Source organism: Pezoporus wallicus, unplaced genomic scaffold, assembly GCF_028554395.1.
Source record: "Pezoporus wallicus isolate ANWC-B61680 ecotype Strahan unplaced genomic scaffold, APGP_CSIRO_Pwel_v1 contig_13863, whole genome shotgun sequence".
Lineage (NCBI taxonomy): Eukaryota > Metazoa > Chordata > Aves > Psittaciformes > Psittacidae > Pezoporus > Pezoporus wallicus.
Genome location: NW_026635001.1, coordinates 1 through 136,136, shown reverse-complemented (window position 1 = coordinate 136,136; position 136,136 = coordinate 1). Strand labels below are relative to the sequence as shown.

General features: G+C 57.0%; 8 protein-coding genes across 31 annotated transcripts; 3 read left to right on the top strand and 5 right to left on the bottom strand.

Annotated features, from left to right (window-relative positions):
* Positions 1-12,818: 12,818 nt before the first annotated feature.
* Positions 12,819-15,741, top strand: LOC130594349 (dehydrogenase/reductase SDR family member 4-like). The gene is made up of 8 exons (XM_057400214.1): positions 12,819-12,865; positions 13,904-14,084; positions 14,188-14,289; positions 14,469-14,539; positions 14,627-14,678; positions 15,115-15,249; positions 15,489-15,544; positions 15,618-15,741. Exons 1-8 carry the CDS (start codon positions 12,819-12,821, stop codon positions 15,730-15,732), a joined length of 759 nt encoding a protein of 252 aa, XP_057256197.1. The 3' UTR covers positions 15,733-15,741.
* Positions 15,742-22,249: 6,508 nt separating this feature from the next.
* On the bottom strand, positions 22,250-55,916 carry UNC13A (unc-13 homolog A). Of its 18 annotated transcripts, XM_057399383.1 has the most exons (44): positions 55,893-55,916; positions 52,618-52,647; positions 52,133-52,232; positions 51,867-51,984; positions 51,581-51,704; positions 51,374-51,447; positions 51,237-51,291; positions 50,569-50,604; positions 50,145-50,355; positions 49,519-49,644; positions 47,573-48,118; positions 45,925-46,018; positions 44,947-44,996; positions 43,409-43,502; positions 42,098-42,169; positions 41,618-41,837; positions 41,158-41,385; positions 40,780-40,921; positions 40,238-40,407; positions 39,699-39,814; positions 39,443-39,606; positions 39,059-39,221; positions 37,048-37,116; positions 36,869-36,958; positions 36,579-36,713; positions 36,117-36,250; positions 35,829-35,914; positions 35,428-35,554; positions 35,243-35,339; positions 34,959-35,102; positions 34,342-34,425; positions 33,982-34,059; positions 33,663-33,751; positions 33,356-33,508; positions 33,080-33,203; positions 29,858-29,896; positions 28,767-28,796; positions 27,546-27,602; positions 27,302-27,382; positions 27,040-27,187; positions 26,006-26,062; positions 24,517-24,609; positions 24,287-24,446; positions 22,250-24,042 (listed from the first exon to the last, which is right to left on the bottom strand). In XM_057399383.1, the coding sequence occupies exons 1-44, from the start codon at positions 55,912-55,914 to the stop codon at positions 23,754-23,756; spliced, it is 5,319 nt and encodes a 1,772-aa protein (XP_057255366.1). In that variant the 5' UTR covers positions 55,915-55,916; the 3' UTR covers positions 22,250-23,753. The 18 variants fall into 18 exon arrangements, with proteins under 18 accessions (XP_057255366.1, XP_057255613.1, XP_057254658.1 ...); XM_057399630.1 differs by lacking the exon at positions 26,006-26,062; XM_057398675.1 differs by lacking the exons at positions 43,409-43,502; positions 55,893-55,916 and adding an exon at positions 43,652-43,730 and having other exon boundaries at positions 52,618-53,173.
* A 17,248-nt stretch (positions 55,917-73,164) lies between these two features.
* NFIC (nuclear factor I C) lies at positions 73,165-105,510 on the top strand. Of its 3 annotated transcripts, XR_008971043.1 has the most exons (12): positions 73,165-73,482; positions 88,372-88,903; positions 96,897-96,968; positions 97,120-97,194; positions 97,324-97,447; positions 97,637-97,761; positions 99,048-99,176; positions 99,296-99,480; positions 100,941-101,100; positions 102,519-102,604; positions 104,130-104,578; positions 105,355-105,510. XR_008971043.1 is itself a non-coding variant. In XM_057399984.1 (11 exons), exons 1-11 carry the CDS (start codon positions 73,480-73,482, stop codon positions 104,145-104,147), a joined length of 1,509 nt encoding a protein of 502 aa, XP_057255967.1. In that variant the 5' UTR covers positions 73,165-73,479; the 3' UTR covers positions 104,148-104,866. The 3 variants fall into 3 exon arrangements, 2 of the variants coding, with proteins under 2 accessions (XP_057255967.1, XP_057256075.1); XM_057399984.1 differs by lacking the exon at positions 105,355-105,510 and having other exon boundaries at positions 104,130-104,866; XM_057400092.1 differs by lacking the exons at positions 100,941-101,100; positions 105,355-105,510 and having other exon boundaries at positions 104,130-104,866.
* Positions 105,511-109,942: 4,432 nt separating this feature from the next.
* Positions 109,943-110,950, bottom strand: SMIM24 (small integral membrane protein 24). Its single transcript, XM_057397701.1, has 4 exons — positions 110,755-110,950; positions 110,350-110,467; positions 110,196-110,234; positions 109,943-110,053 (listed from the first exon to the last, which is right to left on the bottom strand). The coding sequence occupies exons 1-4, from the start codon at positions 110,825-110,827 to the stop codon at positions 109,960-109,962; spliced, it is 324 nt and encodes a 107-aa protein (XP_057253684.1). The 5' UTR covers positions 110,828-110,950; the 3' UTR covers positions 109,943-109,959.
* A 1,179-nt stretch (positions 110,951-112,129) lies between these two features.
* Positions 112,130-112,957, bottom strand: SMIM44 (small integral membrane protein 44). The gene is made up of 2 exons (XM_057397573.1): positions 112,501-112,957; positions 112,130-112,393 (listed from the first exon to the last, which is right to left on the bottom strand). Exons 1-2 carry the CDS (start codon positions 112,856-112,858, stop codon positions 112,170-112,172), a joined length of 582 nt encoding a protein of 193 aa, XP_057253556.1. The 5' UTR covers positions 112,859-112,957; the 3' UTR covers positions 112,130-112,169.
* Positions 112,958-114,465: 1,508 nt separating this feature from the next.
* On the bottom strand, positions 114,466-117,421 carry DOHH (deoxyhypusine hydroxylase). The gene is made up of 4 exons (XM_057398389.1): positions 117,132-117,421; positions 116,275-116,351; positions 115,780-116,017; positions 114,466-114,947 (listed from the first exon to the last, which is right to left on the bottom strand). Exons 1-4 carry the CDS (start codon positions 117,403-117,405, stop codon positions 114,631-114,633), a joined length of 906 nt encoding a protein of 301 aa, XP_057254372.1. The 5' UTR covers positions 117,406-117,421; the 3' UTR covers positions 114,466-114,630.
* A 1,116-nt stretch (positions 117,422-118,537) lies between these two features.
* On the bottom strand, positions 118,538-120,519 carry LOC130593236 (uncharacterized). Its single transcript, XM_057398272.1, has 2 exons — positions 120,329-120,519; positions 118,538-119,917 (listed from the first exon to the last, which is right to left on the bottom strand). Exons 1-2 carry the CDS (start codon positions 120,485-120,487, stop codon positions 118,784-118,786), a joined length of 1,293 nt encoding a protein of 430 aa, XP_057254255.1. The 5' UTR covers positions 120,488-120,519; the 3' UTR covers positions 118,538-118,783.
* Positions 120,520-121,063: 544 nt separating this feature from the next.
* On the top strand, positions 121,064-133,034 carry FZR1 (fizzy and cell division cycle 20 related 1). Of its 5 annotated transcripts, none has more exons than XM_057398067.1 (14): positions 121,064-121,079; positions 125,672-125,813; positions 126,519-126,644; positions 126,851-126,914; positions 127,323-127,450; positions 127,898-127,980; positions 128,383-128,566; positions 128,760-128,825; positions 129,297-129,399; positions 130,036-130,220; positions 131,186-131,419; positions 131,501-131,605; positions 132,395-132,487; positions 132,833-133,034. In XM_057398067.1, the coding sequence occupies exons 2-14, from the start codon at positions 125,745-125,747 to the stop codon at positions 132,872-132,874; spliced, it is 1,482 nt and encodes a 493-aa protein (XP_057254050.1). In that variant the 5' UTR covers positions 121,064-121,079; positions 125,672-125,744; the 3' UTR covers positions 132,875-133,034. The 5 variants fall into 5 exon arrangements, with proteins under 5 accessions (XP_057254050.1, XP_057253968.1, XP_057253882.1 ...); XM_057397985.1 differs by lacking the exon at positions 121,064-121,079 and adding an exon at positions 121,304-121,464; XM_057397899.1 differs by lacking the exon at positions 121,064-121,079 and adding an exon at positions 121,304-121,464 and having other exon boundaries at positions 125,669-125,813.
* Positions 133,035-136,136: the final 3,102 nt, after the last annotated feature.

Genomic DNA, 136,136 nt, shown 5'->3' with positions numbered 1-136,136 from the left:
TGGGAGCAGAGGGCAAACGTTCGTGCTCTAATCACTGTGCTGCTGGGCAGCCGAGAGACACCACCTGAGAATTCGAACTCAAATGGACTTTTAGGTATGAAACCGAGGAGCGACAGCAATGATGGTGACACCGTTGCAAAGCTGACTGTGTGCTGAAGATGCCCAGCACATGCTTTCCCTCCTGGCTCTTCGGCTCTGGGAGCAGAGGCCAGACGTTCGTGCTCTAATCGCTGCACTTCTGGGCAGCCAAGAGCAAGCACCAGAGAAGCTGGATTCAAATGGACTTTAGGTATGAAAGCGAGGAGCGACAGCAATGATGGTGACACCGTTGCAAAGCTGACTGTGTGCTGAAGATGCCCAGCACATGCTTTCCCTCCTGGCTCTTCGACTGTGGGAGCAGAGGGCAAACGTTCGTGCTCTAATCACTGTGCTGCTGGGCAGCCGAGAGCAAGCTCCGAAGAGGTTGCATTCAAATGGACCTTTAGGTATGAAAGCGAGGAGCGACAGCAATGATGGTGACACCGTTGCAAAGCTGACTGTGTGCTGAAGATGCCCAGCACCATGCTTTCCCTCCTGGCTCTTCGGCTCTGGGAGCAGACGGCACACGTTCGTGCTCTACTCGCTGTGCTTCTTGGCAGCAGAGAGCAAGCTCCGTAGAGGTTGCATTCGAGTGGACTTTTAGGTATGAAACCGAGGAGCGACAGCAATGATGGTGACACCGTTGCAAAGCTGAGTGTGTGCTGATTATTCAGAGCAGCAGCTTTCCCTCCTGGCTCTTCGGCTCTGGGAGCAGAGACCAGACGTTCGTGCACTACTAATCGCTGTGCACCTGGGCAGCCGAGAGCAAGCTCAGAGAGGTTGCATTCAAATGGACTTTTAGTATGAAAGTGAGGAGCGACAGCAATGATGGTGACACCGTTGCAAAGCTGACTGTGTGCTGAAGATGCCCAGCACATGCTTTCCCTCCTGGCTCTTCGATTGTGGGAGCAGAGGGCAACTGTTCGTGCTCTAATCACTGTGCTGCTGGGCAGCCGAGAGCAAGCTCCGAAGAGGTTGCATTCTAGTGGACATTTAGGTATGAAACCGAGGAGCGACAGCAATGATGGTGACACCGTTGCAAAGCTGACTGTGTGCTGAAGATGCCCAGCACATGCTTTCCCTCCTGGCTCTTCGACTGTGGGAGCAGAGGCCAGACGTTCGTGCTCTAATCGCTGTGCTACTTGGCAGCTCAGAGCAAGCTCCGTAGAGGGTGCATTCAAATGGACATTTATGTATGAAAGCGAGGAGCGACAGCAATGATGGTGACACCGTTGCAAAGCTGACTGTGTGCTGAAGATGCCCAGCACATGCTTTCCCTCCTGGCTCTTCGGCTGTGGGAGCAGAGGCCAGACGTTCGTGCTCTAATCGCTGTGCTGCTGGGCAGCCAAGAGCAAGCACCAGAGAAGTTGGATTCAAATAGGCTTCTAGTTATGAAAGTGAGGAGCGACAGCAATGATGCAGGCACTGTTACAAAGCTGACTGTGTGCTGAAGATGCCCAGCACATGCTTTCCCTCCTGGCTCTTCGATTGTGGGAGCAGACGGCAACTGTTCGTGCTCTACTCACTGTGCTGCTGGGCAGCCGATAGCAAGCTCCGAAGGGGGTGCATTCAAATGGACCTTTAGGTATGAAACCGAGGAGCGACAGCAATGATGGTGACACCGTTGCAAAGCTGACTGTGTGCTGAAGATGCCCAGCACATGCTTTCCCTCCTGGCTCTTCGGCTGTGGGAGCAGAGGCCAGACGTTCGTGCTCTAATCGCTGTGCTACTTGGCAGCTCAGAGCAAGCTCCGGAGAGGTTGCATTCTAGTGGACTTTTAGGTATGAAAGCGAGGAGCGACAGCAATGATGGTGACACCGTTGCAAAGCTGACTGTGTGCTGAAGATGCCCAGCACATGCTTTCCCTCCTGGCTCTTCGGCTCTGGGAGCAGAGGCCAGACGTTCGTGCTCTAATGTGCTGCTGGGCAGCCAAGAGCAAGCTCCAGAGAGGTTGCATTCAAATGGACTTTAGGTATGAAAGCGAGGAGCGACAGCAATGATGGTGACACCGTTGCAAAGCTGACTGTGTGCTGAAGATGCCCAGCACATGCTTTCCCTCCTGGCTCTTCGGCTGTGGGAGCAGAGGCCAGACGTTCGTGCTCTACTCACTGTGCTGCTGGGCAGCCGAGAGCAAGCTCCGAAGAGGGTGCATTCAAATGGACCTTTAGGTATGAAACCGAGGAGCGACAGCAATGATGGTGACACCGTTGCAAAGCTGACTGTGTGCTGAAGATGCCCAGCACATGCTTTCCCTCCTGGCTCTTCGATCTGGGAGCAGAGGCAGACGTTCGTGCTCAAATCACAGTGCTGCTGGGCAGCCGAGAGCAAGGTCCGCACAGCTTGCATTCAAATGGACTTTTAGGTATGAAACCGAGGAGCGACAGCAATGATGGTGACACCGTTGCAAAGCTGACTGTGTGCTGAAGATGCCCAGCACATGCTTTCCCTCCTGGCTCTTCGACTGTGGGAGCAGAGGCCAGACGTTCGTGCTCTACTCGCTGTGCTGCTGGGCAGCCAAGAGCAACCTCCGAAGAGGTTGCATTCAAATGGACTTCTAGGTATGAAAGTGAGGAGCGACAGCAATGATGGTGACACCGGTGCAAAGCTGACTGTGTGCAGAAGATTCAGAGCACAGCTTTCGCTCCTGGCTCTTCGATTGTGGGAGCAGACGGCAACTGTTCGTGCTCTACTCACTGTGCTGCTGGGCAGCCGAGAGCAAGCTCCGAAGAGGGTGCATTCAAATGGACCTTTAGGTATGAAAGCGAGGAGCGACAGCAATGATGGTGACACCGTTGCAAAGCTAACTGTGTGCTGAAGATGCCCAGCACATGCTTTCCCTCCTGGCTCTTCGGATCTGGGAGCAGAGGCCAGACGTTCGTGCTCTAATCGTTGTGCTGCTGGGCAGCCGAGAACAAGCTCCGTAGAGGTTGCATTCAAATGTACTTTTATGTATGAAAGCGAGGAGCGACAGCAATGATGGTGACACCGTTGCAAAGCTGACTGTGTGCTGAAGATGCCCAGCACATGCTTTCCCTCCTGGCTCTTCGGCTCTGTGAGCAGAGGCCAGACGTTCGTGCTCTACTCACTGTGCTGCTGGGCAGCCGAGAGCAAGCTCCGAAGAGGTTGCATTCAACTGGACCTTTAGGTATGAAAGCGAGGAGCGACAGCAATGATGGTGACACCGTTGCAAAGCTGACTGTGTGCTGAAGATGCCCAGCACATGCTTTCCCTCCTGGCTCTTCGACTGTGGGAGCAGACGGCAACGTTCGTGCTCTACTCACTGTGCTGCTGGGCAGCCGAGAGCAAGCTCCGAAGAGGGTGCATTCAAATGGACCTTTAGGTATGAAAGCGAGGAGCGACAGCAATGATGGTGACACCGTTGCAAAGCTTACTGTGTGCTGAAGATGCCCAGCACATGCTTTCCCTCCTGGCTCTTCGGCTGTGGGAGCAGAGGCCAACCGTTCGTGCTCTACTCACTGTGCTGCTGGGCAGCCAGAGCAAGCTCCGAGAGAGTTGGATTCAAATGGACTTCTAGTATGAAAGTGAGGAGCGACAGCAATGATGGAGGCACTGTTGCAAAGCTGACTGTGTGCTGAAGATTCAGAGCACCAGCTTTCCCTCCTGGCTCTTCGATTGTGGGAGCAGACGGCAACTGTTCGTGCTCTACTCACTGTGCTGCTGGGCAGCCGAGAGCAAGCTCCGAAGAGGGTGCATTCAAATGGACCTTTAGGTATGAAACTGAGGAGCGACAGCAATGATGGTGACAACGTTGCAAAGCTGACTGTGTGCTGAAGATGCCCAGCACATGCTTTCCCTCCTGGCTCTTCGGCTCTGGGAGCAGAGGCAAGACGTTCGTGCTCTAATCACTGTGCTGCTGGGCAGCAGAGAGCAAGCTCCGGAGAATTTAGATTCAAATGGACTTTTAGGTATGAAACCGAGGAGAGACAGCAATGATGGTGACACCGTTGCAAAGCTGACTGTGTGCTGAAGATGCCCAGCACATGCTTTCCCTCCTGGCTCTTCGGCTCTGGGAGCAGAGGCCAGACGTTCGTGCTCTACTCACTGTGCCCCTGGGCAGCTCAGACCAAGCTCCAGAGAGGTTGCATTCAAATGGACTTTAGGTATGAAAGTGAGGAGCGACAGCAATGATGGTGACACCGTTGCAAAGCTGACTGTGTGCTGAAGATGCCCAGCACATGCTTTCCCTCCTGGCTCTTCGATTGTGGGAGCAGACGGCAACGTTCGTGCTCTACTCACTGTGCTGCTGGGCAGCCGAGAGCAAGCTCCGAAGAGGGTGCATTCAAATGGACCTTTAGGTATGAAAGCGAGGAGCGACAGCAATGATGGTGACACCGTTGCAAAGCTGACTGTGTGCTGAAGATGCCCAGCACATGCTTTCCCTCCTGGCTCTTCGATTGTGGGAGCAGAGGCCAACTGTTCGTGCTCTACTCACTGTGCTGCTGGGCAGCCGAGAGCAAGCTCCGAAGAGGTTGCATTCAAATGGACTTTTAGGTATGAAACCGAGCAGCGACAGCAATGATGGTGACACCGTTGCAAAGCTGACTGTGTGTTGAAGATGCCCAGCACATGCTTTCCCTCCTGGCTCTTCGGCTCTGGGAGCAGAGGCCAGACGTTCGTGCTCTAATCGCTGTGCTACTTGTCAGCCGAGAGCAAGCTCCGGAGAGGTTGCATTCAATTGGACTTTTAGGTATGAAACCTAGGAGCGACAGCAATGATGGTGACACCGTTGCAAAGCTGACTGTGTGCTGAAGATGCCCAGCACATGCTTTCCCTCCTGGCTCTTCGACTGTGGGAGCAGAGGCCAACGTTCGTGCTCTACTCACTGTGCTGCTGGGCAGCCGAGAGCAAGCTCCGAGAGAGTTGCATTCAAATGGACCTTTAGGTATGAAAGCGAGGAGCGACAGCAATGATGGTGACACCGTTGCAAAGCTGACTGTGTGCTGAAGATGCCCAGCACATGCTTTCCCTCCTGGCTCTTCGACTGTGGGAGCAGAGGCAACGTTCGTGCTCTACTCACTGTGCTGCTGGGCAGCCGAGAGCAAGCTCCGAGAGAGGTGCATTCAAATGGACCTTTAGGTATGAAAGCGAGGAGCGACAGCAATGATGGTGACACCGTTGCAAAGCTGACTGTGTGCTGAAGATGCCCAGCACATGCTTTCCCTCCTGGCTCTTCGGCTCTGGGAGCAGAGGCCAGACGTTCGTGCTCTAATCGCTGTGCTGCTGGGCAGCCAAGAGCAAGCTCCGGAGAGGGTGCATTCAAATGGCCCTTTAGGTATGAAAGCGAGGAGCGACAGCAATGATGGTGACACCGTTGCAAAGCTGACTGTGTGCTGAAGATGCCCAGCACATGCTTTCCCTCCTGGCTCTTCGACTGTGGGAGCAGACGGCAACCGTTCGTGCTCTACTCACTGTGCTGCTGGGCTTCCGAGAGAAAGATCCGAAGAGGGTGCATTCAAATGGACCTTTAGGTATGAAAGCGAGGAGCGACAGCAATGATGGTGACACCGTTGCAAAGCTGACTGTGTGCTGAAGATGCCCAGCACATGCTTTCCCTCCTGGCTCTTCGACTGTGGGAGCAGACGGCCAGACGTTCGTGCTCTACTCACTGTGCTGCTGGGCAGCCGAGAGCAAGCTCCGAAGAGGGTGCATTCAAATGGACCTTTAGGTATGAAAGTGAGGAGCGACAGCAATGATGGTGACACCGTTGCAAAGCAGACTGTGTGCTGAAGATGCCCAGCACATGCTTTCCCTCCTGGCTCTTCGGCTGTGGGAGCAGACGGCAGACGTTCGTGCTCTACTCACTGTGCTGCTGGGCAGCCAAGAGCAACCTCCAGAGAGGTTGCATTCAAATGAACATGTAGGTATGAAAGTGAGGAGCGACAGCAATGATGGTGACACCGTTGCAAAGCTGACTGTGTGCTGAAGATGCCCAGCACATGCTTTCCTCCTGGCTCTTCGATCTGTGGGAGCAGACGGCCAGCCGTTCGTGCTCTACTCACTGTGCTGCTGGGCAGCCGAGAGCAAGCTCCGAATAGGGTGCATTCAAATGGACCTTTAGGTATGAAAGCGAGGAGCGACAGCAATGATGGTGACACCGTTGCAAAGCTGACTGTGTGCTGAAGATGCCCAGCACATGCTTTCCCTCCTGGCTCTTCGACTGTGGGAGCAGAGGCCAACCGTTCGTGCTCTAATCACTGTGCTGCTGGGCAGCCGAGAGCAAGCTCCGAAGAGGGTGCATTCAAATGGACCTTTAGGTATGAAAGAGAGGAGCGACAGCAATGATGGTGACACCGTTGCAAAGCTGACTGTGTGCTGAAGATGCCCAGCACATGCTTTCCCTCCTGGCTCTTCGACTCTGGGAGCAGACGGCAAACGTTCGTGCTCTACTCACTGTGCTGCTGGGCATCCGAGAGCAAGCTTCGAAGAGGGTGCATTCAAATGGACTTTATGTATGAAACCGAGGAGCGACAGCAATGATGGTGACACCGTTGCAAAGCTGACTGTGTGCTGAAGATGCCCAGCACATGCTTTCCCTCCGGGGTCTTCGACTGTGGGAGCAGAGGCCAGACCGTTCGTGCTCTACTCACTGTGCTGCTGGGCAGCCAGAGCAAGCTCCAGAGGGTGCATTCAAATGGACTTTAGGTATGAAAGTGAGGAGCGACAGCAATGATGGTGACACCGTTGCAAAGCTGACTGTGTGCTGAAGATGCCCAGCACAGCTTTCCCTCCTGGCTCTTCGATTGTGGGAGCAGACGGCAACGTTCGTGCTCTACTCACTGTGCTGCTGGGCAGCCGAGAGCAAGCTCCGAGAGGGTTGCATTCAAATGGACCTTTAGGTATGAAACTGAGGAGCGACAGCAATGATGGTGACACCGTTGCAAAGCTGACTGTGTGCTGAAGATGCCCAGCACATGCCCTCCTGGCTCTTCGGCTCTGGGAGCAGAGGCCAGACGTTCGTGCTCTAATCGCTGTGCTGCTGGGCAGCCGAGAGCAAGCTCCGAAGAGGGTGCATTCAAATGGACTTTTAGGTATGAAAGCGAGGAGCGACAGCAATGATGGTGACACCGTTGCAAAGCTGACTGTGTGCTGAAGATGCCCAGCACATGCTTTCCCTCCTGGCTCTTCGGCTCTGGGAGCAGAGGCCAGACGTTCGTGCTCTACTCACTGTGCTGCTGGGCAGCCGAGAAAAAAGCTCCGGAGAGGTTCCATTCAAATGGACCTTTTAGGTATGAAACCGAGGAGCGACAGCAATGATGGTGACACCGTTGCAAAGCTGACTGTGTGCTGAAGATGCCCAGCACATGCTTTCCCTCCTGGCTCTTCGACTCTGGGAGCAGACGCCAGACGTTCGTGCTCTACTCGCTGTGCTGCTGGGCAGGCTTGAAAGTGAGGAGCGACAGCCAAGAGCCACCAGCAGAGAAGTCTGATTCAAATGCACTTTTAGGTATGAAACTGAGGAGCGACAGCAATGATGGTGACACCGTTGCAAAGCTGACTGTGTGCTGAAGATGCCCAGCACATGCTTTCCCTCCTGGCTCTTCGGCTCTGGGAGCAGAGGCCAGACGTTCGTGCTCTACTCACTGTGCTGCTGGGCAGCCGAGAGCAACCTCCAGAGAGGGTGCATTCAAATGGACCTTTAGGTATGAAAGCTAGGAGCGACAGCAATGATGGTGACACCGTTGCAAAGCTGACTGTGTGCTGAAGATGCCCAGCACATGCTTTCCCTCCTGGCTCTTCGGCTCTGGGAGCAGAGGCCAGACGTTCGTGCTCTAATCTGTGCTGCTGGGCAGCCAGAGCAAGCTCCGAAGAGGTGCATTCAAATGGACTTTTAGGTATGAAACCGAGGAGCGACAGCAATGATGGTGACACCGTTGCAAAGCTGACTGTGTGCTGAAGATGCCCAGCACATGCTTTCCCTCCTGGCTCTTCGACTGTGGGAGCAGAGGCAACGTTCGTGCTCTACTCACTGTGCTGCTGGGCAGCCGAGAGCAAGCTCCGAGAGGGTGCATTAAATGGACCTTTAGGTATGAAAGTGAGGAGCGACAGCAATGATGGTGACACCGTTGCAAAGCTGACTGTGTGCTGAAGATGCCCAGCACATGCTTTCCCTCCTGGCTCTTCGGCTCTGGGAGCAGAGGCCAACCGTTCGTGCTCTACTCACTGTGCTGCTGGGCAGCCGAGAGCAAGCTCCGAAGAGGTTGCATTCAAATGAACTTCTCGGTATGAAAGTGAGGAGCGACAGCAATGATGGTGACACCGTTGCAAAGCTGACTGTGTGCTGAAGATGCCCAGCACATGCTTTCCCTCCTGGCTCTTCGGCTCTGGGAGCAGAGGCCAGACGTTCGTGCTCTAATCGCTGTGCTGCTGGGCAGCCAAGAGCAAGCTCCGAAGAGGTTGCATTCAAATGGACCTTTAGGTATGAAACCGAGGAGCGACAGCAATGATGGTGACACCGTTGCAAAGCTGACTGTGTGCTGAAGATGCCCAGCACATGCTTTCCCTCCTGGCTCTCGACTGTGGGAGCAGACGGCAGACGTTCGTGCTCTACTCACTGTGCTGCTGGGCAGCCGAGAGCAAGCTCCGAAGTGGGTGCATTCAAATGGACTTTAGGTATGAAAGCGAGGAGCGACAGCAATGATGGTGACACCGTTGCAAAGCTGACTGTGTGCTGAAGATGCCCAGCACATGCTTTCCCTCCTGGCTCTTCGGCTCTGGGAGCAGAGGCCAGACGTTCGTGCTCTACTCACTGTGCTGCTGGGCAGCCAGAGAACAAGCACAGAGAGGGTGCATTCAAATGGACTTTTAGGTATGAAAGCGAGGAGCGACAGCAATGATGGTGACACCGTTGCAAAGCTGACTGTGTGCTGAAGATGCCCAGCACATGCTTTCCCTCCTGGCTCTTCGGCTGTGGGAGCAGAGGGCAACCGTTCGTGCTCTACTCACTGTGCTGCTGGGCAGCCGAGAGCAAGCGCCGAAGAGGGTGCATTCAAATGGACCTTTAGGTATGAAACTGAGGAGCGACAGCAATGATGGTGACACCGTTGCAAAGCTGACTGTGTGCTGAAGATGCCCAGCACATGCTTTCCCTCCTGGCTCTTCGGGTGGGAGCAGAGGCCAACCGTTCGTGCTCTACTCACTGTGCTGCTGGGCAGCCGAGAGCAAGCTCCGGAGAGGTTGCATTCTTTTGGACTTTTAGGTATGAAAGTGAGGAGCGACAGCAATGATGGTGACACCGTTGCAAAGCTGACTGTGTGCTGAAGATGCCCAGCACATGCTTTCCCTCCTGGCTCTTCGGCTCTGGGAGCAGAGGCCAGACGTTCGTGCTCTACTCACTGTGCCGCTGGACAGCCAAGAGCAATGAGCGGAGAAGGTGGATTCAAATGGACTTCTAGGTATGAAAGTGAGGAGCGACAGCAATGATGGTGACACCGTTGCAAAGCTGACTGTGTGCTGAAGATGCCCAGCACATGCTTTCCCTCCTGGCTCTTCGGCGCTCGTTCGTGCTCTACTCACTGTGCTGCTGGCAGCCCAGAGCAATCAGCACAGAAGTTGGATTCAAATGGACTTCTAGGTATGAAAATGAGGAGCAACAGCACTGATGGAGACACTGTTGCAAAGCTGACTGTGTGCTGAAGATTCTGAGCACCAGCTTTCCCTCCTGGCTCTTCGGCTCTGGGAGCAGAGGCCAAACGCTCGTGCTCTACTCACTGCGCTGCTCGGCAGCCAAGAGCAAGATCTGGAGAGGTTGCATTCAAATGGACTTTTAGGTATGAAACCGAGGAGCGACAGCAATGATGGTGACACAGTTGCAAAGCTGACTGTGTGCTGAAGATGCCCAGCACATGCTTTCCCTCTTCGCTCTTCAGCTCTGGGAGCAGAGGCCAGACGTTCATGCTCTACTCACTGTGCTGCTGAGCAGCCCAGAACAATCAGCACAGAAGTTGGATTCAAACAGACTTCTAGGTATGAAAATGACGAGCGACAGCAATGATGGAGGCACCATTGCAAACCTGACTGTGTGCTGAAGATTCTGAGCATCAGCTTTCCCTCCTGGCTCTTCAGCTCTGAAAGCAGAGGCCAAACGTTCGTGCTCTACACACTGTGTTGCTGGGCAGCCGAGAACAAGGTCCGCAGAAGTTGGATTCAAATGGACTTTTAGCTGTGAAACCAAAGGGCGACAGCAATGATGGTGACACCATTGGAAATATGACTGTGTGCTGAAGATGCCCAGCACATGCTTTCCCTCCTGGCTCTTTAGCTCTGGAAGCAGAGGCCAAACGTTCGTGCTCTACTCACTGTGCTGCTATGCAGCCAAGAGCAACCAACAGAGAAGTTGGATTCAAATGGACTTCTATGTATGAAACTGAGAAGCGACACCAATGATGGAGGCACCGTTGCAAAGCTGACTGTGTGCTGAAGATGCCCAGCACATGCTTTCCCTCCTGGCTCTTCGGCTGTGGGAGCAGAGTTCAGACGTTTGTGCTCTACTCACTGTGCTTCGCGGCAGCCAAGAGCAACCACCAGAGAAGTTAGATTCAAATGGACTTCTAGGTATGAAAGTGAGGTGCGACAGCAATGATGGAGGCACCATTGCAAAGCTGACTGTGTGCTGAAGATGCCCAGCACATGCTTTCCCTCCTGGCTCTTCGGCTCTGGGAGCAGGGGCCAGACGTTCATGCTCTACTCACTGTGCTGCTGGGAAGCCGAGAGCAAGCTCCGGAGACATTGAATTCAAATGCACTTTTAGGTATGAAGCCGAGGAGCGACAGCAATGATGGAGGCACCATTACAAAGCTGACTGTGTGCTGGAGATGCCCAGCACATGCTTTCCCTCCTGGATCTTCGGCTCTGGGAGCAGAGGCCAGACGTTCGTGCTCTGCTGCTGGGCAGCCAAGAGCAACCACCAGAGAAGTTGGATTCAAATGGACTTCTAGGTATGAAAGGGAGGAGCGACAGCAATGATATATTTAATACACATATTTAATACACTATTTACATATTCAATACACTCCAGCTCAGTATATTTCAGACCAGCCCAGTTTATCCCAGTCCAGCTCAAAATAATTCCAGTCCAGCTCAGTGTAACTCAGTCCAGACCAGTTTAACCCACTCCAGAACAGTTTAATCCAGTCCAGCTCAGTTTGATCCACCCCAGCCTAGTTTAACCCAGTCCAGTCCAGTTTGATCCAGCCCAGCTCAGTTCAATCCATCCCCGCCCAGGTTAGTTCACTCCAGCACAGTTTAACCCAGCCCAGCCCAGTTTAACCCAGCCCACCCCAGTTTATCCCAGTCCTTCCCCGTTTGATCCAGCCTAGCCCAGTTTAACCCAGTCCACCTCAGTTAAATCCCGCCCAGCCCTCTTTAACCCTGTCCAGCTCAGTTTAATGCAGTCCAGCCATGTTTAATCAAGTCCAGCCCACTTCAATGCACCTCAGGTCAGTTTAATCCAGTCCAGCACCGTTTAATCCAGTCCAGACCAGTTTAAACTAGTCCAGCCTCGTTTAATCCAGTCCAGCTCAGTGTAACCCAGTCCAGACCAGTTTAGTACACTCCGGCTCAGTTTAATTTAGTCCAGCCCAGTATAATCCAGTCCAGCACAGTTTAACCCAGTCCAGCCCAGTTTAATCCTGTCCAGCTCAGTTTAACCCACTCAAGTCCTGTTTAATACAGTGCAGCTCAGTTTAACCTAGTCCAGCTCAGTTTAACCCAGTCCAGGTCAGTTTAATCTAGTTCAGACCAGTTTAACCCAGTCCAGAAGAGTTCAGTCCAGCCCAGTCCAGTTTAACCCAATCCAGACATATTTGATACAGTCAAGCCGTGTTTAATCCAGTTCAACCCAGTTTAATCCTGTCCAGCTCAGTGTGATCCAGATCCCAGCCCAGTTTAGTTCACTCCAGCCCAGTTTAACCCAGTCCACCCCACTCTAATCCAGTCCATCTCAGTTTAAACTTGTCCACCCCCGTTTAATCCAGTCCAGCTCAGGTTACCCAGTCCAGACCAGTTTAACCCAGTCCAGAACCGTTCAATCCATCCCAGCCCAGTTTAACCCAGTACAGCCATATTTAATACACTCCAGCTCAATATAATCCAGAACAGCCCAGTTTAACCCAGTCCAGCCCAGTTTAATCCAGTCCAGCCCAGTTTAGTTCAGTCTAGCCCAGTTTAATCCAGTCCAGCCCAGTTTAATCCAGTCCAGCCCAGTTTAGTCCAGTCCAGCCCAGCCCAGTTTAGCCCAACGGGATGGAATTCCCTTTTTTCCAGTACTTTCTAAGGCACAAGTGAGGGAACTCCAGCTTCTGCCCGAAGGGAGCCGAGAGGAGCCGATCGGAGCCGAAGCCTCCCGAAGGGGGCGGAGCCGAAGGGAGCCGAGCCGAGCCGAAGCCACCCGAAAGGGGCGGTGCCGAAGGGAGCCGAGCGCATCCGAAGCCACCCGAAGAGGTCGGAGCCGCCCGAAGGGACCCGAGAGGCTCCGAGGGGGTTCGAGAGGAGCCGATGCCTCCCTTTGACCTTCCATTAAGCCCCATTATAACCCCCGTTACTCCCCATTAACCCCCATTCCCCCCATTGACCTCCCATTGCCCCCATTACCCTCCCATTCCCCCCCATTAACTCCCTATTACTCCGCATTGCCCCCTCCGGTGTCCCCTAAGGCCCCCCCATTGCTCCGGTGCTCTCCCAGGGCAGAGGCCGCTGTGGGGCACCAGCTCCGAGCGCTCCCAATGGCGCTGGTGGGGAAAGTGGCGGCGGTGACAGCGGCCACCGATGGGTGAGTGCCCCATAGGGACCCATAGAGCCCCATAGGAACCCATAGACACCCGTAGGGACCCATAGAGCCCCATACGTACCCATAGGGACCCATAGGAACCCATAGAACCTCGTAGGGATCCATAAGATCCCATAGAGCCCAATAGGGACCCATAGAGACAGCATAGGTACCCATAGGGACCCATAGGAACCCATAGAGACCCATAGGGACCCATAAGGACCCATAGAGACCCCATAGGTACCCCTAGGGACGCATAGAGACCCGTAAGAACCCATAGAGTCCAGTAGATACCCATAAGGACCCATCGTGCCCCATAGAGCCCCATAGGAATCCATAGAGCCCCATAGTGCCCCATAAGGACCCACAGAGCCCCACAGGAACCCACAGAGACCCATAGTAACCCATAGGGACCCACAGCACCCCATAGAGACCCCACAGCGCCCCATAGAGACCCACAGAGACCCCGTAGAGCCCATAGAGACCCCACAGAGCCCCATAGCACCCCATAGAGACCCATAGAGTCCATAGAGACCCATAGACACCCACAGACACCCACAGAGCCTCAGAGACCCCATAGAGCCCAGAGACCCATAGAGCCCCATATCGACCCCACAGAGCCCCTAGAGACCCCACAGACCCCCATAGAGCCCCACAGATCCCCATAGAGACCCCATAGACCCCCATAGAGCTCATTTAGACCCATAGAGACACAGACCCCATAGAGACCCCATAGAGCCCCATAGCTCCCCATAGAGCCCCATAGCACCCCATAGAGACCCCATAGAACCCCTAGAGACCCACAGACCCCCATAGAGCCCTATAGAGCCCCACAGAGCCCCATAGATCCCCATAGAGACCCCACAGAGCCCATATAGACCCATAGACACAGAGCCCATAGAGACCCCATAGAGCCCCATAGCACCCCATAGAGCCCCATAGAGCCCATAGATACCCATAGAGCCCCGTAGCGCCCGTAGAGACCCATAGAGACTCATAGGACCCATAGAGCCCCATGGGTCCCCATTGCTCCCCTGGCAGCATCGGGCTAGCGGTGGCAGCGGCGCTAGGCGGGGCCGGCGCCCACGTGGTGCTGAGCTCGCGCCGGGCGGATCACGTGGAGGCAGCGCTGGCGCGTCTGCGGGCGCTGGGGCTGGAGCACGTGACCGGCTGTGTGTGTCACGTGGGGCGGCCCCAGGACCGGCAGGCGCTGGTGCAGAAGGTGAGCGCTGTCAATTGGGGCGGGGGGCACTTGTGGGTCCCAGCCCCACACTTATGGGTCCAGACCAACACACTCCTCCCCCCCCCCCCGCCCATCCCCACAGGCTCTGGACACTTATGGGGGCATCGACATCCTGGTGTCCAACGCGGCCACGAACCCCATCATGGGCAGCACCCTGGAGGCTGAGGAGGAGGCGTGGGATAAGGTGCGACCCAGAGATTCTGCCCCATAGATCTGCCCTATAGATCCTGCCCTATCGATCCTGCCCCTTATATATCTGCCCTATAGAACTTGCCCTGTTGATCCTGCCCCTTATATCTGCCCTATAGATCCTTCCCCATAGATCCTGCCCTTTAGATCTGACCCATAGATCTGGCCCCATAGATCTTCCAGGTGAACGTGACCGCAGCAGCCATGTTGATCCGCCTCGTGGTGCCCCACATGGAGAAAAGGGGGTGAGGGCGGTGGGGCTTGGGGAGGAGGGGTTGGGGTCAAGCCTTGGCCACGCCCACCCCACTGTGGCTCCTCCCTCATCCCCCCAGGGGAGGCTCCATTGTGGTGGTGTCCTCGCTGGCCGGGTACATGCCCTTCCCGGTGAGCTGTGGGGAGCTATGGGGCTGGCTATGGGGTGTCTATGGGGGGGGCTATGGGGTGGTGATGGAGCAGGCTATGGGGTGAGATCTATGGGGTTGGACCCATGACATGTGGCCTATCAGTGGGATCCATGGGGCAGGATTTATGGGGCTTGGGGGGGGGGCATGGGGTGTCTCTGGGGAGGGCTGTAGGGCGGTGATGGAGCAGGCTATGGGGTGTGTATGGGGTGAGATTTATGGGGTTGGACCCACAGCACAGTCCCCAATGAGTGGGATCCATGGGGCAGGATCTATGGGGCAGGACCTATGGGGCGGGCTCCATCCGTGCTGCACCCCATGGCTGCGCCATGGCTCAGCCATGCTGTCAGCCGATTGGCCGCAGCGCTGAGCAGCTGCCAGCTGATTGGCCGCAGCTCAGTGACGTCGCTGTGGGACAGGCGCTTGGGCCCTATAGCGTGAGCAAGGCGGCGCTGCTGGGGCTGGTGAAGGCGCTGGGCCCGGAGCTGCGGCCCCACGGCATCCGCATCAATGGGGTGGCCCCAGGGCTGATCCGCACCCGCTTCAGCAGGGCCGTGAGTGACCTGGGGGGCACTGTGGGTGTCTATGGGGGGATATGGGGTGTCTATGGGGTGTCTGTTGGTCTCGTTTCTATGGGGTCTCTATGGGTTTCTGTGGGTTTCTGTGTGTCTCTATGGGTCCCTATGGGGTCTGTATGGGTCTCTGTGGGTTTCTATGGCTCTCTGTGGGGTCCCTATGGGTCTCTATGGGGTCTCTATGGGTTCCTATGGATCTCTATGGGTCTCTATGGCAGCTCTGGGAGGACGAGTCCATGCAGAAGCGCGTGATGGAAGCCATGGGCATCGACAGGTGGGTGCCATCATGACCCTCTCCCCCCCATGACATGACACCCCCACCTCCCCTCATCACGTGACCCCCGCAGGCTGGGCTCCCCGGAGGACGTGGCCGGGATCGTGACCTTCCTGTGTTCTCCCGCCGCCGCTTACATCACCGGGGAGACCGTGGTGGTGGCGGGCGGCGCGGCCTCCCGCCTCTAAGGGGCGCTGCAGGGCTCTATGGCGCTCCGCGGAGCACCTATGGAGACCCGGCAGCTGGTGGGTCACATGGGGTCAACTTGGGGAGCAAGATGGCAGCCTCCACCGGGGGCGGCCATATTGGGGATGTGCGCATTGGGGGCTGGACTGGGTCAGCAACGTGGTGGCAGCCATCTTGGATGGGCCGCGCTCCCTTATAAGGGTTAATGATGGTTTTGAGTATGCAAATGAGATGCAGATGTGTTTTAATGTGGGGCTCAGCGCCGTCAATGGAAACCTATAGGGGAAACAAAGGGGGGTGTCAGTGACCCATAAGTGCTGCCTCTATGGGGCAGGCAGCCCCAGGGCATGTTGGGATGGGGTTAGGGTTAGGACTCACCCTTCCTTCTCCTCTTACCATTGGCTGCCTTCTTCCTCTTCTTGGCGGGCAGCGCCTCCTGACTGGGTGGCTCCCAGAGGGTGGCTGAGGCCCCGAAGTGGGTGAAGGCGGCCAAGGCTCCACCCCCCAATGACGTCACGCACTGAAGGCACTGCCGTGCAGCCTGGGCCTGGTGGCTCTCGCTCAGGCGCAGGAGCAGCGACTCCTCCAGGTGGGTCCTGACCCACACGGAGTCCCATAGGGACCCATGGAGACCCATAGAGACACATAAGAACTCAGACCCCATAGAGACCCCACAGAGACCCATAGGAACCCGTAGACACCCATAGGGACCAATAAAGACCCCATAGAGCCCCACAGAGACCCATAGAAACCAGAGACCCATAGAGACCCACAGGGACCCATAGAAACGTATACAGACCCAACAGAGAGCCATTAGGACCCCACAGAGACCCATAGGGATCCCATGGACACCCATAGAGCCCCATAACGACTCCATAGTCCGACTGAGCCCCCATAGAGCCCCATAGTGACCCCAGACAACCCCACAGCGACCCCATAGGGACAGAGACCACATCACACCCCCCCTAAGTGACTCCTAGAGACCCGTAAGTGGCCACCTCCTGCCCCACAAGTGCTCCCCCCCCACAGCCCCATAACTCCCCCCTCCAGCCCCATAGCGCCCCATAACCCCCCCCCAGCACCCACCTCTCCACATCGCCCCTGTGGGGCCGCTGGCCACCTGCCCTCTGGCTGCCCCACAGCTCCTGGGGGGCATCACCGAGCTCGTCCCGCAGCTCCCGCAGCACGGAGCTGCTGAGGGCCTGATGCTGCGCCACCTCCTGCGCCCGCTGCTCCTGCCCCACGGAATCTATGGGGCGCAGGCACCTGTCAGCACTTTCATTGAGCTCTGTGGGGGCCAGGAGGTGTGGGGCAGGCCCTGGACTCACCATACTGCATGGGGATGATGTGGGACGGGACATAGCAGAGCCCGCCCCTAAGCCAGGCACCTTCAGTGGGGCTGCTTCAGGTTCCTATGGGGCAGAGGAGGCATGAGCTGCCCCATAGTGCACCCACAACCACCCATAGCAGCCTGTGCTGCCCCACAGCTCACCTCGTCCAGGTTGTAGGGCTCCGGATGGAAGGCCAAGGGGTGCTCAGCTCCTATGGGGCAGTCACGTGTTATCTATGGGGTGGCAGAACCCTGTAGGGAGCACTTATGGGGCAAGGCTCACTTGGGGCCCCCGTCATGGCCGCCCACAGCACCTTCCCCACTTGGTACTTGAGGCAGTGCTCGATGGGGCGCAGCTTCTCCAGGACCTGTGGGGCAGCCCCATAGAGCCCAGCCCCATAGCTCTGCCCCCCCACACCCCTTATACCAACCCCATAGAGCCCCCAGCCACACAGATAAGCCCCCAGCCCCATAGAATCCCCCCCCCCAGCCCCCATTGGAACTCCCCTGCGGCCGCTATGGGGCAGCCCCCCAAACGTGGGGCAGCCTGACCTCACTACACGGGTCTCCAGGAGGCGGGGCAGGGCCGGGAGCCCCCCCAGGGGCCCTCCCGGGCCTTGGCCACCAGCACCAGGCCCAGGTCCTGCAGGTACTGAACCAGCACCTGTGCCTGCAGCTCCAGCAATGACAGCTCTTGTGGGGAGTGAGGGAAACCCCATAGAGACCCCATAGGGACCCCATGGAGACTCCTAGAGAGCCCCACAGAGACCCCATAGAGCCCCATGGAGATCCATAGAGCTCCTTAGAGTCCCATAGAGACCCCATAGAGAGCTCACAGAGACCACATAGAAACCCCACAGAGAGACCCAGAGACCCCATAGACCTACACAGAGCCCCATAAACACCCATAGCACCTCATACACACCCCATCTGACCCACATAATCCCCTTTATCATCTTCCATGACCCACATATACCCCCATAGAACCCCTGTAAGGCCCCACCAGCCCCATATAACCCACCCCAGGCCCCCCATATCCCCCCATAGAACACCAACAACCCCCCATAAGCCCTCCTCAGCCCCACATAACCCCCCCACAGGACCCGTGTAGTGCCCATATCCCCCTCCTAAGGCCCATATATTCTCTTCTTAGACCCCTATAGACCCCCACAGCACCCCCTTAACCCCCCTCCCCGCACCCTCATTGCCCCGCACAGTACCCCTTAAGACCCCCATATATCCCTATAGCCAACCCATATATCCCTAAAGCCAACCCATATCGCCCCATAGCACAACCATATCACCCCATAGGACCCCCATATTGCCCCATAGCACCCTGAGGAGGGCAAATGTGGGTCTAGGGGTGCAAATGGGGGTCTAACGGGGATAAAGGAGGGCCTAAGGTGGGGGTAAATGTGGGTCTAAGAGGGGAAAATGGGGGTCTAAGGGGGGGTAAATGTGGGTCTGAGGGGGGTAAATGTGGGTCTGAGGGGGGTAAATGTGGGTCTAAGGGGGTAAATGTGGGAGCAGAGCCTCCTCCACCACCACGCTCGCCAGCGCCATCTTGGAATGAAAAATGGCGGCGCCTCAGGTGCGGCCGTTACCACGGCAACGCGGGCGCAATGAGGGGTGAGGGCATGAGTCGGCAAGAGGGAGGGCCCGGGCTCAATACGGAGGAATGGCGGGTACACAATGGTGCCTCAACAATATGGCCGCCCCAGGTGCCGTACTTCAAGATGGCGCCTCACCAATATGGCCGCTGCCACGTGCCATACTCAAGATGGCACCTGTTCAGTGGCCCCCAGCGGCACCCCACCAATATGGCCGCCCCCGTCTCCCACTTTCAACATGGCAGAGCAGAGCCGCACTCCCGATGGCGCAGGCAATGAAGTACTCCCACCAAGATGCCTCCCACCGCCTCCCCTTATGTCTCCTTCTCCTGCACCTCCCTCTTCGTGTCCCCCACGGCCGCCCTAGGGCGGCGGGCGGTGCAAGGCTGGAAGCGCCAGACCTGCGGGGCCGGAGGGAGGGAGGAGGAGGAAGAGCCCAAGATGGCACCGCCCTCACACCCCCACCCCCCCTTTCCCACTGCTTTATGCCGTAAAAGTGATGCGCTTCCCTCTTTTCCATTGCTTTGTGAGGTAAATGTGTTGGAATTCCCTCTTTCCCAGTACTTTCTAAGGCAAAAGTGAGGGAATACCGGCTTTTGCCGGAAGGGAGCCGAGCGGAGCCGAAGCAGCCCAAAGCAAACGGAGCCGCCTGAAGGGAACCGAGGGGAGCTGCCCGAAAGGAACCAGGGCAGAGCCGAAGCTACCCGAAGGGGGCGGACCCGACTGAAGGGAGCCAAGTGAAGCCGAAGCCACCCGAATGGGGCGGAGCGGCTCTGAGGGACCCGAGGGGGTCCCTGAGGAGCCGACACTTCCCATTGCCCTCCTATTACCCTCCATTGCCTCCCATTATCCCCCATTACTGGGCAAAGCTTGACATGGCATGGAACGGCACGGCTCGGCACTGCTCCGCACGGGGGAGAGCTGAGGAACCGGGGCACCAAGGGGGTCTGGGGCAGTTCAGCAGGGAAAGGGGGGGAGTCGCGGCGGGGAGTTACTTGAAGTAGTTCTGCAAACCTAGTTTTAACAGTCCTTGCAAGGTCTGTATTTATCAGGAGGTGATGGAATACTTTTTTTTTTTTCTCACGCAGTGTGTAATATGCATGATTTTACTGAGCTACAACAAAGCTTTGAATTATTCTGATTTCACCATAAAAGAAGTTGTCCCATACATGCTGTCACAGTGATTTGTCAGGGATGAAGGTCTTGTATGCACATAAAATCTCTAACTATCAAAGCGATGACTGTTTGCTTAAGGAGTATGTGCAGCTACCCATGTGTTTGCGGTAGTGTGGCAAGTATCCTTTGGTACTTAAGTACTCCACAGCAGTAGAGCGGAGAGTCTCAAACCACTTCTTAAGGGTCCTGAGTTATGTAGAGCTCCTCAGTAATTCAGATAGGAAAAGAAGTCTGTCTTTCAAGGAACTGATTTTGGACTCAAATGTACTGTGTTATTTCTCCCATCTCTAAACCGCCTGCAGTTCAGCTATGTTAGTTGCGTTAAATTCCTACTCCTCTTTAAAAGGAAAGTAAGGGGGAGGCAAGGAATGATCGTCCAGTCATTACTGCCTTACTCCAGTGAGGTTCCACACACTTGGACTTTTAGGTGGGAAAGCAAAGAGTGAGAAGAGTGCCAGTGGCACTGCTACGGAGCTCACAATATGCAGAAGAGTCCCAGCAGCAGCTTTCTGTCCTGGCTCTTCAACTGTGGGAGCGGAGGTCGGATGTTCGTGCTGTGTGCACTGTGCTGCAGGATGGGCAGAAGCAGATGCTGGAGGGGTTGCACGTAGTTGGACTTTTCGGTGGGAAAGCGAGGAGCGACAGCAATGCTGGTGAGAGGCTGCAGGATATGTGCAATGGTGAGTAGGTGCAGCACTCTGCTGGCTGGGGATGGTAGGGCAGGGGACAGAACCTGCTCAGGGTGCTGCCATGCTTTGTCTTGCTCCAGGGAAATGCTTCAGGCTCAGTGGAAAATAGCAGAAGCATTTGGGGCATTCCTGAGCAGCAGATTCGCTGGTCCCAGCTGCTCCTCCTGGACAGGGAAAGAATCAGATGGGGCTGGCATGGGACAGCAGACACTGGTGCTTCACCACTGCTCTCCTTTCTGTAACAGCCATCCGTGACTTGTTGGACAATGCTGACAACTCAGTCTGTTCCCTGGCATTTCAGATGTTGTTGATCCTGGAAACTATACAGCAGCAGCCACCATCAGGATGATCCATCTGAACACTGTGCTGCTGGCTCTGTCATGGCAGGGAGAGAACAAGGTCTCCTGAGGATAACGGCTGCACGTGAACTAAGCTGGAACAACCAGCCCAGTCCCACGGCATCCTTTGCACCCAGAGAGTGATGAGCAGTCAGCATCATTCCTGGCTTCTACTGCTGCCTGCAGAACAGCTCATCCTTCAGCACACCCTGGCCCCAGTTCTGTTTTACAAGTTTACCCCTTCTTTGCTTTCCCTTCAAAAGGAGCCATGTTTGTTTAGCCCTTGTGCAAATTTTTCTTTTGGGAGGCAGAGGGCAAATGGGAAATGGCAGATACCATCAGCCAGGCACTGGGACCAGTGTGTACCAGGGTCCCCACACCCGTCTTCCCAAGGGCTGGGAGGAGGCAGGGCATCAAATGCCCAGCAGCAGAGCTCCTCACCAACACTGACCAGCAGCTCCCTGCCTCTGGGACCAATCCCAGACCGTCTCCCTGAGGAACCTCTGCTCTGCCAGCAAGCAGCTGCCACTTCAGCAGGGAGAGGAGGCAACAGGCTGAGTCCCAGGATGGCAGGGATGTGCTGGCACCCTGCTTGTTCCAGCAGCAGCAGCACCGATGAACCTGCCGGGTTCCAGTCCCTCCTGTCACCTACACAGAGATTGTTTTGAAGGACAGCAGCCTTTATTATTTTATTATTTTTAAGGACATCTTTAGCCTGACAGCTTTCTCTCCAGTGCCAGTGGAGTTTCTCTCAGGCACCCAGAGGCTGTCACAGCAGCAGGTTATTGCCTGGTCCAGACCTACCCTGTTAGCACAGAGGTAAGGCTTTGGCAAGAAACCAACAATGCTTTAATGTTCTCCTTGTCTTCCTGTAAAGCCCTGCTGCACTTTACAGAGGAGCTGATCCTGGGCAGAACTGTCTTTCACAGGCAATTCCTGCTTGCCATGAGCTCACTCCATCCCAGGAGCCCAGACCAGCTCAGTATAGGATCAGCCCAAGGTATCACTTTCTCTGCCCCTTCTGGGCTCCCTCAAGGTTTCTCAGGAGCTCACTAGATTAGTGAGGTATGGGTTTGTCTTTCGTGACTCCACACTGGCAGTCTCTAATCACTCCCATGCCTGGAAGTTTGCAGCACAGCAGTTGAGAATAGTGTCACTTCTCAGGACAGATCTGTCCCAGTTCCATTTAATCTCTGCCCTCATTTTCTTGGCTTTGCAGCACTGAAGCACAGCCCTCAGGGAGGCTGAGTGTGAACAGAGTTGCTTTAGCATTCCTGGGCTATTTATCTTTGGTGTGCTAACCTTAAAGGTGCATTGGAGTGGAAGTGGGGATAAAGACTCCCTGGGTGCCTGCCCTCTCATAGCCCCACAGTAGCTGCAGTGAAGGGTGTGCTTTTTAATGTCAGTTATAATAAAATATTTTTACAGAGCCCAAAAAATTCAAAATAGTGCAAAACATCTCACTGTCATGCATCCATGGTAGCCGCCGCCAGCAGTGCCGCACACAGTGGAACAGACACACAGGCATCAGTGACACATGTGCTTCAGGAGCAGAATTTGTTGGTTCAATCACATGCCAAACAGGACAGGTTGGGAAGGGAGCAAAGGGCCAGGGGCACCATGGTTGGGGGGGCACAGGGCTGAGCCCCAACCTCACTGTGTGGGAGTGGTGGTTAGAAAAGGGCTGTAAACACTGAAGAATAACGAGAGAGGAAAGCTAACCCTTTGGTCCCAGGCAAACCCTATAGAAAAAGGACCACAGGGGCCAGTCAGTGTACCCTGTTTTGGAATGGAGAGGGACTTGAGAGAGATATATTGACTTGTGGAGTCATCAGGCCTCTGTCTTTCCCAGTACTTAGAGCCAGCTGGGGTGGGCCATCCCCAACACTGCGCATCCCAACCTCCCAGGCACTTGCACAAGACACACACACACCCCCCACATATCACACAGAAATGGTGGTTAATGGTAAATTGAGAGGCAAGGGGTCCTCTGGGCTGGGGATGGGAAGGGTCTTTCTTGCGCCAAGGAGGTCTCATGAGCACTGCTGCACTGCACAGGCATGGCTGGCCCCCACTGGCCAGAGCAAAGGGAGATGGGTTCCTGTACTCCAGCACTTCCAGCCCTTGCCCCCAAGCCCTGGCACCCTGGGGGCGGCAGTGGGCAGCCCATGGTGGGGCAAGGCAGGGAAGACAGGATATGGGCTGGAGGCTAATCCCTGATGCTCTTGGCCCCAGTGGTGCCACTGCCACCCAGGAGGGGACCCTGTGCAGGGTATGTGGGGGCTGCACCCACCAACCCAACAGCCCCAATAGCCCTTCCAGGTACAGAACATGGCCAGCTGCCAGTGTATGTACAGCGATTTACATATGTACAGGGTGCTCAGTGGGTGGGAGCCTCCCTGTCCCCCAGGGTGCCTGAAGATGCTTGAGGGACTGGGACAAGGGGCCGTTGTGCTTTGCCAGCAACTCATCAATACCCCCACGGGTGGGATAAGACACCCCTCCCACCTTCACTTCCAGCTCTTTCCTTTCATTGCCTGATGAGGTCTGGGTAGGACAGGGTAGGGTCAGGGATGGGCCACTACGGTTTCTCCATTTCAGGCACCCAAGTCTGGATCCCACCTTTCCCTGCAGCCCCACCAGACCCAGCACCTTCCCACTGGGGTGGGGTGGTGGCATGGCCATGCTCTGCATCACTGCCACTCAGTCTGGCTGAGGGAAGGATGGCGTGGGTCTGTCACTGCAGCCACACCAGCCCCCCTCACCAACACAGGGAAGGAGACTCCTCTTGTGGCCACTCTTATGGCTTATACATGGCTGGAGGACGGTGTAGAGAAGGGGCCAGGAGTGGGGAGAGAGGGCTGGGGAAACGACAAGGGTTTAATTGCTGCCCTCCTCAGCTGAACGTGTATCTGACTTGAGCTTGACAAACTCCTTGGCCACCTCATCATTGTTGCGCTGGGAGAGGATGCGGAGGACAGTGAGGCCAGTGTCATCCATGTGGATGCGGCGGCCCAGGGGCAGCCAGCAGGCGCAGCCAGGTCGCTGCAGGATATCGCGGAGCTGCAGGACAGCGATGCCCACCGTCCGGTCCTCACGGGCAAAGCAGTAATCTTTCACACACACCTGCAGTTCATAGCACTCGGGGCCAGTCTCCACACCCAGCGTGCTGCAGGAGGGCAAAGGACAAGCACTCATCACAGTGGGTCATACTCCAAGGTCCCCCGGTTCTGCCACAGGACACCTGGGTGCTACCTCCCCACTCTTTTTTTTTTTTTTCCCCTTTCCTCAATCCATGCTTTTACCAATGAGAAAACATCTAAAATATCCCAAACTCCCTGGCAAGACCCCACCATGGGGCAGATGCATCACCCAGCCCAGCCCCACATCCCAAGCTGTGCAGCATCACTCACAACTGGAAGCTCTCATTGTACTTGGGGGCCCAGCTGTTGTTCTTGGATTTGGTGGCAAATTTCCTCTTCTTGTCACTGAGGTGGGGCCCAATGATGTTGACCTCAATGAAGGGACGGAAGATGCCCGATGTCTGCCATTTGAGGTCATTCGCAGCCACCACTGCAAAGAGGGAGCATATGAGCCTCATAGAGCACTGCCAGATCCAAGCATCCCAGCTAGCAGAACCCACCTTTGACAGTGACTTTGTGTTCACCAGTGCCTGGGTGGGTGAAGAGCTCCACATGGATGGACACCTCCCCAACAGGGTCATCCACACCAGAGCCTGCATGGCAAAGGGAGGTGACATGAGTGCTCATTCCTGCTGTGTCCCTGATGTCCACCACCAACCCCACTGGAGGAGGCAGGTCACCCACCAAGGGCAGCAGCACTTGGCCGAATGTGGCTTCTGCTAAAGAGTTATGAGGAGAGCAGCATATGTGAAGCAACTGTCATGGATGGCTGGGGCTGGCACCAGGCAGGGCTGGGGGCATGGCAGGACATACCCAGTACCAGGCTGGCTCTCTGTCATGCCACCCCACATCAGCACGACCCAGTGAGCCCCCACTTGCCCAGGCAGGGGCTGAGGTGTCTGGGTGGGATGGGGCAGGGGACAGTAGCCCTGCTCCGCCTCCTATAAGCACAGGGCAGGGGGTGCTGTCAGTGGTCCATGCATGGATGTGAGTATGAGCCAGCACTGGGCAGAAGAGACCTGACCTGGCCACTGTGCCAGAAGGCAGCCATGGCCCTGCCAGGGTTCAAGGCTGACCTGCCCCCTCCTATATCCCCTCTATCCCTGGGGAATTCAGGTGACGTGTGATCAACAGCCCAGCACACTCCCTCCCCTCCAGGAGCCATGCATGCACTCATGGGTGAAGGAGGGGGTGCAAGACAGAGGGACAGGGTCTGTGTGTCAGATGGGACCAAGGAGATCAAACTGAGCCCAGCGGAAAGCTCCCAGGGTAGAAATAACAGTGGGAAAAAGGACGCATCCCCATGTGTCACCTCATGGCCCCCAGCACAACGATGCCAGGCCATGTGGGGTGGTGATGGCACGTTTTCCTCTCCATCCACCCTCATCAAAGCCTGGCACCCCATCCCTACAGGCAGTACCGCATGCTGAGCTGAGATGAAGCTGATGGCAGCTGAGGACGGGGTGTCTGGGTACAGGAGGCAAAGCATGGGGTGCAGTCCTGGCCCCTCTGGGTGCCACGGAGGCCAAGCAGGGCCCATGGAGCTGGGCTCATTCCTCACACCCTGGAGCAGGCGGGCAGAGCTCACCGGAGCAAGGCTAGTAATGGTCCTTCTGGCAGCAGCGTGGAGGGGATAGGGGACATGGGCATGGCTTCCCCTGGGGCCACATGTCCCAGCTTGCATGGAGGTCAGGACAGGTTCCCACCCCCAGGCAGCAGCACTGGGGACAATGCAAGGTGCCCAGACCTAACCTAGTATGGGGCAGGGTTTGTCAATATAGCTGAGCACAGCTCCTCCAAATTCATCTCGAAACAGCCATGGGAGTGGGAGTCTGTGGGGAGAGGGCTCCAGCTCTGGCCACAGGAAGGGCACCCAAGGCTGGCAATGCTGGGATGAGGCTCGCGGCCACCCCAGCCCACAGTGCTGGGACTATTACTAGCCCAGGCCGGTGGCAGGCGGGTGCAGGGGCGGGCAAGCAGCACACATACCCTTCTCAGGATAAATTTCTTCACTAAGGGTAAACCTAATACCTTTCCCACCATGGACTAGTGGGAAGGAGAGAGAATGAGACAGAGACACAGCACAGAGTAGATGAAGAGAGAAGGAAGGAGACAAGGGGGGGGGGGGGATGGGATCAGTAAAAGAGAAGGGGAGAAAACAGAGAGAAAGAGATCAGATCTCACAGACAGATGAACAGCTGAGCATCTGGATCACACTGCAGCGACACAGAAGTACCGGGCACTACCCGGCTCTAAGCCCAGGGGGTCCTGGGGTCAGGCTGCAATTAGGCATGCTGGCACCAACCAAACCCAAGGCCACCCCACCAACACAGCTGGCACAGGAGGCACAGACAGGACAGTTGTCCTTTGCAAGGAAACGCACAGACAGCAAATGCATGTCCCGCTCCCCAAGGACACAGACAAGCCTGGCTGGGACACTATACAGCAGCCCATGACTGCAACAGAGTATATCTGTCCCCTCCTCAAGCAGCCAAGGGACAAAATAAAGAGCAGCATTTAGAGAGGAGGTCCTGCCCCAGAGGGTGCCCAGCACATGGCTGTGTGGCAGGGGCAGCGCCTGGCATCCTGGACAGATCCCAAATCATGGGGCATGTGAGGCACCCAGCATGCCCAGGACAGGCTCTGGCACAGCATCTGTTTGGCCAAGATGTCAGCTACAAGGCAGCACTGGACCAGAGGTGTCTGTACTGGGTGACAGGGACCAGAGGGTGATCTCCCCCACCCACAGGCCCCATTTCTGTGACAGCCTAGCCATGCCTTGGCCCTGGGGACGCACTGTTGTTGCTGGTGGGGAACTTGGAGGTACCAGGCTGCTTTTGAGCACCCATGGTCCCTCTTCACCTGCAAACCATGGGAGCAAGAAGCTCTTCCCTCCCTGTGTATCCCTCCCACCCCTCCATGAGACTAGCTGGGGCCCCCAACCCCACTGTGACATAGGGACAACCAACCACATGCACAGGGAGAGGGGGCCTGAGTCGGAGGGCCAGGGCAGTGCATCCTACCCTGCGAAGCCTGGGTCTGCACAAAGGTTTTGATGAGGAGGTCAGTAGCCTGTGTGTAGAGGGACAGGGCATAGCGCAGCGACTGCAAGTCGGGGCTCTTCTCCAGGAATGTCTTCTTCAGCCCCACACCACCGGCATGGAAGTATTGCTGGAGGAGGGAGAATGGCCTTGGGGCCCTCAGCAGCTCTGCTAGAGCTCTTCCAGTGCCCTTCTAGGGCTAAAGCCCTCAGGGACACTCCTATGTTCCCCAGAATACCCTTACCTTGATGGTGTCCAGTGCCAGCTCCACCACTGCACATTGTTTCGGGGTCAGACTCTTGGCTTCCTCCCGCACCATGTGGTCCTACAGTACATGAATCCTGCTTTCAGTATGGAACCAGGGCCCCATTCCCCTTGCCCCAAACATGCCAAAAAACGAGTACTGGTGGAGTCCTTGCAACACTGCCAGCCTTAGCACAGAGAGAAGAACAGGTTGCCTGCTCCCAGCCCACCCTCCCAGCCCTCACCTTCAGCTTGGAGAGCTGCCCCAGCTCCTTGGCTGCATTGAAAATCATCTGTGTGCCCTGCAGAGAACAGAGACAGGAACAGCCCCAGTAAGTGGCCAAGCTGGGGGTGCCATGGCCAGACTGGCACATGGCGCCAGGAGCTTGCCGCAGCTCTGGAGGCTCCCCCAGGCTCCAGGGGGATGGAGTAACACTCCCCAGAGAACCCCAGGGGCTACTGGGCATGGTGATGTGAGTGTGCACCCCAGCCACTGAGTTCTCACTACATGTGGGTGGCTTGAGACCTGGGGACCCCAGGGCAGGACATCGTTGTGGCATCAGGGACCTCACACCCTGCTCAGCACAAGTAGCTTGGCCCAAGGGTCCCATCCTGCTCCTTGTGGTGCCCAAGCACCTACTTCTGCATCCAAAAAAGCCCAGCACGGCACATCACTGGCATCGCTTGGACAGTTGTACAACACTGGGGAGCGGAGAATGAATGCAGGGGGACAGTGGGCATGGGGAGGATGCGACATGATCCCCCTGTACCCCAGTGCTGGCAGCCAAGCCAAACACGCCCCTGCTACCCAGACCCCTGCCCAGTCCCAACCCCAGGGATGTTCCCCAGCCCCTGTTCACCCCAGACACATGGCAGATGAGAGCCCCTGGCTACCTTCATCTGCCCTGTGCCACGCCACCCCCATTCCATGGGGCCCACTGGCATAGCTCCTAGGGACGCAGCCCCATGGCACAGGCAGATCCTGCTCACTTCCCTGGTCTACTGCCTGCTCACTGGGCTGAGCACAAGTTCCCCTTCTCAAGCCCTCCAATGTGCAACATGCAACTGGATAAGCACAGGCCCTGTGGGGCAGAGCCAGTGATTCCCACCTCCTTCCCCCAGCACCTGTAGCTCCAGTCCTTCCCAACCCCCTGCATCTATCTCACTAGCCATTACCTTCTGCAGGGGTCTGGTTCCCCCCATGCTCTTACTCTGTACCCCCTCCCACTAACCCTTTGTGTCCTTCTCACTCCCGAGGTACTGTCCCATTCACTTGCTGCCCCCATCTCCCACAGTTGGTGAACAGGCTGGGAGCTGTGGACACTGGTGGCTCCCAGACAGAGCACAATGGAATACTGCACTGAGCTGGGACCCCCACACACCCCACAGCACATGGAACAAGGGACAGGGAGGAGGCAAGAGGAGGGACCAGAGCCAAGTGGGGAGCAGAAGAGCCATGTCCTTACTTCAGTGTGACTGGGCAGCTTCACCCTGCTCTGGAAGAGAACAGCAACGGACAGTTACTGGTGGCCCCAGCAGCAGCCAGCCACAGGTCCAGGCCCCCCACAGTCCCCAGCCCTGTGGGCTCTTGCCCAGAACAGCTCCTCTGGCTGTGCCCAGGTCTCCACTGCTTGCAGGTGTGAACTCGTTCAGCACCAGTTCACATCTGCAAAGGCTCAGCCCCACATACTTGCAGCTGAGCCTGTGATGAGCAAGCCATGATGGGTTCAGCAGGATTAAGGATACTTCCTGAGTGGGGCAGGCCTGTTCCCCACCTTGTTTGGGGCTGGGGAAATAGCTGGTGGAAGGAAGCAGCTTGCACAGCACTATCAACAAACTGGGGCAGGACCCAGTATCACCTATGAGAGGATGAGGCATTGCCCAGACAGATGCCAGCGTGGCTCTTCCTGAGGTGTGAGTTTTGGGAGCATGCAGCCCTCAGGGCTGTGCTGGGCCCCCAGCCCAGCAGTGGGGAGCACCCAGAGGGAGAGCCCATGTGGCTGGAGAAAGCCCTTTCAGCACGTTTTGGGGCTCAGTGAGCCTTCTTGAGCCCCCCCTAGCATCAGGAGGGAGCACGCTCAGAGGTCCAGGGGACCTCAGCAGCCCCATGGCCTCCAGTGTGCCCTGCACACGCCCAGCATTCCAGGGGTGACCTCTTCCTGTGCCTCCAGGGGTGGGACAGGTTTGTGGCTGGGATGCCCCATGCTTGGGTACTGTGTCCCCATGCTGTTCTAGACAGGCACTGGGAGGGGTGCTGAGCAATGTGGGGCTGCCTGGGGATGGGTAACACCCCACATACCCACCCACAGGGGCTCAACACAACACGACACCTGCTCCCTACCCCAGGCGACACAGAAACAGGTTACTGCGCCCATCCTGCACACAGGCAGCCTGTCCCAGGCAACACAGCACACCTCCACAGGCCACGCAGGCAATGGCACATCCAAACAGCACAACAGAGGAAGCACGGACAAGTCTGGGCCTCCACAACAGGTGGGTGTGGGGCCACGAGTGTGGCCACGGGGCAATGACACATATGGAGCCCACAGCTATTTACCTTCTCTGTCCCCTTGCCATGTTTTCTCAAGAGCGTGCCCTGTAGAAGCAGACATCAGAGGTTGAGTGGTGGGGTGGGGAGACAGAATGGGATGGGACACAGGGAGAGAAGGACAAGGCTGGGCATATGGGGTGACCACGAGCTGGTGGCAAAGACATCAGTGAGCTCCTCAAGGACAGTTAACAGCCAGTGGGGAAATGGTCCCTCTTGAGGGTGCTAAGCCCATGGTGGACTGGCCCCCACTGGGATACAAATTAGTGGAGGACTGATCTGCACTGGGATGCTGGGTCAGTGGGGCACGGGTGTCTCTTCTATGCTTGGGCAACTGGTTCTCACTGGAACACACAATGTCACACTGATGGGGAACCATTTCCCACATAGGGATGCTGGGCTTATGGTAGCTGGTTCCTGCTGAGATATAAGGGATGCTGAGCACACTGGGGACTGGTCCTTGGTGAGAAATAGGAGGCAGAAGCCAGGTGGCACTGTGTGTGGGAAGCCCCTGGTGCCCCCACATTCCCCTACAACACTAGGGGGGAGACGGGGGGGGGCAGCTGTACTTGAGTTTCACACGTGGTGTTCTGGTCCGTGCAGTACTGGGCCCTACAACAACCCCACACTGACCCAGGCCAAGAGAAACTGTAAAATGGGGTAGCAGTGCCATGTGGAGGGTTCCTAATCAGCCTCTCAGGACCCTGTACCCTGAGTGAGCTGACACCATCCTAGTCCCCTGATAGTCTCAGCAAAGCTGAGCCCATGGGGTCCCTGCGGGGCCAAGGGGAGGCTCAGCCCAGACTGACCCAGGGTCTCTCCAAATGCTGCTTTTGGAAAGAAATGGTGTTGCGGGACGGAACAGTAATTTGTTCCCACAGGGATTGGCACCAGCACCCAACCACCAGAACCCACACTACTGCTCCTCACAAAGGTGCCCGTGGTCAAAGCAGGGGTGGGAGCAGGATTGGGGGTGGATGTGGCCCTTCCTTTGCCCCACAGGGCATAAGCCCTTGGCCACAGACTGAGCAGAAGAGGACAAAAGGAAACTTCTCAGTCAAAGCCATGCAGGGACTCAGCAGGAATGCCAAGAAGGGAACCCAGGAGTCCAGCCGCCCAGTGCTGTATCCTGGGCAAGGAAAAGGTCCCACAACTCATGCCAGAAACTTGGGCCACCACTGAACAACAGGACCAGGGACTGTTGTGTCCCAGGGAGGTGGTCCTCTCCATAGGCCACTGTCTTCAACCTTTACGATAGCCACCCCCCAGCCAGAGCCTCAAGTAGAAACTCAGGCAAGAGTAGAAGCTCAGGAAGAGCAACCCCGACTGCCAGGCACACACCACTCCCCCTGCTCATGTCTCCAGTGGCCTCAGCATGAAACAAGACAGGATCAGCCTGGATTTGACTGTCCCTGATTACATGGAACTGCCCCATCCCCATGCTCACCCACACCACCACTAACCCTTGCACTTTCTCTTGCACTTCCCCACATCCAGCTCCCTTGAATCTCTCCAGGACCTTTCTTTCCACCCCCCAACCCAGGCAAATGCCTGCCAGGAGCCAGTGCCAAGCAGGCAGCACAAGGATGGGGACCACAGAGGTGGGCCATGTTGGGAGCCAAAGGAGGGTGTGGACAGGGTGCGGGCAGCCACACGAGACAGGAACTGGCAGGGCCAGGACCGACACACAGCAGACAGACAGACAGACAGACAGAGAGCTGCCGTACTTACAATCATCTGCCATTGAGAGGCAAGCGGAGCAATTGGAGAGAACAACCACGGCATGAGTGTCGGTCCCTTCCTCCATCCTCCCCAGCCCTGGCTGCCCCCCGATCCCCACCACGCAAGAGGAACAGCAGAGCCAGGGGCGTACACCATCTGACATGCCACAGCACTCAGCATCCATGCCCTGCCACCAGCATCACTGGTCTCCACAGCCCCAAGGTGGCCCCATCCCAACCTGCCAACTCCATCCGTACTGTGTCAGGGGGACTGAGCTCCAGGGACCCGGTGAACCCCCCTCGACACTCAGCTCTGACACGTAGCCCCAAGTCACCAGCCATAGGGACCAGACCCTTCCAAGGACTGCCTCCCCACAGGAAAATACATGTCCATGCCACCTCCTCTGCCCTCAGCACAGGGCTCACTGCCTCCAGAAAATGTCATAGTCACACATGGCCATGAAGGGACAGGGACTGCGATGGCAACTGGAGTGGCACCAGTGTTCCTGGTAGATTTGGCCAGCTTTGGCCAAGGGGATGTCACTCTGGCCAGGAGTGATGCAGGGTTGACCTGAGCCAGGCTCTGGGCTGTGACAAGGTGCCAGTAAGGTGGTACCATTGAGGGCTGACATGTCACCAATGTGCTGTCCATTACCGACACAGCGTAAGGATTCTCACAGCCCCAGGAAAGTGACACAGCGGATGGTGGTTCCGGGGACTCTAAGTAAGAGCCTGAGCCCAACTTTGTGACAGTGACAGAAGCTGCTGTCAGTGACAAGGATGAATATATAGTTGGCTCAGAGCCCTCAGTGTTACCATTCCCTTCCTGACCCTAAGTGAAGAGCTTCCCCAGGAAGCTTCAGGGTACATGACTACATGCAAGGGAGGATACACACAGCAATGTGATACAGAGACCTGAAGCCTGCAGGCAACCTCCCTTTGAGGAGGGACCAGCAGGACTTTACTCAGGTTCCTAGAAACTGTTCAGCCTATGAGGAAGGAATAGTTCAGTCCTGCTGAAGGGACATGACCCCTCATCCCCACATTACCCCCATCCCTGTAGAGCCAATCCCTGCTCTGCAGGCAACTCCAGCCCCACCACAAAGATGTGGTGACTCCCCACACTCCGAGAGCCTCCTGATCCACCTCCTGGCACAGGGACCATGTTCACAGCCAGCACTGATGGGCACATCTTGGGATGTTGCCTAGCTCAGAGGGAAGAGTGGAAAGGAAAGGACCAGTGCCCTCTTGGTGCCATGATGGAGAAAGCAGGAAGGTCCTTTGGCAAAGGCAGCCAAGAGCATGCTGGGCTGCACTACAATGACCCTTCTCTCCTCCATTCCTTGCCTGGCCATGAGCTGGGAGTCAGTCTGAGGGGGCTGCCAAAGTCCCCAACCCCCCAGCAGCTAGTGAAGGCACCAGACCAGCAATGTCTCACTCTGGCCCCAATCAGCCATCTTTCTCAGCTCCAGGGTCCCCCGTCCCTGGTCCCCCTCCTTGTCTCACTCACCGTCTGATCAGTAAGTGGGGGCAGGACAATAGTCTTCTCCATTGTGTTCATAACCAGCTTCCAGAGCTCCTTTAGCACACGCTTCAGCACTGTCTTCTCACAGATCTTGGCAAAGAGCGTCAGGCTGCAGAGAGCGGACAGGGCTGAAAGTCCCAGAATGGCACCTCTGGTGTCACCCCCTTCCCGGTCATCCTGACCCTGCAGGTTCTCCAGACCTTGGGAGCAAGTCAGGAGCATCAGGAAGGGTGGGGGGTCCCTACTGGCCCCTACACTCACTTGCTGTCCAGGAGGTCCATGATGGGCTGCAGGACATTGTCAGCATCCTGTGCAACACTGCTGCAGGTGCTGGCAGGGACGTTGCCAGTGCCCTTCACCTGGCCCAGGATGTCGCCCATCTGCTTCACACACTCTTCAATGTGTGGCTGGAAACTGGGGACCGCAACACCCAGGCAGCTCAGCATCCCTACGGCCATGCCCAGGACCTGCTTGGCCAAGCAAAGTACCCAGCCTGGCCCCAGCCACAGCTCCTGGACCCCTAAACCTCTCCTTGACCCACTGCCCATACCCTCTCGCCTGGGGGTACCTGGTGGCAAAGATTCGGCTCAGCTCATCCAGGACATTGTTGAGTTTCACCTGCAGCTCCTTAAGGATATCACTGGCTTCTGTGTCCAGCTGAAAGAGGGACATGTTGAAGAAGCTATCAGAGCCCCTGACCCAGTCCACAGGGGGGTCTCTGCACCCTAAATGCACCTGTGGGCAGGGTGAAGCCCATCCATCATCTGACATGGTGGGATGCCGTGATCCCATACAGGAGTGAGGAGCCAGGAAAAGGTCTGCTTCTGGGGAGAGGGGACAGATCCAGCCTCACCATAGGGCTCCCTCCCAAAGACCCTGATACACACCTCCTTCCCACCCATGGCTTCAAACATCTTCTCGAGCTGGACACGGAGCTGCTGGATGTTGTTCATCAGGATGCAGGGCTGGAGGGGATACGTAGAGGGGAGTCAGCACCAACAGATGTGGCCGGAACAGCTGCTCACCATGCCAAGTCCCTCCCACCCTGTACTGGGGTACACAAGAGCAGTCATGGTATGAAGCTCTGCCTGCTAGCATTTCATGGACTGACATCATGCAGAGACCAAGGACAGGACCTCCTTCATGGGTACCAGCTTTGGAGCTGAGGTGGTGGTTGGGGTCACCATGCGTGGACAGTCCTGCCTGGTAGCACCAGGCAGGTAGCAAGCAGAAGGGAGATACATCACCACTTTCTCCTTCTCCTTGGAGCAGTATGAAGCAAAATCCTTGGAGATGATCTCAGCATACTGGAGTAGAACATTGCTGATGGTCTGCAGCCAATAAGGCAGGAACAAAGACACCCAGACATCAGGAACAAGGAGGAAGGATGGAGAAAGGGAGACCGTAAGTCCCACAGCAGTGAAACAATGCAATGCCTGGATACACCCTGCAACCCCTAGACCCTTTGGCCCCATAGATGCACCAGGAGCTGCATGAGCACAGCCCCTATAAAACAGATCCAGCACTTCTAGTGTCCATAGACAGCTCCATCATCCACACAGCTACGAAAGCACCAGCCATCAAGCCTACGTCCAACCCCACCCTACACTGCAGTGAGCCAGTGCATTTAATCTAAATTAATTAATCAATTAACTCATTAATTATCTTCTGTGCTAGCAAACATGGGAGGGCCACAGGGTCTGTTGATGGCATATTTGCTTGAGCATCACCATTAGAGGTGGCACAACCTGTGCTGTATGCTGCTGCCCACAGCAGGATGGGAGGTGGCAAAGAGAGCCCAGAAGCCCTGTGCCAGGGCTGGACTCGAGGTCCCAAGTGCGCCACTGGCCTGGCAGCTGCCCACCTTGGCAAACCGTCGCATGTAGTGCCCAACAATCTGGGGATCAGGGCACTCAAGTTTCTTGATGATCTCAAAGCTCTGGTTGAGCTGGGAGAAGACGTCCACCACGGAGCAAGAGAAGAGCGCGTGCTCTGATGTCTGCTGGAACTGGGGGAGCAAGAGGCTGTGTCAGCAGGAGGCGAGAAGGGAGACATTGGCCCTGGCTAGGTCACACTGGGTATTGAGGGACAAGCCCCTCATCCACCCCCAGCTGCAGTTCTTGTGCCCACTGACAGTCCTGTTCATACCCCATCCTTCTTGTCCCGCTCCAGTGCTCCGTGCAGGAAATCCCGCGACACCTCTTCATTCTCATCCAGCCACTGGATAACAAAGGGCTCAAACCAGCTGGAAGAGAGATCAGTAGAGGCTCAGTGAGACCAGTAGCCCCCAGGGCACAAGCACCCTTCCCCTGCCCCCCGAGGGCTACACTCACGCAGGGTACTCAGGCACACGGCTTTTGAAGGAGGGCAGCTCGGTGACATACTCATTGTAAAGCCACTTCACCTTGAAGTGCAGGTTCATGTAATCCGCGCTCTTGCACAGGCGGTGCTTGTCGTGCTCTGCACAGAGAAGGTGAGTGCCATGGGAAGGGGTTTTGCTTCAAGCCCCAAACCACGGCAAGGGAGGACACATTTGCCCCAGAAGCAGGGCTGGGTATGCCAGGGTGATGAGGTGAAGATGGAAGTGCTCCTTGGTGGGGTTTAAACTAGGCATTGTGTTGATGAGGGGGTGAAATGGGTTTGCCCAGGGAACAGGTGAGGTGGGAGCAGAGTGCAGCTCCTGCCTGGTTCCTGGCTCCGTACCCAGGTAAGAGTGAGATGTGGTAGGACTCACCCTCCATCGCATACTTCATATCCTGAGCGAAGAGGTTCCACATCACCTCAGCACTGATCTTCCCCACATTCAGTTCTTGGGGGAACCTGGGGCAAGGGGACAGTGTGGACACAGGGTGGACCAGTCCTTCGCTTTGAAGATACATCCCCACACACCTCCCACCTTCCTTGGTTTCCCAACTGTAGAACAGATGTTACAACCCATTTCAAAAGACTAAAGCCACCATTGCCACCATGTGGGCATCCCCCCAGGTGTAATGCAGGGTCCCCTTTCCTGGCACCTACTCACTGGTTCAGGCAGGGTGTGTAGGAATTCTTGTCTTCCTCGATAATGGAGACTATCAGGGTGATGAGCTTGGACCAGAAGTCTAAGTTTTTGATGCTGGGGCCCTGTTCCTCAGGGGGCACTTCGCCTTTCTTAGTCTGGAGTGATGGGGACACAGCAGAGGCTCTGGTCACCCCACCCATGGGGCTTGATTTTGTGGCAGGGCTAACAAGGAGGCAGGAGGGCTCCAGGAACATCCTGGAGGCCCTCATGTAGGCCACCCTTGTTTGCCTCCAGTCTCAGCCCCACAGCAGTGGGCCTCAAACCCAGCCCAAGGCCTGGGCCTCATTCTATATGGGACTGAGCACTCTGGAGAGGGAGCAGGAGCATCGCAAAGGAAAAGGACAGGGAATAGGGAGGTCAGTGGGGGAAATGAGGCTCCCCCGCCGCATTCCAGTGCATCCCAGCTCCCCCTGCCCCACACACCGGGTCCGTCTGGTACTCGCGGCTGTACAGCTCGTGGCAGTTGTTGAAGATGTACTCATAGGTGGAGTTGAGGCAGGCTTTCACGCAGTCCTTCACTACCTGGCTGGCTCGTGGTGGGCTCTGCAGCTCCTGGACCTAGGTGTAGGAGTGGGGAGCAGTGCTGGAGGCAGACTCACAGCCCCAGCCAGCCACCAAGGAGCTACCGCAGGACCCCAACCTTGCGAAGAACTGGGGCCAGTGGGGGTCAGTTCCCCCCTTAGGAGATGGGGGGAGTAGGGTCCCAGCAATACCTTCATCCGAAAGAAGGTGATGCTGGTCAGCAAATCTACCGTGGACTTGAGATCCTGCAGCCGTTCGGGGCTGCTGGCAGGGAAATTGTTCTGCCAAAGGGGAAGAAAAGACAAAACTCTCAACCGGGTGGGTAGAGGGGAAGAAAACAGCCAAAACTGAGGATTGGTTGGCACCTTACCCGGTACATGGACAGGTCAATCCGCAGCGAGTTGTGCAGCTGGTCAAGGAGTTTGACAAAACGCTCCTTCTGCAGACAAACACCCCAGAGACAGGTAAGAGGGGGAAAAGGTGGCAGGGACCGTACCCCCTCCCGGCTGCTCCTGGCTCCCTCTGATCCCCACCCACACGACCCCGGCTCATCCCTCTCCTTCCTGCTGTCCTTCCTTGCCTCCTTCCTTCATCAGAGCCCAGCAGGCGGGCATGGGATGCCCACAGAGAAGAGCACGTCCTTGCTGGTGGCCTGGGCTCACTGGCAGCTGTCGACAGCCCCTGGGGCAAATGTGGCCATGCCCGACACAGTACAGGATCAAGAGGTGACACTGCACATCCCCTTTGTTCTCACTGGCAGCTGGTGTCAGAGGTGGGAGACAGGCTATTTTATCTGCCCTGTCCACCTGAACACTTCCAAGCCTGGGGCAGGCACAGGGAGAGGGTGTGCAGGATGGTGGCCCTGGGCCACGTGGAAAGAGATCAAGCAAAAAGGGCAGGGAAAAAGCAGCTGGTCTCTTGCTGCAGTCACCCATCTTCTGGGCTGAGCTGGTATGACACAAGGCCAGGATGGCCCACAGGAGTTGGACACTTATGGGGGCTCCTTGCTCACCCAACCAGGCTGTATCAGGGACTGTGAGCAGGGAATTGTCCCAGGTAGATGATAGCCACTGGAGCTGAGTGGCTTTAATTCAACTCAGTCCAGGTCCCGTCCAGGGAGTGCTGGGCAGGAGGATGCAAACCCCATATTGGGATGCAGATCAGGCATCAGAGTTGAGGGCAAAGCAACCAGTCTACCCCAAAATGCTGATGGGAGGCATTTATTTCACTTTGCATCTCTCCTGGGGCAGGCATTGGACAACCCTGTGGGCTCCCATGAGAGCCCTGGGTCCCCCCTACAGCACTTGCTGTGCTGGGTCAGGCTGCCTCATAGGGCAGCTCCCCAAGTGCTGGGGGGGAGGACAAGAGAACGGGATGGGGCAGTGAGTCCCGCACCCGCGGCTCAGCCAAGCTCACAGCCTGCACTGGCAACCGCAAACCTTTGGCAGAGCCAGGCTCTGGGCCAAGACCGTGAGTCCCAACCACCGAACGGCTGCAGTGCTTTAAAACTGGACACGACGGGTGCTCGGGGTTAAAGCGACACGGCTGGGCACTTTAGGACCCAACCTTAGGCTCTCTAAAAAAAGAGAAAGAAACAAGTTTTTTAAACCCTCCATGTTAGAGAAAAGGTGCTTTTCCTTTTGAGTCTCGTATGGTTTCCTCCTCTTGCGTGACCTGGATGCACAGCTCACACGGCTCCAGCTCCCATGAACCAAAGCTGCTGCTCCCAGAGCTGTGCTCGACCCTGGCTGCATCCCTGGCTACCCAACTCTTTGCCTAACCCAGGGCTGGGCACTGATCCTGGCTCAACCCTTGTGCATCCAGAGCAAGTACCTGCAGCCTCTAGGATGACATGGGGGAGTCAGGGGGAGAGCTCAGCCCTTTCTCACCTGGGTTCACCTGGCCCCGGCACAAACTCGCCCTGCTCGCCATGAGGCTCCCATTGGTGTTGGCACAGCCAGGCAAGTTTGCAGCGGTTCCGGTACACCCAAATGCACAGGGTGGTGCAAAACACCCAGCGAGCTGCAGGGATGGCTTCCTGCCACCTGCTTGTGGTTTTGCCACCAAGGTTTCACCCTTTCACCACCCAGCATCCCACTGGAGTCCCACTAGAGACCCAGAAGTCCCACTTGGACTCCAGCCACTGTTTCACCATAACAACTGGCAGGGGAGCAAATTTAGACCTTCTCCCAGAAAGGTGGTGGCTCTTTTCCTTCCTGAATAATGGGAGTGGGATGAATTTCAGGACAAGCACAGGCTGACCCCCCACTGCGCCTGGCTGCCCTTTGGAGCGGGGTGTTTTGCACAGCCCTTTTTGCCCCCTTGAGCCCCCCACCCCCTCCCAAGAGAAGAGAGAGAAGAAGGAAGGAGTGTTTACGCACCATCGGACTTACCCCGAAATTGGAAGCAGCAAAGCGGTCGGAGGCTGAAACGTTGGTGGACGCTGTGGTGTGCGCGTAGTAGGCATTGATGTTAGCAAGCAAGGTGCTCATCACTGCTGGCACCCCGGGGCACATGTACTTGGAGGAAAGGCAGGCAAAATGCCTGCAGAGGGAGGGGGAAGGTGAGGGCCATGGAGGGGCTACCCCTAAGAAGAGATGCGGGGTTTGGGGTGCATGCAAGGGAAAGTATGGGGAAGGGGTGTGGGGTGAGCTAGGGCAGCATCTCTGTATCCATGGCAGGCTGCAAACAGGCTGCAGCAGGGTGATGCTGACAATGACCCCCACACATCCCAGACACAGCAGGATGGAGGGCAAGGAACTCACGTCATGGCCTGGTAGATGGACTCCACCCCATAGCGCATGGCAAACTCATCCACGATCTCCTGCGCTGTCTCATCAAAGTACACCTTCCAGGCATCATCCCCCTTGGCATCAGGGATCTTCACCACTCCGTTGTTTTGCAAATCCGTCACAAAGTGGAACAGGTTCTGGAGGTACAAATGAGTTCCACAAAGTCCCTAGGGCTGGTGGCATCACTGGGGTGGGGGCCACAGACCATGGGCTGGGGGGGGCTGCTCACCTCATGCAGGCACGTGTACTGTATGTGGTAGGGAGCCACCTTCTCCTCGCCTTTGATCTCCACACTGATGTGCAGCCGTATGGCTCCCGACACAGCCGACTTGTCTGTCCGCTTGTCTGCAGGGGTACAGGAAGGGGGATAAAGACATCAGGCTTCCCAGAGCAACTCTGCTCACTTCTGGCCCCAAAGAGGGACAGATGGCCCCAGCACAGAGAGGCTTTGGGGCCAGAGCCCAGGGACACCCAGCTCCAAGTACAGCCAGACCAGGGTACAACACAACCAAGACATTGCAGGGAGGGATCTGGCCGTATCTCCAGGCACTAGAGAGATGCGGTCTCTCTGTGTCTCAGTTTCCCTTCAGCAGAGGGCCAGAACACCTGAGCAAAGGGTTCTGAGAATGACCTTGGAAAAACACTTGATCCCAACAGCTTTCTATACTTCGTGTTTTTAAAAGCAGACCCTATGCTAACATGAGAAATAGCCTTCACACCAAGGCCAGCAGCATGTCCCCCCAAGACTGCAGGGCCCCAGCTAGTTACCGAGGTTGTACCAGACGTCCATCTCCCCACTCAGGGTCCGGACCTCAATGATCGTCTGGCCCAGGAAGTCATCAGACTCCCTCTTGAAGCGCTGCTTCACACGGGATTTGATGTCATCATCCTCATCCCAGACACGGACCTTTATGCGGTCAGAGGAGTTATGGCACTCACTGGAGAAGCAAGAAGGGGCAAACCCTAGAATAAGCAGGGAAACCTTTCCATCTTCTCCCCAGCCTCTGTTTTCCTAAACAAGAGGGACCATTCCAGCTCTGGGCAGGAACTGGGAGAGAAAGCAGATGTGGGGGCAGCAACCCTCCCACCAACACAGCCTGGATCAGCCCACATTGCCAGGAGCCAAACACTCCATGGCACGAAACCAGCACTCCCAGTGAGCCCAGCAGCCCCCCTCCACCCTCAACTGAAGCAGGATGAAGCCCCAGCTGACTCCCCATCATCCCGCAGGGATGTACCAACAGCCAGTGCAGCCCAACATGACTGTGAGTGGCCAGGAAGGGGGATGGAGGTGACAGGGGTGAACTTACAAATGGAAATTCTCCTCCCAGACTGGGTTGAGATTGCCGTAGATAGTTTTAGTCCTTTTTTTTGTCTTTCCAACCTGGACAGTGACATAGGGGTCACTGGAGCCTGTCTTATCCTTTGCTTGCAGGCCCTGGGCACAAACAACTGCAGCACAGCATGTATACCCATCCACACAAAGCACACACAGTGGAGACAGCAGACAGAGAGAGCAGTCAGTGCCACCGCCACACCGAGATCCCCACCACAGGCACAGCCTCAGGGGCTGAAGCTTCTTTGGAGAACAAGGGGCAGGAAGCAGTTGGACAATGCAGCATCCTTGTGCAAGGACACAGCCCCATGGTCCCCCACAGCACATGGTGCTTGGTGCCACTGGTGCCTACCTGTGATGCTGATCTTGGCTGACCATTTGGAGGTGCCATCCAGGACACTCTGCTTCACTGCCTTCATCTGCTGCGTGTGTGTGGTCTTGGTGACCCCAAACACTTCCTGGATCAGCTCAAATATCTCTGGTTTGTTGCGCTCCCGGATCTTCATGCGGTCCTTGAGCACCATGATGATGTTCTGGGTCCGGTCCTCTGCTCCATGCTTGGAGCTCTTCTCCGCCGCCCCTGGGAGTGGACAGCTATGGGTGAGACAGGGTAGACAGGCAGGCGGCAGCATCCAGGAGACAGCAGAGAGTTCCCCAAGCCCACCGTGCATGAATTAATTCAAACCTGGAAGGGTCTACCCCCTGCCCAGGACAGACCTGCCCTGCTCACCACTTCCACCATGCACAAGACAGGAGTCAGCTCTCCCTCTCTAAAGTGAGAAGGGACAAGGCTGCAGGCAGTGGGTCCTTACTCTGCAGGCAGTCAGCATTGAGCAGGTCCTGACACTTCTCATGGCACTTGACGCCGCACTCGGCACAGCGCATGCCCTGCCGGGCAATTCCCCACAGCAGCCCCTCGCACTCATAGCAGTAGGTAGGGGTGGTGGCCGTCCACACCTCAAAGTTGTGGGGTGTTGTGCAGGAGATGGGGTACACTAAGGCTTGCAGGGTCTTCTTGTAAACATGGTTTTTCTGTGTGAGGACAGAACAGAGAGGGGGAGAAAAGCCCAAGCCACTTATAGCAGCTGAGCCATGCACCAGAGTGAGGACACCCTGCACTGGGTGCACACAAGCAGGGCAGGGGACAATCACCACCATCCCCTGGTGCAGGCATGAGCATCCTAGCTGCTCTAGCATCACCAGAGGATGCTGGCATGGCACATAACGCCCTGGCCTGGGGCTCAGCCTTCCTGCCATGACCACCCTGCACACCAGCTAACCCCAGCACCTACCAGCTCCTCATTGTTCAAGGTGCTCGAGGCCAGCGCAGAGGTGATTCCTGCTTTCCTGGACTGGACCAGGGACTGTGGGAAAGAAACACAATTCCCAGATCTGACAGAGCATGGGATGTCCCTTTCACACTCCTTTGGGTTCCCAGTGGCCATAAACCATGTCAAATAGACCCGCACCCTAGATAGCAGTGGATGTTGGCAGTGGGGAGAACCCAGCTGTGCAGCAGGACTGGAACCAGTTCAGCAGCCCGTGGCATTCCCAGTTCAGGTCCAATCCCAGGTGATGGGCACTTACCATTGCCTGCAGGCAGCCAGGGCAAGCGAGGGAGGAATAAAAGGCTGTTAGTGCAAGCCACCTCACAGCAGAGCAAGTCCTGGCCCCTTCCCTGCTGGAACAAGTGGGAATCGGGGCAACACCAACCCCCCACCCAGTGCTGGACAAGTCCCTGGCGGTTTTCCCACCCCAAGCCACAGCACTGGCTGCAGCCTGCCAAATCCCTGCAGCAGGGAAAGGCAGTGGTCCTACCTGACCCCTACATTCTGTCCACCCCATCACCACCCACAACCCAACACCCCAAAACACCAACACCAACACGGCAAAGTGCAGAAGCATCAGCAGCTGCCTAAGCGGGCTGGGGGGCAGAGGGCACTGGGGCAAGGGGGAGCAAAAAGGGGCAGCGGGATGGGAGGGGGCAGGCAGGGTGAAGACAGAATGGAGGCACCCTGGGGATGTGTAAGGAAATGAGGAAGGAGGCAAAGAGCATCTAATTCTGGGTGCAAAGCATTTCTAAATTTGTTGTCTCTTGTCACCAAGGGGGTGACAGCAGAGTGACCCTGCGCATCACAGCCCAGGGGGTGGATGGGACCCCAGCATAGGGACTGGGCTGGAGCAACAGAACGTGACAACAGTGGGGACAGGAGCTTAGGGTCTGTGCAGCTCAGAAAAGCCAGTGCTACCCCTCCTCTTGTACATGGGTCTATCTGCCCAGTGCCAGCACACTCCAAATGGTGAGGAGCTGGTGTTAGAAGGCACAGGAAGGAACCAGGGAAACGAGATGGGGCCCAGGAAGCCTTGGCCTCCCATTGGGAAGTGTTGGAAGAGGGCCCTGGAGCTCCGTTAAAGAGAAGCATGCTCCAGTGAGGCAAGCTGAGCTGTGCCATCCTCACAGCTCCCCACTTCTAGGTCCAGGGCCAGGAGACCCCCAGAACAGCCTGGGACACCCCTGCCCTGTGGAGTTGGGGCTGGAGAAAGCTGGGCAGGGCTGGCCAGCAGCACCCAGAGGTGCTTTCTCTTTAACCCCTCAGGCCCACGCTCACCAGATCGCTGACTAGAGGGAGAGATTTGCGTCCAGGCTTAATGTCGGGCATGCTGTTAATGCAGCGCAGAAACCTTACTGCCGCCCCCCTGCCGCCAGGGATGGCCAAGCCAGGCCGGAGAAAAGAGAACAGAAAACACAAGCCATGTTAGAGGCAGCCGGGAGCAGGGCACACAGTCCAGCGGGGCACAGCAGGAGCAAAGCCGGTGGCTGTGTGCTGCGTTAGGAGGAACCTCACCAAATCGCTAACTAGGGGGATGGGTTTTCGCTTGCGTATGTCCGGCATGCTGTCTATAATGATCAGCCCGCCACCAGGCCTGCGAGAGAGAGAGGAGAGTCAGCGGAGAAGGGGAAACTGATGCAGGAAGGTTCCCCTCCCCCCCTGCTATTGCCCTATGTTTGCTTGGGACTGAAGAACGCATGTGTGGCCTGGAACCAACATGTGGGAACCCCAACCCCATCACTACCTTGCCTAGGGCAGGGATCACTGAGATAAAAGCTGGGGGGGTGAAGGGGATTGAGGCAGAAAAGTGCAATTTTTCCTCATGTGAAGATGCTTGGCTTCAGTGGTGTGTCAGTGAAATTCAAGGGAAAAAAACAGTCCCGGAAGGCGACCTACAAGAAATCTGGAGAGGGGCCTGGTCAAGGGCCTGTAGGGACAGGTTAAGGGGAATGGCTTTAACCTGCCCCAGGGGAGACTGAGATGAGCTCTTAGGCAGAAGCTCTTCCCTGTGAGGGTGCTGAGGCGCTGGCACAGGGTGCCCAGAGAAGCTGTGGCTGCCCCATCCCTGGCAGTGTTCAAGGCCAGGTTGGACACAGGGGCTTGGAGCAACCTGCTCTAGTGGAAGGTGTCCCTGCCCATGGCAGGGAGTTGGAACTGGAGGAGCTTTAAGTCCTTTAAACCCAAACCATTCTACGGTTCTATGATTTGGCTCAGTTGGCTTTAGCTTGCAGCATGGAGTGAGAGAGCTGGGGTCTCCTTCTGGGACACCAAAGGTGAGCACCAAGCTGTTCTGCTATGAGAGGAACCAGGGTAGTGCAGCTCGGTCACAGCCTCCAGGCCTGTCCACAAGAAAACCCTGGTGTGATCTGGTGGGCTCTCAGGAAAACCTGCCAGGTTCTGCCCGAGTCAGTGGCAGGGCTGCCCACAACGGCAAGACAGGGCAAACCCACAGCCTGTCCAGGTGAGAGGTTCACAGCTCCCTATGGCACCACTCAAGGTGCAGATGGCAGGAGAGAAGTCTGAGCCACCACCCCAGCTCGGTCCCATCTCAACCCACTCACCTCCTCACTCTCCCCCTCAGCAGCAGCTCTTGGGGACACGGAGTGGCAGCATCTCTGCTGGCTCCTCCAAAAGCACTGAGCGACCAGCATTCAGCCCAAAACTCTGGCCCCTGGCATGCCCAGAGCTCAGCAACATTTCCTCATGCTAGCCCCATGACGAATGCATTAATCACATCCTAATGGGGAGAGGAACCCACGAGACCCAGGGCGGGGGGGGAGCACAAAGTACGAACTTTCCCACATACTCACCCGCCTTTGAACCACAGGGATTTAGCTTCTCCATTACCATCCCCACGAGCCTGCAAGATACAGAGCAGCCATCACGCTCACAGCACTGAGTCCCCAGTGCCCTCCCCAGGGCTCCCCTTGCATGGGAAGCATGTAAAAGGTTTACAGGGTGGGCAGAGGGAAGTGTGTTCCTAAACTGATGGGGCTCTTTCCAGCCAAGAGCTTGCACCAGGAATAAAATATCTCCCAGAGGGTGAGCTGGGCAGGCTTCAGCAGAGGAGTTCAGGTTGGCAAAGCAGTGGGGATGGCTGCACCATGCAAAATTTGGGCATTTGGGAGAGGGGAGCATTGGGAAGACTCAGCAGCTTCACAAAGACCTACAACCAGTTGGAGAGAAGTGCCAGGAAAAGCCAGAGCACACCAGGTATGAGATGTGTGCAGGGACCATCCCACAGTGCCAGCTCCCTTGCAAGGAGGGGATTATTTGCAGGGAGAAAGGAGGGAAAAGCCAATTTTACCTCCCTTGTGGGGCAATCCCTGGCACACACAAGCACACACACACATGGGGAAGGCTGGATCATTCGATTGGACATGCTTACCTGCAGGCAGGTTACACCCCTTCCCTGCAGGAAGGGGAGACGCAGGTGCAAGGGCCATGATGGTGGACAACTGAAAAGAGAAGCGGTGGGGAGGGGGAATCGAAGCCCCAGGGGGCAAATCCAGAGCCAAAATAAAAAAGAAAAGATGGAAGATGGGATGGAGTCTAAAAATAGAACAAAAAATTGTCAGCTCAGTACATGGGAGAGGGTGAGGGGCTCGCACCAGCACACCGCATGCAGCATACACCAGGGGAAGGTCCTCAGCACACCCTGCTCCTCGTGGGGCTCCCACAGGTCCACACTGACCTCAGGGTGTGGGGTGTCCAGGGGATTGGATATGTCTGGAAGACACCCAGCACACGGCTGGGACCCAGCAGTTGTCAGCCGCAGCATTGCTCACCTCCTGCAGCTGCATGCAGACCTTGTTGAAGGCTCTCAGCCAGTTGGCTTTGGCTCGTGCTTTGGGGTCCTGCACCTCCACCTCTGCTTGCTCCCTGCAAGCACACACACCTTGCTCACCCCCAAGCATGGCACTAGGGAGCAGGAAGTCAGCCCAGGCAGGACTGAGGATGCAATATGGGGATCCTAAGGGTCCTTGAGGCAGTGCGGCCATGGCAAAAAAAAAAAAAAAAACAAACACTTACTACCAGGAAGGGCTCTAAAAAGACAGCAAGTCCCTCTGCAAAGGGTAGCACCGTCAAGGCAGATGGGGAGAAGCCAGAAGTTCTCACTCCCCTGGGAGACTCTGGCCTGGACACCCAAGGGACACAGAGGGATCTCTCCAGATCAGAGTGACACCAGCACCTATACTAAACATCCTTCAGCTCTCATCTCCCCAGAAGGATGTCCTCTGGCCTCTTCCCACCACTCTGGAAACTCCTGGGCATAAGAGCTCCACTTCTGTGACTTTGAGCACAGGAGACCTGTCAGCCTGGACATGCTGGTTGTGGTGGGGTTAGGTTTTTATCTCCTCTCTTGCAAAATCAAGACATGGAGGAAAAGAAAACAAATCCTCCACATGTACCAGCCTCCTGGAGAGCCTGGTGTGACATGACACTGGACACATGTGCCCAGAACCAGGCTGGAATGAGGCCATGGAGAGCTAAGGAGGCAAACCTGCCAAATCCAGCCCTGTGCTAATGTGTCATCCCCAGCACTAATCTATGGTCCTCAGTGCTAATCTGGGGTCCTTGGCACTAATCTGTGGCCCACAGCACTAAGCAATGGTCACTAATGCCCACCATAGGACCCCCAGGTGCCCTGCCCAGAGAACAGGCACTGCAGGCAGACAAACCTTAGTTCACAGCCACCTTCACCAGGACTCTAGCCAGCCCTTGGCACTAAATATTGGGGGGGAGGGGGGGGGGGAGGGGTTAAAGCTCATTACACATTCTTTTAAATTAGAGATTTCCCATTTCTGGTCTATAATTTAAAGTAAATAAAAGACTGAAACAGCCCATCACACTTCCCCTCTGTACAGAGCAGCGGCACTCACCAAACCATGGAATAATGGACATGTTCAATAATTAAAGGCAGAGACTGATTTGTGAATTATTCACATGTCATACCAGGGACCTGACCACCAAAAAATTCATCTGTACAGCACAGGAGGCCTTGGATGAGCTTTTACTAATGGCTTAGGGAGAGGATGGACTCCTGCTAAGGAAATTTCCTCCTGCTGAGCTCCAGGGTATTCCCTCCATCCAGGGAGCCAATAGCCTGAGACAAAGAAGAGGAATCACAGCCCCAAGCCCCCACTTCCCCTATCCCCAGGTTTTCCCCAGGATATAAACCTGTGCCCCCAGCAGCCCTGGCAAGGTCTCAAATGCCACAAGCTCTGACCCTGCTTACCATGGGCCAGGGCATCATGCCCTAGGAGCTGCCCCTTGCCAGGGTGGTACAAGGTGGACTTCTCATTCACTGTGGGAAGTCCCTGGCACTGCCCTTTGGCACCCCAGCATGAGCCCCAGGCCACCTCCAGAGCATCCTCGGTGTTACCAGGCACGGTGCCATCGCAAGTACACTACAGGTCAAAGTCTCCCTCCTACCTCTCAGATGGTTTTGGGGGCTCGGGCTCAGGAGCTGCCTCTTGCAGGGGAGCTTCATCCACACTCCGCTGGGCCTGGAGGGCCTCTGGGATTTCTTCAGGGGCAGAGATGTCATTCTCCTTCCTCTCCTCCTTCCTCTCCTGCTGCTTCAGCTTCAGCTGGGGGACCAACTGGGGTTGCTGTGGTTGCTGCTGCTGCCCAGGGGGTTTCTGCAGTGGGGGGTAGGCATCGTGCTCAGGGGCTTCGTAGGTGCCCTGCTCCTGCAGGTCCTTCTCCTCCACCTCCTTGGGGCAGCCTTCCTCATTCTCACTGTAGTCCTCATTGAACTCTTCCTCCTCCTCCAGGTAGAGGTCATCATCCTCCTCCTCCTCCCAGCGGGGTGAGTCCTTGTGGTAGCTGACGGAGCTATGGCAGGAGTGGTAGGAGTCCCCATCCCGTTCATCCAGCTCCGAATCCCGCAGGCTCTCGTTCTCGAAGTCCTCACTCAGCTGGGAGCTGCCCTGGCTCAGCTCAGCAGATGAGGCATAATGGCTGCTCCCTGTGGGGCTGCAGGGCCGAGGGCAGAGAAGAACAGGGCTCCGTGGGGCTGTGCCACAGCTTTGCCTGCCCTGTGCTGCCCCACAGCCCCAGGGTCCCCACACCATGGGCTGGAGGGATGTGGGGTCCCCCTCAGGGCACAGCCCTTGGTGAGCACTGATCTCCTCATCCTTGGAGTCGAAGGCATGGACCCAGGAGATTCCATGAGCTGGGATTAGCCCCTCAGGGATCTTACCTTCCTGTACCTGGGTTGAGTGTAGGAACATGGGGGTCAGGGTCTGTCCCCTCAGCTCACTCCTGCCAGAGGAGGGGGCAGAGCACAGCCAGTCTGCATGCCCAGCCAGATCCTGCCTCCTGCTTCTGCCAGACAACCTGTCCTGCCCATAGTCCACACCCAGCCTCTACCCTGACACCCCAGCATTGCCTGTAAATCTCCCCAGCACTCCCTCTCCAAGGACACCCTCTCTCAACTCCATCAACTCCCCTTAACCACATCATCCCTACCACCAGTGTTTCTTCCAGGCCAGTCCCCTTTCCACCAATCCCATCAGTCCTACTGCAGCACAGAGGGGTTCCCTGCAGCACAGAAGGCTGCTGGGGACAAGGCGGCCACAGTGCTCCATGGAGACAGGCTCACATAAGCAAACATGCAGACAGGACAGGGACATGCCTAGGAAGAGGCCGACACCACGTCTCCAGCACTGGCAGCCAGGGCTTAGGGGTGGGCAAGCAGAAAGGGGACAAAGGGACAAAGAGATGGGCAGAGCCCTGGGCCCAGAGCAGCTGGGTTAGGCAGTGGGGAGCCAGGGGACATGGCAGGAAGGAGGGTGCTGGCAGATGCCCAGGCTGCTCCCAACAGAGATGGGTACTGGCATCATCCAGGTACCTTGGGAAGGGGGACTTGGGGCAAGGGGTGCAGGAGACATGGCTCATGCCTAGAAACCCCTCATCTCCTCAGCCAGATCCTGGCCAGATCTTGGCACACCAAAAGTGTCCCAAATTACTGTGCGAGGCTTTTGCCCAGCAAAGCGTTCCCTGGGAGGTACCAGTATCAGAGGGTGGCATTTGAGTCCCTGAGGCTCATTTGAGTCCCAGCTCCCATTCCTGCTGGCATGACAGGGAACAGGCAGCAGTGCTGCCACACAGCTGCTGTGCCAGTGAGTGGGACCAGGATGCTGGGGTATCAGCACCATGACCTGGGCCCCCAAGAGCAAGAAGGGCTACCACGGGGCTAAGAGACACCCTGGAGCATCCCAATGCTGCTCCTCTGCAAGGCAGCCCAGGGCAGGGAGACCCTGCAGTGACATGGGGTCGCCCTTGCCGGGACTGGTGTTGGCCTCACCACGGCTGCAAGGACCGACCACAGCACTCTGCGACGGTACACAGCACGCAACAAGGTAGTGACCCACCTATCAGATAGGTCTAGGGACCGCCTGCTCTCAAGGGAAGGCTGGCGGCTGGTCCGCCTGCTCGACTCAGAAGCGGACTCGGCGTCACTGCGCCTGTTTGCGGCAGAGTCAACGCTACCATAGCGTCTGCCAGGGAGGAGAGGAAGATGATCAGCAAGGTCCCGGGACACCGCACCACCACCACCCGCCGTGTCCCAGCATCCCCTGCTGCCGTGGGGACACCGGCAGGGAGGCTCTGTGGTGGTGGACAGCGCTGGCACCTTGGTCTGGGAACATGCTGGGACCACAGGGACAAAGCACTGGGCTGGTGACCCTGCCTACAGCCACATCTGCATCCCAAGGCAGGCCATAGCTCACAGCAAGGAGAGCTAGGACCTGAGGGTCCCAAAGCCCAGCAAGGACAGAGGACGGTGGTGACCCAAAAGAGCTTGAAAATTTCCAGATGAGAAGGAAAGGCTTAGGGCCAAGACACTCCCCTCTTCCTTGCCTCAGCATCCCTCCCTGTCACCCACCACCCTGAGAGCGTTGTCCTTGGCATCATCACCCCAGGGACCTGCTGGCCTCTCCTGCCTAGGGGGTGAGATTAAGAGAGCAGGTCCAGGGGGAGCTGGCTACACCAACACTACCTGATGGGATGCTGGTCTGAGTAGTCCATCTCGTAGCTCTGCATGGAGTCGGTGTAGGAGTCACGGGAGCTCTGCTGCTGGTGCCTCATGGGGTACTGGTGAACAGAGGCGTTGGGCTGGGAGGTGGTATAGTAAGGTGGTGGGATGCTGTTGCTGGTCTCACTGCGATAATCGCTGTCACGATCATCCACTGTGCTGTCAGGGTCATCGTCTGCAAGGGGCCACAGGGAGTGGGACAGGGGATGACCCCACAGCTCCTGTGGCCAGGGATGCCCCAAATCTGCCCCATGCCCTACACAGCCCAGCTACTGCCACCACCGTGTCCCTACGTCTTTGGAACCTTGATGCAGAGATGGGCCCAGTCAGATGTGAGGAGAGCTGGGGACTGCCAGGCTGGGAAAGGCGGAGGGGACAGGATACTTACTCTGCTGTTCTCCCCATCCAAAGTAATTCCAGCTGCCTACAAAGAAAAACAAAAAGGGGCAGAGACAACAAGGATGGAGTCAGTTCCAAGGCAGCAGCACAAGGTGGCTGGGGGAAACCAGCATCTCCCAGGCATGGTGTCACCAAGCTGGGCTGGGGACAGCACCCAGGATGGAGCACATCAGCAATGAGCTGGTCTGGGGGCAGGAACTGTGGGTGCACGATGCAGTACCGAGAGAGGATGGGGATGGGGTGTAGGGATGGGCATGGTGGCACTGAAGTGCACCCCAAATCCCCCAGATCTCTCTGCCAGTGCCCCCACTGAGCAGCCCCCTCCCCAGCCTCACCGCCCCTCACCCAGGTTTCCCAGGGTACCATCCTTATCAGCCTCACCGCCATGCCCTGTCACACCCTTCTCCCCGACAACTCAGCCCCACAGGGGGGCTCACACACTGTGGGCACAGAGAAAGCAAAGAAACACCAGTAGACACAGGAGGCTGGGAGCAGGGCTGGGAACAGGGTGTGGGGTGAGGCTGAGCCTCACTTGGGTTGGGGTCCAATGCCCCAAGCCAAGCACAGACACCACTCCTGCACTACTGCAGTGTGCGGACCTGAGGCATAGGGCAATGGGGGGGATCTGCAGTGGGGCAGGGACAGGGCAGCACTTACAGCACTGGGAGCTGTGAACGGGCAAAGGCTTTTCCTGCTCCTCCTGGAAGGCATACTGGGGAGAGACAGGCTGCTGAGGACTGCCCCTCTGCAGCACCACTGCCCCCTTACCCCAGCTTGACACTGCACCGACTTACATCATCCTGGTCCCGCATGGCATTGAGCTGCTCCAGCTTCTTGGCCCAGTACCTGGCCTCCTCCTCAGGGATGTCTGCAAGGGCAAAGACCCCAATTGGTGCAGAGATTCCCCAACGCTCCCCCCACCAAAACAGTCTTTCATTTTTAGGAGCTACAGGAGCAGATCCCCATCCTCAACCCTGAATGGGTCTGGCCATGGTACCCACCCAGAGGCAGCTCAAAGCGGGTGTCAAGGAGGATACGGTGGAAAGTGGGGTCCTTCGTGCCCGAAATCTCATTGTCGGTCATGATGACTTGGGAGTCGAGCGTGAGCCACTCCCCAGGGCCCTCCTGTGAGATAGAAATGTGGGTGAGGACACCAGGGACCCCACATTCCAAGTCCTCCCTCTCCTCTTCAAGCAGGGGTGGGAAAGGCTCTACAAAGGACAACCAAGGGTGTGGCTACATGCCCTTTAGGTCTGATGAAAGGGGTGGCTATGCCTAAGCTTCTACCTCATTGGACTGCCGGATGGTACGGAGGGGGATCCACACCATCCCCACCATGGTGTCCCAGATGAGCCCCTTGTTCCACACCTCCACTGTCAGGCCCAGGTCAAGCCGGTTGATCTCACTGGGAAGGAGAGAAGTGTCAAGTAGCCCCCTCCACAGCAGCCCCCTGGGGCCACTCCAGTCTCTGCAGGACTCAGGTGAGCCCCCCAGGGCTGAGGTCATGGGGGAGCAGTGGGGTGGAGGCCCCAGAGTGGCCCCTATACACTCACAACATGAAGTCCTGCTCCCAGGAGGGCAGGTTGCCCCGCACTGCAATGGTTGTGCTCTTGACATTTTGTACCTTCAGTGTCACGTAGGTGTTAAACTTCTCTATGGGAGCAAGAAGAGGGTGAAGTGGACACCAGGGGACCCCCCGAGACACTCCCCAACTGCCACCCTCCCATGGGGTACCCATACACTGTCCTCAGCACCCCAGTCCCAGTCAGGATGGATCCCACCCCTGGCAACGGTGGCCTGGCTGCAAGCACTCTGTCCTGCCCATGGCATTCCCATCTTGCACAGGGCACTCCCACCTCTGTGTGTGTTCCCTCCCCTTGCCAAATGATGCCTCCAGATCAGAGGCTGAGCCTGGGATCCCCTTGCCATCCCCTGCCCTTCCTCTGATACACTGCCCCTTCCCTGACACACCCAACCACCCCAAGAGCCAAGCCCCTCACCCCAAACCCCCCCAGGCAGGCAGCCTGGGGATACTTACCTTGGGGCCCATCGAACTTTGCCTTTTTAACTGTGGGGACAGAGAGAGTGAAGAGATTCAGGCTGAGGATGCCCCCCCCTTCCCCCAAAACTGCCCTCCCAGGGGTACCGAGGAGCTCATTCCCACCCTGCCCACTGGGGACCCCTCCCCATAGGCCGACTGCATGCAGAGGTGGGGCTGTCTGCATCTGGGCCAGATCCTGCTAAGAAGCAAGGGAACAAACATCACTGATTCTGGATGATGCCCCAGCTTTACACAGGTGGGTACCTGGTTTTCCCTGCAGTGGGGAGGAGGCAGCAGCCAGGTACCAATGCTGCCAGCGCTGGGCGGTAAGGGGCAGCGAGGGAATGGGACCAGGCAGGGAGAGAATGACACAGCACTTGGTTAAATGCTGCGGTTGCCAGCAAGTGAGGATCAGTGTGACCAACAAGGGATGAAAATAGCCCTGGTGATATCCAAGGTAATTTGTTCAGAGACATGCTGCTCACAGATGGGATGTGAGGCCTGGGGGAAGCAACGGGGCACAAGCCTGACCCACAGTACCACTGATGGGGAGGGTTGTGGCTCAGCCTCAGCCTCCTGCTCAGTAAATAACAGGATCCTCTGGCTCAGTCATGTGCTGGGTGGCACTTTGCTCATGGCCAAATCCAGAATCTCAGGACTCCAAGAGAGCTGTGGCTACACTCAAGGATGGAGGTGTTTGGGGCGGGGGGGGGGGGGGAAGGTTGGTTTGAGGTAAGGCAGGAGGCTCTGGGATCCCAAAGATCCCCTTTTGCCACTGGGCTGCAAGCCTGGGAGACTGTGTGGGAATATCTGGAAGCAGTGTGTGTTTTAATATTAAATATATTTTATATGTTGATTGTATTATATATAATGCATTTTATATATTATATATATTTTATGTTATGCATTATATATCATATATTCTTAAGTATTACATATATATATCATACATACCATATATATTATATATGATGTATTATATATTATTTATTGGATATTATATATGGGACATCATATTTAAATTTTAAATTTTTGTATATGTTATATATATTATGTTATACATTCTGTACTATAGATCATATATGGTATTATGTTTTTTATTATATTTTATATGTTATATGCTATACATTGGGATTAATATTATTTAATATTTAATGAATATTACTATTCATTATATTGTTAATATTAATATTTAATATTAATTAATAATCATTGTAATAGTACGAACAATAGGAATCATATGATGTTAGAATACAGTCTCTGGTACCAGGACCTGCCCATGACACATGCTGCTTGGAGCTGCACAGGGAACCCCATAGGTCGGAGCTCACCCCTGTCCCAGCCCCAGTGGGACCCACCAGCCCAAAGCTGTCTCCGAAATGAGACTGAGAGAAGCAGAGGAAGGAAAAGCTCTGATAATACCTGATCTGACAGGAACAACTACCCAGGGAACACATGGTTCTCCTGGCTGTTATCTACTGCCTGAGAGAAGTCCTGCTGCCACCATATGTGGCTGCTGGCCCCAAGAGGTTGTGCTGCCCTCCTAGCCACCAAGGGGCCCCCAAAACTGGCACACGAGTGGCAGGTCCCAGGGTGTCACCTTTGGGCTAAACTCAACCTGAGTACCCAGACAAGGAGCTGAGGACAGCAGAACCCTCATGGGAGCTGGGTGCCACCACAATAGGTTGGAACTCGAGGTGCTTCCCAGGTTGGGGTGATCATCCTTCTCAGGAGGAAGGAAGAGGGGGTCAATTGGGGAAACTGAGGCAGGTTCAGCTGGTGGGGTTCAGACTGACAATGGCATGAAAACCAGCTTGGGCTGTAGGCATCCTGCAACAGGCCCATCTGTCTGTCCAACCCTCTGTCCATTCATCTATTTGTCTGCGCATCCACCCATGTCTCTGTCCACCCCTCTCTCTGTCCATACGTTGACCATCCATCCATTCACTTGTCTCTCCAACCACCCCCTCCCTCCATGTCCATCCACCCACCCCCTCCCTCTCTCCATCCAGCCACCCACCCATACTCTCCCTCTGACCATCCACCCCTCTTTCCATCCATCCACCTACCCCTCTGTCTACCAGCTCACGTCTCCCCATCCCTCCATCCGTCTGTCCATCTATCTCCTCCATCTGTCTCTCTAGGCACCTGTCTACCCACCTGTCCATCTGCCCATCTACTTCCCAACCCCTTCAGACCCCGTTCTGGCCACACACCCCTGTCCCCATTCACCCCACACCTCCCAGGGCCACTTCAGTCCTTGCCTCCCCCCAGCACAAAGCCCTTGAGGGCTGTGTGTGGCCCTGGTGCCCCAGCAGGGACAAGGGAAGGCTGGGTGGGAGCTTTGGGGTGACACTCTGTGCCCCACCTTGTCCCTAGCTGCCATTCTGCCACCTCCAACCCCTCAACACCAGGACCCACACTGAGATGCTGCAAGGCCTTGGGGAGGTGGGAAAAGGACCACCCAGACTTATCTCCCTAGCCCAAACTGACCATGCAATCCAGAGCAGCCCTCAGTAAGGACAAGCCTGAGGCTGCCGGATCCATCTGCATGCTGAGCTGGGCAGGTCTCAGCATGCTGGGGAGTGGGGATGGGGATCCCCCCCAGTTCTTCTCAGTATGGCATGATCAGCCCACACAAACCAGACCCACACCAGCACCAGACTACCGTGCCCTTCATCTGCAACCCCCCAACTGCTCACAACCCCCCCAAAGCATCACCGAGGTGGGGCAACGCCTGCGGGGGGGTGTAATTTCGGGGGATATTTAGGGGTTTGGAGGAGGGGCCGTGGGAAGATTGGAGGTTTGGCGGTGCAGGGGGCTGGGGATGTGGAGATGCTCTGGGATAAATGATGCTTGGAGGAGTGGAGGGTGGGAATCGCGGGGGTTGGGGATGAGTGGGGGGATGTCTGAGGCCCCCTGTTTAGGGTAGGGGCTGTTTGGCCTGGGGGACTATTTGTGGAGAGATAAGTGAGAATGGCGGGGGGGGGGTGGGGAGCTGCAATTGTGAGGGGGTGGAAGGGATGCAGCAGGGGGAGGATGAAGCGGGATTGATGTAAGATGATGAAGGGGGAGGGATGCAGATCACCTTCCGTGCGTCCAACCCCCCCGCCCCCCCAGTCCCCGGATCCGGTGCCGCGCGCGCGCCCCCGCCAGTTCATTCATGAATCCACGCGCCGATTTCCTTGAATGGAGCTGTTCCCACAGACACCACCCCCACAGCCCCTGGCCCGCTCCATGCCCCCCGCGCCGGACCCCGCACCCGTCGGTACCTCGCACGCAGAGCAGCGACATGGCGCCGGGCAAGGGGCGCGGGGCTCTCGCAACCACTGCCGCCGCTCCGCACCCTTACCGGGCCGCCATCTTGCTTCACCAAGGACGACTCCTGACGTCAGCCCCACCGCCCCCGCCTTAAAGGGGACGCCGGGAGCCGCCCCCCGATAGCCCCTGCACGCCCCAACACCCCCCAAGCACACCCAACTCCCCCAACCCCCCCACAACACCCCAAAACCACACCAAACAGCCATAACATCCCCCCAAGCACACCCAACACCCCCAACCACACCCAACACCCACAACAACCCCCTAACACTCCCCCAACTACCCACAACACCCCCCAACCACTCACAGCACCCACAACACACCCACAGCACCCCCATAACACCCCCAACACCCCCACAACGCTCACAACACCCCACAACTCACCCCAACACTCCCCAATACCCTCCTAAAACCTCCCTAATACCCTCCTACATCCCCTGAACACAGCCCAAACACCCCCAACACTCCCCAACATCTCAAACACTCCCCCAGTACCCCTCCACCTCATTCAGAACCATGGAGAAATCGCGATCAGGGTGGCCCGGGGGGGCTGCCCGGGATGTATGGCCGGAGATCCTGCTGTATGGATATGGGGGGGTCTGCCTGAACGGGACACGGGGGGTTCCTGCCCGAATGGACCACGGTGGAGTCTGTATGTATGGAACCGGGGGGATCCTGCACATACGGATCCGGGTTTCTGCATGCTCTCATTGCCAGGGTAGGTGCTGTCCTACCAGCAGCCAGCCACATCATCACCACGTCCTGCAGGGACCAGCAGAGGGCTCACGCTCTGCGGCTGCAGCCCAGCACACAGGGATTCTGCCCATCTAGGCTGATGGTGACGTAGACAAGGTCCCCCAGCTGAGCTTGATGCTCTCAAGTTCATGTGTGTTGGGAGGACATGGGCCGGCAACAGTGGGAGGGGTGATGTGGAGCTCATCAGCCCCGCAGGGACATGTCTGTGTATGTCTGGTTTCGCGGGTCCCTGGCATGGGACTTGTGGGTTGGAGGTGATACCCACAGGAACCCCTTCCCAAGAAGACAAAGCCAAAGCGACCCCCACAGCCTCAGAATCCCTGCACATCCCTTTGCCTCCTCGCCCTTCGGGGTCCCATCGTTCCCCCAACGTGGGTGCTATCCCACAAGGGTGCCAAGCTGCCCTGGGTGCAGTGACGGTGATGGCAGACAGCAATGGTGAGGGTGACACCCACCAGCCCACACAAGAGAAGCCGACCCGCCTCCCCCAGGGCAGTTCGTAGACAGGGATTATTCCTCGCCTCTACCCAGCTGCTTTTCCACAAGTGCCCTCAGAGGTTTGGTGGTGTTTTTCTTGGAGAAAGGGTCTGTGATGGCACCAGGAGTGGGGCATTGTGCCCAGGACCTCCTGGAGTAACCAGGTGTGGATGGAGGTGCTGAGCACAGTGGAGGACTTGGTGAAGTGGCAGCTCTGCTACAACGTGAGGGCAAAGACGTGGTGGATGGTGAGTGACAGCAGCAGGGGTCGGGTCTGGGGTGCTTGGTTTTGGAGTGGGGGAGTCCAATGGTGGGGTAGAAGTGGGACTTTGGAGCAAGGGTGTGGGGGTTCTGCCCATGCTTGTTTGGTCCAGTGGTTTCCCTGTATCAGGGATTTGGTTTTCTATCCCTTCCTGCTGGTCCTGGCCAAGGTCCACACTGCGCTGTGCTCACCCCAGCTCAGTCCAAGTGCTTTGCTCCCGTGAATGTTTTTTGAAGAAAATCTTGCTGGGAACATCATCTCCCTACTTGGCTGTGAAGGTCTCTGCTGGTATGTGAGCTTCACCAGACCGCTGTCAGCCCCTGCCCTTACGACAGTGCTCATAGGAGGAACTGGGTGTCTGTATGCCCATCCCTCAACACCTGCCCTGGCTCAAGGCAGGGGCTGGAGATCACCTTAAGCCAGACTTAAGGTGGGTTTGGGCACAGCCCCCCAGAGTGGTTTTGGGAAGGAGAAGAATCTCTCCACAGGTTCCAGGGAAGAGTCTGTGAGCCAGGGCCTGTGGGTCCCCAAAGTTTCCACCAGGCATTTGTAACAGCTCCCAAGAGCCCTTCTCCCTTTGCAAGGGAGACTGCAGCTCCCTTAGGCTAGCAAGTGGGATTTCTGTGAAGCAGATGAGCTCACTGGATCCCTGCCAGCAAGCACCAGCCTGTGAGTGAAGCCCAAAAGCCCTGGCCAGGAGCAGCACAGGACACTCAGGCAGGACAAACCCTGGGGGTACACTCAGATGTCCCTGTACACACACAGGGATGGCACCCAGCATCGTCCCATGGCTCCAAGGCTGCAACAGAGCCAGAGGCCAGACCCTGCCTTGCAATACCCTGCTGTGGGCAGCTGATAGTCCTGGTATCAAAAGGCTGTAGGTGGAGGGCACTGGCTGTGCCTGGTGCCACAGCAGGAATGTGGTGCCCCTTGGCTCCGGAAAACCCACGCTGCCCTGGCCCTGCCTGACACCATGAACAGAGCTGGGGCTTCAGAGCCAGAACACTGGGCCTTTGAGGCGGTCCCTGCAGCCGGCAGTGTGGGGGAACAAGGTTGTGCCAGGACCTGGGGGTGGTTGATGACGCTCAGCAGATGGAAGAGGGGCTGGCAGGAGCCCAGGGACTCTGGGGGTGTCAGAGTGGCCCTGGCAATGCGTGTGCCCCATGTGCCAGCTCTCGCCCAGGCAGGAGGGGACACTTGCAACAGGGTTAGGAAGAGTTGTGGGCGCAAGGGGATGAGCAGACGCAAATCGCAAATAAAGACTGGCCTCCCTTTTGGTATTTCCCACCAAGCACATCAGCCGATTGCTTTTAACCCGCACCACTGGGAGCTGGTGATAGCTCCTGGGACTGTCATAAAATCATAGAATCACAGAGTAGCTTGGGTTGGAAAGGACTTTAGGATTATCTTAAGGGATGATCCCCCGGACAGGGACACCTTCTGTTTGTAAGAAAACCCACTGTTTTGCTGAATCAGGGCTGAGTAGAGATGGTTTCACCAGGGATGAAAGGTGTGGGATGCTGCAGCCTCTCCCTGGCTCTCATTTGCACTACAAGTGGCTGTAGGGACAGGACAAGGGGGAATGGCTTTAACCTGCCGGAGGGGAGATTGAGATGAGCTCTTAGGCAGAAGTTCTTCCCTGTGAGGGTGGTGAAGCACCGACACATGGTGCCCAGAGAAGCTGTGACTGCCCCATCCCTGGCAGTGTTCAAGACCAGGTTGGACAGGGCTTGGAGCAACCTGCTCCAGTGAAAGGTGTCCCTGCCTGTGGAAGGTGTCCCTGCCTGTGGCAGGAGTTGGAACTGAATGAGCTTTAAGGTCCCTTCCAACCCAAACCATTCCATGTTTCAATGATTTGGGGATCTCTGGCTGGGAAAGTGCCCTGACAAAAGTTGCAGCTGAGCTGGGAGGTAGTCCACAGTCGACACATGCTCCCAGCACCGATTCTGCCCCACTGCTGCACCCATCCTCTCTGGTTGGGTGTCACCAGACAGTTGTGACACACACACACACACACACACACACACACACACACATGAGACAGGTGGGCTATCTCATTTTGCAGTTTGCATCACCCCATATAAAACAGGAGCAAGGCTGGAGCTGATGTATCAGCCCCTCCCAGCGCACCACATCCATCCATCCATCAGACAGTGAAGGGCATGGGATGGATTGGCCAATGGGCATAAAAATTTATCAGGCTAAGGGTAGCTGTGAATTATGCAGCTAAAAATACCTCTGCAGCATCTCCTGCTGAGACGTCCCCCCAGCAGAGCCCTGAGGAGCTTGATTCCCTGCTGACATCCCATTGATCACCCTCCTCATTGCAGGGCTGGAGCAAGTATCTGCACATAGGTGTTTGATGGGCTTGGCTGACTGCAACACAACCACTTTACTGCCCATCAGTCAATGTGAGCATACAAATGCCTGAGTCAGCAGGTGTCGAGCACAGGGTGAGAACATCTGTTGGGAAAGTTCAGCTGCCTTGGAGAGAAGGGAGGAAACCTGCTGCCAGCATCTGCCTAACAAGGTGCCATTGGGAACTGCTGTGGCTGTGGATTACAGACTGGTCTTTCAACACTGCAGTGGTGTATAGATGCTTGGAACTGCCTGGGGCTGGTGCAACCACCCATGGCACCAGTGCCTGGTGGCACCAGCCCTCCCAGAGCACTGGGATGGTGCTAGTGGGTAAAACCAGGATCCTGCACCCCCAAACCCCAGCCTGGGCCAGGGAGATGGAGGCAGCAGGGAGGGAGAAGGTGAAGGGGGGCCTAGATGGCATCGCAGCACCCACAAAGGATCATAGAACCATAGAATCACAGAATCAACCAGGTTGGAAAAGATCCTCAAGATCTTCAAGTCCAACTGTTCTTTAGCACTGCCAAGGCCACCATTAAACTGTGTCACTGAGGGCCTCATCTACACGGTGTGTGAATATTTCCAGGGATGGTGACTCCAGCGCTGCCCCAGGCAGCCTGTTCCAATGCCTGATCACCCTCTGGTGAAGGAATTGCTCCTCATATCCAGCCTGATCACCTCCCCTGGTGTTGTCTGAGGTCGTTTCCTCTTGTCCTGTCCCTTGAACATACCATACACTCATCCTATCACACGACACCAAACCCTTCCCTGGCAGCACGGTCTCTAGGGTTTACACAAAAAAAGGCCTTTTTTACCCCCAGTTCTCAGTATGATGCTGTTATGGGTGTCTCCCCTGGAGCCCCAATACATACAGCAGCCTGCAGTCCAGAGCAAGAGGACCTAACCCGCCCCAAAGAGGGGAGGCGCTTTCCCGTGGCTGAGCACCAGATGGCAGCAGAGGAGCGGTCACGGCCCCCGCACCTGCGCCAGGCGGCAGCGGAGCTCCACTGACCGGTAGCACCATTGCTCCGCTTGCGGTGCTGTGCAGTGGCTGCTGGGGGTGCTGTGCTGGGGATGCTCTGCCGTGGGGTGCCGGGCAGTGGCTCCCCTGGGCCAGAGGGTAGGAGGTCCGGGGGGTTGTCAATGTTTTGAGGTAACCGTGAGCCTGAGGCAGGGTGCGGGGGCAATGGAGACGCCCGTGTGCTGCATCCATGTCCTAGGACACTGTCACCTCCCTCTTGAGTGCCATGGCACTGGAGGTGTCCTGCCTCCCCATGCACACATGCTTTTGCAGGGGCACACAAACACCACACACAGAGGCACATGTGTGTGCTGGCATGCTCCCACCCATGCAAACACATACATGCCCACCCACCAGGACATGCATGCAAGTATTGAGGTATGCACATACTTGCAAACATGCACACATGTATGAATGCATGAATGCAATGCACATATGGGCATGAACACACATGCAGGGGCACATGTGAATGTACACAGATGCACTCATAGTGCCATGCACACGTGAAGCAACATGCTTGGGCACAGCCAGGCCCCATCCATCTGCGTGCACAGGAGCAGGGAGGTGCTTGCACAAGTGTGTACACGCATGCACTGCTCTCCCCAAGGCTGCCTGTTAAAAAGTACCTGGGTGGGTAAATAGGGGGCAAGGCTGTGGCTGGGGGCCTCAGCCCAGCTGCAAATGACCCACGGCCAGTGCCAGCTCCTTAATCCATGCAGAGGTCCAGGACAAACTGTACCAGCACTTGTATAAACCAACTCGCCTCTATTTATTTAATTCCTTTCTATTTATTTAGGGCTCAGCCAATAGGAGGCAGGGGAGGGGTGCACACACACACACACACCCCTCAGCCCTCTCCCTGAACTGCACCAAGGGATCCATGTGTGTCACTGTCACGGGACTGTGTGTGTGGCCTGTGGTCTGTGCTGGGACACACACACACACACAGAGCAACATGCCTACCAACATGCGTGCCCGCACATGGACATGTGTGCACATGCCCACACGTGTTCTTGCATCCACATGTGTAAATGTGTCCATGCACAAGCATACCCATGTTTGCACACCAGCACCATGCGGGGGGGGTCGGTTCTACCAGCCCCAGTCCCCAGGGGACAGCAGGTGATGCAAGGACGCAAGGCCCATGTTCCCAAGGGGATGACAGCCCACAGGAGGGGCCAGGCTGGGAATGGCAGGGGGAGCGATCGCATGGGGAAGGCACAGGATGCACTTGGGGTCCCCTATGTCCCCATCACACTGCTCAGGGCTGATGCAGGGGGCTCAAGGAGCAGCTCAAGAGGCACAACATGGGGGATGCTGAGCTGTGCACCCCCACCCCGACAACACCCCCCTCCCCCCACCGTTACATAAAGGCATGATGACAGGAAATCAAGGGGCAAAATGTGTCACTCGAATTAATAACTTACTTCCTGCAGTTGCAGATTTACTTTCTGCTCTTGTTTATACCCCCCTCACCCTCCCTGTCCGTTTCGGTTAATGCTCCCCCATGCCGTTTGCCATTAACTGGCTCCAACAGCACAGGGAGGGTAAGACTGATGCCCACTTACCTCAGTATAGGCCGGGCAGTGACCAGGTGCCCTGTCCCCATCCATCTGGGTGCTGCTCAGGGGACCTGGCATCCCATTTGCTCTACCACCACCTGCCCAGCACTCTTGGCCATGGCACCCCAGCCAGCTCCTGTGCAGGGGACACGGAATGGCTCTGAGCTCAGAATGGTGGGGTATGGCCAAGGGTCCCTCCTACCCTCACACCAGGGACACAATCCCCACCTCCCTGCACACTACCCAAATGGAGACAATGATGTCCCATGGTCAGCACCACTGCACCCTGAGGACCCAGCAGCCTCCCAGTGCTCCCGTTTTGTAACTGGGAGCAGGGCCGGCTGGCTGGGAGCTGGGGCTGGGTGCCGGGAAGCTGAGGCCAAGCCATTGTGTTGTACCGACGCTGACTCTTGCAGGAGAGCTGTGGTGCTCCCGGATGAACCCGGCCGGCGCAGTTGGTTCCTGGTGCGTTCTTTCTATATTCCAAAAAGAAAAAAAAAAAAAACAAACAAAATTCTTCCCAAACCAGTTCAGGTTGCTAAGAGACAACAATGTGCTTTACATGGTGCCTTATTGACAAAGCCCAGCTTTTAATAAGCTCAAGTAACGAGCGGCGAGTGGCTTGGAGAGCCCATGCTGAGAGCGTGGCAGCCTCCTTCCTCCACACAAAATACCCTTCGTCCTGCCCCTGGAAGCCCCAGCAAATGGCTTTTGTCCCCCAGAGCCAGGGCTATTACTCCAATATCCCCTCCCTCAGAAGCCATAGGCACCCGCAGGGTCCAGCCCTGCACCAGTGTTTTGGAGATGCTGCTTGGCACAGGCACACTGCTGAATGCCGTCTGCCAAACACCCACCGGCCCAGGCACAGCCCGAGACACTGCCGGCTTCCTTGGGAAGAGGAGTCGGTAGTGGTGCCGGTTGGCTTCGTGCTGCCTGTCCCTGGCACAGTGGGGTGTTGGGTGCTGTGAGCCCTGCTGTGGGCGATAAATCCATCATCAGCACAAGAGCAAAACCGCTTCCGTGCTGGGCCAGACTTGGTGTCTGCGCCACCGACGGCAAAGTTGCTGCAGGGAGAAGGGTCAGGCTGGGCTTCTTGGCACAGGGTGCAAGGCAGGTGCTGAGCACGCCGGGGCTTGGGTGAGGGCTCTGCCGGCAGCGTGTGCAGGCAGGAGCGGGCAGGGAGCTGGTGCCAGGCAGGGCTGGCAGCCAAGAAGCATGGCAGGGTGGCCACAGGGCTATGCAAGCAGCAGCCACCAACCTGCAGCCAGAAAAGGATGAGTGGGGACAGAATGAGGTTGTCCCTCTGCCACTCACCCCCTGTGCCTGATGTGCCAACTAGCAGCATGGCCATCGGGGGGATAGCATGGGAGACAGGGGGTGGCTGAAACTGGGGGACAAGGTATGGGTGAGAGGTCATGAAGGCAGTGCGGCTGGGATGCTGGTGAGGAGGAGTTGGTTGGGGGACACAGTGTGAAGTTGGGGTCACCCTGGGTTGAGGCCAGGCACTGTGCTCTCATTGCTGCAGTGTCTGGCTCTGCTGCAGCTCCCAGAGTTGCTCAGCACCCTAATTCCTCCCCCCACCAGTGATGTAGACGTTCCAGCCCTCGCAGTGGGGTGAACTGGGCCCCAGGCATCCTTATATACCCCAGGCTGTGTCTTGGTGCCTGAAATGGTGCCAAACCCAACCCTATCCCTGCTATGACTCCATCCATGGGGAAAGGGCATGCTGTGGGCTCCCAAAGCAGCCCAGAAGCACACACAGGAGGACGGGGGGAGTGGCACCCCACTTGCACAGGCCTCGGGGAACTGGGGTGCACGGAGCCTGGGAACCAGCAACGGCTGCGTTGACTTTGGCTGCGGTGCTGGTTCCTGCTCCCGCCTTGCCCAGTCGGCGGCGGCTGCTCCCAGCACCAGCCCTGCCAGGAGGGGGCCAGCACCCCACTGCCCCTCGGCACTGCTGCCTCTCAGCATCCCCAGGCACGGATCTGCACCAGCCTTGGCCACGTCCCCAGCTTTTCAGCTTAGTGCTCAAATCAGCTTGCGAGGTGCTGGCTGCTTAGTGCCCAAATCCCCAGCCCGGGCTAAAAATACTCCCCCCTCAGGCTCAGCGGGTGGCAGCTGGCACTGCCCAGCATCACCACAGAACTGCCTCAGAGGGACTATAGAGACACTACCGGTGGCAGGGCACGAGCTTAGCTGGGTGCCCTTGCCTGACCTAGGGTACCACGAGGGTCTGGTCCCCAGGGAGAAGGGAGTTGGTGGAGTTAGGGAGGGGGCCCAGCAGTGCCACCAGTTCCTCACACTGGTATGACTGCGAGCAGTGCCAGGGCGCAGTGAGCAGGACCAGGGATTTGCAGGATTACAGCGATTAAACCCAGGCGGATGTTTCAGAGGGAGGGTTTAATGTCCTCGTCCTCCCCCTGTAACACCAGCACTGCTCTCACACTGCCCTTGATCCCTGGGCAGAGTCCCAGTGTCCCCAAGGGCCACAGGCCCAGGCAGCTGCTCCTGCCTGTGATGAGTTTGTGTAGCCTCAGCCCTCAAGGGAGGTGTTTGGGGACCCCTGAGCCAGGGGGAGGAGCAGGAAGAGGGTCACCACCTGCCATGCTGGAGGTGGGAAGCTGAACGGAGGAAGCCTCATCCCATATCCCTGCAGTCACTGGGGCCACTGACGTGTGTTGTCACCTGTGGTCGTGATGGCAGCAGAGCAGTGGCCTCATGCCAGTGGGGACTGGGACGACGTGGCCCCCAGCCCTGCGCCAGTGCCTGGCAGCTCCCGGCCTCCAGCACACTCCCAGCATCGATGGAGCCGTCACCGGTTTATAAATAGCGTCTGGGCAGAGAGTGCAACCGCGTTCCCTAAAAGCCATGTGGTTCCAGTTAGAGGATTAATTGGAAACGCTTATTTTGATTTTGCAAAGTGATTGGATTTTTCCAGGGCATTTTGAGAGGAAAAAAGTCTGAATTTAATTATCACCAGTCAAAAAAAGCACCATGGGACTGAGGGTTTGAGGCCATCTTACGTTTGCTTCACACCCCACTCTGAAAGGCAGGCAGGCTACAGGGGGACATGGCAGGGATGAGGTGGGGACATGGGGATGCAGTGGGGATGGTCCCTGTGGAGACTGAGGGGACAATCACCACCAGTGCACTACAGCCAGGCTGTGACATGCGGCACCATCTGCCCTTGTATGGTTCAGGCAGGACAACGGCTCAGGAGGAACCATGTCAACACAGGCTGGGCTCAGGTTTGGAGGGCTTCCCTTCACCAAGTTGCTTTGATTTTACCAAAATGGATTTTCAACAGTAATTGCCTTTTCTTCTTCTTCTTCTTCTTCTTCTTCTTCTTCTTCTTCTTTTTCTTAAGGAAAACATCATTTTCAATGACATTTCTCCAGGTTTCCATTGAAAAATTAAAAGCAAATGCTCTTGCACGCTGGCAAAACGTGGAAAAATGTCTAGGAATATTTTTGTCCAAGTGAAAACAGTTTCAGTTCTTTTTCAAGATCTCTTTTTTTTTCCTGAAAAGAAACCACAGTTGCCTTCCTAGTTATTCTAGTCAGACTGGTTTCAAGACAGACTTCCCAGTTCAGGGCCTGGAGCTGAGTTGATGATGCTGTGAGGCAGACATGTGGGGCTTTCCAGCAGCCTCAAGCCAGCACTGTTGCCACACTTCACACTGCTCAGACTGTTGGGGTGCACCATGCTGGAGTCACTCTGCCCCATGGATGCTCCATGCTGGAGGCTGGAGCTGGCAGGATGTCAGCTGAACCCCACATTTATGGGCCAATCTGGGACCCAGGCATTGCACCCCAAAGCCCTCCTCAATCACCTTCACCTTGTGCCCAAAGGCCATGGGGTAGGGAATGGCCACCCCAGCCCCACTGTTTGCTCTGGTTTGATTTTCCCATGCATTTGTGCCCTTCACACAGGAATCAAGGTAACAGATGGATCCAGTGTATCCATCACGGATGAGCCCACACGGAGTGCTGGGATACAGGATGCAGCCTCACAGGGTGCCTGGCTGCAGCAAGGGTCTGCTCCCATACAGAGAATCCCTAAATTCCCAGGAAACCCAGAGTGCCTCCATCCCTCCAAAACACCTTTATTTGGAGGCCTTTTTCTGCTTTGGGACTGAGAGTTGCGTGGGGATAGAGGCATCATGGTGGATACAGAACAAGGAGGCTGCAGCTGTGGGAGCCACTGGCTCTGCACATGCCAAATTCCTGCCAGGCCGGAGGAAGTGGACTACAAAAAGCAACATTAAACATTATCGCTGGGCTGAGATTTGGCTTGGCTTCCCAACCTGTGACGCTGCCTTCCCACTCCTTCCCGCTTTGAGTGTACAACCAGGATGCCCAGGCAGGTGGGGAGCACCAGTGAGCGGCTGTGGGTCTCACCCTGGTTCCATGACAGTTTACCTGCCTGTACGCTGGGGCTGGAGCCTTCCCTGCTGCCTCAACCTCAGGGATACTCCTGTAACAGAGCCTGCCCATGCAGCACTCATAGAATCATGGAATCATGGAATGGTTTGGGTTGGAGAGGACCATAAGCTCATTCAGTTCCAACCCCCTGCCACAGGCAGGGACACCTTCCACTAGAGCAGGGTGCCTGCAAGCCCCATCCAACCTGGCCTTAAACACTGCCAGGGATGGGGCAGCCACAGCTTCAAGCCATGTCCCAGCCATGTAAGTGGATGCATGAACCTGAACCTCAGCACCTGGGCCTTACCCCAAAAGGCACAGAAACGTTACTTAAAAAAAAGATGCAGGATCTAGCAGGAAAATCCTCCCCCGCAGGCTTGATCTGCTCCAACTGCCACTGATGGCTGAACGCCAGCACGGAGCCATGCCTCAGTTTCCCCACCCAGGGGAAACTCAGCAGGGGGGTGGTAATTCTTCTGCAGCTCCATGGGAATGGGAGAGCAGGGACAGATCCTGCCTCCAGCCACAGCAGGTGAACACCGAGCCCCTTCTAGACCCCAAGACTGCTGGAGGTTTGGGCAGCAGCAGCCAGGGGAGGAAATGGCCCCAGCCCTGAGAGCCAGAGGGTGTTTGCTGGTGCTGTCACATGGCTCCTGCCACATATTTACACACCAGAGCAAGCCAGGCCTGGTCACAAACATGGTGCCACTTGGGTAAACACAGCCATCAAGGGAAGAGACCCAGGAAACAAATATAGGGGTAAAAAGAGGGGAGGGAAAAAAGAAAGAAAGAAAAAGGGAAACAGGGATAAGGGGGGGGAGGTGGGAGGAGAAGAGAAAAAAAAGAAGGGTAAATAAATGAAAAAGGAGAAAAAAGGGGGGAAAAGGAATATTGGGGGAAAAAGAAAAAAGGGGGAAAGGGGAAAAAGAAAAAAAGGAAAAACAAAAAGGGAAAATTAGGGAGAAAAGAAAACAGGAAAAAATGAGGGGAAAGAAAAAAGGGAAGTAAAGGAAAAAAGGGGGGAAAGGGGGAAAAAGAAAAACAAGGAAAAAAGGGAGGGAGGGGGAATAAAGGAAAAAGGGGGGAAAGGAAAAAAGGAGATGAGGGGCAAAGGAACAGAAAAAGATGGGAAAAACAGGGTGAAAAAAAGGGTGAAAAAGGGAAAAGGTTAAAAAGAAGCCAAGCAATTGCCTTAAAAAGTACTTTCCATTGCTTGCTGCAGAACAGCCAAGAGAAGTGCCGGGAGCCCCATGTTTTTCGTGTAAAACAATTGAATCAGCAGCGCAGCAGCCGCAGGCACGGACACAAAGTCCATTTGTCACCTTTCTAGCCCAGGTGCTGCTGTTGGGCTGGTTCTGGGCCAGGCAGAGCATGTGCCAGCCGCTGAGCGCTAGTGTTGGCTCTGCAGGGCCCGCTCTGATATCTCCGTAGGCAACACAGGGAGGGAACCACCTCCATCCCTGGCATGGTGTGCAGGGGGGAAACTGAGGCACGATGGCGAGGTGCTAAAGGGGATGGCTCATCTCTCCACCACCTGTGACCATGCCACTGCCAGCCCCTCCTTCCAGTAATTTGGGGTTTACAAGCAAAATCTAGACCAGGGCAGTGAAACATCCATCATGTGTGTGTTTGTGCGCATGCATGTACCTCCAGCACCCTCTTCCCAGGGCAGACCCCACGGAGGTGCCTAGTATCCAGCATCACTTAGCCCAGCATCACTCACCGCCACTGGGTTGCTGTTGACATTCAGCATGAGGATGCTTCCCCTGGGGTGACTTTTGTGGGGGCTGCCACAGCACCCATGTATCCCCTAGGTACTGTCACATTCCCTGGAGAGCTGGGCAGCACAGCACCCCTTCGTGCCTGCTCCATGGGATACTTGGCTCCAGGATGCCATGAGCCTACAGGTAGTGTGTCCCCCACTCACACAAGCGCCAGCACCACTAAAGCCAGTTTTTCAATCCCCTTGGCCAAGCTGCCCAGTCCCCCTAATAAAACCCCAAAAATAATAAGGACATGGAAAAATCTGTAATATCCCTTTCCAGCTTCTTGGATTTGGCTTTTGCTAATTCAAAGCAGACCCTGGAGGGGAGTGGGGGAAGTCAAATCAAATCAGAATCATGGCACAGAAAAGCCAGATTTCACAAAAAACACCCAACATTTGAATGCAGCAGGGAAGAGAAAAGGAAAAGAAGTTTAATGTGTGCTTAGAACCAAACGAGCAGTGGTATCATTTTTAATTAGGAGCCTGTTTTCAAGGCCCTTATTCCTTACAGCACGCTCAGCAGCCAAGTCCTTTCCCTCCCTTGTAAAATCGTGGCAGGGGAAGGGGAATGGAGCCCGTTGCATAGCTGCAGAATGCGCCGCAGCGGGTGTTTGCGCCTGTTTAAACTCAGCCCTCAGATTCGGTGCAGCCCCCAACTAGCAACTGTGTGTGAGAGTTCCTAAACCTTTCTTGGGAAAAGGACCCCTCACCCGACATTCCCTGTGCGTGCACCTCCGGTTTGCATTACTTTAGGATGCATCTCTGCGTGCCAGCACAACTGGAAGCTCCTTCTGGAAAACTAATAGAATTCTTTGCTGTTCCCTTCAAACTTTCTCCTTGACAAATTCCAGCTTGGTTTTCTTCTATGGCAAACAAAACCCTCAGAGAAACCATTTCCTACTGCAGCAAACGCCTGGTCCCAAGGCTGCTGAAGGGGCCGGGTTGGCATTGTGGGAGTGTCAGTGGGAGCAGGTTGCTCTTGCTCCTTCCCCGTCTTTCTCTTTGCTTTAGCCGCTAACTCAAATCCCCCCATGACTCCTCCCCATCCTGCTCTGATTCCTAAATGCTCCCTCTGGCCACCTGTGTTCTCCTGAGACCCCAACCCGAACCCACCTAGGACTGGGGGACCCGCACCCATCACTGTCTACTTACACTTCCTGCTCCCCAAAGCCGGTGTGAGGCTCCTCCACCCTCACCCCCAGCAAAGCCATGGTCAGGATAATTTTTGACCTTCCTCCCACCCTTGGGTGCTGCTCCTATTGGCACATGGGTATTTCGGGGACCCCCGGCATCAGAGTGCCACTGGGTGCAGTGCGTACCAGAGTTGAGCCAACGCTGCTGTGCTAAGGAAGCCATAGGGGTCATGGCACTGATCCCACTCCCAAAGCTAAGTTTTCCCCTCTTTGGGACCACGGGGTGTCCACACTGAGTAGCAAGACTCCATCTCAGTGCCTCCATCTCAGTACACCCATCCCAGAGCCTCCATCCTGCTCAGGGAGGGCAGTAGCACCACAGCTGGATTTGAAGCTATTTGGCAGCAGTGAGGCTGATGCACATGGAAAAAGGCAACAGTCCTCCTTTTTAATGTGAAGAAACCAGCTTCCAGCTCTGGGTCAGTTTGGGGTGATTGGTCAGGCATCCGTTGCAGAGGATGCAAGAGCCAGGGAAGAGCCACCAGCTCTGGCTCCTCAGGAGTTGGTTTCCAAAAAATCCAGGGGGGAAGAGGTGATGTTAGAGCTGATGGGAAAAACACAGATGGGGGGGGGGGGGGGGGAGAGAAGGGAAATGGGGAATTGTAATTTTTTAAATATCTAACCTGCAGCTAAAAAAGAAACCCCAAAAAATTAAAAAGCCACAGCAAAAAATCCTAAAACCCCTTCAAGCAGGATAATTCACTGCAACCTGCTGGCATTTTTTAAACTGAATTTTCCTTGCCAGCAACAGCACACACACCAAAAAAAAGAGAAAAGTCCTTTTTCATTGCACGTTTTGGCTTTGAATTGAGCTGGGCCAGACCTCTGCCTGGATGGGACCCAGGCCAAGAGTCATATGCAGGAATAAAGTAAATAAATTCTGGTCAAAACCAGAATATTCTTCTTAAAAGTGACTTTAAAAGCAAAGAAAGACAGCAACAGAACTGTCCCGACACTGGTTATTTCCCTTTCTTTCTCTTGTGCTGATGGGGCTGCAGTCCTAAGCGCTGCATCCAGCAGAATAGGACCTTGGATAAAAACCCTGGAAAAAAAAAGGAGGCTAGAAATGAAGCAAAGAAAAGGGATAATGAGGCTGGGGGATGTTTTCTATGGGGATGGGAGGGTTTCCCAACCCAAAGATCTGCATCCCCTTGGCTGAGCCCAGAAGCTGGCATCAAGGCATCTCAAAGCCCAAAGCAACCAGGAAACACCCTTTAGAAATAAAATGGAGCTTTGAGGAGGGGGCTTGGGCTCTGGCCGATGGACACCCACTGGGTTGGGAGCATGGGGTGGTGGGGAGCAGCCTGAGTCCCCACAATGTGGTCTCTCACCATCCTCTTGCAGCAGGCTTGCACAAACCCATGAGGAGAAACAGACCCAAACCTCAAATCCCCCCCTCTGTGTTTCTCTTTATTTGGGGTAGCAGAGATGACCTGCACGGAAAGATTAAATGGGGTTTGGATTCTCCCCTCCCCCAGTTCTGTTTACAGGCAGCCTTGAAACAACAACAAAAAAAGGATTATTGTATTTTTAGTGTTATTTTTAGTGTTTTTCTATCTGGGGTTTACACGAGGAACTGGGGGGGCTGCAGGGAACTGGGGCAAGAGGGGACAGAATGGCAGCAGGTGTGCAGCTCTATGGCTAGAACAGCCTGGCTGCAGCCCTTAACCTGCCTGCATCCCACAGCTTGCCTGTACCCCATAGCCTGCCTGCACCCCAAGGCTCCCTTTCGCTCCATGGTAACCGGGTGCAGGTGCCAACATTTCAATCCCTGGGTCACTGCAATTATGCTTCATGCAGGATCAGTCCCTGGGCCTCTCACTGAGACAGGAGAAATGGGATTCATCCAGTGGGACATGACACATGCCTGCAGGCTGCTGGAAACCCAACATTTCAGCCCTTAAACTCCAGCTGTGATTCACCCAGGAAACACTTTAACAGCACCACGAAAACACAGAGCTAAGGCAGAACTCCCCTTCCCGCATCCCAGGCCCTCAACAAGTGACAATAACCCCCCAGACCTGCTCTTCCTCCCTGCCATCACCCCACTCCTCCTCACCAGCCTGGGACCACCAACCAACCTCCCACTACACGGAAGCTGAATGTCCACGCCCCCCCCCCCCAGATCAGAAGGAGCTGAGGAATGGCACTGGCTGGTGGCAGCTACAGGTCAGGCACCGCGGCCTTGGACACGTTAGAAACAGGAAAATTCTTCCCTGGGTTTATTTTTGCACTGTATCTCGCCCAGGCAGAGAATGAAAACTGCTTCTGTGAGCAAAGTTATGGCTGAGTTCCCATTGCTCCGGGCTCAGTTTGCTGGGATGAGGCGAGTGAATGGCTTATTTCAGCCAAGAGCCTTTTATTTCAGCTTTAAAACAGGGAAACGGCTGGGGGGGGGGGGAGGAGGGAAGTAGATGGTGACTAAGATATAAAAAATTAAAAAAAAATTAAATCTAGAGCTTGCTAATATATAGATTTGGGGGTGGTGGGAACAAATTTAGACCTCATTTTCATAAGGCTGATGGTCACACACTGGTGCCTGACCAACATCTTGAACAGCATAAAACAGACCTGGGAACACTCAAACTGTGCCATGGAATGTCCAGTATCTTGGGATGCACACGGTGGGTGCAGCAGGCAAAGGGGCTATGGAGATGGATGAAATAAACCTCCAGCATAGCCCAAATCCCTGTTAAAATCAGGCTGATCTGTTGTCAAAATGCTCAGGGCTCACCTAGTCCTCCCAAATGAAAATAAAATAAAGGCAGAAAAGGATGAAATAAAAACTGTGGGAATACCAGGGCAGCAAGTTTTAATTTTATTGTAAATATATATAATAAATTATTTAGCAGATTATTTGTCATGCTGGAATCATTTAAGTGCGAGACAGGCTGAGATTATGGTCCTGTTCATTCAAGACTCTGGAGCGTGTCGGAAAAATACAGGCACAGATCATACGCTGCAACAATCTAGGAAAAAAATCCTTTTTTTTTTTTTTGTGTTGCCTTCCTATAGAAAAATATGGTTATTTGAAAGGATTAAAAGATTAAGGGATTACTCAGTAACAAGGGTTAAAAACACAGGGCCAGACACAAAGGGGGTCGATAAAAGCAATAGGAATGATATCCCCCCCCCCCCATCCAGCCCTTCTCTCCCAGCCCAAACCCAGTTCCTGGGTCGCTGCCAACTTTCTAAGTGGGATCAGGAAACGGGGAGCAAAGCCTGGGCCCCCACCTAATGCAAAGCGGCCTGTAGCTTTAAGAGGCACGCAGGGGGGGGGGGGGGGGGGGTGGGGGGGGAGGGGGGTGCACAAAGTAGGGGAAAGGGGGATGCTGTGGAGGGGAACCCTGAGGGGGACAGAGAAAGTGGGGCGGAAGGGGAACGGGATGGAGAAGGGGGGCGGCAGTGCATGAGGCCGGGCCGGGCTCCACGTTCTCCCCCTCCGCAGCCTGGCCGGGTGCGGGCCCCGAGTTGCGGAGCCCGGGACATGGCCCACAGGAGCGCGGCGGAGCCGGAGCGAGCGTGACCGCCCCGGCCGGGGCGGGGAGGGGGCTGCAACGTTATTCGTGGGGTGTTCATCCTGTAATTATTATTTTTGGAGGGGGGGGGCGACGTTTTTCTTCCTCCTCCTCGGTGGCAAACACACGGTTGAGCACAAACTGCCCCCAGCCCACCCTCCCCGCACGGCTTCCCGCAGCAGCCCGTTAATTGCACTTGGCGATGGTAGGTCCCACGACACTTTCGTTTTCTCTTCTACTTTCTTTCTCTTCCTCCTCCTCTCCAACCTCCCCCCTACGCCCCCATTCCCTACCCCCCCCCCCCCCCGCGTGTGCGTGTCTCTGCGTGTGCACCCACGGGCAAAAGTTGGTTGCTGAGGGGGATACTTTGGGGTAGGGGGTTTGCCGTGTCCCCACCCGCGGTTTGGGGCTGAGGGTGTCGTGGTGCGGGGCGGGATGTGGGGGTCGGGGGGGGGGGGAGGTGTAGTGCGGGGGGAGGCCCCGCAGCCGGCGGAAGGTTGGATGTAGCTGAAAATGGCCGCTAGAAAAGGGGCGGGGAGGCCGCTGGCAGCTCCGACTTGAACTTGGAAGTGACGCTCCGGAGGGGTCGCGGCTCTGCCCGCACCGGGGAAGGGGGGGGCGCAGATACCACCACCCCCCTCCGCAGTTACCATCCCCGATATTAGAATGAGCCCACCCCCGCCGCAATGGGCTTTTTCTGCCTCATTTCCTCCACCCCCTCGCAACGGCTCCATCCCTCCAGCACGGAGTCGGGGGAGTGCGGGGGGGTCCCGGACCGGGCGGTGAAGTTGGTATGGTTCTTAATGAGGTTTGAGGGAGGGAACCCCCAACCCTCCCTTCATTCCCCGGTGGAGATTCGGGGCCGGCGAAAGTTGCGAGCGGGACTGAGTTGTGCAGGAAAGGAGCTCCGGGGGGGCGGGGAAAAAAATCCTTTGCGCCCCCCCCCCTCCCCCCCCCCCGGTGCAAGGACCCGTCAGACCCCCCCCCCCCAAGGTGTGTGTTTGGGGCGGGGGCTCCGCGTCCTGCGGGGGATTCCCTTTGTTTTTCCGTAATTAGCTCTAAAGCCGCGGAAGTGCGCGGTACAGCGGGAACCTGCGACTCGGACCCGTTTCGTGCGCTTGTTATTGGGAGGGGGTGGTGGATGCGGGCTGCCCCCACTGCAGCCCCCTCCCCGTGCCGGGGCCAAGGTTACCCATCAATCTGCAGCCTTTTGCCGCGTTGGCTCCGTTAGTTAGATATTAGAAAAGCACCAAAACACCCAAGAGTCGGGGGGTGTCCCCCCGCGGGGAGGGAGGTGTCACCCTTGGGGAAGGAGGGGAGGGGGTCACCCCTCCCTCCCCTGCTCCGCAGCGCCTTTAGGCCTGCGAGCCAAAGGGGGTTCCTACATCTTTAAATGGGATGTAATATTTTGGGATGGGCTTTTTTCATCACGTCACTTCATTCCTCGCTCTTTTTTTTTTTCTCTTCTTCTTCGCCTCGTTTTTTTATTTTATTTTATTTTTTTTTTTCCTCTCTTTTTTTTTCCTCCCTTTCCCGCTGTCCTCCCCTCCTTCCCTCCCTCCTTCTCTCCCACTCTCAGATGGGGCCGCGGCCCCGTTGACTCCTACCCGCAGCCAGAGCGTGGACTCCCCCCCGACCCTCCCTTTAGCCAGCGTGAGCCTTTGGCCTTTTTTAATCCCACCACCCTCCCCCAAAACCATCAACACCCCCACCCCAGAAAAAAAGAAAACGTTTTATTTCCCAAAACGGGTGAGGAAATTTGCTTTTATATATATATACATAATTTTTAATTGTTTTATTATTTTTCCTCCCGGCGGGTGGAAGTTGGACCCGGGTTATATCCTCCTCGCCCCCCCTCCCCAGCCCCGTTGCCCCCCCCCCCCCGGGCCCCGCACCGCGTTTTTACCCTTTTTTTTTTTTTTTTTTTTTGGGTGTTTCTGGTGCTTTTTAGGGGTTTTCTGCCTCCGGTTTCACTTGGGGTGGGGTTGGGAGGGGAGGTTGCATTGTGGTTTGGGTGTTTGGGGGGTTTGGTTTATTTTGTTGCTGTGCCTGGAGGTTGTGGGGTCCAGCTGGTGGCTTTGAGGGTGCGGGGGGGATCCCCTCTTTAGGGTCGGCGGGAGGCTCGGTGCTGTGGATTCAGCCTCAACAACACCACCACTTGTGTCGGTAGAAACTTTTTCTTCCCCCTCCCCCCCCCAGCTGGCTGCACATGGTGGGGTGCAAGGAGGTGGGTTTTGGGGTGGCTTTTCTTTCAAAATCCTCCAAGTTTGGGACAACTTGGAAGCAGTTGTGCCATGCACTGGCGGCTGAGAGATGGGGGGGATTGTGCGTGGCAGGATGTGGGGGGCACCCCCTTAGTCTTGGGGGGGGGGAATGTTGGTGTCAAAGGACAGCCCCGAGCCAAGTGTGTGGGGACGCCAGTGTCACTCGAGTCCACGCCAGCGTGGCCAGTGGTGTGGGCAAGAAGGGGGTGTCCACAAAGGCTCCCCCAGCAGCCAGTGCGAGGCTTTGGGGACCCCCACTTGCCCACTGCGGCTCCGTCTTTGCTCTGTCCTTATCGATCACTGATATTTATTTAATTATTGAGCAGGCAGCTAATCCCGGCACCCCCCCCCCGGAACCTCTTCCCTGCTCTAAACCAGCCTCCTGCCACACCAGGGGTGGCCACTGCTGGTGGAGCCCCCCCATGCCAGGGGTTCTCCTGCCAGAGGGCCCTGATACCATGGGCCAGGGTCCAGCCCCACCTGAGGAGGCCTGTACCTGGGGAGTTAAGGGGTCTCCTGGGTAGCCCCATGGCCCCTGTGTGGTGCCTGACATCCACAGGGCTCCAGCCTTGGCCCCATCTCTCCCTGGGTGCAGCGCAGCACATGGGGCTGGGGATGGTACTGGCATAAGCATGGGCAGGGGCAGAGGTGGGCAGCACAGGGGCTGTTCACAGCACCCTGGGGTGCTGCTGCCCAGCCTAGGGTTCACTTGGCAAAGGGTCACACCTCAATCCTTTCTTCTTTCTTTTTCCTTTTCTTTTTCTGTTTCTTTTTTTTTCTTTTTCTTTTTTGTCTATTTCTCTTCTTCGTCTTCTTTTTCTTCTTTCTCTTCTTCTCTTTTTTCTTTTTCCTTTCCTTTCCCTTTTGTCTTTTCTCTTTTATCTCTTTCTTTTCCTTTCCTTTTTTTCTTTTATTTTTTCCTTTCCCTTTTTTATTTTCTCTTTTCTCCTTTCCTCTCTTTTCTCTTTTTTTTTTTCCTTCTCTCTTCTTCCACCATGACTCCATCCCTTCCTGGGGTCCCTCAACCCCCCTCTCCACCGGCGCTGAGCCCTGATTGCCTGCTCGCTGCTCTGGGCTGCAGTGGGAGCCGCTGGCTGCACGGCCGGGGCAGTTCCACTCCCAGATCTGGGATCCCAGAGCTATTCTCAGCACTTTGCCCGGCCGACGGCAGCGAGTGGGATTTTCCTCCACAGATCCCAGCCTCTGCCCCGATGCCTGCATGAGGGGAAGGCTCCCGTTTCCCCCTCCGTTGCCCTTGCGTAGCCTCAGCTTCGATTCCACTGGGCTCAGATGGGTTCAGACGTCGTCTGCACCTACCGGATCCAGCCCTGCTGTTCCCATCTCAGCTCCTTGGGGAGGATTGCTTGGGCTCGGGAGCTGCAGATGGTGATGTGGATACATTGGAACGTGCGCGGGAGCCGCCCTTGCCTCGGCCTTCACGCATCTCCTGAGCTGCCACCACTGGCCCCTCAAGCACGGCACAGCCACTTGCACCCCGGCTGCATTTAGGGGCAGCCACCCTTCCCAGCCGAAACTGGTCCAAGCTGGGACTGGGCAGCCCAGTGGCACCAAAATAGCCCTGGCAAAGGCATCAGCCGGGACATGCTCCCATTGGGGCCTTGGCCAAGTCTCCCATCAGGCAAGGAGGTCACTTTGTGCTTTCCTGGGTGCTCTGTCCCTGCCTGGGGACTTCCTGGCTCACCTCCATCCCTGCTCAGGGACAGGCCGGGAGCTCTCTGGATTAGCAGGGAAGTGGTACCAGAGCCACTGCCACAAGACAAAATAACCCTGACGTTAAGGACCTGCCATGCATGTGTCCCTCGGGAGGTGCTGCTGCGGTGTTCCCAGAGTCGTAACAGTTATCCCAGCTCCTGGAGCTGCACTGGGGTTGGGGCGGGGCAGGGTTTGGGTTGCTCCTGGGGAGGTAGATGTGCAAATGTGATGACCAGTGATGCTTATGCAAACCTTTCTCTCATCAACTCTGGTACCTACGGCTGGGGGCGAGGTGAGGTGGGAGCCAGTGTTCAAGGCAACCAGAGCAATGGGAGCTGGTTGTCCTGCTGGGATCCAGCTGGAGACCCTCTCCCAAGCCCCACAGGTCTGCTGGGACTGGGAGAGGGAAGTTGGCTCTGCCCATCGCCACTGGCTCAGGCACGTGGCAGGAGCAGGGATCATCCTTTGGCGAATCTCCTTCCCAAAAACGCAAGCACAGGGAACACCAGTGCTCACCCCCTCTACCAGTAGCTCCATCGAACTGGCTTCCATCCAGGAGCTCAGATTGGCTGCCAATGGATGGGAGCAGTGAGCTGGGCATGGTGGGGGGGAGAGAGATGGAAGGTTGCAACACAACTTTCAATTCTCCCATCTGCTGAGTATTGTTTGGGAAAAACAATGAAGCTGTTCTTTAAGCACAACCTTCAGGAGAGCCCTGCTTGTGCCTGCCAGGCCAGGCCAGACCCTGCTCGAGCTAATCCCAAATTCTCACCATAAACCAGATCCTGTTTTAGGCATGATGCATGGGGCTGGGATGGGCACGTGGCATGACCTGCTGCAGGAGAGATGCAGTCGGGTGAGAGCCGAGCGAGCGGCCGGAGCGAGTGCTGCACCACTCTCCACCGCATCACCTTGAACTTGGCTGGGGCCTCGTGCAGTAAATCAGCCACCCTTCTCCAGCGCTCCAATAATTCACCTTCCTGGGCAGCTCTGGCCCTGCTTGTGCTTCTCTCCCTGCCCACGGTTCCCTGCCTCCCTTCCTGCCTTTCCCTCTGTTACTGGGGCAGAGAGCAAACCCACCGTGTGCCCAGCGCTGCATGCGCACGCTTCTGCAGCTCACTGAACAAAGCCCAGCTTGCTGCCCGCCCACCTTGAAGCAATAGGGAAGAGTTCCCTTTGGGGCTGTTTTTTTTATTCCCTCGATCCTGGGTGGGCTGGGGGTGGATGCTGGGATTGGCACATGACCTGAGCCTGCTTTGACCCACCGGTTTTAACCCCTCTCATGGCAGCTTGGCTAGTGTGGTGGGGTGTGGACGGGGCATGGTAAGGCTCAGTGGGAGAGGAGCTGGCCACATTCTCCTTGGAAAGGTGCAGAAAATAGCATGGAAGGTGGCTCCCCCAGGAGCCCTGGGAGCTTGGGAACCCCAGGTGAAAACTGCCACGGTGGCAGCCGAAGATTCATCCTGGCTCGGGACTATGCGCGGCAGAGAGAGTCTGGAGCTTTGTTTGGCACGTAGTGGGAGAGGAGAGGATGGTGTCCTCTGCCTTGGGGTGATGGAGGCAGGCTCCTGCAGGGGAGGGCTTTCCAGGACCACTTGTCGTGCCTGCTTGACAGCTTTTCAGTACTGCCTGTACCAGCCTTCCGTGCCCGGTCTCTGGACACTTCCCTGCACTCCAAGGGGTACCCATTGTCCCCTGTCTTCCACGTCATGGCTGTGCTTGTCGTAGGGCAAGCCAAGCTCTGGATGGTAGGATAAGAATGGTGGTGGCACTGACATGGAGTTGGAGGGGAAGAAGGAGGGCTTGGAAGGAGATAAAATATCTCCCTGTGAGGCCGGAATCCTGTCCGTGCCATGGCTCTTGGTGCACCAGGGTGGCAGCATCATCACCGAGCGCTACCAAGGGGCTGAGTGCTGGTGGGAGGAGGCCAGGGGGCTCCCGTGCCCCTCAGTCCCTGCAGCTGAGCTGGGTGCTGCAGGCAGGGCTTTGGGGTGCCCAGGACACCATCTGTTCCTTGGGGACCCCCAGGGAAGTGCTTCCTCCAGTGTCACCTTGGGCTGTGCTGGGCCGGTTGGGGCAGGGTGGTGAAAGTGATGGGGAGTGGCTGGAGCATCAATGGGTGCCTGTCTCTGCCACATGGCATTGCCAGTGATGTCCCCACAGCACCGTGGGGCTGAGCCCCAGTGGGGCACTGCCTAGTGCCAAACTCTGGTACCAAAGAATCATTGGAAGCTTTGGGTGCGCCAGATCGGCACAGGCAAGAACTCAGCTTCCCTCCCTGGCTCTTTGAGTGTCACCTGATGAGATGGTGTCACCCTCTGGAAGCAGACAGAGACCCCTGCGCAGGGTATCCCAGGGCCTGCCTGTCTGTCATGTGGGCCCCAGGCAGGCATCCCCATGGCTGCACTGCACTGTGCCAGCTTGGCCTGGACCCAGTGCTGGCCGCCAAGGCTCGGCGCTTCCCAAGTCCTGGAGAGGAGCTGGGAAAGGATCCCATGGCCCAGGTGAGACAGTGCTCCTGTGCCAGGGGACCCACAGGCCAGCCCCTGCCAAGGATTGATTTCCCGGTTAACTTGCCACTGCTTGGAAAGCACATCCATCCTACTTCCCTGGCCAGCAGCCAACTTGGAGCAGCATTTTGGGTGAAATCCTCAGGTCTGGGCTTCGGGCTGCCCACCATGGGCACAGTTCTCCCCTAGGCAGCACCGCCTGGCACGGGAAGGCCACGATCTAGCCATCCTGCTGACACCCCTCCCTCCACTTCTCAGGAATTTGTACAGATCTGCAGCCAGGTGGATTTGTTTTAAAACCTGGATTTTTATCTTGTTTTTTTGAGAAGTCTTTTGCTCTCCTTGCAAAGGGCCCCTGCATTCTCTTTGCGGGGAAATGGTATTTGACCGGCTCTTGTCCAAAAAAAACCCCCAATGTGTTTCTGATCACGAAAAATCCAGGAATATTTTTGCTTTCAAAAAAAAACAACAAAAAACCAAAACCCTAACCCAGAGAGAAATGTTGATTTTCCACCCAGTCATTTCCCCTTTCCCCAAAACTGCCCCAGAATGAGGGGCAACATTACTCCCACCTTATCCCAGGACACCATCCCAGGGGCATCATCCCACCAGGGATGCCACCCAGGGTTCATCCAGCCCCTGGCAGTGCCGAGCACCCTGCTTTCTTCTCAGAACCCCCGTTTTCCGGCTGCTCCCATCTTTTAGAGTGCTGCCAGGGAAGATGGAGAATGGCAGTGACCCTGGGGAGCCACCACCATGGTGTTTGCTGCAGAGCTCCCCACTGCCTGCCTGCCTTGCCCCGCTATGATGGACCATGAAGCTGCTCCATCCTATGGTTGCTTTGTGGGAGCTGGGATGTGCTGGATTGTGCACCCCCATCTTGCTATCCCCCGGCTCCTTCCCAGTAACTGGGGCTGTCGTGTGACCTCGCCACGCTGCGCCACACAAAATCTCCTTTAGTAACCCATGCACCAGGACAGGCACGCTGCGAATACCAATGAGGTGGTGCGGGGCGAAAAGTGCCGAGTCAAGGGTTTTCCATGGAAATGGCACCGCGTGAGGAAGGGAGTGAGCAGGAGCGCGCGCCTGGAGCCAGCGCTCCAAGGGCTGGGTGGTTGGGGGGCTGCGTGCTGGGAGGTACTGCGGGGGCATTAGGGTGCTCCAGCGAGTGTGAGAGTGGTGGGATGAGCTGTGGGGCTCATGGCCAGGGCACGGAGGCACATCCACTGCGGTCAAGGCCAGCGTGGCTCGGCTCGGCTTTCCTGCTGACTGGCTGCAGGGAAGCGCTCGCCTGCCCCGGCCAGGCGCGCTGCTGATCAAAGGCACAGGCGGGAGGGCGCAGGCCTGTGCGAGCAGCACCCCTGGCCGCCCGCCACCCCACCACCCCGCTCCACTCCCCCGGGAGTTTGTTAAACAAATTTTTCTTAATTGCACAAGCCCAGGAGTTTGGTGGAGAAAAAAGCCGGGAAATTCCCCTCCCCTGGGCCACCTCTTCCCCGCTTCCCCTGCGGTGCTGTAGGGGAGCAGCCAGGTCTCCCCCTGGCTCTGCAGCACCCCGGCGCCTGCGGGGAGCAGCTGCAGGGTGTCCTCAGGTCACTCCTGCCTGCACTCCACCTCCTTAGAGCCAGGTCACCCATGGCCCTTCTGCTCCAGCCTCCAGGGTTGGACCCTGTCACCGGATGTGGTGACACCCGGCACCTCGACCACCAGTGTTTGCTGTCTCTTGGACGTTTCTCCCCCTGGAAACGGCCTTTGTGAGCCTCCTGTGGACAGCCCCCGCCACCGAATCCTGTCAGATTAGTGAACATATGGGATAAAAGCCTCGGCTTGGCGGCAGCTCTGTACCGGGTGGGGGCTGTGGCCAGAGCTCTGCCAAGAAGGGAGGATGCATGGCCAGGCGCCTGCCTCGGCTCCTGCTGAGGTCATGGCTATAGATAGCCCGGGAGGGCGCAGGGCCGAGGGCAGGATCCACACAAGCCCCTTCTAGTCCCATGGGCACCCATGGCCTTGGGGGGAGCCACTGCCGACGCTCAGGGCATGCTGGTGGCAGGAGGAGATTGGCTGGGCCAGTCACCAGCCACTGTTGCTGCATGCTGTGACTCTGCACTTGCAGGATTGCGCTGCGTGGCATCACCATACCCTCTCCATCCATGATCATCCCTTTCCATCCTCAGCAGTGAGCAGGGTGCCACAGCTCTGTTGGCTCCGTGGCCAATGCTATACCCATGGGTGGCTTTTGACGTTGTTTCTTACCAGGTCTCCTTCCAGGCTGCAGCATCCCCACCACCGGGGTGCACCCATGTATGCAAAGAGGCTGGGTTGGGGCGTGTGGGGCTGGGGTTCCCCCCCTCCAGCTCTCTGGTCATCGTGCAGCTCAGCTCCCCACATGGCAGGGTGCCCCCACCAGCCCCATGGGGCCCCAGAGCGCCGGGGTGGCTGGGGAAGGCGTTGTTGATGAGGGCACTAAAAATAGAGTGGGACTGGGATCTTAATGGGACTTTGTGGGAAACCTGGAAACATTTTCTCATCCCCATAAATGAGTCCAGATGCATTAGCAATGACTGCATTGCATCCTGAGGTGCCGCCGGAGGGAACCAGGACGCACTCGGCAGCCTCCTTGCCTAGTGGTGGGGAATTGGTTGGAGAATGAAGTCCTTGCTGTGTCCTGTGTGGGGATGGGGATAGAGAGACCCTGGCTGAAGATGCCTGGTGTCACTGAGGGTGTGCACACGGGTGCTGCACGGGTACAGTCCCCAAGCCCTGGGGTAGGCAGTGGGAGACAGCACTGCATCCCACTACATCCCATGGTGGCATCGAGCTGGTGGGAGGGTTTCCTTCTGCTCCACTGGGATATTGGCTGAGATATTTGCTCCCAGAACACCCGGCCCAGTTCGGGGACCTTGAACTCCCCCAGGGGATGGCTCTGGGCCAGCCTGGGCAAATAGCCCAGGGTGGGTGGCTAGTGGCCTCCACGTCATGAGGCAGGTTGGCATGGCAGGCTCCGTGGTGTGGCAGTGGCACTTAGTGGTTACAGTGGTATCCCAGGAGGTAAAGACAGTCTTGATCCATCACTTGGCTCTGTTTTGGCTGGGGAGCAGCACCTGGCATGGGAGAGGGGCAACAAGGGAGCTGGCCACCAACCTCTGCTCTGGGCACTGCCAGCGTCCCAAACAGAGCCCCTTTGTGCGAGCTGGCCCCATTCCTGCTGCTTGGGAGGCATCCAAGTCCCTCCCGAAATCGGACCCAGCTGGACTCAGCCTTTGAGCCTCCGGAGGAAGGTTCTACAGAGCTGCCAACCACAGCTGAACCCCTGTTTGCCCCCATTAGAGTACCCCCGTCCCTCAGCACTCAGGGTGCAGTAATGCAGCTGTGCTCGGGGCAGTGCCAATACTCATCTCTCTTTGTTCCCTGTTGCTGTTCTGTGCCTCAGTTTCCCCATGCCTACATGCAGGGTCCTGATGGCCTGTCCCCAGCCCCCAGGGAGCCTTTGAGATGCTGGAGCAGAAGCTGGCCCTCGGACATGTCCATGGTTTTGGCACAGGCCCCGGGGTGGACAATCCTCCTGCAAGGTTGTCAGCTCCTCAGGGAAAGGCCGGGGTTATTTTTAACTGGTGACTTGATCCAATCTGCCAGGGATTGGATTTGCAGTGAGGTGAGCACGGGGAGCCCATCACAGGGTGCAGAGGCACCCCCCCCGGGTCTTCCCCTTCCTCTGGTGGCCCCCCCCATGAGGGAACTGGGGACCCCTGTCTGCACCACCACACCTTTAATGGTGTGTGATGGAGGTGTGTTGGGGGAATTACTCCCCCCTTGAAAAGGCCAGGACAAGCAGACAGGGCTAAAAATACGTTGGGAGGGAAATAAAACCTCCTGTGTCAGGGGCTAAAGCTGGGCTTAGAGCCCTGGGCTCGGCCTTGCGGGGCCTGAGGGCTCCCTCAGTGCTGGGGAGTGATGCTGAGCCAGGGTGTCTCCTGCCTCAGTTTCTCTCTGTGCTCCTGGGGTTGCATATGCCACCGACCCTGGCGCCACATCCTGGGGGCAGCTCCCAGGCTGGGATGGGTGTGGGGTACCCCCATAGCCACATTGTGCAGGGTGGGGGGCAGTGGGGCACCCTCAGCCCCATGCTGACATAGGGCTGGGTGGAGGAGCTGGCAGCGCTGGGTACTGTTGGCAAAGCTGCTTTTTTTTTCCAGTTCCATGAAACATTTCCCTTCTTTGGAGACCCGGGGGGGAAGGTCGGCTGGGAAGCCACGTGGCCCCAGCGCTGCAGACCATGGGATCCTTCCCGGGGTGGAGGGCATGTCTCCTTGGCCATGGGCTAGGTCCCCTCCATGCTCCTTTTGTGCTGCTTGTGAGGCTTTTCCCAGATCCTATCTGCTGCTGTCATATCCCTCTTCTCCTGCAGCGGTGCCATGCCTGAGTTTCCCCATCTTTGAAAGCAAATCTTGGGGGCACCCTGGGGGAGTGGCTGAGCTGTTGGCTCCTGCATTCAGAGGGGGATGAGCAGGGACAGCACATGGGGTAAGTGAGGCACCAGAGGGATCTGCAGGAAAGCGGTGCTCCCAGCTCCATCCATCCATCCATGCATCCATCCATCCATCCCTTCCTCCACAGGGTACCACCACTGGGGCATCCCATACCCCGTGTACAGCACTCCCTAGTTTGGGGTGTATTTGGCAAAGACAGGGTGGGACCAGCGACACCGCTTGTTGGAGGTGAGGGTACAGACCAGAGGTGGGATGATGGGGGCAGAGCTTGCCTCCCCCAGGAGAGGAGAGGCTGTGCTGGCTGGTGCAGGCCCAGGCAGTGCTTGGCACCTGAAGAGAGCTGCTTTTCTTCCTGCTGTTTTCTAAGCAAACTGCCTGGACGGCCTTCCGTGACCTGTGGCTTCGGCATGCTCCCACTTCCAAGCGTCAGCATGTCGGCACGGCCCCAGCACCTGGTGCTCGTGGCGCCCACAGGACCTGGTGGGGTGGTTGTGGGCAGCACCAGGAATGGGGAGCCCAAAAGGCTCCCAGGGTCCCAGGACCACCAGGGACCCAGACACGTGGCAAGCTAGGTACTTTATTATAAGCCCATCGCAGTCTGATCCTGCATGGGGCTGAGCATCAAGGCAGTAAATGAAGCACAAGAGCTTGCATCCATCCTGGTTGACCCTCCTGACAACAGGGTGGCTGCATCCAGAGCATGCTGTGGGTATGGTACAGCCTAGAGCCCCACATGGATGTGTGGCTGGAGGATGCTGTCTTCTTCAGGGGAGAGGGGGGCACAAAAAACTCTGTGGTTCGGGGAGAAGAGCCATGGCATGGTTGCATCATGTCCTGCCTTCACCTCCACACCACAACGTGTTCTACCTCACAGCAGCTCTGCTATAGGGTTGGGTGTGCAGAGGCTTGTCCCATCCGCAGCTATGTTCCTGGGGTCCCTCCTTTGCCCTGTGCCGCAGTTTCCCTCGCTACCAGCATGTCAGTGCTGCTCTCCAGGGCTGGGGAAGCCTCTTGGGGATGTGCTGAGCTGGCCGGGAAGCCTGGCTGCAGCTCTTGTTAATAAATACTTTATGATGAATCCAAAGAGATTTCCTCCTCTGGAGCAATTATTTTAAAATGGGCTCTAATAGAGTGCAGGCTGGCCCCAGGAAGGGCTGGGTGCTTTTCAGGGCCTAAGTGCCTCCTTCCATCCCCTCTAATGAGCACTTCCCAATCATTGGCATCTGTCTCAGCAACAGGTCTTATTCCCAGGTTAACTTATTACCCAGAGCCGTTTTGGCAGACAGTTAAGAAGTGGCTCCTGGAGGCTTTGCAGGGGCCATACCAGAGTTTCATCCATGCCAAAGGCACCCGAAGCCTTTGGTGAAGGGAAACTGAGGTTGGGGCAAGGAGCAAATCCTCAACGTGCGCCTTTTGGGCACCAGGATTTGAGGATTTTGGGGATTACTGGAATCTCTCCAGCAGCATCCCCCCCTCTGCCACCATGCCAAAGCTTCCCATGGGGGCACAGTGCCTGGTGCTGAGTGTGCCGGCCCCTGCCTGGGTTGGTGTGGCCACAGGGAGCAGGAGCTGGCAGTGGTGCTGGGGTGTGTGGAGCCTGGCGGGGCCCCTCCACACCCCTTCATCGCACAGGGCTCTGCACTGCTCCCTGCGTGCCACAGAGACACCGTCCTGCTCTTCCCCACAGCCATGTGGTGGAGACCAAAACCTGCTGACAAAGTAAGTGACCCCTCCCATCCTCCTCCCCTCCTCCAGTGAAATCTGCTCGGGAATTTCCTGAGGAAGTGTTTTGGTTTTTTCATTGGAAAATTCAGGCTGTTTTGCCAAGCCTGACTTGTTTGGACACGGTGCTCAAGTTGAGGATGCTCAGGGACCGATCAAGCCTATGCTGCAGTGTCCCTGTGCGGCACAGAGCATCCCCCACCATGACAGGGTGGAAGGCACCTGCCGAGCAGCTGGAGTCAGAGGTGGCAGTGATGGGCATGGAGAGAGGCTCACACCAGCTCTGGGGTGCTGCTAAAGCCCAGTTAGTCCTGGCACAGCATGCCCAGCTCCACGGCAAGACTGACACTAACAGCCAGGCTTGACTCGTGCCTCAGTTTCCCCTCACTGCATCTGGTGCAGAAAGCCAGTGCTCTCTGTGGAAGGGGAAACAAGAGGGTTCCTGTGCTGGGGCTGGCAACACCCCAACGTGGGCATGGTCTTTCTTACAAGCCCAGGCTGGATGAGGCCCAAGCACAGGCTCTGATGCCAGATTCCCATCCGGAAATGCCCCAGGACCAGCCTTGTCTGGGGTATTGCAGCACATCTCTGTTTTCCAGTCCCGCAAAGGAAAAACAGCAGGAGAAGCACTTAACCAGCCCTTTGGCCCTTTGCCGGTGCTCTGTGCTGTGTGCAGAGCATGGGGATGGACCCCAGGTCTTTCAGTTTGTCCCTCTCAGCTGCAGCCATCCCACCCACCCAGTGCCCCTGGCTGCCTGCCCCTAACCCCTCTTGAGCAGCTTAACTTGGAGAGCAGGATAAGCTGGAGGGAAAGTTGCCAACGGGCTGATGGCTTTGGGGCAGCTCCTGTCTTGCTGTGACCCTGGGTACAGGGAGGACTCAGCAGGCACTAAGGGCTTGATGGGGCTTCTGCACACAGCAGGCTTTTGGGGCATGGCAGCAATTTGTTGGGCTCTTTGGAATAAGTGGCCACCAAGGATGATGAGCTGCCCACTGCCCTGGCCAAGGGCTGGCTTTGGAACCGGCTGCTGCTTTTTTCAGCTCCTGTCTTACTTTTGTTTGACCTTCTTCCCTAATTTAAGCCACATGCCCAGCCCTTGCCCAGCTGCACTGAATTAGTGGCTTCTGCTGGGGAGGGAACCAGACCTGGGGGGGGTGGGCTGTAGCTGCCTTGTGAGCAGCCACTGGTGATGCGATCCCCTAGCAGGATGGGTCCCCCAGGCTGGGATGGGTCCCCAGGGTCAGGAGGGCTCTGCATCTCCCAGCAGAGTTGGGTTTCCATGGGTGGGATGGGCTCTCCAGCAAGAGGGGTCTCTGGTGGGCTATGGGGGGACACCCATGGGGTCACAGCTCTGGTGAGACTGGGTCCAGAGCAGGGGCTGTCAGCAGGTCTGTGCTTGGGGGACTTTTGGTGGGTTTGAGGAGGCCATGCTGGTGACGGGTGATGCAGTTCTTGGTGTCTGTGCTGGGTTCAGGGGACAGTGGGGGCTGTGCTGGGGTGTCTGTGCCAGGTCGCAGCAAGGTCTGTGCAAAGGAAGCAGGTCTGAGGCTGTGCAGGAGCTGGTTTGGGGTTAGTGGGTCTGTGCTGGACTTGGGACCAAGTAGCAGTTATCAGGGTCCATATGGGGTTAATCCGTGCAGGGAGCCTGCTTCAGGGGACACTGTTCCCTCCAAGCAGGGTCACTTTGGGACACAGCTGCTTGAGCCAGGGAATGGCATCGCTGCCCTAGGACGAGTGGGACCAGTGCGGTGTCCAGAGCTGTTTGCCCCATCCCCTGCTGGGCTCTGGGTCCTCCCCTGGCTGCAGCACATGGACACCTTGGGGATGCAATTTCTTGTTTTCTCCCGGGGCTGGACCCATAACTGCAGCACTCACACATGAGAAAGGCAGTTGGAGCATGGCTGCAACTGGGGCAAACTGAGGGAGCGTTCCACTGGTGCAGGGGAAGCTGGGGAGTGGGACATGGGTGCCTTGGATGCTGTGGGCTGGCAGTGTCTGACCATTGCTGGAGTGGTGGCTCCAGCAGGCACAATGGCAGGTAGGGTTGCTGTGTCTGTCAGGATCAGATCGTAGAATCCCAGACTGGTTTGTGTTGGAAGGGACCTTAAAGCTCATTCAGTCACAACCCCCTGTCACAGGCAGGGACACCTTCCACTAGAGCAGCTTCCTCCAAGCCCCTGTGTCCAACCCGGCCTTGAGCACTGCCAGGGATGGGGCAGCCACAGCTTCTCTGGGCACCCTGTGCCAGCGCCTCAGCACCCTCACAGGGAAGAACTGCTGCCTAAGAGCTCATCTCAGTCTCCCCTCTGGCAGGTTAAAGCCATTCCCCTTAACCTGTCCCTATATGCCCTTATCCAAAGCCCCTCTCCAGTGACCACCCATCCCTCTGCCCCACAGGATGAGTTCCACCCCTTCATTGAGGCACTGCTCCCCCATGTCCGGGCCTTCGCCTACACATGGTTCAACCTGCAAGCCCGCAAGCGCAAGTACTTCAAGAAGCATGAGAAGAGGATGACGAAGGACGAGGAGAGGGCGGTGAAAGATGAGCTGCTGAGTGAGAAGCCAGAGGTGAAACAGAAATGGGCCTCGCGCCTTCTGGCCAAGCTGCGCAAGGACATCCGGCCCGAGTGCCGCGAGGATTTTGTGCTCTCCATCACCGGCAAGAAGCCCTCATGCTGCGTCCTCTCCAACCCTGACCAGAAGGGGAAGATGCGCCGCATCGACTGCCTGCGGCAGGCAGACAAGGTGTGGCGGCTGGACCTGGTCATGGTCATCCTCTTCAAAGGGATTCCACTGGAGAGCACCGACGGTGAGCGCCTGGTCAAGTCAGGCCAGTGCACCAACCCCATCCTCTGCGTCCAGCCCCACCACATTAGTGTCTCTGTCAAGGAGCTGGACCTCTACCTGGCTTACTTCGTCCGTGAGAGAGGTGGGTGCTCGTCTGCCTGTGGGTCAGAGCCAGGATGAGTCCCCATGGAGCCAGCCCCCAGGGGGAGGTTCATGTGCCAGGAAGGGGAGTGAGTGGCCCCCAAGGATGCTCCTGGCTCTGGGCATCCCCAGAGGGGGATCTGGGGGGGTTATCCCACATCCCACGCTGCCTGTGCCAGCAGCCCAGTAACAGCCTGTTCCTGGTGTGCCCAAGAGCTGGAGCTGGAAGCATCCAGCACTGCCAGGTTGCTGTGGGTTGTGGTAACAGTCCCTCACCCAGTGGGTGACCAAGGTGGGGACAGGAGCAATGATAACGCCAGCTGGGGCAAAACCCAGACACCAGCAGCTCCTGCTGTGCACCAAGGGATTGCTGCTCCCATGGCCTTCACCTGCCTGGGAGTCCCCTCAGATAGAGCCATGTGTGCCACCAGGATCTGCCTGCCCAGCCACACCTTCTGGCATGTGCTGGGCTGAACTGGGTTTGGGATCCATCCAGTTAAGCCCCAGGGCATAACTGAGATGCCATATGCTATGCTGAGGGCACCCCATATTGGCTGGGATGGGGTGCTGCACACTGGGCTGGCGTGGGGGCATCCTGGACTAGACTGGGCTGAAGTGGGAGCCCTGCCGTGGCTGTGCTGGCAGCAGGGATCAGGACCCCCATGGCAGCCACTCTGAGGTCCCCCACACTGCATTGGGATGCCATTGCCGATGGGTGTCCCCAGGGAGGTGGGTACTCCTCTGCCACCCCCTAGCAGCGACCTTGTCCCCAGCGCCTGCGGTCACCTGAGTTCTAGTTGGGAACATGGGGCTGTAAATACTCCGATAAGGCTCCTGCTGCCCTGTTAAGGTCGCTCCGGGTCCCGGTTAAGGGAGCCCAGGACCAGGCAGCAGCACCCATCCTGCTCCCATCCTGCTTTCTCCCCTTTGCACATCACACCCTGCAGCTTCCTCCCCCCCAAGCATCCTCAGGTCCAGGGGGGTGACAGGGGATGACTGAGGGGATGTGGGCCCCCCCGGCCGGGCCGCTCGAGCTCCCCACGCCCCCCCTGATGCGGCTGCACACGTGGTTTTGGGCCAGGCGTCTTCTGCTGAGGTCAGCACAAATTCCCTGCTGCTGCTTTGGCAGCGCCGGGGCGGGGGGAGCTCTCGTTCTGCTTCCCCCGCTCGTCTGGGGAAAGACCCACGGGGGAAAGTAAGAAATGAGGAGAGCCTGGTTGGGGAAAGGCTCCGGGGCGCTGAGTGCGGGATGGGTGCAGGCTGGAAGCAGGATGGTGCAGGCTGGGAGCAGGGTGGTACAGGCTGGGAGCAGGATAGTGCACGCTGGGAGCAGGATGGTGCAGGATGGTGCAGGTTGGAAGCAGGATGGTGCAGGCTGGGAGCAGGATGGTGCAGGTTGGAAGCAGGATGGTGCAGGCTGGGAGCAGGATGGTGCAGGTTGGAAGCAGGATGGTGCAGGCTGGGAGCAGGATGGTGCAGGATGATGCAGGATGGTGTAGGCTGGGAGCAGGATGGAGCAGGCCGGAAGCAGAATGGTGCAGACTGGGAGCAGGATGGTGCAGGATGGTGCAAGATGGGTGCAGGATGGGAGCAGGATGGAGCAGGATGGTGCGGGCTGGGAGCAGGATGATGCAAGCTAGGAGCAGGATGGTGCAGGACAGTGAAAGATGGGTGCAGGCTGGATTCAGGATGGTGCAGGCTGGGAGCAGGATGGTACAGGCTCGCAGGATGATGCAGCATAGTGCAAGATGGGTGCAGGATAGGTGCAGACATTGCGGGGCTGGGTGCAGGATGGGAGCAGAATGGGTGCAGACGGTGCGGGGCTGGGGCTGGGTGCAGGATAGGTGCAGGCTGGTGCGGGGCCAGTGCGGGGCTGGGCTGTGCACACCGCAGTGGGGGCGGGGCAGGCGCTGCAGTGGGGGGTTGCGGGGGGAGCTCGGAGGTCGCTGGTGAAAGTCACTGCAGTAACCGGGGATCGATGGAGTCGCTCCATGTGCCGGGACCTCGGGAGCAGCACATCCCTCCCAGCGAGCAGAGCCAAGCTGGGGGTCCAGTGCCCCCCTCCCTGCAGCCTTGTGCGCCTATCCCGGCACCCCATCCCTAAACCCTCATCCCTGCATCCCACAGCCCTGCATCTCCAGCCCTGCATCTCCATCCTTGCATCCTGATGCTGATCCAGCTGGGGGGCAGCAGGAGCTGTAAAGAGGCTGGCTGGCTCAGTGTTGTCCCCTCACACTCTTTGGGGTGCTCTAGAGCTGGCAGGGACCCTGCAGCTGATGGGGGTTTGGGGACAAGGCTCTGCCCTGAAGTGAGCTCCCCCTGGTAGTGCCTGGAGTGGGAGCAGATGGGTACTAGGGGTGAGCAGGCAGCAGGTCCCAGGGTGGCATTGCTGCTGGCCCTGACGCTGCGTGGATGGCACCAGGGGGAGGCAGGGACCTCCACCATGCTGCCAGCATCTTCATCCCCCTGCCTTGGCAGCCCCTTATCTCCCCTCACCAGCCTTGCTGAGGCAGATGGCACCAATCTGCCGGGAAGCCTGTGCCAGGGCTTTGGGTGCGGACGTGCCAAGCGTCTGCGTGGTCCCTCCAGATGGAAGGGCAGGAATTCCCTCCGGCAGCACTGTTCTGCCAGCCCCCCAAGACAGTATTTATGGGCAAGAGCGCAAAGAGATTGATGGGGTGCACGGTATTTGGTTGGAAGGGACCTTAAAGATCATTCAAGTCACAAGCCCTTGCTATGGGCAGGGACACCTTCCACTAGAGCAGCTTGCTCCAAGCCCGTTTCCAACCCAGCCTTGAACACTGCCAGGGATGGGGCAACCACAGCTTCTCTGGGCACCCTGTGCCAGTGTCTCAGCACCCTCACAGGGAAGAGCTTCTGCCTAAGAGCTCATCTCAGTCTCCCCTCTGTCAGGTTAAAGCCATTTCCCTTGGCCTGTCCCTAAAGGTCCTTGTCCAAAGCCCCTCTCCAGGTTTCTTGTATATTTCCACTCTACAGGCAGGGCCCAAAAGCAATACACACAAGGTTATCCACAGGGAATCCACAGGGGCTGCATCCCTGCCCTTGAGAGGTGGGCTGGAAAGGGGCTCACCAGGGTGCTGTGACCACAGGCATCCCCATCCCCTGCAGCATCTCTTGTGTCCCGGAGGTGGCTGCAACTGGGCTGGTTTTGGCACACTGTAGCTCTGTGGATGGTGTGTCGGTGACCTTGGGGAGGTCAGGGCTTCCCCGGCTCTCCCGCAGTGCACTGAGCCGGCAGTGTGCCGGAGCCGTGCCAGAGCCAGGCAGCTTTCCCGCAGTGCCACCAGTGAAGCGAGTTCTTCATGTCTTAGCCCTGTGGCCCCAGCCAGGGTGCCACGTCCACAGTGCTAGGGCTGGGGGGGCAAAGCAGTCCCTGGACCCAGTGGATAAAACACAAGGGAGCTCCATTGTGCCAGCACCCGCCATTCCCCCCCCCCCCCCCCCAGGGTGCCTGCCCATGGCCACAGTTGCTGTCCTGGCCGGGCACCCAGCTCCTGCCATGCTGGCAGGGGACAGCTGGGGTGGCAGATGCCACTGCGGGACCTGTGCTGCCAAACCCTCCTGGCAGGACAGTGTGCCCCCAAGCTGGCTTGGGAGATTGGGGTCCCTCAACCTGCTCTTCCCCTCAGGCTTGTGCAGCCTCAGAGCTTGGCCATGGGGAGGGAGATTCCCACCATGTGCTGGGGAGGGATACCTGCGGTCAGTAGGGGCAGAGAGGGGAGTCTGTGGGACTCTGCGGGGGGGCTGGCTGTGCTATGGGGCAGTGGCATTGGACTGTGCAGTGCTGCAGGACTATGCCATGACACAGGGCTGCGTCGTGGGGCTGTGCCGTGGAGCCATGTAATGGAATGCTGTAGGACCCTGCCATGCCATGGGGCTGTGCTGTGCCATGTGGCAGGGCAGGGACAGTGGTTCCAGCCGCACAGGGCCAGGCCTGGAACCCTCTGACTGCACCTGAAGAGCTGGGGTGTCCCCCGCATCACTTCTTCCTCCTGCCCCCTGCCTTACTCCTGCCTTACCTTCCATTTCCTTCCCTCCCTCCCTGTCAGCTCTTTCTCTCTTTCCTTGGTTTAATTTTCTTCTTTCTTTTGTTCTTTTTCCTTCTTTCTCTTCCTCATTTCTTCTCTTTTTATCCTTTTCCCTTTCCCTTTCTCTCCGCTTTCATTTCTTCCTCCCTTTCTAGTTACCCTCCTCACCCTTCCCTCCCTCCCTCCCTTTCTCTCCGCTTTCATTTCTTCCTCCCTTTCTAGTTACCCTCCTCACCCTTCCCTCCCTCCCTCCCTTTCTCTCCCTCTTTCCTGTCCCTCATCCCCTCCTGCATCTGCACCCTAGGTCCCTCCTCTCCATGGCAGAGGCACAAAGTGCCAGCACCCCAGAGGGGATGTCTCACAGAGGATGTGGGGGTCTCAGCCATCCCTTTATCCGCTGCCATCTGTGCTCTGCAGGCGCTGGTAGCCCTGGATGAGGCCCAGGCCTGGCAGGGCTGAGAGAGGGGGTGACCAGGCCCCGTGTGTCCGTCCGTCCCCGTCCCCCCCCGGCCACTGCTGCAGGGTCAGCCAAGGACAAATGCTCTGGCTCAGCCTCCCGGGCCGGCTGCAGGCTGGGACGTGGCAGCGGGTGCATGGTGTGACCCCCCCGCCACCCTGGGGGACATCTGCAGCCAGGACCTTCCCGGGGCTCAGTGTGGGAAGGAGGAGCTGGCTGAAAGTGGGCTGAGACCCAGCAAACTCTTCTCAGGCCCATGTAGCACTGCTGATGTCTGGGGAAGGAGGAGGGGTGGAAGGGGAAGTGGAGGTTGTAGGGAGCATGGCAGAGGGGTCTGGTGCTCCCGGCGTGCTGGCTGAGCTGGGATTTAGCTGGAACACAGAGTGTTTCTCTGGGGATTATCTAAAGGAGGTTACACAAGCGGTGCTGGTGCGGGTTTTACGTAAGGGCCATGGGGCCACTGTGGGGTGGGGGCTGCTGGGGGTCTTGTAGGGAGAGACTGCGAATCACAGACACACACACCCCCCCTCCCTGCAGCTGCTGCCACGCAGCACTCGGGCTCCCTCAGGTCTCCAAGCATCTCCAGTCCTTGACCAGGACTGGAGACACTCGGAGACCAGGAGCAGGAGCATCATTCTGGGCCCTACTGATGCTCCCTGTAGGGAAGGACCAGGCAGAGGCATGGAGGGGGGGAGCTGTCCTGGGTTAACACCACCACAGGGTTCCACCCTAGCCCCAGGGATAACTGAGGCAGTGGGGCCCAGCCCTCTCCTATCTCCTGGCCCGTCGCTAACAGAGCTGGAGGAGGAAACCTGCTGCCCTCCCTCGGGTGGAGGGGGGTTCCCACCAGCCTCCAGTACCCTCCAGCTGCTGCACGTGCACCCTACAGCAGTCCCTGTGCCCATCAGTGCTGTGGCACAGAGCCAGGGCTCTTCAGCAGCCCTGGGGGCACCCAGCCTGCATTGAACCCCCAGATCCTGCCCAGGAGCTGTTCCCATGTGCTGAGGCCCCAGGGAGAGTCTCTGTGGGGCTGGTGGCACCATGCCAGGATCCATAATTCAATGGGTGGCATTGGTCCAGGGGCTGAGAATACGGACAGCCCTAACCCTGCCTCAGGATACAGACTTTGCTCTTTCCAGCAGAGATGGGATCGACCTGTTTGGGCCCCTCCATGCACTAAACCCCACAGTCTCATATCAGTCTCATCATCCCCCAGCCCATCATTTGGGCATGCAGAGAGTACGAGGTTGTCCCCCACCCATGAGGCTGGGGGGCTCCCAGCCTTCTTTCACCCTCCCAATGCAACTGAAGCACTTGCTGGGTGGTGGATTTGGGGTGTCTCCCCAAAAAACACATCCTGTGGAGATGGGAGGAAGGAGGCCGCCATTTTAGAGTGGGCCAGCAGGCCCCAGGCAGCCCTCACATGGCGGCAAGAGCAGAGTTTGGAGGAGGCAGCCAGAAATGTGCTGGCAAGATCACCCAGCCCCACCACGGGGGGTCTTGAGGCCACAGCCCCTATCCTGGCACCCACAGCCCTCCATCTGCAGGGACATGAGGGGTGCCAGGAGGGGACAGCCCTGCTGGCAGACCTCAGAGGTACTGAGAGCCCCCAGGTGCTCCTGGGCTGCCACGGCTGGAATCAGGGGTGTCGGCTTGGGGGATGCTCCCTTGGGATCAGGGTCAGGGGATGATGCTGGTGGAAGGCTGTGGGGGACACCCAGAGGGGTACCCAGGGCAAGCGAGTGGCCCTGTTGGGTGCCTGGGGGCTACAGAGGACACGCTGGGGTGGCTCTGGGGGGAGAAAAAGGCTGTGCCGACCATCATGGGAGAGCATAGGTCCATGTGGGGCAACTGGGGGTGAGGAAAGGTCTGTGTGGAGCATCATGGGGTAAGCAGGGGCCATGTGGGGTATGTGGGGGAGAACAAAGGTCCATGTGGGGCATTTGGGGCAAGCAGGGTCCATCCCAGCTCAAGCAGTCATGGGAGGTCCCATGGGCCATGTGGAGGCCACCAGCTTTGGTGGGATTCTAACGCTCAATCCCCCCTCGGGGAGGGACTGGGGCACCCCGAGGCAGTGTCGGGGAGGTCACGGGGCTGCAGCCGCCGCCCCGCGCCTTGGCCCGGCTCCATCGCTAACGGCTTCCAGAGCCGCCGCGACGGTTGTTGTTGTAAGAGGCGAGGAGGGGCCATGTCCGGCCGCGTGGTGCCCATGAGTGCGGGGGGGGGGGGCTGGCCACCCCAAGCCTGTGCCCCCCATACACTTGGGTGTGCATTGGCCTTCAGAACAAGGGGGCGGAAGGAAAATGGAGAGAAGGAATTGGGAGGAAACCCCTCCCGATGCACTGCCGCGGAAATCGCTGCTCCCTAAAATGGCTGCCCTGGGGAAGCTGCAGGCGTAGGCAATGGCGTTCACAGGGCTGGCTGGCACTGGGCCGTGGCGCTAGTGTGGTATGGCTGCCAGTGGGGAAGGGGCTGCCAGGCTGGCATGGGCAGCAGTGGTGGAGAAACCTCGGGAACCAGGGAGGGAGACAAAATGGCAGCACTTGGCATTGGTGTCCAGCAGCCCCCGGGATGTGGGGTGGGAGTGCAGTGTGTGTGTGTGTGAGGGGCTGGGGGGTATGGGGTGAGAGAGGCAGGGAAAACCGGGGAAGAAAAGGGCAAACTGGGCAAAGGCCAGCCAAGGCGCAGCAGGAGGGCTGGCAGCTGCGGCCACGCTGTTTTGGTGGTGTCGTGGCTCTTTCCCGGCATCAGCCAAAGCTGGGGAAGAGGAAAGCTGGAGGCCAGTGGGTGGGAGGAGGAGGAGGAGGATGGGGAGGCAGGATGCAGGATGAGGAGAGGGGGAAATGTGTGGCAGAAAGTTATGAAAGGGATCTGGGGGCTGGTGGGTGCCCTGCCCTGTGAAGGAAGGATGCTCACAGTAAGGCACAGGGAACCAGAGGGCCCATTGGCCATGCGGTGCTGCACCGTGCTATGCTGTGTCATGCCGGGGTGTGCGTCTGAGAGAGGTTTTTTATATCTAAAGCTAAAATGGTGTTGAAGGAGTAGGAACAGGCACTGCCCTACGTCCCACTGCCCTCTGAAGGGCTTGGAGGAGGCAGAACGAGGTGCTGTGCAGTGACAGAAGCGATGCCTGGCAGTGGCAGCACTGCCAGAGCTGGGTGGCAGCAGCAGGAGGGAGTAGGAGAGGCAGGAGCAAGGCCCGGCAGCTGTGACTGCCTCAGGGCAGGACAAGGGCTGTGGGTTCCCCTCACATGGCAGCACAAGGGTGTCCCTGTTCCTGTCCCTGTTCCTGCCCATAACGAGGGATGCCTATGGTGGCTCTTCCTGATGGCTGGGGACGTGCCAACTTGGCCCTGGAACTTCTGCCAGACCGTGCCTCAGTTTTCCCAAGCCACAGATTAGTGAGGGGGGCTGCCGCGTCAGGGAACCAGTGTGTACCCCAAGTTTGCACTGGTGCTTCATCCTGGTGGTATTTTTCCCTCTTGCAGATGCAGAGCAGAGCAGCAGCCCCCGGACAGGCATTGGCTCGGACCAGGAGGACAGCAAACCCATCACGCTGGGTGAGAGCAGAGTTCAAGGGGCAGCATTACAGTGGCTTTGGGGATGTTGGGGTGCTCTCAAGCTTTACCACAAGACAGTGTGGAGCAGGAGGGGTGCTTCCGTCCCATCTGGCCTCCCATCCACAGCGCTCCCTTCTCTCTTCCTGCACAGATTCCACAGACTTCCAGGAAAGCTTTGTTACCTCGGGGGTGTTCAGTGTCACCGAGCTCATCCAGGTGTCCCGAAGTGAGTGCCACCATCATGCCACCAACGCCCCCCAAGCTGCCTGGGACTGGAAGCATCCCAGCTGTTCCCCATCCCAGATATGGGCTGACCCCCCTCCCCCAATCCCCTGATCCCTCTCTCTCCCTGCAGCACCGGTGGTGACAGGCACGGGTCCAAACTTCTCTCTTGGGGAGCTCCAGGGCCACCTGGCCTATGACCTGAATCCCTCCAGCACTGGCATGCGGAGGACACTGCCTAGCACCTCTTCCAGCGGGTACGTGATCCTGGGACCATGCTGGCATGGTACTGGGTGATGCTGGGGCAATGATGGGGTGATTCTGGGGGTGATGTCAGGGTGAACCCGAGCCTGGCCATGGGCCACTGACCATCTCACTGTGGTGGAGGCACAGGACAGGTTGTGTCCTGCCGCAGGCTGGAGCTGATTCCTCCCCTACCCACCCAGGAGCAAACGGCACAAGTCGGGGTCCATGGAGGACGACATCGACACCAGCCCGGGGGGCGAGTACTACACCTCCTCCAATTCCCCCACCAGCAGCAGCCGCAACTGGACAGAAGACATGGAAGGGGGTAAGTGCTTCCTTACAGGTGCCTCCCTATAGATGCCCCTCTACTGCTACAGGGCCCCCCAGCCAGGTCACTACTGTCTGTCCTCCCCTTTGAGAGCCTGGGGTTGCTTTAGGATGCTCAGGTCAAAGCATGAGCTGGCTGGAGGGGCCGTGAGGTTGCTGTAGACCCCCCCACCAAGACACAGGCTCTCTGTAGGGTCAGCCCAGTGCCCCAGCCCCACACCAGCCTCTCCCAGCCCCACAGCGGATGCTTCTGCTGCGGGCAGCAGCTCTGTTGCTTTCTTGGCATTTTTTCTGTTGGTTTTTTTCTTCCCTTTCCTGTCTAGACAGCCCCAATTAGCTGTTCATTAAGAAAAGGGGGGGGGGGGTGGTGGGCTAATTAAAGCGATGCTGCGGGGCTGGCAAGGCAGCTCCCACACCCCGGGGTGCCTTTGCAGGCCAGGGACTGCTCATCTTCCCCCCTCTTCAGCTCTTATCCTGCTTCCCTGCACCCCAAACAGTGGGGCAGAATCCATCCATCCCCCCCTGCCCCCCAGTGCTGGCAGAGCCTGGAGGGTGTCTGGCTTTGAGGGACTGGAGGCAATTTGGGGAAAGCGAGTCCTGCCCCAGGAGGGTGCCCCATAGGTGCTGGGGATAGTGACCCATCCTCTACCACCACTGTGCCCATGGGCCTGGTGGGTCCTCAGAGAAATGTCACGCCCTGCCCAAAGCATTGCCTGTGGGTATGCATGGCAGGTTGGACTATGCAGGGGTGTTCCTGTCCCCTGTTGGTGGCCTGATCCGGGGCAGGAGGGAAGTGGGCAGCAATCCCATATGGGATGTTCCAGGAAATCCTCCTAAACACCAGCTGAGAAGACGCTAAACCCATTACCAGGCCTTGGCCAAATGGCCAGAGCTAAAGCCATGGTGATGGGGGAGGGTGGGAGGCACCACTGACCCCTCCCTCTCTGCCCCAGCTTCCGGCACTGCCAGAACCCCAGCCCCAGGGGTCCAGTGGTGCACCCATGGGAGCCCCCAGTTTTGGACCCTGGGTAGGCACCCACACATGCAAACACATGTGTGCACACAAGCATAGAGGTACACAAATGCCTGAGTGAACACGTGCCTGCACATGCTACATGTGTTTATGTGCACACCTGTGGTAGGCCCATAGAGCTGCCCACATCCAAGTACACCCTCACTCTTGTGCATACACGTGCACTCGTGCCGAGCCTGTCCTCAGGGACCCCCTAACCCCAGGATCGAGCTGGGTGCTGGGCTCTGACACTGCACCCTGCTTTGCCTCAGGCATCTCCCCCACTGTGAAGAAGACAGAGATGGACAAGTCCCCCTTCAACAGCCCGTCACCCCAGGACTCCTCGCCCCGTCTGAGCAGCTTCACGCAGCACCACCGTCCCGTCATCGCAGTGCACAGCGGTGAGTGTCCTAGCAGGGAAACCAAGGCATGGAGCCAGTGGGTGAGCAGTGTGGGGCTGGGCCAGTAGCTGGCTTCTGGTGACACTGGGGTGTCCCCCTCTTCCTGTTGTTGCCTGCAGGTATCACTCGAAGCCCACACCCATCATCTGCACTGCATTTCCCCACCACCTCCATCCTCCCACAAACGGCCTCCACCTACTTCCCCCACACGGCCATTAGGTACCCGCCTCATCTCAACCCACAGGACCCACTGAAAGATCTCGTCTCACTGGCCTGTGACCCGTCCAACCAGCAGCCCGGACCGGTAAGGATGCCGCCCCATCCTTGCATCCCATCACTGAGCTCGCGGTGGGGCACTGGGGTCTGTTGCATCCCCTTGACTGGGGTGATGTGTGAATGCCCCATCTCTGGTAGTGTTCAATGCCAGGTTGGACAGGGCGTGGAGCAGCCTGCTCTAGCGGAAGGTGTCCCTACGTGGGGGGGGGGGGGGCTGGATCTGGTTGAGCTTTAAGGTCCGTTCCAACACAAACCATTCCATGATTTTATGATTGTCTGCCACTGTTGCCGTCACCACCACCACAGTTGGGGGTCAGGGCACTCTGGTGGCACTTCGGTGCCAGGACCCAGCCTGGTAGGGTGTTGGACAGGGCTGGGCAGCCATGCATTGGTTTGGGAGCGCGACTGCAGCTGGTCGGTGTTGATAGCTTGGTTCTCTGGTGATGGAGCAGAGACAGGGCAGTGAGTGCTGGGGCTGAGCCATTGGCTGGGTCTGGGGTTGTCTGTGGGAGCAGGGGACGTGACCATTGCCAAAGAGCCACCGTCCGCCATCATGCCAGGAGACTGATGCGCTCTGTGTGCCCCGGTTCTGGCTGGTGACCCATCAGCCCTGTCCCCACTGTGCCATGTCCCCATCGGGTGGCAGGGCCACACTGAGCTGTTGTGTGCTGTCCCTCATCCCAGTACCCCGCACACCCAGCACTCAGCACATCCAGCACCCCATGCACCCCCCATGCCACATATCCAGCACCCCCAGAAAGCACAAAGTGCACTCAGCAGCCAGTGCCTGCAGCACCCAGTGCACCTAGCACCCCCCACACCCAGCACCCAGCAGATGCACTACCCTACACACCTAGTACCCAGTGCCCCCAACATGCCATGCACCCATCACCTCATGCACCCTGCACCCCGCACACCCACCCTGTGCTCCCTTTGTGCCTGCAGCCAGGGCCTAGGAGTGGCTACATCCCCATGCCCTGCCCTCCTGTGCCCCATTCTGCCCCACAGCCGCAGACAGTCTGGGGGAGCTTGTCTGAGCTCTGCCCAGCACCCGGTGAGACCTGATGATGGGGTGAGGGGCATGTCTGACCTTCTCCCCATGCAGCAGGTCAGTGCCGGGGCTAGCAGAGACTGGGTCAGGAACAGGGGGGGAGCTGGTACAGGAGCCTTCGATGCCACTACAGGGTGCCCCATTATCTCACAGCACCCTGCCTCTGGCATGCGCCGCTATGGGGTGGGGGACGTGCCCCCCCCCCCCCCCCAAAGCCCACCTTGACCCCCCTGCTTCTCACCCCTTCATGATTCCCCAGTGGCTGGCGCCGACTGTTCAGGGCTGCTCTGAGACCCATCAAACTTGTGCCAGCAGTGAGGGATGCTCTGTGCGGGTGCCAACCGGCACCAGGCGCTCCCAGGCCGGCTTTTGCTGGTGCTGCCCATGCTTCCTAATGGCTTGTGCTGTTTGTTTTTCTGTCTGTGTTGTGTCCCCAGTTAAATGGAAGTGGTCAAGTGAAAGTGCCCAGCCACTACTTGCCCCCGCAGATGCTGGCGCCGCCACCTCCCCCTGGCATGCCCCGCTTGGCCGTCTCTCCTGACACCAAACCCACTACGACAACTACCGAGGGAGGGACGACCTCGCCGACATCACCCAGTAAGCACCCCGCGGCGCCCACCCCTCTCCCCGGCCCGGCTGGCCCCCTCCTCTTGCAGCCCCCCCAAAGCGTCTTCCCCCCTTGTCCCCGGTGCTGCTGGGGGGGACGTTGGCGGAGGTGGGCTCCCCGCAGCCGGTGAGAGGGCGGCAGCTGGCACGCCATGAGTTTGCTGGGTCTCAGGCAGGTCGGAGCAGGCAGGGTTTGGGCAGGAGGCTCTTGTGTGTCCCCACCAAGCTGGGGGTGGGGGGGCGCCCTGCACTGGTCCCAGGGACCGGATGGAGCCCCGTGTCATTCCGAGCCGACGCCTTGCCCAAACCCCCCCCCCCCCCCCCCCGCCCCCGATACAGGAAGGGCTTGCCAAGGGACGCAGTTGCCTCTCCGTGCCTCAGAACGCGGTGGTGCTGCTGGTGAGGCAGGGGCCGGCTGAATGGCTGCGGTGGTGGAAGGGTGCCGGGCTGTGTGTGCTGCGTGGGGCTGCCGTCCTCACTCTGCCACCAGGGTCCCCAGCATGGGGTCCCTCATTTGATCAGGGGCTGTGAAGCAACTTGGGTGCAGGGCACCTGAAGATCCCCTGGGGGACCCTTCATTAGCAGTGGTTGCTGACAAGCTCATCCTTTAGATGGCCTCAGTGCCTTGGCCAGGAGGAGTTTGGGGTCACAAAGGGGAGACGCTGGTGTCACCCCCAGCCTGGCATCAGGGCGTGTGCTGTAGTGGTGGGACACTGCTACCATCACCATGGTGTGCCATCACCATGATCGACGAGAACATCCCTGTCCCCATCCTGCTGTATCCATGGGACTCCTGGTACCCAGAGAGGCTGCCACGTCCCTGGAGACAGGCCACAGCTGGATGCCATTGGTATGGAGGTCACATGGCATGACGTGGAGGGGAGAGCTGTGGGGTGGTGTGGCCCAGCCAGTGATGGGACCATGTCCGCAGGGAGGGACTGGGCAGTGCCAGTCTCCCCTTGGTTCAGGGAAGGTTGCACACTGCGTGTCCCCAAGGAGCCCCGGGGCCGGCTGGTTCTGAGCGCCCCCCCCTCTCCTGATGGGTCTCAGGAGCTCAGCAGGGCTGGGGGTCCCACTGCTGGACCCCTACCTAGCTGGGGGTGGAGGTCTTAATGGGGCGATGTGGCTGAGTGGAGCTGGTGGCTCCTGTTGCGCTTGCCCCACAGCACTGCACTGGCACCCCAAGGGTGCCCCCAGCCAGTCATCACCACAAAGCCACCCCTCCAGAGGGCACAGGCACAGAAGGCACAGCATCCCTCACCTCCATGTGCTGCCAGAACACCACCAGGGACACTGCCCTGCTGCTAGCTCCATGTGCCTGGGACGCCTGTCCCAGCAGTGCCAGGCAGCAGTGGGACAATGGCGATGCCACCGGCAGCCCCGTTAATGAGCTCTCGTTTGTTCCCCAGCCTACTCTGCACCAGGCACGCCCCCTGCGAACCGTTCCTTCGTGGGATTAGGACCAAGGGATCCTGGGAGTATCTATCAGGCACAGGTGAGAGCTGGGATGCTGCTGGGGGGACCCTCCTGCCTTCACCCTGGGCACTGCCGTCATAGCATCACTGTTGTGGGCATCACTGTTGTGGGCACAGCCGTTGCGGGCGTCACCACCGTGGGTGTCTCCACTATGGCATTGCTGCAGTGGTGGCCATCGCTGCTGTGGGCATTGCTGCCATGGACATCACCAGCATGGCATTGCCACTGTGGGCACTGCTGCTTTGGGCATTGCTGGCTTGACATCGCTGCTGTGGGTGTCCCCATTATGGGTATTTCCATTATGGGCATTGTCACCATGGGTATCCCCACCATGGGTATTGCCACCATGGCATCCCCACCTTGGGACTGCCACCATGGGAATCCCCAGCCAAGCCAAGCCAAGGCCACAGGTGCTCCTGGTGACTTGTGGCCACCAAATGTCCCTCATGGCAGCAGGAGGTCCCTGCCATGCTCACAGCTAGCACCATGCACAGCATCCCTGCATGAGGGGCACTGGGGCTGTGTGTCCCTTCCCCAGGCAGACACAGACACCCTGACCTTCCCACTCCAGCCATGGTGGGATGTGGCACGCGCCTTTCCCAGGAATCTTCACTGGTGCTGGGTGTGTTGAACCAGCCGTGGGTGAGGCACCGTGGGCAGTGCCATGGGCCAGCGCTAGCACCTTGTGCCTCACTTGTGCTACAAGTTGCACAACCTCAGTGGTCTCCTCAGGGGCAGTGTCGGGATGCAGTAGGATGGAGTACAGATGGCGCCATGGCGGGAGTGAGAAGCTGGGGGACTGAGCTGGTCCATGGGGTACCCAAGGGTGCTGTGCTGTGACACAATGCTCAGGGCCCATGAGCTAGGGCACCCCAGGCATGGTGTGCAGTTGCTGGTGGCAAACACTGGGGTCTGGCTCTGACCAGAGTGCCCTGCCTCAGTTTCTCCAAAGGACAGAGTGGGGTGGGCACCCTGAGGCTTTTGCATCCCTAAAGAGGAGACACGGGGTGCTAGGGTCCATGCACCCCAAATCCTGTGAGGGTCACTGTCCCTGTCACTGTGCATGTGTGTTTGGATGCACTCCAGGAGCTTCCCCAGGGCGGAAGGATGCTCTGCCTTGGGAAACTGAGGCACAGTGGGGACAAAATGAGTGTCCCATGCTCCCGGGAGTGGTGGCTGAGACAGGCTGCTCTCTGGTCATGTGTGGTGGGGCTGGGAAGGGTTAAGGGAAGCAACGGCTCCGAGCTGTCTCGTTGCCAACGGAAACCAGACATGAGGTAATCGGGAATGAACTTGAACTTGGGGCTGGAGATGGGGGGGAGAGACAACGGGAGGGTGGTAGGGGCCACCCCGCGGGGTCCCCAGTTCTGCCACCCCTCTGCTTGTCCCCAAGCAGGACACTTTCTCTGCAGAGCATCGCCTTGGCCACTGAGGAGGATGGGGGGGCACTGAGTGAACTCGGTGCAGGAGTGGGGCAGTGAGGGTAGCATGGGGACAGCGTGGGGACACAGGGTAACGCCAGGCTTTCTCCTCTCTCCCGGCAGTCCTGGTACCTGGGATAACCGCCGCCGTGCCGCCCCTTCGCCTCCCTTCTCTGCTTTAGGCACCCCCAGAGGAACATCCCTGAGCACCAGGCCCAGCCTTGTGGTGACGATGGAGAGCGTGGACTCACGATGACGACGACGACAACGACGACGACAAGCAAAACCCACACCCGAAGGAAAGAGCGAGGGAAAGGAAGAAGGAAAAGGGTCAAACTTCTTCAAAACAAAAAAACCCACACAAACAACACCCCCCCCCCAACCCAGGAGGATCCCACACCCCCCTCCCCCCAGGAGAACAAAGAAACACACACACACAAAAGAGAGAAAAAAACACTATTATTTGCCCCCGTTGGACAGCGCTACGCTGAGACCTGACACAACTCGTGCCAGCAATGCTCCTGCAGCGCCTGACCCCCAGCGGCTGCCGACTCCCTCGGTCCTGCCTCCATGTGAGTAGAAAAGATCAAACCCCCTTTGGGCGTCCCCCCACCCGGCCACACACAGACTGTCAGGGGAGCCCGGGATGTGACACGGTGACATGGTGCTGCAGTGGCCGGGGCTTGGCTTGTCATGACTTTCACAGGAGGAAGGGGGCTGGGGGTTCCCGTCCCCCCCCTACCGTGTCCCCGTGTCCCCCACACGTGTCCCCACCCCGGGGGTTGGGCGGGGGGAGCTGTGATGAGGGGACACTCCGTGTGTCTGAGCTATGCATTCCTGTGGACAGGTACGGGGGGGGGGGGGGGGGGGGGAAAAACACATTTGTAGGAAATGCACTTTGAAGAGGGATTGGTAAAAAAAAAAAAAAGAGAGAAAGAAAAAGAAGAAAAGAAAATATTACAAAAAAGGAGGAAAAGGAAGAGGAGGAGGAGGACGAAGAGGAGGAAGAAACAGAGCCCCCGGCCTGGCCTCTGGCTGCTTTGGGGTTTTTTGGGATTTTTTCTTTTTTTTAACGCCAAGGGCAGAGCCCCCCCGCACCCCCCAAAGCACCCCCCACCCCCCAAACCCCCCTGCACCCCAAAGCCCCCTCTGCACCCACCACCCTGCGCCAGGTGCCTGAACTGCTGCGGTGGAAGGGACACAGACCCGGAGAACCCCCTTAAGGATCCCCCCCACTGGGGCGGGGAAGCGCTGGAGGAAGTCCCCATCCCGCGCAGGAGAGGAAGAAGATGAGGAAGACCCCCGGTGTCCCCCCGGAGCAGACTGGTGTTTCCCCCCGGCGCCGCAGGGGACAGCTCACGGGGGTGATGGAGAGAAGCCACTGTGGGATGTGCGGGATGGCAGCGAGGGCACCGCCAAACCCTCCCCCGCCTCCCGCGGGAAGGAAAAGAGCTGGATGGAGGAAATCCCTGGAGAGGAGAAGACATCCAACACGAGAAGAAAAAGAAAACAGCAAAAGAAGCACTTGGCGGCAACGGAGCCCTCTTTCGTTTGGGGTTATTTTTTATAGACCTGAGAAAAGCATTAAAAAAAAAAAAAAAACCCAAGGGAAAAAAAAAACAGCGAAAAAGAGGAGGAAAAAAAAAAAAGAAAAAAAAAAAAACGGACAAAACCCCCTGTTTATAAGTGCATGGTGCTTTACCAGGACCTGGCGACCCGGCTCGGCCCCGCCGTGCCGGCGATGCTGTGCATGGCAGAGTGTAACCGGCTCGACCTTCCCCTCAGCAACAGAGAAAAAGAGGAAAAAAAAAAAAAAACCACAAACAAACAAAAAAATCTGTATAAAAGAAAAAAAAAAAAAGGGGGCGAAAACCCGAAAAAAAAAGCAAGAAAAAAAAAAAAAAACAACAAATCCATGTTTTCCTAATTTGCACGAAGTTTTCTACCACAAGATGTGCCTTTGCCTTCGGAGCCTCAGTATTACCGGGCCCGGTGCCGGGGAGCGGGAGCCACTGCATGCCCGGGGCCCCCCCCCCGCCTCCTGCATGGCTTCTTGGCCGGAAAAATCCCCTTTTTCTCTCTTTTACTATTATTATTATTATTATTATATTGTTATTAATTTTTTTTAACCCATTTTCCTCCCCTTTGGAAACGTCTTCCAGTTGATGCACCCTCTGCGCCAACACACCAGAATATGCAATTGCCGCCCCCCCCCCCCCCCCCCCCCCCCCCCGCTTTGCCTCTTTTTGAGGGGGGTTCCTTCCCTTTTGGGGGGGGGTCTTTTGGTTTTTGGATTCCAGCAACCAAAGGCAGCAAGGTGGGAGGCAGCGCCCCCCTACCCCTCCCAGGCCTGGACCCTGCCAGTGCTCTGGGTCTGGACATGGCAAGGTGGATAAGGGTGCAGTTGGGGTCCCTCATGGCTGAGCCCTCGTGAGGTGGGGGGGGCAGCATCCTGACCTCCCCCTTTTGAACTGGTTTTTAATGGGGTGCAGGGCCAAGAGGGCTGAGCCCAGCAGCTCTTGTGACAGGAATGGAACCGTGTGAATGTAGCTGTGCCCCTCCCCTCCCCCCCAAATAAAGGGCTGGTGGTGGGGGAGGGTCACAGGTCATAGGCCCCCCTATCTATCTCCATTGGCCTCATCTTGGGGGGTCAGGAGGGAACGGGCCAAGAGGTCTCCTCTTGCCTGTGCAAAACCACAGAGCGGGGGCTTGACACCCCCAAAAAATCCAGATTTTGCCTTAAAACCCACCGTCCCGCCGGCCGGAGAGACACTCCCCTTCCCCCAGCCCTGCTGAGGCTGAGGCCTGACGCGGGTTGTGACACCGATGGGTGGGCGGCACCGCGCGGCGGCGCTGCTTCGTGATGAAGAAACGTGAACATTTTGGGGCTTTTTTTTACATTTTTGATAGTTTGGTGTTTTTTTTGTGTATGTGTGTGTCCAAAAGTGTTAGCGGGGGACGAAGGGGGAAAAGTAGGGGGGGTCTTCCAGCCACCGGTGTGGTTTGTTGGGGGTCCCACCAATGGGGACGTCCGTGGGAGACACTTTCTGATGCAAGGTGCAGTGTTGATGTCTGCAGGGACAATGTAAGGCGGTGGGGGGGGATCAGCGCCCAGCGGGGAGAGAGATGTTGAAATGATGGAATTTAGGGGAAAGTAAAAAAGAAAAACCAAACAAAAAAAAAAAAAGGGGGGGGGGGAAGGAAAAAAGAAGACAAAAGGAGGGTTTTAAGGCTCGAAAAAGGATCAGAAAATACAAAAATTAGTGGTTTTTTGCAGGGGTGACAGGAGGGAGGGAGAAACTCCCCCAGGGCAGCCCCCCCGGCATGTGCGGGCCCTGGGGAGGAGGTGAGGAGCGCTGGCGCCCCTCGGGTCTGCCTTTCCCCCCCCCCCGAAGCCCCTGGCTCTCCTCTTTTGCTGCCTTTGCCCCGGGCCAGCCCAGCGGCTGCGGCCCCCCAGAACCCTCCCTCGGCAAGAAAAGCACCTTAAACATGTTAAGGCAAAAAATCATCACCTTGACACCCCCCCCCCAGCGGGGGGGATGGATGAGGCTTCCTATGGGGGGGTCCGGGAGCCCCCATCCCCCACGCCCCGGGGACTTTGCACTGCTCCCCCACCCCCGCAAAGGGAATATGCAACCCCCCCCCCAGAGCTCTCGGAGTGGGGGAGGCAGGAGGGGGGAGGCACCACTAATTTTTATTATTATTTCTATTTTAATTGTTTTCCCTTTTAGTTTTTAACCCCCTCCAAGCCCCCACCTCGCTGCGGGGGTGGGCGCAAAGCGAGGTGGGGGAGGATCCACATATGATCCCCCCATCACTGGGGCTGCTTATGGGAAGGGATCCCATAAGATGGGGGGATGAAGGGGAGGGGTCCGCTCGACAATCACCAGGGCCCCCCCGGGGGGCTTCGTGCACTACAGCCTCTCCTCGAGGGTTTTTTAGGCTCGTCGGCTTCAACGGTTAATTAATAGTCCTCGTGCCCTATAAATAACGCTGTACATAGGAGCTCCCCCCCGCACACACACATATATATATATGGGGCTGCGGGACAGGGGGGCCCTGCGGGCTGCACGCACCTAAAGGTACTTTAAAGCGCAAAGAAATATATATATATAAATATCACTATATATATATATATATATATATATACACATACCCCGCTATATATATATGGCGTGTCCGTCGTCGGTTTGTTTCTGGTTTGGGTTTGTTTTTCACGTATTCTTGAGTTTGGAAGTGCTGCTGCTGCGGGTATGGGGAGCACCCATGGATGCCACTTTGCAGCACCCGGGAATACCCCTCTGCAGCACCTATGGGTGTCTCCCCTGCAGCACCCATGGATGCCCCCTTGCAGCACCCACGGGTACCCCGTGCAGCAGCACCCGGGGATGCCCCCATGCAGCACCCTGGGGTATCTCCCCTGCGGCACCAACGGTGCCAGCAGGCAGGCGGGAGCGGAGGTGGAGCCCGGGAGGTTGCGTGTGTGTGTAATGGGGGGAGGAACATCCCCCCCCCACCCCCCCAAATAGCGGCAGAAGGAGGGACCCTCCCAAAAGGCGCCTTTCGGGGGGCAGCCGGGGCCCCCTCACAAACCAAAAACGTGCCGCAGTGCCTCCGCGCTACCGGCTGCTCCACCGCCTTTTGGGGGGATCCTACCCTCCGCACCCCCTCCGTTCCTCCCCTGCACCCCAACCTCCCCACCCCCCGGTCTCCCCCACTTTGTACCCCTCGAGCAGCCGGATTCTCGCTTCTTGCTTCACCGCAGCCGTTACTGACCCCCCGGGACCCCTCGGGACCCCCCCCCCCGTTTCATCACGATACTCGGTTCTCCCGCCGCGCAGCCGCTGCCGATCCCCGCCGCGGGGCGGGGGGGTGGAGGGGGGGGGGGCGGTTGGGGGTTCTGTTTGTTTTGTTTCTTTTTTTTTTCTTTTTTTTTTTTTTTTTTTGGTTGGGTTTTGGTTTTTTTCGGTTGTTTCCCACCCTCCCCCTATGCAAAGAAAAAAAAAAGAGACAGAAAAGAAGAAAACAAAACAAAACAAAACAAAAACTGACACGGGGAAGAACAAAACAAAACAAAACAAAAAAAAAAAAGAAAAAAATAAAAATCATTAAAAAAATACAAAAGCCAGAAAATGTACAAACATTAAACGAGCTCTGCTTCAACTCCCGCCCGCCTCCGGCCGTCCTTTGCCACCGGCACCAAGGCACCGCTGCGGTGCGCTGGGGTGTACTGGGCTGTGCTGGGATGTATTGGGATGTACTGGGGAGCTCTGGGATGTACTGGGGTGGATTGGGGTGCACTGGGCTGTACTGGGATGCACTGAGCTGTGCTGGGCTCTGTTGGGATGTACTGGGGTGCACTGATCTGTACTGGAGTGGATTGGGGTGCACTGGGAGCACTGGAGTTCACTGGAGCAGAGTCATGGCGGGCAATGGGTGCCCATCACCCCCTCCCCCTCAGTCTATAGGGGACACAGGGGGGTGCAGCTGCGGGGTCCCACTGCCACCGCCTTGCTCAAATGACGTCATCGCCTCACCGGTGTGACGTCGTTGCCCTCACCCGTAGGACGGCGTTGGCCCAAATTGGGGGTCCCCACTGGCCCCGCCCCACCCAGGGGGTCCCCGGTGTCCCTGTGACACCCCCACAGGCCCCGTCCTGGCGCAGTGACACCAGACGGTTGACACTGGGGACTTTTACTAGGGTTCATCTCCCCCCCGCTACGGGGGGACCCGCCAGATGCAGGGATGGAGGGTGCGGGGGGTCCCTGCGCTGCCTTCCCGGATCCACTCCTGCGGGGGATCCACGCCGGATTGCGGCTGCAGCCGGAGCCGCCCCACGACACCTCCCGTTCCGCGGCCGCAGCCGCAAAACCCGGCGCGGATTCGCGCCCCGCAGACTGGGGTGGGGGCGCGATGCCCGGTGGGGCGTCCCGGCGCCGGCCTCGAACCCGGCTCACAGCGGCGTAGCTTTCTTATGCCCTTCGCCGTCGCTCTCCTCGCCGCTGCCCTTCTCAGCCGCCAGGTTGACGCAGCCGGTGCGCTCCAGCCTGCCGGGAGGGACGGTAAACGGTGCACGAGGCCGCCACCGTGTTCTCTGGCCGTGCTCAAGGCACGCCGGGCATGTGGCCGTGTCAGCGAGGCCCCCAGCGAAAGGCCCGTGGCAGCCCCGCAGAGCCCGGCCCGTGGTACCTGCTGGTCCGCGGGGTGTCCTGAAGGCCGCCCTGCTTCCTGAGAGGAGATAGAGGAGTGAGCGGAGCTCCAGGATGCCCTGTCCCTTCCCTGCAGCTCCCGCGCTCGGCCTCGGGCATGGCCGCCCCCCCCGGCCCGGCCCAACACCCCCAACCTGCGCATCCGGAGCTTCCAGAGCCGGTTGACGAGGAGGAGGATGAAGACGACGAAGAGGAAGACAACGACGGCTGTGAGGCCGACGAGCCAGGGCTGCAGCTCCTTGGGGCCAGTGCCTGCACAGCCAGGGATGGGGACAGCTTCAGAGGAGCCCCATCCTGAAGGGGATGGACTCCGCATCCCACAGCACAGGGTCCCAGACATTCACCACCCGCTCCCCACCATCTGTCCCGTGCCACCCTCCACAGCCAACCTGTCCCCAGGAGAGCATAGGGACAGCAGGGAGCACAGGGGGCAGCAGGTGGGTGCCCTCACATCTCTCTGCTCTGCCCCCAAAGTGGTCGCTGCCAGGGCACTGGGACAGACTGGTCCTGCTGGAGATGGGAAGTATGGGGGCACCTACCGTCCTGTCCCCAGGCAGTGGTGGCGAGCATGAGCAGGACCAGGAGCGAGAGGGGCTGCCAGGCCCTCAGCATCTTTGGTGGGAGGTCAGCAAAGGACTGCAGCACTCCGGATCCTGCACCCCAACGTGGGTCCTGTCCCAAAGCCAGTGACGGGCAAGTGTGGGTGCTGCTCTGTGCACCCGGGGCCAAGGAGCAGTTTTTATTGCACTTGAGAGGACAAGTGTCACCAACACCACAGCAACGTGCTCCTTGGGAGGTGGCACCGGCACTGGTTCAGACACGGGTCTGTGGGTGCTGGGGTCCAGCATGGGTGGATAGAGAGGGATGGATGGAAGGAAGGAAGGCCCAGTGCCCCATCCAGTCTATCACCTCTACCCATGGGGTGCTACACACCCTGTCCCAGCTGGCAGTGCTGGGGCAGATCCAGGCCACTGCTCCATCCCCACAGACACAGCCCCCAACCTGCCATGCTGTGGGGACAGAGCAGTACAGGGGGACACGCACGGGTAGTGCCAGTCCAGCCGCAGCTGCCCTCAGGCCTATCTATGCCCCAGATGCATTGGCTAGTGCTGGAAGGACTCAGTCATGTCCCTGGGGAGCGCCCAGTACTGTGGGGAGCTAAACATTAACGGTGTTATCAGGAGACCTTGGCAGGGTGCAGCCCCCACCCACCAGAACATGGAAACATGGAGGCATGGGATGCCCGGGAGCACCTCGGGGATGGACTGAGGGTACCCTGCCCATGGCAACCCCTGAAGGGACCTGGGGACAGGGCCCCTGCTGAAGGGGGCGGTGTGAGGTAGGGGGGTGGAGCCCCAGCCTGGGTCTAAGGGGGGGGGGCATCTGGACAAGGCAGCCCATCTCCAGTGCCCCCACCTGCAGCTTTGCACCCCCAAGACCAGCTTTGGGTGTCACCTGTGGGTGCCCCTGAGCTCTGCCCCATGAGGAAAGGGCATAGCCTGGCAGGGTCAGGGCAACAGGGTGCCAGCGGGAACAAACCCAGCCTCAGTGTCTGTCTGTCTGTCCCTCTGCACGTACAGTCACGCTGACATCGGCCTCCCTGCGGGTGCACATCCCCACGTGTCCATGATCATGTGTGTGTACCCATGCCCCTGCGCCCATGCCAGGGTTTTGCATCCCCTTCACACCCCCACACGTGTGTAACACACGCGCCTCTCCCCACGTGCCTGTGCCCAGCACAGGGAATGTCCCTGCTGTCCCCAGGTCAGGGTGTCCCAGGACTGCCCCCTCCCCATGCGCACAACAAAGGGGCAAGCGAGCAGGGACAGGGCAGGAGCCTTTATTGGGGGCAGCGATGGCAGCCCTGAGATAGTGCTGTAGGGCTGCAGGAGGACCTGGCTGCAGGGAGGGCTCCGGGGTGCTGGTGGTGGCAGGAATGGGGCATCCCCCAGCTCTAGAACAGCCTCTTCTTGTGGGAGTCGGCAAAGGAGATGGAGCTGCGCGGGGTGGATGGAAGCAGTCGCAGCACGATGTCCGTGCCCGGCACCACTCCTGCGCCTTCACCCTCCAGCTCCCTCTCTCCCAGGGTCCCATCCTCCTCCAGCCACACCACCTCCGGCACTGTCCCCTTGGCCATCACCACCTTCTCCTCCTCCGCTTTGGGCCCGAACGCCCAATCTGGGGGGGCAGAAATGGAGCTGTCAGCAGCACAGCCCCATAGCAAAGGCTCTGGGTGACCCACCTCACGCAGCCCCTCATCCGCCCTCGCTGCAGGTAGCACTCACCAGCAAAATCATGCACCAGGTCCTTGATGAGGTGGCCAACAATGGCGTAGGCCACCAGCAGCACCAGGGTGGACGCCATCATCAGGTAGAGCACATAGCGGGGCAGGCGGATGCTGTCCAGTGCAGGGGGTTTGTACTCCACATAGAGCACCCCATCCTCCTCGTGGGGAGACTGCAGCAAGTTCCGCGGCCCCCAGGCCTCCCTGGGGCTGGGGAGTGGGGTTCCCCCCGGCAGGGCCATCAGCAGCTCCCCCCAGTCACCAAGGGACAGAGCATCCATGGGAAGGAGCTTAGCGCCCGCTAATCCAGGCACAGCACTGGCGGGCTCCACCTGAGGGGGGCTGGGGAGCTGTGACATGGCCCAGGGTATCCAGAATCTGCCCCCCTGGCAGCTCCACAGGTCCCTCCATCTCCCCAGAAGTGGGGAATCCCCCACAGCTGGAGAACCCCCAAAAGCAGGGATGGCAGGGACAACAGACACAGCCCAAAGCCTCTCCCAATCCCCTGGGCTTGGTTAGGTCCCACGGGCAGATTGTGCAAGATGCTGCACAGGATGCGACAACCTCTGCGCCAGGCAGAGATGGGCAGGGTGATGGGCACCACATCCCGACACCAAGGGGGCCCATGGGGACCCTTTGCTGTGCTGTCGCCTTCCCAGGGCTTTATGTCAGCCCCGCACGTGGCAGCAGCACCCAGCACTGGCCAGGGGGGGTGAAGGTGTCCATGAGGTTCAGCTCCAAGTCCGGGCTCAATACCCAGGTCCTGCTCTGCCCTGGCACACTGGGGTGCACTGGGTTGTACTGGGATGGGCTGCTGAACTGTAGCCTGGCTCTGCTGCACCCAGCTCATCCCTGGCCAGATCCTGGCTGCAAAAATGCCAGGTTTGTTCCAACTTGGGTTTAAAAGGCCCTTGTGGGGAGCAGAGGCAAATGGCAGTGCAGATTTAGAAACAACGCTGCGTGGCCCAAGTGAACCTGGACAGGGAATGGTGGAGAGCAAAGGGTGGGAGCTGCTGACTCCAAAACAGTGTAATAATGTCACGTTTTTGTAGTGCTGAGAAACAGAGAGAGGTTTGGTGGGCTTCAGGCTCCATGACACACACAGGTGACCCCATCCACAGCACTGGGACACGCAGGTCTGACTTGCAGTGAGCACATGGGTTACCTACAGAAGTTGTAGATGATGCCTCATCCCTGGCAGTGTTCAAGGGATGGGGCTTGGAGCAACCTGCTCTAATGGAAGGTGTCCCTGCCTGTGGCAGGGGGCTGGAACCGGAGGCTTCCCACTCCAGGGCACAGGCTATAGCACTGCGCTGGATTCCTGCTGGAGCTCCTGCTGCCAGCACTTAGCTGCCTGTCAGCCAAGCCCTGTACCCACAGCAGGTGCCTGGGGGTGCTGGGTGACAGCAGCAAACCCTAGCCTCAGTCCCCTCCAGGTCTGGTTCAATGTGGGGGAAGTCCAGGCAGGCTCTGCCTCACCCTGTAGCCCCGATGGCAGTGGTGCTCCCTGCAGAGAGCAAAGCGCAGCCAAGGCTTCCAAACTGCCATGAAACAACGCCCATCCCAGGGCAAAGGCTGTGGCAAGCACAGCTCTGGCCTGCCCTGACAGGTCAGGCCGAACACACACAGCTCCTCCACTGCAGAGGCAAGGAGGGATGAGGCTCAGCATGAGCACCAGTGCTGATTTTGAGGCATCACATCCCTACAGCCTCCAGAGTGCCCAAAGCCAGCCCCGGCCTTCCAGCAAAGCTCCCCAGAGAAAGCAGAGCTTTTCCACATGGAGCCACGATGGCAGCACAAGCCCAAAGCAGCTCCAAGGCCCCATAAGGCCACAACAGGCTCTGATGTGCTGAACACAGCTCACGTGGTCCCAGCTCTGAGCCAGGCTGCAGGTAAGCAGGGAAAAAAAGGCAGATCCAGGAAACTGAAGGTGGTGGGAGAAGGGCAAGTACCAGCTCAGCCTGGATTTGGAGGGAGAATGCAGCTGTAATTGTGCCAGAGACTGAATCCAGTTCATCCTCCACCTCTGCCGCAGCAAGGCATGGATCCACATCTCTGGAAAGGGCCATGACAGTGCTGCTGGGGTGGGGAGAAAGCAGCATCCCCATCCTGCACCTTCCAGAGCTGGGGCTCAGGCCGAGGCCTGCAGCCTGCAAAGCCCATCAGCATACTGGAACTGGTCCCCGCTCTGGTACTCGAACATGTCCAGGGCCACCTCGCAGCTCTCGCGCACCACGCGCTCCGCGTCGCAGGCGAAGGTGCGCAGGGTCTGCAGGCAGGAGGGGTGGGCTATAGAGCCCAGCGCTTCGGCGCACTCATGGCGCACCATGGGGCTCTCGGTGAGGCTGCACAGCGCAGCCGTCAGCTGTGGGACACAGGCCTCGTCCTGCATTTGGCCCAGCACATAACCAATCTCGTGGCGGAACAGGGCACTGCCACAGCGCAGTCCTGTGGGTAGAGCATAGAGTGAGCTGCCACGGCCCCGAAGGGCACGGTGTGTGTGGTCAGAGCCCCACACCCAACCCCAAAGCCATGGGGAGCACACCTGGTGGGTTAGAGCTGGCAGTCGCTGCCACAGACCACAGGGGAAGGGACAAAATACCTATGGGAAGGGGTATCCCACCTGCTCCGAGCCTGCATGGCCACAGCAGCTCTGGCACAGAAAGACTCTCTTGTGATGGAGCTGCTGTCACCTCTGCCTGCCCTGGGGAGACTGCACTGCCCATGGACCCTGCTCCACCAGCACAAGGTGCCTGGGGGTACTGGCATCTCAAGTCCTGCCATGCTGTGGGGCTGAAGAGCTGCAGCAGGAACTACCTATTTGTCACAGACTGCTGGAGAGCCTCAAGTGCTTCCCTCGTACTGGGTTGTGCACCCAGAAAGTTCCTGGGCTGTGGTTCACCCTTTCCCCACCCAGGGGACATTTACTACCCTCTCTAAAGCTATTCCCAAACCCCAAGAGGAGGTTGGCAGCTTCCAGCTTGAGAGCAGGGCCCAGGTCATACCAAGAAACATCAGGTAAGACTGGTTGGTCCCTGGCCAATATTACAGCCTGTGCTCTCTCTCACTCGGACCCACGGAGCAAGGGAGGACATTACAGGGGCTGTGAAACACAAGAGAGCACCAAGTGCTTTGCAATGTGGCTCCTGCAGCAAGCAGTGGGCAGCAGCTCTGGAACCACACAGGTGAAGAGCCCAAAAGGAGCCGCAAAGCTCTGGATTTGGGAAAGGCTAATCCTGGATTAACCTACAGAGTGTTACAGCACAGAGCCTGCCCTCACCATCCGCCAGTGCCAGCACAGCAGCACGTCCCCCCACGTTCCGCAGGGCAAACATGGCTCTGTAGCGGTCGAACAGTGGCTGGGACTCGTCCAGGAGGGTCTCACGGAGTTTGGTGACATTCGTCTCCTCCGCAGGGGGCGCAGGATCCACAGAGAGGTAGGGGCTGCTGCCTAGATTCTGCTTGTTCTCCTGCAGCCACTCCAGTCTCCTCACTGCCAACTGACATGTCTCAGCCACCTGCAGGGATGAGGACAGAGCCCTTGTGGGATGGATGGGAATGGGCTTCACTAAGACAGCAAGGAGTCAGCATGCAGGAGGAAGTTTTTCATAGAATCATGAAATCCCAGCCTGGTTTGGGTTGAAGAGAGCTAAAGCTCCTCCAGCTCCACCCCCCTGCCACAGGCAGGGACACCTTCCACTGGAGCAGGTTGTTCCCTGTGTACCCATCACCAGGGAAATGAAACCCCCTCCAGCCCCCCACCCAAGAGCCTCACCTCAACCACAGGGTCCTCTGAATAGTGTTTCAGGATATCCAGCACATCAGGATTCCCAATAGCACCCAGGGCTTCACCTGAAGGAATGATGTGTCAGTGCACTAGCAGGGTATCTTCTGTGCTCTCCAGCAAAGCCTCGCCCTGCTCTGAAGTGAGGACATGGCCCTGACTGACCGGTGCTAAAAGACACAGCCGGAGAAATCACCACAGCAGGAACCACCACAGCAGGAACCTGGCCAGTGGGAATGGGGAGGCTCACCAACCAGTCCAGCCAGTGCCATGTGGTGAAGTGGTTGCATTCCTCCGGATCCTCCCAGCCCTTACACCCAAGATGGATGAGGCCATCATAGAATGGTTGGAGTTGGAAGGGACCTTAAAGAACACCTTCTCCTAGAGCACCTTGCTCCAAGCCCGTTTCCAACCTGGCCTTGAGCACTGCCAGGGATGGGGCAGCCACAGCTTCTCTGGGCACCCTGTGCCAGCGCCTCAGCACCCTCACAAGGAAGAGCTTCTGCATAAGAGCTCATCTCAGTCTCCCCTCTGGCAGGTTAAAGCCATTCCCCTTGGCCTGTCCCTACAGGCCCTTGTCCAAAGCCCCTCTCCAGGTTTCCTGCAGCCCCTTTAGGCACTGGAGCTGCTCTCAGGTCTCCCCTTCAGGAGCCTTCTCTTCTCCAGGCTGACCCAGCCCAGCTCTCAGCCTGGCTCCAGAGCAGAGCTGCTCCAGCCCTCGCAGCAGCTCCATGGCCTCCTCTGGAGTAACCCAAGCAGCTCCACATCAGGAGCTGTTTGGTGCCGACAGCAGCACCCAAAAGTCCCACTTACGAGCTACCCCCTCCCTGCACCCGCAGCCATCGTACCGGCCTCGTGCCTGACCATGGGCTCCTGGCTGGTGTCCTGCAGTACACGGACGAGCACTGGGATGGCTGCTTCGTCCTGCATCTGCCCCAGGCAATAGGCCAGCTCGTGCTTCAGTAGCGCAGAGTCGTCCCCGAAGGCGCTGCCGATCCAGGCCACGGCCGTGGGGCCGCCCAAGTTGCGCAAGGTGAAGAGGGCCCGGAACCGGGAGGGCAGGGGCTGCGCCGTGTCCACCAGGGCCCGGCCCACGGCGTTCACTTCCTCCTCCATCACCATCACACCGGAGGGGAGCGGGGCCTGTGGCACGCGGGGCTCCGGTCACGGTCCTGCACACGGGAAGTGAGGGAGGCCTTCGGCCGCCGGCGGCTCAGCTGGGGGAGGGGAGACCCCGCGCCTGTACCGGCGGGACCCGGTTCCACCGGACGCCCCGCAGAGCGGGGATGGGACCGGACGAGCCTGAGAAGGGGAGGGGGTGGGGGTCACACGAAACCGGTCCCGCACTCACCGAGGTCCGCCATGCTGCTCAGCCACGTGACTGCGCCACAGCTCCTACCTCCGCACTTCCGGGACCGCCCATGGGGCCCTCCCTCCCCCCGAGTGGTTCTGGCCGCAGAGCAGTGGGGCCGGCGCATGCGCGCGGAGGGCTTCGGCCGCAGCCCACCGCGGCGGAGCTGCCGGGAGCCGCGGAGGGCTTCGGCCGCAGCCCGGGCGTGAGCGGGACCCCGGGACCATGAGCTTGGGGCGAACGGCTCCGGGGAGGGACTCGGGCTGCGGGAGAAGGAATTGTTCCAGTCTCCATCTAAGCCTCCCCTGGTGTAGCTTGAGGCCTTGTTCCTTGGAGCAGAGCCCAGCCCCTCCTGGCTCCACCCTCCTGTCAGGCACTTGCAGGGAGCAGTAAGGTCCCCCCGAGCCTTCTCTCCAGACTGAACCTCCCAGGTCCCTCAGCTGTTTCCTATCACACTTGTGCTCCAGGCCCTGCAGCAACCCCGTTGCCTTTCTCTGGCCCCGCTCCAGCACTTCAGTGTCTCTGTTGTAGTGAGGAGCCCAGAACTGAACACAGGATTCGAGGTGCGGCCTCACCAATGCCCAGTGCAGGGGCACAACCACTGCCCTGGCCCTGCTGCCACACTGGTGCTCATACAGGCCAGGATGCTGGTATCTTTTTGGCTGCCTGGGCACAAGCTGCTCAAGTTCAGCTCCATCACTTGGCACCTCCAGATCCTTCTCCGTGAGCAGTTTCCAGCTGCTTTTCCCCAAGCCTGGAGTGTTTTCAAGGGCTCCCCCTGGTTTCAGCCTGACAGAACGGCCTTTGAACAGAGCCATGCTCCCCAGAAAACCCAGGCAGCACCCACCCACCCAGCCCCGCTCCCCACCTTTTCCTCTCACCACACACCGCCAGACTGCTCTATGCCTGGAAGAGAGTAAAGGGCACAAAATACATTCCATTGCCTGAAACAAGTGGCAAAAACAGGATGAGGACAATGCAGCCACCCCCTTTCCCCATCCTGGGAATGGCCAATGCAGTCAGCAGCCCTTACTGGACATGGGAGGACACAGTCCTTTGCCGAGCAGCATGGTACCACTTGACCAATGTCTGCTGGAGGAAGTTCACAAGCAGGGATGTGCAGGGCTGCTCCTTCCCACCCCAGTCCCATCATCCCTCCCCAGATCTTCCCTCCCCGCAGCTCTCGAAGTACTGGCACATGAGTTCCCGCACTTGCTCAGCCCGTCCATCCTCCATGGCAGTGGGTGCAGGCTGGCAGGGCTTGGGCAGCTCAGTGGGCTCAGTGCCCTCCAGCCACTCCTGGTTGAAGGGGTTGTCGTGGGCTTCGCAAACGTTGTGCAGGATGCAGCAGGCAAGGACGAGGGTGGGCAGCAGCTCCAGGCTGCAGTCATCACACTTGAGGAGGATCTGCCAGCGTGCCTTCAGGCGCAGGAATGCATTCTCAATCACGCTGTGCGCCCGCTTCAGGCGGTAGTTGAACTGTAGCTGCCGCTGAGTGAGGGTCTCATCCTCCTGGTAGGGCTTGAGAATCCAGTCTTGCAAGGGATAGGTGGCATCACCCAGCAGCACGTACTTCTGTGCCTTCCCCATGAAGTGCTTGGGAGGGTTGGGGCACAGCCGGCCCTCCTTGGCCAGCACCCACAGGCTGGAGCTCTCCAGTACCGCGCTGTTCTCCATGCTGCCAGGGAAAGCAGTGGAGACATCCCAAAACTGGCCCAGCCCATCCACAGTGGCCTGTGTAAGGATGGAATGCCAGCCCTGGCCATTGCAGTAGTCAGCACTGAGGCGCAGGGGAGGGTGGATGGGGATGTGAAGGCTGTCCAGGGCACCGATGCAGTGCGGAAAGCCCCAGCGGGTACGGAAGATGCGCACCATGTTCTCCAGCTCCTTCTCATTGGGTAGCCGGAGGTAGAGGGGCTTCAGCAGCAAGACAACTGCATAGCTCACCTCCCGCACACACGTCTGCACTGTGGAGGGCCCCACACCAAAGAGAGGGCTCAGAGTTTGGTACTCCACATTGGTGGCCAAGTGCCACAGGGCCACAGCCACCCTCTTCTCCAGGGGCAGGGTGGGGTGGAAGTGGGCGCTGTGCGGAGCCAGCCCAGGACGCAGCTGGTTGCAGATGTAGAAGAAGGTCTCCTTGGACATCCGGAACTTCTCCAGCCAGTCCCGGGGACTAAACTCCTTCAGCACCACCCGCTCCCACCAGTCTGCCCCCGTGACACCAGGCCAAGCACGGGGGTAGAAGTAGCAGCTGGTTCTCCTCCGGCGAGCAATCAGGAGCTGCAGTGCAGAGGGGAGACAAGAGGGGAATGAGGCGGTGCTTCAGAAACTCATAAAACAGTTTGGGTTGGAAGGCACCTTAAAGCTCATCCGGTTACAACCCCCTCATGTCCTCATCGCCATACACCACATTACCTATCATTTCCAACCTGTGTCCCCACGTGTCCTTCGTGTGCCACATCCTTTGCTTCCCTCTTGCACTTCTCACGTCCCTCACCCTTTGTGTCCTAGTCACCTCTATGTCCCACATCCTCCCCATCCCACCCCCTTGCCCTGTGCCCCCCCCCCCGCATCCTCCATGTCCCTGGGCTTCCCCCTCCGTGTCTCTGTCCCACTCATCCCCTGCTCCCGGGCCCCGCGGGCCGTGTCCCCGTGTCCTCCCCCCGCGCTGGTCGCGCCCTCCGCTGTCACCGTCATGAGCCGCTTCTGCCGCTGGCTGTAGTAGTGCCGGAGCCAGGCCCGCCGCTGCGGCCCGTCCCAGGCGCCGGCGCTGGTGCCGGGCATGGCGCGCCGCCCGCCCGTCCGCCGCCGCGCCAGCGCGCACAGCAGCACCACGAGCCGCTCCCGCATGGTCAAACCGGGACCGGGGGCCGTGCGAGAGGCTACCGGCGGCGGGGTCACGGCGGCACCGGGGACGGAATGGGCGCAGTGCGGCCGGCTCTCTCCCACGCCGAGCCCTGGCTCCGCCGCCCGGACACGCCACTGGAGCGCGGTGGGACCTCGGGGCAGCGCTGGGGGAGGCACGACCCGCACCGCGAGGCGGCACCGGGACTCGGGCAGTACTACCGCCTGTTTGGGCCGCCGCGCGGTGTCAGCAGCGGCGGGGGCTAGGCCGCGGGGAGCAGAGCGGGCCGGGATCCAGGCCCCGGGACAGCCGGAGGGGCCGCGATCGAAACCAGGCCGCCCCGTACCGGCGCCGTGACGCCAGCGCGCTGAGAGCTGACGTCAGACGCTTCCCCCACGCCGGGGTTGCGGCTGTTGCCATAGCGCCACTTCCTGTATTGATTCGAAAGGAGGCGACGGGGGCGCTCCCGTCGTACCCCGCGCGCGGGGGGCGGGGTCAGCGCTGTGGGGTTGGCCGCCATATTGCAGAGGGCTCGGGCTGGCAGAGCCTGCCGGGAGGAGGCGGAGCGGGGCCGGGCCGGGCGGGCAGGGCCCGCAGGTAGGTGGCGGGGGCCGGCAGGTTCGGCGGGCGGTGGGGCTGCAGCCTGGGCTGCTGTCACGGCGGCGCGGGGCGCGGCCCGTCCCGTCCCGTCCCCATCCGTGGGCCGCCGAGCTTGATGGACGGACCGGGCGGGCCCGGTGCGCGGCTGGCGCGGCGGGAGCGGAGCGCGGCCCGGGTGTCATTCTTCCGGGGCAGTGCCGGTGGGCGGGCGGTTGGCGGGTGGTGCCGGCGCCCCAACGGCTCCTTCCTCGCTTGTGCCCGCGATGCCCGGGCAGGACGGGGCCGGCGCTGCCTCCGTCTCGGAGCCGATGCTGAGTGAGGGCTCTGCTGCAGCGCCTGGAGGCCGCGGGCCTTCGTGCACCGGGCCCATCTGCTAACAGTGGTGCGCTGGAACCAGGGGCAGCGGGGGCCTGTGTCCAGGCCCGGTGGTTCAGACTTCTGGCTGTAGAGCCTTTACCCGGCCCTGCTCCAGGTGAGCTGACACCGGAGCTGGCTTCGCTACTGTGGCTTCACCCTTTCTTGGCTTCTTGACCAAAGTGACACCATGAGCAGTGGTTGAGTGTGTCTGGTGTGGGCTCTAGTAGAAGAGCACCCAAACAGTGACAGAAACTTGGGTCAACAGTGGATTGTTCGTGACCAGAACAAGTTCATGATGTGCCGTTGTCCACCCTAGGGCTTCTGAGGGGTCTGAGAGAGAATGTCACCACATCCTCCATTAGGGTCTTGTTAATGTGGTGGGGATGTCACATGTTCAGCAGGTTACAGGTTTGAGGTCTTGAAAGTCCAACCTGAACATCGTCTGGGGTGCTGGAGGGGAAGAAGAGTTGTTAAAGCTCATGAGGACTTTTGGGCCATGATGCCTGCAGAATGTTTTGTTTCCGAGGTTCTTCACAGCGCAACCCCTTTCCTGGCAACAGCATCAGATACTAAAGCCTGATTTACTTTATTATTGACTCAGAAGCAGAGTTTTCTGGGACTGTTGACTGAAGCCCCAGTTGAAGCTGTTCTGTTGTCTGAATCCTCTTTCTGTTGTTGACCATTGCAGCCCCAGCAGGTTAGATGTTATGAGGAAGCAGACTTTGAAAGAGCTCCCCGGCCAAGGCTTCTTGGCAGTTCTTAATCTTGGCTTTTAGTATATAAACTGCTAAAACCCCACCAAGCAAAAGAGCCTGAAGGTCCTACAAAACATTTCAAAACACATACAGTGAGTGACCTTTCTTGTGATCCCTTCTGATCCTAAGAAAGTCCTCTGAGTCTGGAATGCGTAACATGGAAAAACTCCACCTGTATAAAGGCTGAAATCCAGGCATTTCATCCATCCTCACTCCTTTATTATCAGCTCTTGGTGTGCAGGGAAGTGGTAGAGTCTACATCACAGGGGGTATTTAAAGGAAGCGGTGCTCAGAGACATTGGTTACTGGTGAACACAACAGTGTTGGGTTAATGGTAGAGCTCAATGATCTTAAAGGTCTTTTTCAACCTAAATGATTCTGTGCAAAAGAAGTAAATATCTTGTAGGTAACAGCCAAAAGGAATGCTGTTGTATGCTGGTTGGTGAGTAGCTGACAGCAGAACCTGCGTTTCTCCTGTCTGTCCATCAGGTTGTCCAAAATGTGTGTTTATGTGGCAAAAGCTGCCATCAGGTGACAATGGAAGCCGAGGTGCAGTGGCTGCAGTTTAGCCTCTCTTGACTGTGCAGTGGCTGCACGTGGCTCAGCTCTTGTCTTCAGGGGCCATTTGGTGGTTAGGTGAAGTCAAAGCAGAACACAAGGTCGATGCCTCTCCTCTCTTTGTCAAGTAGGAGCTCAAGGGAATAGTACCCAGCTCCTTCCCCAGTGTGTGTCCTAACCTCTGGCACCTGCAGAAAGGGATAGTGTTGAGCACAGCAGGAACCCGTTCCTGACATCCACAGGAGCAGCAAAACTTGTTCAGCACTTGATGTTTCTTAAACATGAGCTGCCAGAGCTGAACCTGATCCTGCACTCAGCCTTCAGAGCTGTGCTTGAGCCTCTGGAACAGCCAGAGAGAAAAGAGGAGGTGTTCAAACACTGTTTAACATAGGTACCTGCTAATGATTGCATCTCTCAAACTGGAGTTGTATTTCCAATGTCTCTTATTTGGTTTTCTTTGATAATAGATGAACCTCTTGGGAGATGTTCTGTTAATCAAATGCAGAGGTTGCCTTTTGTCCCAGAGGCAAGAGGTGACCCCGTGGTGAGTATGTGTTGTGTGTTCATGCTCCTGTTTCTCTTGCCCTGCTGAAGACTTTGTACTTCATTCTGGGTTTCCTGGGAACAGGTGTGTCCCTCTTCATTGTGGAGAAGTGAGAGGAAATAATCCCTCCCTGCAGGCCATGAAAAGGGTGATGATCATAATGGTGACAACCTGAGAAATCCTCTGCTGGGTACACTATTGTCATGTCTGCTTAGATAAACTGTGCTTCTGACAGGCTGCTCTGCGCTGCAGCGAGGTGTGTGGTGAATGAAAATGTGCTCTAGGAAGTAACACACCTCCAGTTCTCCAAACTTCTTCTCCTAACTTACTAAAAGCTGGCTGGAGCAAATGTGGAACCCTCTCATCTGGGGCCTGGCTGCTGCATGGGGTTGATGGTCATGCTTGTATTTGAGCCTTGACTTGAGCAGTTGAAAATGTGCTTGTCCTTTGAGTACAGCCCAGCAGGCGTGACTCTGGCTTCCCTTCCAGTTATGGGGAAAAGAGGGGGAGGGTTAGGGAAAACGTCTGTGCTGAAAGCAGTGGCTGTACCTGAGTATTGCCAATCTAAGAGGCAGCAGTAGCAGTGTTCTTGGTAGGCTTCCTGCAGTGTTTCCTTTGGGCAAGGGTTTGCATCTGAGAGCAACTGTTTTGTGTTTGGAAACCCTCTGGTGTTGTCCTGGTGTGCTGGAAGTTTGAATATTGGAGGGAGGGGCATTATTTACTGAAGGCTTCTCCCTAGACAGAGATTTTCCTGTTTCTTGAAGCTCTCACAACCCTGAGTGTTGGGTGTGAAAGTTCACACCACGTGCAGAGCTGTCAGTCATCCTTGGCTCACACAGTTCCCTGCCGCACTCCATGACCTGAGTGTCCTAAATTAGTGCTGTTGCTGTGTGGTTGCTGGTCAGCATTCCTTTGTCACCTCTCTAGGGCTGTAGGTTGCTTTGGAAAGGTATAAATTAAGCTCCTTAAGGGGAAACCTTAGAGCAGCTCCCAGTGCCTAAAGGGGCTGCAAGAAACCTGGAGAAGGGCTCTGGACAAGGGTCTGTAGGGACAGGACAAGGGGAATGGGTTTAACCTGCCTGAGGGGAGATTGAGATGAGCTCTTAAGCAGAAGCTCTTCCCTGTGAGGGTGATGAGGCACTGGCACAGGGTGCCCAGAGAAGCTGTGGCTGCCCCATCCCTGGCAGTGCTCAAGGCCAGGTTGGACACAGGCTTGGAGCAAGCTGCTCTAGTGGAAGGTGTCCCTGCCCGTGGCAGGGGGTGAGACTGGGTGAGCTTTAAGGTCCCTTCCAGCCCAAAGCTGTCTGGGATTCCGTAATTTGATGATTCACGTGTTAAGCCACAAAAGGAAGAGGAGGGGATGATGACCCATGGCATTTTTTGTGATTTGAGAGGCCCTGTTAGCCTTTAATGCAGATTTCATAGATCAAGGGTAGGTCAGGTTGGTGATGAATGAATTACAAAAGGAGGGGGAGTGCTTGACATGCGATGCATTCATTTTTTTTTTTAACCTCCTTTGTTAATAGCATCACAGACTTCTGTAATTTCTCCCTCGCAGTAATGGAGTCTCTGACTCTTCACCTGGGGATGATCAGGTTGGCATGAGATACCCCAGGGATGCTCCAGCAAAAGCATTGGGATGCTTAATGGCAGGGAGGAAAAGACCTCTGCATTTCAGCATCTGTAAGAAGTACAAGTTTAAGCACTAAGAAATAGTTCAGCTAAAGGGAAGGTATCTCTGCTCCAGGCCATGCTCTAGGTTTCATGTGCTTTAGCTTTCAAACTAATTACAGAGAATATTGTAATATTTCAATCATGCCTCACTGAACCTGTCTGAGCTTGGTGCCAGTTTCCAGACGCAGACCCTGGGTGGTTGTTTTTTTCTTCGAGGTAAAGCTCCCTGCAGCAAACCTCTCCCACTGCAGAGGGGGCTGAGGCCTGTGTTAGATTCCACCTTTCCCTTTGGAGATGTCTTGGGTTTAAAGACCAACTTGGCACCTCTCTTCTGGCATTTGTGTCAGCATAACCTAGGGGCAAAGCATGAGATGTGTGTGAGTTGGGCAGCAACATTGCTGCTCTGTGCCCTTCAGAGCTTGGAGCTAGCCAAGAGAAATTGGGAGAGCATGGGCATCAGCCATTGGATGTTAACCCAAGGGGCTGCCTAGTCCATAGCAGTGTGTGGTACTAAGAGTCTGCAGGACTTTTGACACGGCTAAAAGTTACCCCAGGCAGTGTCAGCACCGTAGTGTGCACTGCTGTGGATAGGAAAAGTGGTTTTAGGTTGAAAGAACAGACAGAAGAGGTTGGGAAGAGGCTGCTTCTATATGAAATGGTGGAATAATCTGGTGGTTTTCTTGGCCTGTTTGTTGCAGCAGACTAATTACTGATTGGACTTAATGCACGCAAAATCCTGAGCCTGCTGGACTCTCAACCTTTCTGCTTCCCAGCATGGACCAGGATTATGAGAGACGTCTTCTACGCCAAATCAACATACAGAATGAGAACACAATGCCTTGTGTGAGTACACATGGGCTCTGCTGAGTGCTCTTGGTCTGACTGTTAAGTTTTCTTGTGACTGTTTTCCCTTGAGCTTTTAAAAGACATGGGATCTCTTTGAAGCAAACCTTAATGTTCCCTTGGGCTGTGAGCAACTGTGAGTTCCTGGGCTGTTCCAGAATAACTGAGCAACTTCAACAACAAGGAGTTAAGATACTTTAATGTAGCTTAGTATTGCCTTCTAAATAAATGATCTCGGTAAGCACATGTGGAAAATGAAAAGCTGGGGGCTAACTAACAAACCAACCAACTGCAGGGCTTGACAAGGTAGAAAAGTCCAGTGGGGGCCACCAAGATGGTTGAAATCAGCCCTTTTCTGAGCTGGGGGTCCCTTCCAACAGAAATGATTCTATGCCAAAGCATGTGGCTGAAGGTGAGGAATGTGCTGCTCACCCTGCAGCAGTCTGTACCATTCCGCCTGCCTTGGATCTGCCTTGACAGGGTCACTTTGAGAGGGAGCACTCAGGAAGAAGCTGTTTAATTGCTTCTTTTGGGAGATGTTTCCATGATAGTTGGACTCTGATGTGCTCACTGGCTCTGTGAAGAGGATAAACTAGTGTTTGGCTCTTCTCCTTTGGCCTAGTCAGCTTTGACAAGACCCTGTTGATGTTTTTCAGACCCCTGCCATGATCAACACTCATTCTTGTATGTGTCTTTTTAATTCAGGTAGCAGAGATGAGAAGAACCCTGACGCCTTCCAATTCTCCCATGTCTTCTCCCAGTAAGCATGGTGACAGATTCATTCCCTCAAGAGCTGGGGCCAACTGGAGCATCAACTTCCACAGAATAAATGTACGTTTTTTCTCCCCTCTCCTGCAGTCTTGGAAGTGAGGAAGGGGCTGGCAGAATTGCTCTGCTTGTCTTCTGCTGCCTCAGAAGAGTTCCTTTGAGGGCATGTCTTCAAACAGGCTGCCCCTGTCGTCCAGGAGACTTCTTCACTTGTTATTTTACCACGTGTCATGATGTTTCTGTTGGTGAAAGCGTGTTTCTCCCTTTAGGAAAACGAAAAATCACCAAGTCAAAACAGAAAAGCAAAGGATGCTACCTCAGACAACGGCAAAGGTGAGGGCACACTCCTACCGCTTGTGCCAAAGCTACAGCTTTTGCTCCAAGCTCTGTTGGCAAGTTTGGAAATGGAGGGAGCACTGATACTTCAATGCTTATGCAAAAACACATGCTGGTGTGTTAGGAAATGCCCTCATCATGAGAGTGAGTCCTGGGTCAACCTCAATGGACTCCTGACAAGCATGTGGGAAGCATGAGGCTATTTCTATCTCTTGATTTGTTGTGCCTTGGAAGTCCTTTTCCGATGGACTGTGGGGAGGGAAAGCTTGCTGCAAATCTTGATTCCAAACTGTGGCTCCAGGCTTATTAAGAGGCCCTGTGAATGTTAAGTGTGATCCTGCGGCTCCCTGTGGAGCTGTCTGCTGCTGCCGTGCTCCCCGCCTAAGCACACATTTGGGTTCACAGATGGCCTTGCCTACTCTGCCTTGTTGAAGAACGAACTTTTAGGAGCAGGGATCGAGAAGGTGCAAGACCCACAGACAGAAGACAGGAGGCTGCAGCCATCCACCCCAGAGAAGAAGTCTCTCTTCACTGTAAGTGGGTTACCTGACATTAAAACCAGCAGAGGTTTCACATGTGTGCCACTGGAACAAAGCACCTCGTTCTGCCAGGCTGCTGGGGCCAGTGAGGTAGTGCTGTTCCTTGACTGAGATAAGCTGTTGATAACAAAATTGGGTGGCCTGCAAGGTGAACAGAGGGATCTGCAGCAAGCTACATACTTCCTATTTCTGTGCTGGCAGGGAAGCTGAGTTGGAACCAAGTTTTTTGGGGCAGTGTGATAAATGACCAAATCAAACTTGAGGATTTCAGTGGAGATGAGGGTTTTTTTTGTGTGGTTCTGGAGCACACGGGAAAGGGAGGAACTGGAAAGTCTGGAAAATCTGGCTGTGGGTGTTAGAGTTAGCATTGGGCACCAGCATGTGTTCTGCCAAAGTCCTGGTTGTGCTGGGGCTCTTACTGGATATGTTTTCTTTATACAGTATTCACTCAGCACAAAACGTTCTAGCCCAGATGATGGCAATGAGGTCTCACCGTATTCCCTGTCTCCTGTCAGCAACAAAAGGTAATGCTGATTCTCCGCAGACAGCAAGAAGGGAAGGGCTGGGACAGAGGATTCACTGTGTTCTCCAGGGCTTTATATTAAGGCACCAACAGTTGCTATGCGAGGTGGGTTTAGGAATCTGTGGAGATAATAAGTAGGGACAGTAAAGTTGTGAGAATTTTGTGCAGGTGCCCATCATGCTTCGATCTGTCTTGGCCAACTTCCGGTAGTCAGTTTACCTCTTTGATCTCCAGCTCCTTTATAGCAGCACAACCTAATTCTTTCCAGTTTGGAAAGAATGTTGCAACCTCTGTATGTGTTTCTATAGCCATGCCAGTATGCTTTGAAGAGTGGCTACATTTGTGTCTACCATCTGCTGCCCGGTGTAAGATCCTGTCCTTGTTTTTGTATTTTTGTAAACAGCCAGAAACTGCTCAGATCACCTCGGAAACCTACTCGGAAAATCTCCAAGATTCCTTTCAAAGTGCTGGATGCCCCAGAGCTGCAGGATGACTTCTACCTGAACCTGGTGGACTGGTCCTCTCTGAACGTCCTCAGTGTTGGCCTTGGGACTTGTGTGTACTTGTGGAGCGCTTGTACGAGCCAGGTAAATGATCATCCATATCAAGAGAGTGAGGCACCCATTGCTGTAGCATTTTCCAGAGCTACAGTAGATGCTGTGTTAGGGATCTAGCACTCGCAATTCTCTGCCCCAGACTAGGTACTAGTCAGTGAGACAGTTAATAGTGTAGTTTGACAACAGCAAATGTTCCTTAACTCCATTCTGTCCTACTCCCAAGGTAACCCGGCTGTGTGATCTCTCTGTGGAAGGAGATTCTGTAACATCTGTGGGCTGGTCAGAACGGGTCAGTACAACATTGTCAATATCAATAGCTGTGAAACTTCATTTAGACACTCTTCTGGTAGCTCTTCCTTATAGGTTTCATTTCTTAGATTGTTTTTCCTGTATTTTCCCAAACTCCATGTATGCATTACAAAGCAAATGCGGTTTGCTGTTCTCGCTGGTTTTCTTGCTAAGTGAGAGGGGATAGAAGGCAGCCTCTTGGATCTTGAGGTTGTCGAGGTATTTGCAAAGAGGTGTGGGAGGGAGAAAAAGCCAGTTGGCTTCTCCAGTTCTTGACAGTAAAATGCTACAATAAATATATTCCAGCCAGGCTGCTTGGCACTCTCAGGAGGGAAAAGATGTAAGATGGAAGAACTTGGTATGCTTTCCCTTTTGTGGGATTTATCACAAGTCTTTTCCTCAGCTTTTAGTTTTTGTTTTATGTCTGTCTGCACTTACTGGCTTTACTGATTGTGGTCTTCTGCTTCTCTAGGGGAACTTGGTAGCTGTTGGCACTCACAAGGGTTTTGTACAGATCTGGGATGCAGCTGCAGGAAAAAAGCTCTCCATGCTGGAGGGGCACACAGCCAGAGTTGGTAAGGAGGTGGGAGGAAGAGGTTTCACATGTTTTGTTTCTTCATGATTGAACTTTCTCCTGTGTGAGGGATTTGCTTGAAATAACAGAACTCAAAGTACCAGAATTGATAGTGCTATGTCTTCAGTAATCTTCAAAATACCATCACTGTGGTGTTCTGACCCTGGGTGTGGTGGTGGTGGAGGTGGAGTCTTGCAGCTGGTGTTTCTGCCATCTCTGAGGCATTTTAGGTTTGGTTACAACATCTTTTCTCACTGCCCCTGGCTTCCTGTGTCAGCCCTGCAGGCAGGCAGCTTTACACTGAGATTTCCAGTTCCCCTTTTCTGTGGGGACTCTTTTCTTTGCTCAGAGGTGCTATGAATCCAAAAGCTGGAGTGAGATTTGGGAAGTCAAGGCACTCTCCAAGTTTCTGTGCTTTATTGCACTGTGAAATGGGATTAGTGATACATTCAGTAAGGTTATGCAGGTTAATCTTCCTTTGTACACTACTCTAGGGACTTCAGAGGGATATAAGGGAGATCCATCAGCGCTGATTTTTCTTTATCTTTTTAAAACCTCGCCAACTGTGGGGTCTGTTCTGCCTCCCCACTCCTTCAGGACTCCCACAATGTGCTCTTCTGCTCTCTCTGCATTCAAGGTGCCTTAGCATGGAATGCTGACCAGCTATCTTCTGGGAGTCGAGACCGGATGATCCTTCAGAGGGACATCCGCACACCCCCATTGCAGTCTGAGCGGCGGCTCCAGGGCCACAGGCAGGAGGTCTGTGGGCTTAAATGGTCTACAGACCACCAGCTCCTGGCCTCTGGAGGCAACGACAACAAGGTATGGTACTGCCTAGGAGCCAGGTGAGCCTCAGGGTCTCTGCATCTTCACCAAGAAGCAGCAGACCCCCTTCCTTCAAGGATATATGTCCTTTCTGAAAGGGTCTTTTGTTCCAGTTGTTGGACCGTGTCCAAACAAACCATGCTGAGCCTCTCCTCAAACTCCTCTCTCTATTGAAATTAACAACGCAAATTTAATTTTGCTTCTGTATTTGGCTAATTAAATCTAGAGCTTGACTCAGGGGTTTGAGTGCAACAAAGCTACTGGTAAGCTGTGCTTCCTGACTTTATTTAGGTAGAATATAGTAGCTTATTGCAGTAATGTTTATCTATGCAGAAGGAAACTAAGTTTAGAGCTTTAGAAGTTTTAATACCTATAATGCAGGCTTGTAGTTCACTGAGCACCATATGGAAGAAGCATCTGTTGTGGAGAAGCAGTGCTCAGCACTTTGGAGTGGGTTGCTAGGTAGTGAATTTGCCCAGTGCCTGTGTGACAGCGTGGTTGTACCCAGTTCCTCCTGCTCAGAATAACTTCTAATGAACCTGAGCATATTTCTAAATGTGTTCTGGAATAATTCAGCCATAAAGGGAAAAGAAGGTTTTGAGTCATGTTTAGTGATGGCATGGTTTTGGCTTCCTAAGCTTACCTGAAACTCAGCACTCATCCTGAGAGATAGACCTACCATGTCGGGTTTGGAGCTGGATGATCTTTAAGGTCCCTTCAACCCAAACCAGTCTGGGATTCTATGACTGTGGCCCTCAGAATGGCTTCTCAGCTGAAGTGGTGGCAGGGTAGTGGTTTCAGGGCTGCCAAGTGCAGAGTGGAGATGCATGTGCTTGGGCAAGGCTGTGGGAAACGACCTTGTTGCCCAACTGCCCTCATCAGTCCCAGTGCAACATCGTGGTTTGTTGTGTGCCCGTAACACCCACTGCAGCACAAGTCTGATCACGTCTCTCCTCTGCCAGCTCCTTGTCTGGAATCACTCCAGCCTGAGTCCTGTCCAACAGTACACCGAGCATTTGGCAGCAGTGAAAGCTATTGCCTGGTCTCCACACCAGCACGGACTCCTCGCCTCTGGTGGTGGCACCGCTGACCGCTGCATACGTTTCTGGAACACACTCACGGGGCAGCCCTTGCAGTGCATTGACACCGGGTCACAAGTGTGCAACCTGGCCTGGTCCAAACATGCCAATGAGCTGGTAAGTTCCTTCCTGTGCAGTCCTACTGCTGAGCTGTCTCCTGTTCAGAAGCTTAATGCATGTTTCCCTCTCCCCTTCCAGGTGAGTACCCATGGCTACTCGCAGAACCAGATCCTCGTCTGGAAATACCCCTCCTTAACTCAAGTAGCAAAGCTCACAGGGCATTCATACAGAGTCTTGTATCTGGTGAGTGATGGCCATGTCTCTGAAAACCTCTGTAACTTCTGTAGCTGCTTTATCTGGCTGCAGATAAAGCATCTCGTTGGGGCTCCTCTTCTGTGCTGAAGATGAGGCCCAAAGCCACAGTGCCAGTGGCACTGTAAGCTGCCTGTAGTATAGGTGGAGGTATGAATGCTGCCATGTGAGCAACAGAAAATGCTCTGGATCTAGTTTCCTTGCCTGCAAGGGTTACCTTTCATTTGCTGCTATGGAAATGTGAGGTTTTATTAATGAATAGCAAAGCCTGCCAAAACACTTCTAAGGAAGCAGAAGCATCTATTTTGTTCCCTTAAGACTCGAACGCTTTTTCACTGGTGACTGCCAGCAGGGGAAGAATTTGATGCTTTCAGTCTTCCTAATTTGCCATTAAAATGCTTGGTGTAGTTAATCCCCATCGATCCCATACCTGCTTTGTTACTGCTACACAGGGCTTTCAGTGGTGAACTCACACTTCCTGCCTTAACACATATTTATAGTGTGGGGAGGAGTTGCCTCAATTACAAATGGGTTGGAGTTCCTAATACAATAATCCTTTTTGTGATAATTCTACCCATGTGTTCCATAGCTGCGTAAATAATATGCAAGTGCTTGAATTGGCACCTACTGAGACTGAATGCTGCACACGAAAGCAGAGGTAGCTGCTTGGTTTCTCACCAAGTAGGAAGGAGAGTTAAATCTCTCTTTCATTCCAATGAAGATTTGTTTTCAACCTCAGAAATGAAAGAGATGCTAAAGGTTGCTCTCTCTTGGCCTTAGGCAATGTCCCCTGATGGGGAGGCCATAGTCACAGGAGCTGGAGATGAAACCCTCCGTTTCTGGAATGTCTTCAGCAAAACTCGCTCAACAAAGGTAAAGATGTGTGTGTTGTTTGCATGGCTGCAGCTCTGTTCTGCCCTGGGGGGTCAAGTGAGTCCAAGCTTGCTCTTTTCCACTGCCTTGCTTCTGATCTCGTCACCAGATCCTGCAGATTGAGGGCTGGATGCAGTGAAGGGTTAAACTTTGCAGAGATATGAAGGTTGCCTCTGTGTGCCCAAGGCAGTGGGACAGGACATCCTTCTCCTGGCTGCTACAGGGGTGCTGCACACAGCACCATTCTGGGGAGCTCACAGACTAGCAGTTGTTTTAATGCAGACCCCAAAGGGCAGATGGAGTAGTGCTGCAGTACTTAGCCCCTGCCTCGTCTTCTCTTCTCAGGAGTCAGTATCCGTTCTCAACCTCTTCACCAGGATACGATAAACCCTCGTGCTGAGACCCAGGAGACTGCAGGCTGCCATACCAGGATGAAACCACTACCTTGGTGTGCATGGACCCCCAAGTGATTCACCAGAAGGGGAGGGGGTGCCAGTGGGCCTGGAGGATGGACCCAAGAGATGATCATTAAATACGTGCTTGTGAACATGCTGGGCAGTATTTGGGGTAGGGTTGGGGAGGGGAGGGAACTGCCAAAGGTTTATGGATTCATCCTTCATAAAAGGGTACAAGAGAAATGTTAAACCTGCATCTTCCAACCCTCATGTTGTGTACTGGAGAAACCACGTGTGACATGGACCTCTGAGATGGGACCAGCTGCTGCATTGTCCCCTCCTGGGAGAGACCAGACCATCTTTGCCTCTGTAGGAACAACTTTAATGTGCTGCTCTGAGTCCTGCTGTCCTTGGATGCCATCGGTGGAGGTAGGAGCCAGCCAGACCAGTTCAACATCACTCATGCATGGGGGCTGGATTCCAGGCTTGTTGCCTGGCACCCCCCTTAGAGAAAGAACCTGGAGAACTGTTTCTTTCCTTGTGCTCCCCAGGGGCGCTGTGACTCGATACAGTCATTCCAGCTTGAGTTTTGCTTTGGTTTAGGCATGCTTGACAGCTGCCTTCTAATCCATTTTGGGGAGCTCAGCTTTGGAGGAGACTTGAGGCTCCATCATGGAGGGAGCACATTCAGAAAGTGCTGAAATTGCTGTTGCATGTTCTGGGCTGATCCTTTCAGTTAACAGAGAGGAAAACCAATGGCTTGAAGAAACCCAACCAGCAACCACTGTGCAGGTGGAGCTCCCCACAGTGGTGTTTGTGGCGGGCTGGTTGCACTGGAGTCTTCCTGAGGACAAAAGCAGTTGAGATGTGTCTGTGAAACAAAACCACTCATGTGGATCTAGGTGGTTTTGGAGAGAGCAATGGCCTCTTCTGGCTGGAAGAGGGGAATAACGCCACGTCTGGACGAGAACAGGGGTTCTTTTTTGAAAGCAAGAAGCGTTGCTTTATTTTCTAACCCCCCAGGTCAAAGCCAGGGACCGGTTGTGGGGGTTTTGGGGAGGTTGTGGGGGTTTTGGGGAGGTTGTTGTGGGGGTTTAAATTGAATGAGAAGAGAGTGCCATGGCCTGAGCTGTGAAGTGCTCATGTGTCTGTGTTGCTTTTAATTTAAAGAGAAGCTGTTGTGCAGGCTGTTCCCCTCTCACTCTGCCCATATGCCAATGCTCTCCCTGCCACACCAGAATGGATGCAAGTGCTGTTTCGTCTTCCCAGTTGGATTTTCCTGCCTGTGTATATAGACCTTGATCTGTTCTCTGTAGATTGCATAAGTGATAATGTTTCTCTCTTCCTTTTCCTTCTTTCCCTGCACTGGGCTGTAATAGGGATGTGATTGCCTCTTCCCCAGTGCCACCAGTACCCGTGGTGTAGGAAGGATGTGTAGGAAGCTCCACACGGAGAAGGGCAGCGAGGTGCTGCTCTGTTCACTGCAGCCTTGACTATGGGTGCCATTCACCAGTGCCTGGATCAGGCTTTTGGTGCTTGCTCCCTTTGCATGTCACGGGGATGTATGAGGCCCTCGTGTGCCAGGCTAGCAGCACCCAGGCTCCACAGCCCAACCTGGCAGCCACACTGTGGTCTTACAGCCTCACCTGCTTCCAAAATGTCATGTCAAAGGGATTTCTGACCCACCTTTTCAACACAATGACTTTAGTGTAGTGCAGGGACATGGAGCTTGGTTTAAAAACCACCCCATGGCCTCGCAGCCCTTCTCTTCTTGTGAGGTACATTCACAGGCACTGTTAAACTTCCAGTGTGTGGAAGGAGCACTCAAAGCACTGAGGAGGAGTTAAAATTAACTTGGATCATTAAGTTGGTGAGAGCAGGTTTGAAGTCAAAGGCCACCTGCAGCAAGACACTGGCTTTCCAAGGCTTCTGTCCTGTCTGCTAACCACCATATTGGGCAGCAGCTGGGCCCAGGGTGGGTTTTTTCACCCAGGCTGGAGATGGTTGTAGCTGTTGCTGTGGATTTTCCTGTCTGTTGTAGGTTCCCTTCGGCTGAAATCCCGAAATTCAGGTGGCTTTGTGTGTTCTGGAGCAGGAGGGAGCTGAGCCCAGGGGGATGCTGCTGACTGGGAACGGCCACTTGTGTGTCTGTCCAAGCATCAGGGTCTTCTCTCCCCAGGGACTCCCACATCTCACCCTGGAGTTGCACTGGGAGCAGGTTGGCTTCTCTCCTTCTGGTGATGGAGTGAATGAGCTCTTCCTATGGACCTGGCACAACCTCCTTCCCAGCAGTGGTGTTCCCAGAGGTGCTCCCTGGGGGTTCGATGCTGCTATGTGTGTTCTATGTGAGCACAGGCAGAGGGCAGAGCAGAAGGGCCTCCCTGAGCCTGGGTTGTGAAGTCTTGGCCATGGGGCATTGTTATATGTAAGGTGGGGACAAACCCCACAGCAAGCACGTTGTGACTTGTCTGTGTAAAACAATCTAACTGGCATTAAACAAGGTGTGGATTTACGGCTCAGGGTGGCTCTGCTTCTGCTTTTCCAGGGTGAGGTTAGGGGAGCAAGGGCTTTGGCTGTGGCTGGAGGAGAAGGAAGGGGGGGGGGAGCAGTGGGAATCTGGCTGGGGGGAGATGGGGCAGCTCTTCTGCTTGCTCAGTCCCACCAGTTGGGGTCTTGCCCCCTCCTTCGAGCCTCCTCACATCCCAGTGCCTCCAAGGGCACCCCCCAAGTGGTGGGGACAGGCCCATGAGTGTCCCCTGCCTGAGCCCTGACATGCTGCTGGTGGGGACACAAAACCTGCTCCCGTGCTCAAGCAGGCCCTCACCTGGAAGACTGATCTGCTGCAGGGCAGAGCTGGTCAGGAGTGATGATGAAGAGGCTGAGAACCCCCAGTACTCCCTGGACACCAGCCACGGGTCTGCCCCATGGAGGGGGAGTGGAAGCCTGTGCCTCAGGTCTGGGCGGAGCTGGCGCATCTGGGGTGAGGAGCTCTTGGGGGTTCAGTTTCCGCCCTCCCTGGGGAGCCCCTCAACCAGAGCAGACGGAGGTTGACGGACCTCAAGGGCTTTCTGGTGTGAGGAGCCTTGGTGGGACCCCACCATCCCCAGGGACCCGTCTTGGGCAGCAGCAAGCCCGCGATGAGCTTGGGGGACTGCAAGGGAGCGCTCCTCCAGACCGCCAACCACCACACGGTGACGCCGGCCCGCAACTCCGGCCTCCCGCCGCCTCCATGGCGTGTTGGGGCGCAGCCAGGA

Coding starts and splice junctions, on each gene's coding strand:
- SMIM24 (XM_057397701.1), bottom strand. CDS start 110,827: ATGCTGAGGGCCTGGCAGCCCCTCTCGCTCCTGGTCCTGCTCATGCTC. Junction 110,468..110,754: donor CACTGCCTGGGGACAGGACG/GTAGGTGCCCCC, acceptor CTGGCTGTGCAG/GCACTGGCCCCAAGGAGCTG. Junction 110,235..110,349: donor TGGAAGCTCCGGATGCGCAG/GTTGGGGGTGTT, acceptor ATCTCCTCTCAG/GAAGCAGGGCGGCCTTCAGG.
- LOC130593236 (XM_057398272.1), bottom strand. CDS start 120,487: ATGCGGGAGCGGCTCGTGGTGCTGCTGTGCGCGCTGGCGCGGCGGCGG. Junction 119,918..120,328: donor GGCAGAAGCGGCTCATGACG/GTGACAGCGGAG, acceptor TCTGCACTGCAG/CTCCTGATTGCTCGCCGGAG.
- LOC130594349 (XM_057400214.1), top strand. CDS start 12,819: ATGGCGCTGGTGGGGAAAGTGGCGGCGGTGACAGCGGCCACCGATGG. Junction 15,250..15,488: donor GCACCCGCTTCAGCAGGGCC/GTGAGTGACCTG, acceptor TCTCTATGGCAG/CTCTGGGAGGACGAGTCCAT. Junction 15,545..15,617: donor GAAGCCATGGGCATCGACAG/GTGGGTGCCATC, acceptor TGACCCCCGCAG/GCTGGGCTCCCCGGAGGACG.
- UNC13A (XM_057398501.1), bottom strand. CDS start 52,804: ATGCAGACAGCCCCACCTCTGCATGCAGTCGGCCTATGGGGAGGGGTC. Junction 51,448..51,580: donor CCGCTTTGAGCTGCCTCTGG/GTGGGTACCATG, acceptor TTGCCCTTGCAG/ACATCCCTGAGGAGGAGGCC. Junction 34,060..34,341: donor CCAAGGAGAAGGAGAAAGTG/GTGATGTATCTC, acceptor TATCCCCTCCAG/CCCTGCATCCTGATGAACAA.
- FZR1 (XM_057398067.1), top strand. CDS start 125,745: ATGGACCAGGATTATGAGAGACGTCTTCTACGCCAAATCAACATACAG. Junction 126,915..127,322: donor TACCTCAGACAACGGCAAAG/GTGAGGGCACAC, acceptor TTGGGTTCACAG/ATGGCCTTGCCTACTCTGCC. Junction 131,420..131,500: donor CCAAACATGCCAATGAGCTG/GTAAGTTCCTTC, acceptor CTCCCCTTCCAG/GTGAGTACCCATGGCTACTC.
- SMIM44 (XM_057397573.1), bottom strand. CDS start 112,858: ATGTCACAGCTCCCCAGCCCCCCTCAGGTGGAGCCCGCCAGTGCTGTG. Junction 112,394..112,500: donor CCTGGTGCATGATTTTGCTG/GTGAGTGCTACC, acceptor CTGCCCCCCCAG/ATTGGGCGTTCGGGCCCAAA.
- DOHH (XM_057398389.1), bottom strand. CDS start 117,405: ATGGTGATGGAGGAGGAAGTGAACGCCGTGGGCCGGGCCCTGGTGGAC. Junction 116,352..117,131: donor CATGGTCAGGCACGAGGCCG/GTACGATGGCTG, acceptor TCATTCCTTCAG/GTGAAGCCCTGGGTGCTATT. Junction 114,948..115,779: donor TGTGCTGGCACTGGCGGATG/GTGAGGGCAGGC, acceptor CTCTACCCACAG/GACTGCGCTGTGGCAGTGCC.
- NFIC (XM_057399984.1), top strand. Junction 88,904..96,896: donor TTACTTCGTCCGTGAGAGAG/GTGGGTGCTCGT, acceptor TCCCTCTTGCAG/ATGCAGAGCAGAGCAGCAGC. Junction 99,481..100,940: donor CCAACCAGCAGCCCGGACCG/GTAAGGATGCCG, acceptor TTGTGTCCCCAG/TTAAATGGAAGTGGTCAAGT.